The 139,044-nt window shown below is 36.4% G+C and overlaps 3 protein-coding genes across 9 annotated transcripts; 2 read left to right on the top strand and 1 right to left on the bottom strand.

Annotated features, from left to right (window-relative positions):
- Positions 1-16,004: 16,004 nt before the first annotated feature.
- On the top strand, positions 16,005-32,394 carry Ak6 (adenylate kinase isoenzyme 6). The gene is made up of 4 exons (XM_089240337.1): positions 16,005-16,136; positions 18,354-18,505; positions 23,152-23,297; positions 25,406-32,394. Exons 1-4 carry the CDS (start codon positions 16,067-16,069, stop codon positions 25,599-25,601), a joined length of 564 nt encoding a protein of 187 aa, XP_089096463.1. The 5' UTR covers positions 16,005-16,066; the 3' UTR covers positions 25,602-32,394.
- A 13,894-nt stretch (positions 32,395-46,288) lies between these two features.
- polybromo (protein) lies at positions 46,289-101,866 on the top strand. 7 transcript variants are annotated; one of them, XM_089240331.1, is made up of 43 exons: positions 46,289-46,456; positions 47,912-48,034; positions 48,740-48,837; positions 49,363-49,510; positions 51,040-51,159; positions 51,373-51,507; positions 52,748-52,915; positions 55,229-55,320; positions 55,724-56,005; positions 59,834-59,903; positions 60,259-60,357; positions 61,084-61,149; positions 61,255-61,419; positions 62,134-62,265; positions 62,630-62,814; positions 62,967-62,996; positions 65,889-66,018; positions 67,597-67,764; positions 67,889-68,026; positions 68,175-68,251; positions 68,817-68,859; positions 69,316-69,597; positions 69,706-69,800; positions 71,446-71,584; positions 71,801-71,902; positions 72,587-72,661; positions 72,866-73,024; positions 73,921-74,005; positions 74,386-74,461; positions 75,842-76,014; positions 77,100-77,197; positions 80,239-80,310; positions 80,598-80,657; positions 84,663-84,983; positions 90,194-90,313; positions 91,334-91,450; positions 91,852-92,113; positions 92,398-92,452; positions 95,156-95,248; positions 95,366-95,415; positions 96,840-96,962; positions 97,725-97,815; positions 99,029-101,866. In XM_089240331.1, exons 2-43 carry the CDS (start codon positions 47,945-47,947, stop codon positions 99,243-99,245), a joined length of 5,301 nt encoding a protein of 1,766 aa, XP_089096457.1. In that variant the 5' UTR covers positions 46,289-46,456; positions 47,912-47,944; the 3' UTR covers positions 99,246-101,866. The 7 variants fall into 7 exon arrangements, with proteins under 7 accessions (XP_089096457.1, XP_089096456.1, XP_089096459.1 ...); XM_089240330.1 differs by having other exon boundaries at positions 91,331-91,450; XM_089240333.1 differs by lacking the exon at positions 80,598-80,657 and having other exon boundaries at positions 91,331-91,450.
- A 2,713-nt stretch (positions 101,867-104,579) lies between these two features.
- On the bottom strand, positions 104,580-138,590 carry LOC149079835 (uncharacterized). Its single transcript, XM_089239984.1, has 5 exons — positions 138,406-138,590; positions 110,711-110,754; positions 107,215-107,322; positions 107,023-107,088; positions 104,580-104,981 (listed from the first exon to the last, which is right to left on the bottom strand). Exons 1-5 carry the CDS (start codon positions 138,524-138,526, stop codon positions 104,946-104,948), a joined length of 375 nt encoding a protein of 124 aa, XP_089096110.1. The 5' UTR covers positions 138,527-138,590; the 3' UTR covers positions 104,580-104,945.
- Between the last annotated feature and the right edge of the window lie 454 nt (positions 138,591-139,044).

The raw sequence follows: 139,044 nt of genomic DNA, 5'->3' as shown, positions 1-139,044 counted from the left end.
GTATCTATCCTTGTAGGATAGGGGGAATGTACGTGGAGGAAAGGGAAGTTCACACACACAGCTCGGGAGGCGTTGTACAATTATTACTTGGTAGAGAAAACGCAACACCGCGAGAAGGAATCAGGACCCGGCCCTCACCAGACGCGGGGTTCGATGCAAAAAAATAATCATCTTCGCGTTCTCCTGAAGTCATTCTTCCATTTCTCCGAGGCTTAAGCCGGGCTTTCCTAGGAGTAGAGTTTTTGCGCCGTGTGCAGCGTGAAAACGCTGATTGGTTTGAAAACTTTAAATTCGGGGTGTTTTTTTTTTTTTTTTTTGACCAATCGGAGTTTCCACGCTGCATGCACTGTAGAAACCTGCTTCTAGAGCCCCGTTCACATGTACAATAAAACATCCCGGGAAGTTCCTGGTAACTGGGGATTTTCGCTACAAACCGTTCACATGACGTTAAGTTTATGCCGGTAATCCCCCCCCCCTCTTCTTTCCGGAAGTCGTCGCTGGTTACGTAGGTTGAACGAAAGTGATTGATCAAGATGGTTGACGAAGGAGTTCAGTTTTCGCGGCGCAAAGGATTATGGGAGAGAAGGTCGGTGTCGACCTCCAATCCACCCCAAGAAAGATGGGGTTTTTTTTGTGATGAGCTTCTCTCTCCCACCTTTTTCTTCCCTACGAGGGGAAAAAAGTTGTCATGCCGGTAATTATCACCAAAGCAATCCCCCAATCTTGCACATGTGAACGGGGCTTAGGAAAACCTGACTTTAAGCCCGGGCTTACCTAGGAGTGGAATTTTTGCGCCGTGTGCAGCGTGAAAACGCTGATTGGTTAAAAACTTGAAATTCGGGGTCTTTTTTTTTACCAATCAGAGTTTTCACGCTGCACGCGGTGTATAAACCTGCTCCTAGGAGAAGCAGGCTTAAGTTTGTCCTGTTTTGGAGTATGGCTGTGTAAGGTTTTGGAGACCATACATACATACAGTGGGACTGGGATTTGGTTGAAGGGGGGCCGCAAAGAAGAGCTACGCGTGTCCTTGTTGGCACACGGGGCTTGAGTTATGAAGAGGAACTTCATTTTTTTTGAATATGTTTACATTGGAAGAACGCAGGTGTTGGAGGGGTGATACCAGGGGCGTAGCCAGAAATTTCGTTCGGGGGGGGACCACTTTCATTTCCGGGGGGGACCAAAGGGACAGAACAATGGATTTGGCCATCTTTTTCCCTTTTTTCGGTCATTTTCTCACATTTCGGGGGGGGGACCAGACCCCCAAGTCCCCCCCCCCCTCGCTACGCCCTTGGGTGATACGATCGAAGTGTTAAAAATTTTCAAAGGGATGGATAGGATAGATCATCAATTATTAACACGCAGCCAATAGACAGCTTTGACAAGTGGGACACCGGTATCTATTGGTAAGGGACAATTCCAGGTTGTGGTCTTGCAGGGAATTTTTTTCTAATAAGGTTGCTAATAAATGGTTGTTAATAGCTTAACCCCGTGGGTTGTAAATTCTAACGCAATTGGCACGTTTATAAAACAATACGACAAACGCGTTGGGGTAAATCAAGAAGCTACCCATACTTAGAATAAGACAACCATAAATATTTTTATGGGCATTGTATTATATTTTATCATGTATATAGGAACCTACAGAACCTACCTACAACCTATAGAACCTACAGGATTCATAACAAACAGAGGGTATGGCATTTTCCTTGTGAACCGTTGATCCTAGAGACATACTTCCAATTAGAAGAAAGTTTCCAAATTTGCTTGTAGCACTCAGATATGGCATTCTCGTTCATCTCGGATTTGGCGCCCCACCAGAGCGAACAGAAAGCTTTTTTTTTTCGGCCAATGGAACTTTTTTAAACCCATTCACCTCAGATTTGGCACCCCCCCCCCACCTTGAGCGGTGCCTCCATGCAGCCACAATGGGTAGCATGGCCAAGCCCTGTGCTCTATAACAAGGGGAAAGTGTGCATTTTGGTTCTCTCACCCATGGCCTCCCCGCAAGAGTGGGGCTGACATGGCCCGGGACAATTCTCATAATTTTTAGGCTTTTTTTTCACGCTATAAGTAAACTATGGAAGAGCCTGTGAGAAGTCTGATTGTGGGGGGGGGGGGAGACGTAAAAGATGGGTGAGAGCAAGGCCTAGGCCTTGCTGGCCTTGCTCTCACCCAGAATCTGTTCCACAATAGTCAACTGAAAGCAAAGGAAAAAATTTTATTCTCATTTGTCCGGTCCCTCGAATACCACCAGAAACACCTTTGAAAAATTATTAATCAAAAATAACCTCGTTATTTTATTTGTATAACCTCGCGACCCACCCTTTAAGCCATATATGGTAAACCCTTGACCCACGGACCAAATGTGGCCCTGAAAGTTATGTGATGTGGCTTGCCTACCCCCCCCCCCAAACCCAATTTCGTAAAAATGAAATAAGCGGCACATTTACATATCGCTTAAATGACCCGTGGCACAATTCCAGAGCATTTAAATGGCCCGTGGCACATTTTTAGATCACTGAAGTAGGCCCGTGGCGCATTCATAGATCAGTTAAGTAACCCGCGACACAGTTTCAGAACACTTAAACGATCCGTGGCACATTTAGAGTTCCCTTGAGTGACACGTGGCACAGTTTTAGAGCACTTAAGTGACCTCCAGTGCGGTTCTATATCACTCAAGTTACCCGCGGAACATTCCCAGATTACTTAAGTGATCCCCGGCATAATTACGGGTCACTTGAGTGATGCGTTGCACAGTTCCAGAGCACTTAATCATCGGCCCGGAAACGTTTCCAGAGCACTTGAAGGATCCGTGAAACATTTGAAGATCAATAAAGCGGCTCTGTAGGGGACTTATCAATAGGGATAATGTTAGTTCGGGTGCCCAATAACTATCGAAAATTTGTTTTTTTTTCCTTTTTGGTGCACCGAATAAGATGTCATTAAGAATATTTCATATCTTCATAAAGGGTGGTTGATGACGTAAGCATCATCCAAACCCTCCCTCCCTCATTGTCATCAAAAGTGAGAAAATCGGAAACCCCCTCCCCCATCGATGCTGACGGAATACTTGAATGACCCCTAAGACGTTTCTCTCTGATTTTTTTTTTTTTTCTCAATCTAATTATTCACCTAGTACAGTACCAACATTAGAGATATTTTGTTTTATGAACGGAGCCAGATCTTGAATCCTGTGAACTACGCGGCCGCAAATGGCGCCAACTGAAAAGGGCCATTTTTTTATCACCAAAACATCATTCGCTTGAAAAATGTCCAGAACCGACCCCTGTTCATGAATAGGGAGTTCATGCATGAAAACCTTTAAGAGCACAAATTTCCGATTATTTAGGAAGTAGGCTACGTTGCTTACAGCCCCGGTAGTTCATTTTGCCTACTATTAAATATAACTTATATCTCAGGTTGAGGCTGATATTGCAGCTAGTGTTGTTAATATTCGACACATTCCAGAGCGTCTCTTTGAATTTCGAATTTGAATATTCAAATATTGAGATTGCAATCTTGGATTTTGTTTGTGGCAAGAAACTCTTGGTTTTTAAAAAAGTAATAACTAGAGCCCGGATTATATGCACTTTGTATTTTAAGCGCATATTTTTGCATTTTAAAGTGCATATTTTTAGAGCATATTTTGCCACTTTTTTAGTGCATGATTACCGAGCTCTAGTAATAACATTGAAGAGCTCATATACAGCGAATCCCACTTATAGCGTTTTCCAAAAACTCGTGAAAAACGTTGTTGGTGGGAAAACGTTTTAAACGGGAAATTTCAATAAGTGTTAATTAAAGTTTGTAAAAGTTAGGAGATCACGAAAATAAGTCGTACTAAGCGAGAAAACTTTTTAAATGGGACTATATTAAGCGGAATGTGCTGTAGTAATTTTAAATTAAACCTACATTTTCAGAATGTTTTTCTTTATTTTTGTGAATTCCACATCTCTCCCCTTACATCCTGGAGCTGGGCCCCTAGGCTAAGATCGTTAGCGGGCCCAAGTCAAACTTTTCACGGGCCCTTCCGTAATGAATTTATTGCGTAAAAAAAAAATGATGGCTATATTGTCTCGGATCCCAAAGCTGGAGCCCTGTCAGCAGTGCCGTCTTAACGCATGGACCCACCCGGGCACGGCCCGTGGGGCCTCAAGAGAAAAGGGGCCTCACAAAAATGAGATATATTTGAAATTTTCAAGGAGTATACATGTAAATTTGCCTTGTAGGGCCTCAGAAAAATCACTTGGTCCGGGGGCCCATGTTGCTCTTAAGACGGCCCTGGCACCCAAACAAAGTGATATATCTGAGCCCCCATCCCCTTCTGACTGGAAATGCTCACCTAATAATTGGCATGAAAAATGCTGCGAAAAAAAAGTTCACTAAATCCTATTATTCTGAGCCCCCCCCCCCCCTCGGTGGACCCTGCCACGTAAAAGGGCTGGGGCAACCAGAGTACTGCCTCGAACAAATGAGGGGGCTTACAAAAAATATACACTTATTTTGCATGATAATAAATCTTTTCAAGAGAACCCAAGAAGGCACCCTACGTCACTGCGTGGACCGCCATAGGCTCCTTTCCACAAGCAGGGTCGCAACACAGTCGATGCTTGGTCAGCCGGGCAAAATCACATTTTGGCGCCCTTTGTAGTGTTAAAAGAGGTAAACCCTCTTTAAAGGGTTATTACCTAATCCTAAATCCTAAATATGACATAGTGGCCTGTGGGTTCCGACTGAAATTGGCAATCAGTGCATACCCCTGAGTCATTTCTTAGCCATCCTGGACTAGTAGTGCTATTTTCGCCATGGTTGTATATGTTTTATTTTTAAACTACTTAGAGTTTAATATTACCCATATTGGGTTATTATCTAGGGGGAAAAGAAAGCTTAAGTAGGCTGGAGGAGAAATAGAAAGCAGAAAGTGTCACTCAACAGGGCAGTGACAGAATGTCACTTCATCAGCCTGTTAGGACGTCATTAAGTTATAATTAATGCTATTCTTTTAACATTAATCATTCATCATAATGCATATATTACCTACTCTCATTTTTATGTTCAGCGTCAACTATAGATCATATTAATAAATGCGATTATATGTTATTAAATGCAGTTAATTATGATTATTTGATTAAATATATATTATCTACAAATTTGATATTTTGCAGTTGGTCTAATTATTTACACTATATATAGGTGCTTATATACACTTTTCACAATCCCGGTACCTCCGGTCTTTTCATAACCAGAAAGTTTTTGGGTCTGGAAAAAGCTGATATCTGATCTTTTGGGTAAGTGGATATTTCCCTAAGATGTTGGTATTCTGACTCTTCAAGAGTTTGGAAGAGATTATTAGCCAGCTTTTGAGCAAAGGCGTGTATGGTTGGCATTCCTATATCGTTTCTTATACTTCTATTCCTGATGAACCAATTGGCTCCCAGCATAGCTCTTATTGTTTTGTTTTGATATTGTTCTAATTTAACCATGTGTTGATTGCTCGAGTAGAGCCACACTGGTGCAGCATATAAAAGTATGGATCTGATAGCCATTTTGTATACATTTAATTTGTTCTTGATTGTCAATGTTGATCTGCTTGCAAGTATGCGTTTTAAAGTGTGTTTTGCTACGTCTGCTCTTCGTATTACATAATTGCGTTGTTGCACAAATGTCAATCGTTTGTCAATTATTATTCCCAGGTATTTAGTACTTATAACAGGTTCAATGAATTTCCCCCCAACCACTATTCCGGCATCTGGGGGTAGATCTAGTTTTCCTGTGATCCACATAAATACTGTCTTGTCTGCATTAAGTTTAACTCTGCTGTTTTCGCACCATGTTTCGACTTGATCAATTAATTCTTGTAAATTACTTAATGCCTTCTGTGGTTTTCTATCTGTACAAATTATCATTGAATCGTCTGCGTACAGCGCAGTAATACCCTTAATTGCCACTGGAAAATCATTCATGTGATAATTGTGGAGGCAAGGTCCTATAACACTGCCTTGCACTATAGATGATCTAATTCGTCTAGTTGTAGATATTGTGTCATTGATTTTAACATAAAAAGTTCTTGCTGCAAGATAATGACGTACAATTTTAATTATGCTAAAGGGTAGGGCCATTCTAATCATTTTATAGAGCAACCCCTCATGCCACACTTTGTCAAATGACTTACTTAAATCCAACAGTGCAACTGCAGCTGTATCATGATAAATTCTAGCTTCTTGGAGTGTTTCTATAACTCTTAATAATTGTGTGGTTGTAGAATGACCGTCTCTAAATCCATGTTGTTCGGGCCCAATTGTTGGATGAGACTTTTCGTAAGTGTTGATACGTGTTACCACAACTCTCTCGAATAACTTTCCAAAATTACTAAGCAATGAGATGGGTCTCCAATTGCTTGGAAAGTGCAAATCTTGGCCAGCTTTTGGTATAATTTTAACAATTGCTGTTTTCCAGTTAGATGGGAAATATTTGAGCTCCAGCAATCTATTAAAAATTTTGACAATATATTCTAAAATATTATTGGGCAAATTCTTCAGTGCCATATTTGAAATTAGGTCATGCCCAGATGCTTTCCGAATTTTCAAATGTTTTATTATTGTTTTTAATTCATTGATATCTGTTGGAGTGAGAGCTGTTTGTGTTTCAGGTGGAGGATTATCAAAATATTCATTAATAGTTCTAAGCACTCTCTCGACCTGAACATTTGAAGTATTAGTGTTTGGTGAGAATTGCAGTTCAAAGGTATCTGCAAATACTTCTACCTTATCTTCATCTGTATATACCAGTCCATGCGGGCCATGTATAGATGTAAGTCTTTGGCTACGGGGTTTTTGTGCTCTATAAATTTTATAGAACGACCCATCCTCACAATTAGCATCTTCTAGGAACCTTAGAAATCGTTCACTTGTAAATTCCCTGATTTCTCGACGTGTATTGTTTCGTAATGTTGTATATCTGAGCCTATGTGTAGCATCTCTGGTTCTTTGCCACCTTCTTCTAGCTCTATTCTTTTCTCTTATCATTTCCCTCAGATATCTGGGGAGTGCTAATGGGTTGTTTTCGTTTGACCTTTCCCGAGTGGAATTATTAACAGTGTCCTGCAATTTTTGTGTTAATGAGTTTATTTCATTTTCTATATCTATGGTACACTCACTAGCATTATCTGGTGTTTCAATTCCTGTAAGCACTTGCCTATATAGTGGCCAGTTTGTAACTTTTTTGATTTTTTGTTGTATGGGAATTTCGAAATCAACATCAATAATTGTTGGAATGTGATCTGATGTAAGTGCTGATATTACCTCTACTGCTAAAGGAACACTGAGGTTTTTGACCAGTGTAATATCTAGGACGTCTGGTGTTCGGTTGCTGTCATCCGGATAGTGTGTCGCAGCACTTGGCCCGTATGTAATAATATTTTTATTTCTGCAATACTGCTCTAATATACGTCCTGCTGCATTGTAATTATTTGAATTCCAAATTGGTGATTTAGAATTTAAATCACCGCTAAGAATTGTTGCATAATTGCAGTCAAATATATGATTTAACAGAGAGATATCAAATTGATTATTTGGTGGTTTGTATAAAACACAAATTCGGATTTTTCTAGTGCTAGTGAGGTGCAAATCCACTGCCAACGCTTCGCAATCTCGGGAATGTGGGAGGTCAACAATGTCATAATTTAAATGCCTTTTGATATATAAGGCTACTCCCCCTCCTCTTTCGTGCGTTCTATCTTTCCTTATACAATCATAATTTGCTATCTTAGCTGTATAACATGGTTTTAAAAATGTTTCGCAAATTAACATCAGATCAAAATCTTCATCTGCAACAATTTCTCTAAATTCTTGGAGATCACGAATAATACCTCTGGCGTTCCACGCCATGATCTTGAGATATTTTATTTGTTGTGAACTATTATTGAACATTGGTGAAGTTTACCGATAATAGTTTCATAGATATTTCAGTAAAGCTATCAATAAATACTGAGTATTTTTCTTGATATGTCTTAGCTTGTAATATGTTATTAAAACATTTTCTCATTAGACCCATTAACTCCTGTAAGGGGAATGATATCTCATTATTACCGGTATTCACAATCTGGGACACCTCCCCATCTATCCTGTTGGGAGGGATCTTTGCGGTTACCTCATTATTTACACTTTCCCTACGTTCAACTGCAATAGTTGATGTGGGTATAATTTCTGGTACAGAGTATACATTATTGTTTGTTTCAGTCATGTTAACATCTTTTGATGTCATTGTGTTTTTGTTAGTTTCTATTTTGTTATTTTCCACCTCTTCGTGGATATTTGCAGCTTTTGCATATGTCTTATGCCTTCTTGTAGGTCTATTATTTACTTCTGTTGGTTTTTGCTGTTGAGGTAATTTCTCAGCTTCAATGTCTATTTTCTCAATTTCATCGTCACTTGAACTTGTGACGGAAAAAAGCCTGGGCTTTGGTGGTCTAAGTTTTTGTGACCCAGTAATTGCTTTAGGACCAGATTTTTTAAGGTTCCCCGGGTACCTTTTACATCCTCGGAAACTCGCCGGATGATTTAAGGAACAGTTTATACACACTGGTAAGTCCTTACCCTTTACCTTATCACACTGTGATGTGTGATGTTTTTCTGGACATTTGACACAGCGGGCTTCGTTATAACAATTTCGGGCTGTGTGCCCATTCCACGCTTGACAGTTGTAGCACTGCGTGTACCCCTTCCTTCTTTTGTATGTTTCAACCCTTATCTTTAAGTAATTTAATGAAGATATTTGATATATTTCCTTGCTTTTATCTGTTCTTGGCAAATCAATGAGCCATAATGGTATTGGGACCATAATCTTTTCACCATCTTTATGACGGGGGCTCTTTAGCTGTACCACACTAATAATTGTGTAACCCAACTCCTCGAGAGATTCTTTGATCTCATCGCAAGATGTTGTTGTATCCAAATCCCTAATAACCACTCTTATGTTTTTGTCTGACTTTAGTGTGAATGTGCTAAAATTTACTCCCTCTTTTTCAAGCATTTTAGTCACAGCTCTATGATCATTTTCTGTTGTTACGTGTAATTGCAATGTTGTGCCAGTTTTTTTGGCATCAAAATTTGATTCGCAAACACCCCTAATTTTAACTGAGAGTTCTTTCCAGTTCTTGTATTTTGTCAGATTTAATGGGGGTATTCTGACTTTTTTCTTCTTTTTTTCAACCAACTGCCACTCATTTGTGTTAGTGGGATCTGGATCATTTGTATTTTCTTTTTCAACATTTTTACTTATTGACTTTCCATTAGCCCTATTGGGCAAACAATTATCAGGTTGTTTAGATGGGCCAGCCACCTGATCATCTGCTATGATTTTTGTTTTTTCTTGTTGATTGTTTTGGGAAGCCTGGGATTCATCCGCAGTCCGAGTTTCCTTTTCAACAATTACCTTATCGTTGACAATAATGCCATGAGTTACTTTAGTTTTCTTTTTACTTCGCGTCCCTATCGGATATTTTTTGTCATCCCTATCCTTACTTAAATACAATCCACATTTCTGGAAATCACAATTGTATAATTTTTTCATACTACAGAGAATTTCGGTACTAATTATTTTATCAGACGCAGCATCTTTTGAATTTTCGTAGTCTCCAACTAATTTTATAATGGTACGTAAGATACCATTAGTTTCACATTCACTATCAATTTCACATAGCCATTCACTGAACTTATTATGATTTATGAACTCTTGAATAATTGGATCCAGTTCATAAAAAATAAACTCTAAAGTGTCCTGAAGAGGTAGCTTTTCATCATCTACAGTTTCTTTGATCTTATCAATTATGTTACTAACATTTAACTTATCATTATTTAGCAATACACTATGCGCAAAGCATACCATCATCTTATTTTTACCAACCATGGTCCGCGACATTTGCACTACTATTCACAGATGAAACTCGGCCAAAAAGAAAATGACAACAGAAGCAGCACTTACCATTTTGTCGCCGCTATCCATTCATCTAGCCGATATATATCCAATAGGCACTAAATGTCTCGGACGTGGAATCCAAAGTATCAAAATTTGCAGAAATACGTTGGTCTCGTTAAGACCTTCCCGCGCAAACACTTTTCACCGTTACAATCTCTTAGTCACCCCGCCACACACACGGGCGTCACTGCCGTCCCCACGCAAGCTTGACCTCTGCTTCTTGCGATGTATACAACTCAGCACTTAAGTTGACAGCACTGCCCACGCACATCCGCTCTCTTCGAAGTTCACCTGTCTTCTCCGGTCGACTCCGTTTCCGTAAAACATAGTCTGAATCGCGATACTAGGGTTATTACAACAATTTTCAAAAGTTTAAATAGGTGCCGTCTGTGGTCCGGCGTCAGGGGCACTGGACACGCTTGCCCCCCCCCACCTCCCCCCACTAGTTGCGGCCCTTCCCACAAGAACAGGCAGTACTGCATTGACCTCAACTAGATGCTTAGTCATCCGGGGCAAGCACACATTTTGGTGCCCACCCCCTCTGATCCGACACCCGGGTCACAAGACCCACCGGCTCCCGAGGGCCGAAACTACATGGGAGCAGACACAGGACGATAATTATCATTTTTTGTGTATTTTCCCACATTATAAACTTACTCGGGGGGGGAGGGCATGAAAAGTTTGACCTAGAGGCGTACCAGAGATCCCAGCCAGCCATGGTTTTCATAAATTCATTATAGAGTAATGAATATCCGGTAAAAAAATGTGCCACAGCGGCCCTGCTTCTCGAGGGTGGGTGGGCCTGATGCACAAATATGCGTTAAGGACAGGGGTGACTCGAGAATAAATCTGTACTTGTGCGGAACCTATTTTTGGTGCCCCTGCCCACGTTGTTGTTGTTTATTTTCGACAAAGCTTCTCACTTTTGCAACTCGAATTTCGCACTCCTCTTAGAGCAATGCCCAAGGGTGCGAATACAGTCGGGAGCGATCGCCCCTCCCAAGAGCCGAATAATATGGGATAAATTTGTCTGTCCCCGTGAAATACGAATGATCCAATGTACCTACACAGGAAGTCGCTTCTCCGACACATCGCCCTGGTTCCGCCTGCCTTCGCTCTATTCGAAGCTGAAGATGTCTGCCACAGAATTATTCGCAGCTGAAGATATCTGTCTCGGCTTCATTAGCAGCTGAAGATACCCGCCTTCGTTCCATTCCCAGCTGAAGATATTCACCTCTGCTCCATTCGCAGCAGCTGAAGATGTCTGCCTTTGCTCAGGAACGGGTCCAGGAGTGAAGACGATAGGTAAGAACCGAATAATATCGGAAAATTTTCCTGTCCCGTAAAATACTGGACGATCCAACGAACTTACACAATTCGCTTCTACCGGAACATCGACCTGGATCCGCACCTGGCGGTGCCCCATGCAAGTCGCACGGCCAAGGAACCGTCCCTGGTTAAGAGCACCGATTATGGTTTCTTTCCTGAATATGTGGATAGATAATAAAAAGGGCTGCACAAATCCACAAAAATTTACATTCACGAATAAATACTTTTTTATGCAAGAATAGGTCATGTGGTGATTGTGTGAAAAAAATACACGCCTCGTCAAAATTTTTACATTCCCCGGGCGTTTCGGGCAATAATTTCCCCTACCCAAAATGCAAGGAAAATGGCCAATTAAAATTAAAAATTTAATACTCCAGAATACTTTAAGAAATTCATTTTTAAAAATATTGTTGGTGCTGCTAACTACTTTCAAAATCAGAAGTGCCTTATGTGGTGATGACGAGAAGCTCGGGTATAAAAAACTAAATTCTTCATTCAGCTACGCTCCTTATAAACAAAACTTATAAACTGACCTGAAAGATCAAACTTCCAGTTCAGTAATTTTTTCAAGACCCAAGGACACATCCAAAACAAAGTACATACCTCCACACAAGCAGGCGACAGGTAAGATCGTAAAAAGTGAATTTTTCCACAATGCACTTTATAGTAATATGCTGCCATCTAATGTCAAATTTTAAAGTGACTCATGTGGTGATGATGAAATTAAAAGTAAAAAAACTATATTCTTTATTCCGATTAGCTCCTTATAAACGAAGCTCATAAACTGAACTGGAAATTCGAACTGACAGTTCGGTTATTTTATTTGAGCATAAGGAGACGTCCAAAACAAGGACCCTCTTGATGAGCAGACGACAGACGGTTTGTTCGGTTCCCTCCAAGCTAAGCTCTCGAACAGAACTAGCAGTTTGAACTTCCAGTTCAGTAATTTTTTCAGGACATAAGGAGACGTCCAAAACAACGAGAAGCAGACGACAGAGATTCTGAGACTTGATTTATATACTGTTGGTGCTGTCATCTAATCCCGAAATTTCAGGCAACTCATGCGATGATGAAAAAAAGAGAGACAGAGAGTTCTTTGTTAATTTTTAGCATACAAAATTTTTATGAGACGAAAATTTCAGTAATGAAATTCGTAAGTTTGCAATAGTCGATTTTTTTTATGTAGAAAAAATAATTATTTCTTTTCCACAAAAAAATTCGAACAATATAGATGATCGAACAAATAAGTGAAAATACGGGCTATGTAGTCTTCAGATAGGATTATCTATTGTGACCATACGTCCCGTATTTCCCGAGACAGTCGTCGTCCCGACTTTTTGGAGAAAGTGTCCCGTTTTTTTCCGTTTTTTACTCGAAGCCTACTTGAATTATTATTCTTTATTGAAGTCGAAGATTGACATTATTTTTCAACTTATAAATTATATTACGATAATTACAACTATAAATGCGAGCATTAAATACAAATACAAGGCCACAACAGGCCCAACGAGGTGGCTGAGAAAAAGATGCCCATGCAAATATGGATGTCATATATTTCGAAAATACAGCAACCCAATTAAAAATGCAATTACAAACAATAGATATACATGATGAAATATATATATTATACAATGCCCATAAAGAATGGTTGTCTAATCCCACATTTGTCTTGGTGAACTTTTTTTTTCGTGGAATTCATTTTAGTCCACTGTAATTTGCGGTAATGCTTCATTTCCCACCATTGTGATTTTTCCGCAATTTCACCAACATTTGGCAACTTTGTTTAGTTTTAGCCTCATTTTTGGCGATAATTGGCAATGTCCCGTATTTTCCCGTATTTGGAATCCCAATTTCCCGTATTTCTCTCGATGAAATATGGCCGTCTAGGGTAACCAGATTCAAAACTAAAAAAGAAGGACGCCTGGTGCGAATCTCAAGCAGTGCCGTCTTAACGCATGCCTCCCCCTCCCCGGCCGTGCCCGAAGGAAGAGGTACCTCAGAAAAATGAGACGTGGTTGAATTTTTCAGGTAGGGCCTCCAAACAATCCCTTGGCACGGGGGGGCCCATGATGTTCTTAAGACGAATTTACATTAATTAAACAAAACAGCAAATAAAAAATTCGAAAAATGATCAGTTGTTGAATTGCAAAGTATAGGCCTACTCTATTTCATAAAGAGATGACGAAGCGCTTTAAAATTACGACAAAAAATTTACAACTGTTGAATATGATTCGAGCCACGATGGAGTGTCAGGGGGTGGACCACGCCAATTGTTATTAATAATTAATGAATTTTTTTTAATTTATTTAAATGTCATTCCTTCCCAATGGACCGTGTTTGATTACGATCCGGATTATCAACGCGTTTCTGAAATAATGAAAAAAATGAGTGTAATAAAATGCGTTCTTTCTGAAAAAAAAATTGCCCCTTCAAGATTTATGTTCGTAACTCGGAAAGTTTGTAAGTCGGGGAGCAACTACATAAAATTGTTTTAGAGGGGCCGCAAAATTTTTTTTGTATTGGTCCTCGAAATTCTCCTAAGCCCGGACCTGTCTCCGATTTTTGAATTTAAATATCTTGGGGAATAATGCAGTTCAAAACATGTAATTTGTTTGTTGGACTCAGAAGAGAAAGAGCAACAACTGTCTAGTTGGAAGTTGGAGGACGGGGGGGAAGGGGGGAGGAGGGGAATCGTACAAAAAATTAATTTTTTTATTTTGTGTACACTGTATTTTCATCTTCAAAATTCATACAGGGTGATTTCTAGTCACATTTTGAGAATTTTTGAAATTAGAACCATACCACTACGACGAACGGTTGATGAGATAAAGGCTGTAACAACGCTCCAAGAAGAAACCATTGAATCTTAGAATGACCATGATATTACCAATAGGCAGGACCGCAACTAGTGGGGGGAGGGGGAGCAAGCAGGTCCGGTGCCCCGGGCACATCACAAAAGGAGCCGCAAATTTATCCATTTAACCAATCCTTCAGCATTACGGGGAGGGGGTGGCGAAATGAGTAATTGCCCAGGCTAACCAAGCATCTAGTTGCGGACCTGCCACTAGGTGTCTTATTTCTGATCAATCACCGTTATATTGCGTATTTTTTCTTTTAGCTACATTCTCAAGTTTGTAATTTACACCTGGTAGCATTTCTCTTACTTTTATAGATCAAACTACACAGTTGATCCACTAATGACCCACAAAAATCATGTCCTTTTTCTGTAGAACTTGGTTTACTGCGTGGGCCCATCTGGGCACTTCTGGCACCGGAGTGTCAAGTGACAATTAGATCCGGTTCCGATTTTCAAGAGTAAATATGCAAATAGGTAGGTAGGAATTTTTTAGCTATGTAGTAGTGCCTCTCTCAGAAAAATCACTTTGTATGTGGGCGTATGATAATGTTAAGAGACAGCCCTGGGCGTACTTTATGAAAACTGTGAAAAGCTAATCAAAAAACTCAACAAAATAATGTGGTCTAGTTTTATTAGTTTCTCATCTTTTGTGCCATCCCTTGTGATAATGACCTTCAACTATACAATCAAGTGTTCTTAAAATTTTTGGATCTTCTATCGGATGATGGATGTTGAAAAAAAATTGTACATTTAAAAAAAAATACCATATGATATCTTTTTGTGGTGCCCCTTTTTAACTGATGCCCTAAGCACGTGCTTTTTAATAAAACCATTCAAGTGCTCAGGGCCTTCAAACGTTTTAATTCGGCCCTAGGCCGCGCCCTTCGCACCTGTTTCAGTCCGGCTCTGGTCACGTACCATGGCAATAAAAATTTTTTAATTAGCCCCTTTTTGATATTTATTCAAATAATATATTCCATAATTAAAATTCAATATTTTATTCCATTTAAAATTACCAATAATTTATTTTTGAATTAAAAACACCAATTTTATTCATAATTGATGAATTTTAGAAAAAAATTGACATTTGGCCAGATCTTTGTTTGTCCCATTCCTATAGTTATTCATATAGGCCTACATTCGAATCTCGTTATAACGAAATTTAAGAGGCCGGAGAAATCAATTCGTTATAACGAAATTTCGTTATAAAGGATTTCCGGGTTTTTGCATTGCTCCTATGTAAACTTATCTGGGAGATTAGAAAAGTGTTGGTTAAAACGATATTTTCGCTATAAACGCACTCGTTAAAACGATATTTTCGCTATAAAGGTTCTCGTTAAAACGATATTTTCGCTATAAAGGTTCTCGTTAAAACGATATTTTCGCTATAAAGGTACTCGTTGAAACGATATTTTCGCTATAAAGATATTCGTTATAACGGGATTCTCGAATGTACTCACGTTATCATTTATACATTCAAATCCCGTTTCAACGAATACCGTTATAGCGAAACTCTTGTTTTAACGAATACCGTTATAGCGAAATTCTCGTTTTAACGAACATTTTTCTAATCTTCCAGATAAGCTTACCTAGAAACAATGCATAAACATGGAATTCCTTTATAACGAAATGATTTCTCCGGTCTCTTGGAGTTCGTTATAAACAGGATTCGAATGTATATGCAAGGCACGGAAAAAAAAAAAACATCGAACTTCAAACATTTCAAAAATGTTTCAAGTACTCTCTTCCAGATAGCAGCACTTGACTGAAAGTAATTTCTTTCTTTTTCTTTTCCTGTGTCGTCTGCGCGCGCTTGCCTGGGTAAATATTTTATCGTTATAAAATTGGCAACGAGTGGAAAAAGTAAACCATGTTTTTATTATTTTTAATTGGGATATCCATGAAATGTTTGCACGTGGCTCCGAGGCGATGATGAACAGCAGCGGCCGCATTTTACCAAATATTTTGGTCACCGGTCAGTCTATACTTTCTATACCAATTTATTTTATACAATAATTTATAAAACTTATATTAAAAGGAACGTATTTAAATTAATATGGTGAGGGAGAAAGTGTAAATACGCCACGTGGTTGGCTCATATAAGTGCGTGGCATGTTTTATTCTAATTAACGTAGTTGCCATGCCTTATTGGTCATGTAAAATGCCATTTGTCGACATGCTTTGTACATTGATGTTGCAGCCTAGAAGCACTAGGCAGTAAACTATGTCTTGGAAATCCATTCATGTTATTGCATCATCTATTAGGCGGTGACTAATTACATGTTAATTAACCGTAAAGCATGTGGAATTAATTACGGGGCTCCCACCTCATTCAGCTAGGCTAATAGGCATTTTCGGTAGGCCTCCCCCCCCCCCCACACCCTGGTGCAGGCCTCCTCCGTACCAGACTTTTCACGGGCCCTTATGTGGTGAATTTATAGCATGAAAAGGAAAAAGAAAATTATAATTGTCCCGCGACCCCAGGGACTGGAGCTTTGTCAGCATCTCCCTGTGTGTGTGTGTGTGGGGGGGCTGCACAACTAATTAAGCGGTCAAATTGATTAAAAAATTAGAATGGGAAGTCGAATCCCGTTATAGCGAACTCCGAGACACCGGAGAAATCAATGCATTATAACGAAATTTTGTTATAAAGGAATTCCAGGTTTTGCATTCTGTTATGTAAACTTAGAAAAGTGTTCGCTCTTTCTTTCCCTCTCTCTCGACTCTATTAAAGCACTACGTGTTAAAGGCCCAGTTGGTAATTTTGCCAAATAGCTATGTTGAATTATCATTTCATTTTAATTTACCAGCATTTGCTGGTGTGATTTTGGATGAGGATTCGCATGATCTTGTATTTTGAACGATATTTACAAATGTTACAAGGAAGTAGTTAACGATCGACCTTGGTTTGTGTGTGAGTCATCATGGGCCTGTTCCCAGTTGGAAGCTGAGTAAACAATTCCTTTTCACTTGTATGTTATGAAACGGTTTATTGGCTCTGTTCTATATTGGGTTGGCATGTGTGCAAAACAGATTAGTGTTGTTTTTCTAAAAAGTGTAAAATCCCTGTTGTTTTTTTTTTTCCGGTTCATTTAATGCCTGGATTACGCTATGAAAGTTGGATACGCTGAAAGATTTTTTGCAGAGCTTGGAAAAAACGACTAATTAGCTTATTGGTTACTTTCAGTCAAATATAATTCAAAATTTTTGAAATTTATATGGCTGTATCTATCAATGTAGCGGAGACTGTAACTATGCCCTTGAAAAATCAAAGGAAACACTATTTTTGACTTTGTTTTGTTTTTTAATGTTTGGTGCCTAAAAATTGTCCTAGCACCTAGATCTTTTTATTGCAATTTGTCAAGCCCTGTCTTACATGCACAAGCCTGCTGGATGGTTAAATGGTTAAAAAAAATGCTTTGTGCCTAACAGAGCCACACTGAGCTATAAGTAAAGTGGAGTGAGGACTGTGCAAGGCGTCGTCCTACGCGACCGCATCACCCTTTTGGAGCGAACCGGGCAAAACATTTCCTGACCATGTTAATGCAATGGGGCAATTCCAAATACGAGACATGTACGTTCCACTTTTTTTCACTTCTCGGCCAATAATTATGTATTCTTTATCTTCAAAAAAATTTATAAAAATGAATACTTACTTTCGTACACGAAATACCCTTCCTTTTCCAAAACTTAAGAGGAACTATTTTTTTTATAAAATTTCGTGCTGAAATGGCAATGTTTTGCCCGTCTCGCTTCATCACGCCCACTTTTGTGTTCCTCCGCATCGGCTCGCGAACGTCTGTGTTATTGAATAGGGAGTCTTCACTCCAGTTTATTTATAGCTCAGTGCAGAGCCATAACCAGGATTTTTGCTGTCCCACGACTTTAAAATTAAATAATTTTGTAATGGTTCTTTATTCCCAATTAAAACTGCCGCCCTTTTAATTCTGCTGCCCAGGGCAGTTGTCTCCCCCCCCCCCCCCCCCCCCAGTTACAGCCCTGGTGCCTAAATCCTACATCTTTTGATTTGTCAATCCCTGTTATGAAGGCTTATCAACTGTGAGTGGCGTGGAGTTATTTATACTTTAGTAAATGTTTTTTTGAACTGTTCCTTTTATTTGTGTGAATTCTAGAAGTTTTGTAAAACTTCAGTTTACTTGCAAAATTTCATTGCATTAATATATTGTTTCAGGTACCCCAGGTACTGGGAAATCAACTCTTTGCGCAGAGTTGTGCGAGAGAGCCAATTTAGAATGGCTGAACATAGGCGATATCGCAAAGGCGAATGAACTGTATGAAGAATATGATCCCAATTTCGAATGCCATGTGTTGGATGAAGACAGGGTAAAGTATTTTTAAAATTTCCTTTTATAGTTCTTTCAGAGAGGATTTCTGGGTTCCTCATTTAAAATTTCTGATGAAGATATTTGTGAGAGTGGTCTCTCTCTCTCTCTCGACAGACACTGATATATCAAGTTGTCACGGCTATATTTTTAATTGTGAAGGCGTTCACACTTGATCTAAAATTAGATCATGGGATATGTATACAGAACTAATGTTTATTTGGTATATGGTATTTGGTATTATGTACAACAGATTTGATTGTCACGTCACCGGCTTGCTGTATCTTTTGAAAATAATAAGAGAAATAATTATTACAATGCAATTTCCTTTTATTTTGTTGTGAGGGCATGTCCAGAGCTACAGGGGGCATGCTTCATTTGCTGATTCATCACCCCACGCAGCAAGCACATTGTTACTCTTCAACAGCAAACATAAGTAATTAAAAGTGAACCAATTGTCATGAAGGATCGTACAGAGGCAACCCTCTGAGGATGACCGGAAACTTAATAGCAGCTTTGAATTGTCGCTGTGGTGGTCGTCGAGTGGTCATAGTGATGGATTCGCACCGCTGGGACCTGAGTTCGAGCCCCACAGTCGTGGTTGGCTGAAGTTGGATTTCTGTGGTTCCTAACTTTGACACAGAAATACGAGCCAATCTCCCTGTTAAAGTCTCACTACAGAGAGCAACAGGCCTACAAACAGTACAAGTATTCAATCATTACGCTTCACTCACTTTACTTCAGAAATATAGATGACGGCACTAAAAAATCAGACAACACTAGATACGCACTTAGACTGTTATGTACACACACACTTCCAGCATAACTCACTGGGTAGTAAATTGCCAATGGCGACAGACCTGATTTGACCTCAGTTTGAAAGAAAGAAGCAGCTTTGAATGCAATGTGAAAAACAAAGAAAAATAACTCTGTAATAATCCATAAATCCTTGTCCCGCTGTACAAGTAAACTTCTGGCTCCTTGTATGTATGAATAGCGTGAAATTAAAAACTAAAGTTGGTTAGGTAGTTTGCCCCAATATACGGATTACCCTTTCTCATCAAGTTGCCAAATTGTTCATGATGTCGCCAAAAAATTTGTCAACTGTTGGTGACTTACTGTTATTCCCAGCTATAACATTCTTTTGCTTTGCCATCTCTTTTGTTTCTGCTATAGCATTATTTTGCCTCTCGTCCATTTTTGTGGGGGTTTTTTCCTTTTATTACTATGACAGAGTTGATTTGTTTTTTTGTTTTTTTCATTGGTTGCACCTGACTGAGCCGAAATCCATTGTGGTTTTTCACATTCAGTAGGGTCTAATAGCATCAAGTATCAAGTTATGATTGCCCAACCTGCAATGCTCCAAAAGGAAGTTATCTTGTTCCTCCCTTTTTCTGGGGCAGTTCTGGTCATTTTTCAAGTGTAAGCAAATGATATTTTGGTCATTTAAAAAAATACCCCTCATCAGTAGGCACCCTAAAAAATTGCCTCGTTTCAGTTGGCGCCCAAAAGAATCTGCCACTTTCAGTTGGCACCTTCTGTGGACGTGCAGTTTACATTATTTAAAATCTGGCCCTGCCCATAATATTAACAAAGGCTTTTCTTGGTGCTGCTAGGTTCAGTGAGAGCTGGTTACCCATGATAGAAATCTTGAAACTTGTATCTGTGGGTGAAGAAAACCAACATATTACTGGATTATTTATGAACAGAGTCTCTCTAGAAACATTGACGGACTGGATGATCTTCTGTCTGGAAGTTTGTGTAAAAGAAATTGTAGCCAGCAGTATGAAAATCTGAGTCTGCACATGGTCATCCAGATAGACTTCTAAACAAAACTATAAACGTTTTAAGGGTGATTGAGTGTTTGACAACCGAGACACCAAAAGATGTTTTGTAGAAGTGGTTCCAAACTTAGACAAGGTCATCCTGCTGCAGGTGGTGAAGAAATATGTTCTTGCAGAAACCGTTATTATTTCTGATTGCTGGAAATCGTACGATTGCCTTGAGAAAGTTTTCAGCACTTCCGTGTGAATCATTTGGTGACTTCCAAGGACCCAGAGAGCAGTGCTCATACAAATACCGTCGAGAGAATGTGACACTGTATTGAGAGAAATTTGCATGCAGTGGCACAGACCTGAACAAAACATTGGGAGGGCTGAAAGTTGTTGGTCATCCTGTATATATAGTACTTGTGCGCATACGCAGATAAGGGAGGGTGCTTTGCATTGTTTTTCAGAAATTATTGGAGGGGCTCAGACCTTACAAAACTCATTGGGGGCTCAAATTGCCTTGGCCCCTAGGTTCTGGCAGCAATGTTTGTCTGGTCTGACATGTGGTAGCCAATTGATTCTTGTTTGGCCGAGTTTATGTGATGCCATCCGCATAAGGATGATACCCGTTTGCTGTTCATCAATGCTTTTTGAAAACTATTATCAGAGTGTCTACACATCAGTACTTAAAGACTCCTCATCTGTTCTGAGAAGAAAAAAATTTGTCTTTTATTTTATTAATACAGTAAAACCTGTCTTTAATGGAGAAAAATCTTTGGTTCTGTGATTTCTCAATGCCAAAATATACATCGTAAAAACTAGATTAAATAGAACCTGTCTAATGCGGAAACTGAGAAGAAAGCTGTACCCTCTTAACAGGAAACTTCACTCACACTTCAACTGTTTCGCAACCAAGGGATCATATAAAATGTTAAAGTACTCAATCAAAATTTTTAAGCAATCTCCACTTTTCAATGTGAGTTCTACTTCACTTACCCTTAAATTACCAAAACCTGTTTCCGTACTTGATGCTCTGCCTTCAAAAGCCATATGTAGTTAGTGGAGCAGTTGCTTTCTAAAACTGTGACAAAATTTTTCAGAAACGCAAGCTTTTCTACAGGAGAAATCAGTAAGGGTTGGATTTCCAAATGATATCCAAGGCTTAGCAAATTGCATGTAAGCTGCTTTCTGTGATCGCAGTGTTAAGCAGGGCCGAAATTAGACAGGTGGGAGGCAGTTGCTCGTTCAGCAAAATGTGTAGGGTGCTGGCAAATTTTAGGTGGGCAAATCATCAAATTTTACAGACAGTGGTTTGGGGCAGCGAAGTCATGTTGTCCCCCACAAAATCCTAATTGCTTCCCTGGTGCATAACCCGCCACGAGAGATATTGACACCCTCATTGAAAATTTCACAATGTCTAAGAGAACATAAATGTCGATTCAGATGAAAAGTGTGGGGTTAAGCTTAATGCAGATGTTGTGAAAACCTAAATATTTAGTAATTGTAGTGTAAATAATGTACATTATTTTATGTATATTTAACCAGTCAACTGTCCAATTAATTTCTCCGAGCGTTACCCGCAGTGCCCATTTTTTTTTTTTGAAGATGCGCATGCTTTCCCCTTTTTTCCCCTTTTTTTGGAAGTTTGAAACATTAAAATATTTTTTTATAGCTCGAATGTGTCGAGACATAATATGACACCCCAAAAGTGGGGAGGGGCAGTCATAATGTCCTGTGACTAAAAGAAATACTGTTGATGGATTTATGTGGAACCATAGTAGTTGAACCTTTGCTAAAAGATATATGAGTAATAAAACAGATACATCTTCGCAAGGCAGTCGGAAATTGAAACAAAAACGATGGGGATGCAGCTTTGCAAAGCATGACAAAGATAATAGTAATAATAATCTCAGACCTTGAAATATAATTGTTAACTCCATCTAGTGATGAGATAATAAAGTAGAAGGATGGCTGTACAGAGATGGCAGCACATGTATGACAAATTATTTCGTCATATCTATGTGAAAAAGACAGAAAAGTCTGCACGTCTGCAAATGCCGTCATAGGCACCGTGACTGGTTAAATTATTTTCAATTACATACGATAGTTACATAATTTTACACATGTCAATTGAACCTCTGTTCACCAGAAATAAATCTGTCCTTTGCGATTCCCTTGAAGACAGGTTTTACTGTAATTTTTCTCATAAATTTTAGGCTTTATTTTTCATTTTTTGGTAGTTTTGTTTTTTCTTATCCTTTTTACTGTTATTGTCTCATGAGGTCTTCGACATAGGTTTTAAACTGGATAAAAATTCCTTTCGCAAAACAACTAAAATGGGGAACGCTTTAGCAAAATGCTACAGTGCTAATCTAATGATTGATGGTTGGATGTCTACTCATTTCATACTTCCTGTACACATTTTTACGAAAGTGGCTACTATTTACGCAAAATGCGACCCTAGCTTAAACCCTGCTCCCGCGATGTAAGATCACTGCTTTTTTTAGGTACAACAAGAGGTTGCTTGAGAAAAAGAAAAGGTAAGTAGTTATCTTTGTCAGTCCCCAAGGCCCAGGGAGTTAGGCAATTTAAAAAAAGTTTCCAAAACACACATTCGTATTGTTGGAATTTGCCTTTCCCCCCCCCCCCTTCATTATAGGCTTCAATTATCAAATGTTGTAGCAGTTTCTTTTTTTTTCTTACCAAGGCTGCTGTAGTAAGAAAGTGCCTTTAAATTTAACTGAAGGAGATAGGCTTACAGATGAATGTAATTATATTTAAAAGTGAAGAAATAGTTGTGATCAAACCATTCATTCTCCCCCCCCCCCCCCCCCCCCCGGTTATTGTGACATGTTAATTTTTTGTGTTCATGTTATAGGTTGTTTCCGAAATCGAGGACAAAATAATAGAAGGTGGAAAAGTTGTTGACTACCATGGATGTGATTTTTTCCCTGAAAATTGGTTCGACATTGTTTTCGTCCTGTCTACAGATAACACATTGTTGTATGACCGTCTCGTGAGAAGGTAAGCAGTGAACGCTAATACTTTAAATATGTTTTTATGGAGAAAATTTAAAAACTCTTATATATCTGTGATAATTTTGCTGGTAATGTTTTGTCTACAGTAGTGCATACTAGGTAGATTCGGTCCTGTTCATCCTGAATTATCCAAAAATAATAGAGAAAACTACTTTCACAAAGTGAGAGCTCTTTATTTTGATTTTATGATAAGTATAATATTGAGGAATATGGAGTCGGCATTCCCCCCCCCCCCCCCCTCAACCTTCCACTTACTGTAGTAGCCGTTATTTATATAGCGACATTAGCACTCCAATTCAATTATTTTAATTTTTTTCCTTTGAACTTAATATCTGTACTTACTCTTACTTGTTTTTGTTCTTAATTCATTGCAGATTAGTATTAAAGATGTCATTCTTTTTATTATGAACTGCCAAGAAGCTGTGTGCAAAAGCCGGGGGGGGGAGGCAACGATCCCCCTGCTCTCCTAAACGACGGGCCTGTGTGTAATGCTTGTTAAGTGCTGTCACCTGCATCTATTTTTCCAACTGTGAGTGAGGAGTGTAATGATGAAAGAGTTTACTGTTGTAAGCATGTCGCTCTCTGTGGTGATACTTTTTTAATTGGGAGATTGGCTCACATTCGCACCTTAAAGTCTAAAACCGCAGAAAACATTTCAGCCGACCACTACTGTGGCGGCGGTTGGGTTTGAACCCAGACCCCCACAATGTGAGTCGGTCATTATACCCACTTGACCACCACAGAGGCAGGTCCCTGTACTAGAGATCAATACCCCCTTTAGTTGAAATTACAGTAATTCCCTATATCGACTCGCGCTGCCTTGCATTTACATGTTGTCATCCTAAAATTATTTTTCCTCTCGGATACATTTCTAAATACACTAACGCTTTTCATGTGCCGTTTCATTGTACAGAAATGTTTCCCCGAGATAGCTGCATCAAAGGAATATGAAAAGACAGGAAAAAATAAAGAAAATTGGTATATTAACAATCCTTCTGAGTAGAGAGTTATTTCCAATGGAAAATTTTGCCTCAGCTTGGGTCTTTTTCATCTTACGTGGTCAGTCTTGGAAGGAATTGCTTATGTACGTTGAAGTGCCACTGTACTTACATTTGTGGGGAAAATTAATCAAAACTTATTCTTGGGCAAAAAACAGACATTTAAAATTAGAATTTTTTTTTCTCCTTTCTTAATAAACTCAATATATATATAAATACAGTATTCTACTCAAGGGATCGCTTGATCCGTCCAGAGTATACAAACATCAATTTTTCTGTGGTGGCAAACACTTTCATATATTAGCAAGTACTAAACAAAACACAAGTATACAGATAGACAAATATTTCAAAGGCCTAGGTGACACAACACTGTATACTGGGGGCCAAGAAGTACCTTCCTATTGTAGTAAAATATTAATATAATTGATAATTATTTTTTTGAAAGCTCTTAATTCATTTTCATATTTTATTTCATTTGGCAGGTTATTAAAATATAATGGAGCCAGATATATGAATTGCTTTTGGGTTAATGTCATTTTAAAGAATTTCAAAAAATTCAATCGCGTATGTTCATCCAAAACGAACTTTTGAGACTTCACTGTAATTTACTAGTATCAGAAATGTCTCAAAATATAGCAGCCCAATGTTTTGTGCAGTGTTCGTGTCTTTGTTAGAGAAAGTTGCCTCTTACCCGCTTCAGAACAAGCTTGGATCCAGGACAGTGTGTTGGGAGAGGGTGACTTGTGTATGTTCATTGGATCGTCTCATATTTGGGACGGAAATTTTTTCTTATTTAATTCTTGGGAGGGACAATCATCCCTATTGCTCTTCATTGGACCATACTTGCTTAAGGGGTTGATTGGATAATCTTAAGGGGCCCCTATCACCTCCTACATGGTCTGGTCCTTGGTACAAAAAGTAATTTGTAGTGTATCCTCCTCCATCCTAAGAAAAGCATGTCAACGATTCACAAAATATAGACATTCTTGAGATTTTTTTGTCTAGAAAGAGCACCATTTGATCAAATCATTAGCATTTCATTTGATATGTGTTTTGTTATACTCTATGATTTAAGGCGTAATTTTTCTCTTCACAGAGGTTACAAAGGTAAGAAGCTTGAAAATAATATGCAGTGTGAAATATTCCAAACCATACTCGACGAGGCCAAGGAAGCTTACGACTCGAACATAGTACACAAGTTGCCAAGTAACACTCCAGACGATATGGAATCAAATCTTGAGCAGATATGCCAGTGGATCGAATCTTTCAAAGTCCGGAACGCGGGCAGATAATCCTTTGCCCATAATATTTGTGTGTAAATAGTTTTTTTTTAATTAAGACTCTTGTATATACATATATTTATTGTAAAACTGTTGACTATATGATATTTTTTTCCTTCTACTTTCAAGAAAAGATTGAAAAGCGAAGAAAGGTTTTTGTTGCGTGATTATGTTTATTCTTTTATTATCCTCGGTTAAATGTTTGTTTTGTGTTCAGTGGTAGCATTTGGTAATGTGAAATTCTGCTCTTGTAAGGAAACAATGTGTCAATGAGAGTGAATTTGAATTTCTTAAAATAGCATACATCGAATAGTGTATATTGCAATTACGATAGCTCATTTCCTTGGTTAAAACTTGGCAGATACGTAATATTATGCCAGATTATTGAATATTCTCCAGCATGGCCCAACCAACATTGGTAAAGGACTAATATACCGTGCCTTGTCTGGTCTGACAGATTGAATAGAAATGAGTACATATATGGGTCTATTTTGCATGTCTGATTTTTGGTGTTGGTGGTTATTGTAATCTGTACTGAACACTGATCATGTTGAGAATTTTAAATCATGAAAGCTTGATTTAATACTTCCATTCTGGGTACTTACCAGCTATGGGATCTGAGAATTTTGGTGATCACTTGCAGTGCTGTGCTTTTGGCAGATTTTTTTTTTCACGTGAAATTCTGTGTTTGTTCTTTTTACATTCAATAATGTTGATATTTTTAATATATGAATAGTTAAATCGCTATGCTATAGCATGTCTTTAGCTGCGGATCTCCCAAATTTCTAACATATCTCCAAGACTCAAAAAACTTGTCAAATATTTACTGAATCAAAAAATATCTATTTTGTGGGGGGGGGGGTGTTTCTAGAGATTTTACCTCATGAAATTCTCTTCAAACTGTTTTTCCCCCTCTGAAAACAAGTTACGTGTCTTTATTGCTGTCAAATCTTGATGAAATATTCAGTTTTGTTGAGAAAAACATGAAATTTGCCTAGAAGCAAGTGCCGATTCTATCTCTTGATAGTGTAATTGGCAGGATGGTTTGTGTAATGGATGATCACGCATATAATTTTGAATAAGCCTATTGGATGTTTTTTAATACAGTTGTGTGTGGGCTTTTTTTTTTAAACAAAGTCTAGAAAAAACAGCAAAAATATTTGTTAAAAGTGAAATAGGTTATATCCATACCCCCTGCCAAATAAGCATAGATGTACAATGAAACTTCACGGGAAAATGAAAAACTTGGCTACATGTGAGAATTTGTAGTATCTGTGTTTGTTATCGTGGGCCTGACTGTATCTCAAAAGTTTTTTTTGGCCATTCAATAGGGATTTTGGAAGGTTTAGCTTATTTTTTCCTCTTGTTCAACACTAATTTTTTACATCAGAATTTGGCATAGACGAAGATAGACTTGAAAGTTTGGGGTGGGGAGGAAACAATGTCAATTCATTCATATATATATATATATATATATTACGGAAATACATTTAGATCATTCTTCATTACCCTTTACCACTGCCCTCCCCTGTATCTCAGCCCAAGGAATTTGGTTATTATTCCTCTTAATATAGTGGTGAAAAATCCCTGTTATACATGACTTTGTGAAGATCACTGTTATTAAATTTTACATACTCCCAAGAGGTCCGTAAGATCTGACCAGGAAATTTGTTAGTGTTAGTAGACATCCATGCCTGAACCAAGATTCAAACCCAGAACTGCACACTGATCACTCCATTGCCAGGTGGCAAGGAGGGAGGACTTCGTAGAATTAATGAATTTGTATTCTGCTTAAAAATATCCTTTGCGAATCGTCACTAAATCATCTCTTTTAGGCTGTTATGTCAGTCAGTCACATACTAAACTCTCACCTTGTGACCATTGTCACAGGTTGAACAATCTAGTGACGGCATCTACCCATGAACATATAAATTTGGCCACATGGGAGAACTTGCCAACTGAATTTTTTTTTTTTACTTTCGCAAAAAAAAGTCACCAAAATTCTCTGGGTTTCATAACCGATAAGTACTAGATGCTGGTTTTTTTTTTTAATTTACTCCATGGGGTTTTTTTTTACTTATTTGATAGTTTAGTTATATAAAATGTGAGTGGAGCTAGTTTCCTTGATTTCAGACTTGGGTAAATAGAGCTGTTTATTTTCAATTTTCAGGGTTATTCATATGTTTTTTAATGAGTTCATTTCTATTATAGAAGTTCTTAGGGAAGGAAAAAACCTAAAATTCTTGGTGATTGTTTTAATGCCCAGAGTGGCATTGTGGCAAGATGCTAGTCTACCACAGTGAAGGTTCGATCCTGGGCAGAATATAGATATTTCCCCTAATGAGCTTGAGGTGACCACCGATGAATGGTGCCTTCATTTCAACCCAACTCTTTAACGGCAGTAAATTGCAGTATAGCGATATGGTTGGAGTTGGTGTGTGATGAAGTTATCTCCCAAAGTAAAGATTATCAAAATAATTCTCTCCCAGGACAGTTCTAACAATCAGAGGATGAAACTTCTAAACAATGTTGCTCACTGATATGGTATGGTCCATTGCTCTCTAGATAAATATTTTGGTCATTCTCGCATGCACAAACTATAGGTTTCCTCTTGAGGTTGGGACCTGTCTGAAACCTTCACTGTGGTAGACGAGCATCTTCCCATGATGCCACTCGGACGTTACTTTATGAGATAGCATCTAATATGTGTCGTTTTCTTGTTTCATTGCTAAATTGAAACAGTATGGACAAAAAATTAAAAGTTGTTGGGATTGCTCACCTTAAAAATACAGCGAAACCTGTCGGGGATGGAAATCTGTCTTAGGCCGGGATCACGCTATAAAAATTTGATAAAGAATCATTTACAAACTTGAAAAAACACCCTATTGATTACATTTACTCAGATGTACCAATGTGTTTATTGGTTGCAGTTTTCATGTTTTATAGAAGTAATCTCAAAGTTACCTAAGAATTTTATAGTGTAATCTCAGCCTTAAACAGCGTCAAAATATAGTCTGTTCAATGATTTCAGTTTCACAAAATAGAAGCAGTAATCTGTCTAAAACAATATTTCAGTCTTGGCATTCCGTTTCATACAGGTTTAACTTATATTTACTTGTATATGATCTTCCCCCCCCCCCTTCATAAGTTTCAGCAATTTCCATTGCTGCATCTTCAAGAGCAGTGCAAGGTCTGAGGGTGCCTGTTATTACCTCATAAGAATTAATACAAGTTTCTACAGAAGCTTGAAGATGCCGCCATTTCAGAGGGAAAAACTATTGTATTGGCATAGCTGCCAACTCTCTTGGATTCCCAAAAAGTTAATTCGTTTCCAGAATTTTTTTTCCATGATCCTAAAAAAAAACTTTCAGGGAAAAATTCTCTAATTTCTGTGATAAAGTCTGTCCCCCACCCCCTAAAAAAATGAAGTCACGTGAAAAACGTTGGTTGTGTAATTTTCGTTCTAGCATCATGACAACCAGTGTTTCAATTGCCTATTATCTTGCACCAAATCATGAAATGTTTCACCTGGCAAAAGGTATTCGAATAGCTGTGGGCATGATCCCTTGGCTGAGATTTTGGGGGGGGGGGGGGGGTTCAAGCCAAACTTCTCACAAGTATAGTGAATTTATAACACTGGAAAAAATTATGGTCATTGTCCCAGGCCACTACTTTACCGCACATTTACTCTGGTCATAGTCATATGGCAATTTACTAGTATTGGAGTTGGGTGAGAAATTGAGGTGCCAATCTGTGGTCACCCCAGGATCGGTAGGTAAAGAACTTGTTTTCTATGTTCTCCGATTCAAACCCATGGGCTCCAATGATAACCTTCATGATGGGACAACAAGCAGCTGACAATCAAATTGGCTAAATGTCTTAAGCATACTGGGGCCTATGGCTTTTTGAAATTGCCAGACCAACGTATCGAATATCTTGGTCTCTAGTGGTGCCACTGATTACTTTTGTTGCTGTGTATGTTCCCTTTCAGTGTTACTCTATTTCACCATTACTTCTCAATATTCTTGCTGGAAACACCATGCTTTTCGGCTCCAAAATGTTCCTATTCTGATTCAAAAAAAAGCTATTCTGGACGTAAAGATTTCGTGCTGACAGGAGACCATTACAAAAGGAGGAGGGCCAACATTGCACATGACCGTTCTGCTTTACAGCTGCCGTACTATGATCTTGTGTAATTGCCTTCACATAACAACCCACATAACTTTTGCAATACTATGGTGGACGGATGGTTGTGAAAACTTTGTAACTCACTAATGCAGCATATATCAGATTAGGCTTATTACTGGAAGTTAATTGAAGAAAACGTTCCTGAAAATGCTGGATTATCAAGAGTATACTGAGTATTGTATTTCAGGATGTTCACGATAGAAATATTAAATCTATAAAAAAAAAAATTCTTGCATTCAAGTTTCGTAACCCCTTAACTGACAACAAAATCTTATCCACTCCCCAGTGCCTTTTTTTTATCACAAAGAGTAAGGACATATAAATATGCCATATGCCTGTGGCAGTTAATGTGTAAACTCCCTAGGGCATATATATATGTACACCTATGGTAACTAAGGGGTTAATTAGTAGTATAAAATAGTTTTTTTTTACATGAATTTCTAGTTATTAAGCACTGTGTATTACATCAAGGTTGTCTAGTCCAATTCGTGAGATTTGTAACATTCATGGAAATGATCGAAAATTTTCCAATATATTAGGTTTTGCTTTTTTGTTTTATTTGGTGTGGGGGAAGAAATCGCCTATGTAGAAAATCTGGTATGTATTTGATTTTCATGGTTCGTAACTTTGTTTTTTTTTTTTTCTTTTTCTTTTTTTTTTGTTTTACATGTGAACGTCTGTCAGTTATTTTCATATTGTTTGTTACACGGTTGTTCAGATGTCATTCAATGAGCAGCGTTCTCTTTTTTTTATATCTGCATGGTAAAATGATACATGATTTGTTATAAGCATTAATGTCTTATAGCAGTGGTTCCCAACTGTTTGTTTCGGGTGATCTCTGGAAAAGCATAAAAGGCTTGTATATTTTTAGGCATGCCACATTGTTGATGCTCGTACCATAGCTGCTAAGTCCCCTGAATTTATATTCCATCTCCCAGGGTGTAGTAATGACGGGTAGTAATTCAATCTGCTGTTGGGAGGATGATTTCCCACTTTACGCTTTTTTTTATAGCTAGCGCAATGTCACATTTTTCCAAAGTGGGAAAAATTAACTTCATTTGTATTTATGAAAAATTTCCATTTGATTTTTCATAAATCCATTTTATATTTGTCTTATCTCATCGTATATTAGTTTTTTGTAAAGCCGTTTTTGCAAACGTGGCACAAGAACCGGTTTTTGAGCAGCTTGGCGCAGCAGGTTCAAATCCAGTTTAAGGAAAATTTTGAATTTAAAATCTTCTCCAAGCTCGGCAGCTATTTCATACTCCTAGAGATGGGTGGGTAGCTTACATACCTCTAAAAATGAGTGGCAGGTGGTGTTACACTCCTGGAAACGCTCAGAAAGCTTTTGTACTTCCTTGTGTATGGTGCCATAAATGAACTTATTTTTCCCATCAGTGCTGCTTATTCTCTTTCCCCCCCCCCCCCATCCCTGAGTGTAGTGCCGCAACTAGATGCTTGGTCAGCCAGGGCAAACACAGAATTTTTTGCATCCCCTTGTAACATTGGATTGTAAAATATGTGTCCCCTATGGTCTGGCACCTGAACACCAGATCCCCCCAGTTGCGGCCCTACCAGAGCGGCCCGTCGCATGTCCCAGGTTGGGAGCTACTGCTTTGTAGTGTAATTTTGTGTCTGTGTGCGCGCATGAAGCTTCGAAGGAATATTGTGATTACAGGATTTGTGTGCATGTCAAAGCTTCATAATTAGAGCTCAAATTTTTTTTGACCTAAAAATAAAACATGGCTGATCAGTTAAAAAACCTGAATTTCAAGTTTTTTTTACCTATCAGCAATGACTTTTCATCTTTAGGTCATAAAAATCCGAGTCATATGCATAATTGACAAAAGTTTCTATAGACTTATAAATTTGATACTTATCAGTTTCTTATATTGAAATAGAATATTGTAATCAACCAGTGGTTAGAGAAATTTAGAACTATGACTAAATTCAGGGATGTCTTACCAACGGTGGCAGTGTTGGGTCATTAAAATTATTTTTCTAATTCGTAGTAGTGGCCTGAAATGTTTAATTCTGCTGTTATTAAATGTTTTTGCCTGTACTGAAAGAAGAAAAAAAAGGAATGTTGTTCTTTTCAAGCTGGGTGGATAAGACACTCTCACTGAATATTCCAAAGGTTGTTGAGTCAGAGATGTGACAAATCAAATACCTGATTTGGTCTTGTCTGGATTTCCTGGCATTGAGATACAAAAACCAGAGGCAAGATGGGCTGCAAACCAGCCTACTTTTTTTTTAACAATGGCTAGCAAATGTGCCAGGAGGTAATCATAAGTCCTGTTTACATGGGTAATAGAAAAGGCGGGTTTAAAACCTATTTCAAGAATTTTCACCAATGACTTTCCTTACGAAGGAAAAAAGTCAAGTGGGTGCTAGAACTCCCAATGCTACCGCAATATTTAGCAAATGTAAACGGGGCTATAGTTGTTTCTCTCATGTTATTGAATTATCATGATAGTTTAATATCTCATAGTTATGCTAGGTTTTCTGAGCTAATTTGTATCTTCCATATGACTCAAACGTGTTTATTCTCTTTGACAGTGAACTTGTAATATACTATGACATTGAAATAAACCTAAGTATATATTTATGAATTCTATATCAGTTTTTTCTCAGAAGTGTTTCTCAACCTATGTGTTTTGTAATTACCACTCAACATTAAGAAATCAAAATCTTCACAAAGCTCGAGGTGAGCGACCACAAGTCTTTAAATATTTCTGCCACCCCTGTGTGTGTGAACTATTTAGGTGTAATAAGGGCAGGCCCGTCATTTAGGAGGGGGCACTTTTGAAAATACACTACAAATGGTATGTATGTATTTATATATATATATGTGTATGCGTACCTTTAGTACATGCTCTTTGCCCCCCTCCCCCTGGAAAAAGTTGAAATGACGGCCCTGAATCAGGGTATGGAAAAAAAATCAATTTTATTTAAATCTGATTTTTTTAATTAACATTAACTAAATGCTTATTAATTAAAACAAATATTGTTAATCATTAAGAATGCATATTTTCACCTGCTTTTTTCTCTTAATTGCTCAAATTTTATTCCGCATTAATGAATAAACTAGAAGCAAAAAATCTGTTTATGTAACATGAAAGGTCGTTGAGTCCCAATTAACTTCATGGAGTAACATTTTCCTTGTAGAACATGATTTTATTCATGAAGGCTCCCCTCCCATTGAAGGGAATGCGTGGTGGCAACTCAGTATTTCAATTCACTCTATGTACACACAAAGAACCATTCAGTATCAACTGAATAAAACAAATTCTATTGATAAGATTGTTTCTTGCACAATTTGTGATGTGTTTCAGACTTGCATGATGTTGCTTAATTGTTTACACATTTAATTTCACAGATTCAAAGAGTTTTGGTAAAAGATTAAGCAAACTAAATATTTTAATGTGAAAAGCCCAATGATATTTGTGTTGGTGCAACATTTATTATTTTGAATCGACAATTAGGGGCCTAGTGAATTCTATGCCCTAATAGGCTTTATACAAAAAATTATTCCTGTTTTTCAATCGGGGAAGCCCTAGTGTCACATTGTAATGCATTGAAAAACTTAGTGCAGTTTAGTTAAGTGCTAAATTCAACACCCTCTATTTTTCTGCAATTTTTTTTGTGCACAAAATCTAGAGAGAGCAGCTATCTTTCAGTATTGTATCTAGGGATTAAATTATTACTCCAAAGATCATCTGCACTTCTTTCAATCATGAACTTTACCACACATGAGCAACATGCACACCATACCAAGTTACTTCAATATCACATTGAAGTTATATGTAAAGAAAAAAGTGATTTAAATCGGTGCACCCTGGATGTAATTGAGTTTTTTTTTTCTTAATGGATAGCGCAATCAGTGAAGTTTGATTTGTGTTGTCAAAGATAAATAGTATCATTTGGCTGACCATATTTCCCCAAAATCAAAGCAAGAATTACATTTTCAGAAAGATGATCCCAATATCCATCCGACAGACCAAACACCACCCATGCTCTGTCCCTCCCGGGATATAAATGTGGGTAAATGACGTGACCACAAAGCAAGCAGACGGGGGGTGGGGTCAAAAATTGCTGAAAATCTGCTTACGTAATACTTGAATAGCCCCTTATTTATATTTTCCGATGGGCTTGAAATCCTGATAATGAATCGTTATGTTCACAGGAACAGTTTTGTCACTGCGTTACGCAATTACAAAACCCGTATATACTGGGTGACTCGAAATGTTACGCCACCAAAGCAGCTTTTTTTTTTTTTTTTTTTTTGCCTTGTAGCATTTGCCGCGAATTCACAACGGCACTAACAATTTTAAAAGGGAATTAAAATTTAATACTCTAGAATAATTTAAGAAATTCATTTTTAAAAATATTGTTGGTGCTGCTACCTACTTTCAAAATCAGAAGTGCCTTATGTGGTGATGACGAGAAGCTCAGGTATAAAAAAACTTAATTTCTTCATTCAGCTTTGCTCTTTATAAACAAAGCTTATAAACCGACCTGAAAGATCAAAATTCCGTTTCAGTAATTTTTTCAAGACCCAAAGAGACATCCAAAATAAAGGTCCTCCGTCCTCCACACAAGCAAACGACAGGTAAGATCGTAAAAAGTGAACTTTTTCACAAATCACTTTATAGTAATATGCTGCCATCTAATGTTAAATTTAAAAGTGACTCATGTGGTGATGATGAAGTATAAAGTAAAAAAACTATATTCTTTATTCCGCTCAGTTCCTTATAAACAAAGCTCGTGAACTGAACTGGAAATTCAAACTATAAGTTCGGCTATTTTACTTGAGCAAAAGGAGGCATCCAAAACAAAGAGCCTCTTAATGAGCAGACGACAGACTGTTTGTTCGGTTCCCTACAAGCTGAGCTCACAAACAGAACTGGAAGTTCGAACTGCCAGTTCAGTAATTTTTTCAGGACACAAGGAGACGCCCAAAACAAGTAACCTGGTTGGTGACAGCAGACGACATTACTTGTGGGACTTACAGTTACAGTTACAGTTGAATTAAGCAGGGCTATCAACTTGTGGGACTACTGGAGGGAGCATCCAGCCACCGCGACTGCAGCGACATCAAACATTAGCGGCTAAAAATCCGACATTCCCTAGTGAACTCGACCAATCACAGAGGAGCGGGAATCAGTTACTCTCGAACCGTGAATTTAGCGGCGTAAACACTGTTTAGAGAGGTGTAAACAACAGATTGAAACCTTCGGAGCTGGAGAAAAGTTAAAATTGTTCCAAAAAGGAAGTGGTTGGGCCGTAACTATAGACCGTTCAAGTATTACTTAAGCAAAATTATATTCGATTTTTTTTACCCAACACCCCACTTGTCAGCAAAATCAAGTAAACTGGACCAAAACCTTCTAGATTAGTACCGTTATTAACCAGAGGGGGGCTTCGGCTGCCCTCCCCATTCTCGAGAGATACGCGGGTGGGGGATATAATAATATATTGTATAATGTACACCCTCCCCCCCCAGTGACCTCTAAGAGATAAAAATTGAATTTAAAAATTTAAATTCAAATAATTTTTTTAAAATGAAATATCGTAGAAAAATATCTGTGTACTAAATAGAAACGTCCTCTCCACTTGTCAATACAAGATTCATCGAAAGACTGGTTATTTGTGGAGATGAAGATTACAAGGAAGAAAATTCATCACTGCCCCCACGGGGACTCGAACCCCGGTCTCTCGCTTGCCGGACGAGTGCTCCGTTCTGTTGACGCCGTCCATGTACGGTGCCTTTCAACATATATATACGCTCCAAGGTTGAAATATTCTATCTGCTTCCATAGCTTAGATGGTAGAGCACTCGTCCAGCAAGCGAGAGACCGGGATTCGGATCCCCGTGGGGGCAGTGATGAATTTTCTTCCTTGTAATCTTCATCTCCACAAACAACCAGTCTTTCGATGAATCTTGTATTGACAAGTGGAGAGGACGTTTCTATATTCATATGGTCATCTGGTTGGCCTTTGTCATTCACGAGCTATTAGTTGATTGTTGACGCCATCCATGTACGGTGCCTTTCAACATATATATGCGCTCCAAGGTTGAAATATTCTATCTGCGTCCATAGCTTAGATGGTAGAGCACTCGTCCGTCAAGCAAGAGACCGGGGTTCGAGTCCCCGTGGGGGCAGTGATGAATTTTCTTCCTTGTAATCTTCATCTCCATAAATAACCAGTCTTTCGATGAATCTTGTATCTGTGTACTGTTTTGATTAATTTCTGTAAATTTAAAATCTTTTTTGAAAGCTTGTCAGGAGAGGAAATATTTTACCCTGTCCCCATTTAAAGGCAGTGTAGGTCCTGTGTAAGTCCCCGCCTCCTCTTTACTTCTCTTGTTGATCTGAAGCAACCTAGGAGAATAGATCGGGATTCCAGGACATTGCATTGCTGAGGTGAGCACCTCTACGAATCAACGAAACAACCATCAATTGACATTGTGCTTTATAATATTTTACTAACATCTTGCCAGCAAAACTAAAAATATCTCTTTTTGATTCCTTAATAGTACATGTACATTTTGAATGCCCAGAAGAGCATCGATCAAGTTGGTTTCAAAACCCCTTTCATCTAAACAACAATTTTCAACGCATGGTTTGCTGAGCTGTTTACTAATATGTATAGCATATCTTAGTGCCCTGTGAGTTTCATTAAAATGTCAAATGTGGCTATCACCTTGATCTGGTCCAAGTACTGATGCATAATTTTCCAAATAACATATCAATGCTTTGATTAAAAGGGTGGAGAATGATTCTATTAAAAATCTACATCAGTGCGATGAATGCTCAATTAACAGGAAATTTTTGATAATTATGTTTTTAGTTGTATGAGATACTGTATTCGATTTGGTTGGAAATGAGGACAGGACTGCAGGTGGGTCTGGTGCCCCGGTCGTTGAACCACAAGGGGCACCAAATTCAGCCTTAACTGCTTCCTCTTTATGCATGGGGTGCCAAAATTCCGGCTTGCCCTGGGTGACAAAGTATCTAGTTGCGGCTCTGATTGAGGATACAGTACTGTATGTTCATAATTCGTTCGTATATTCGTTTCAGAATCACTTTTGTTTGTTGAAACACAATTTCCCATAAATTTCTATGGAATATTGTTTAATTTATTCCAGGTATGGCTCAAAATTTAAAGATAAGTGTTTTAAAATACCAAGGAATGTTATAAAGACGATAAAAACTGACCAAACGCTAAAATGAATAGCTTTGAAATTGGAATGAATGAGAATTTATAGGAGTATGAGATACATAAGATCTTTTTATTTTAAACTATGCACACAATAAACACCAGCTTTATTCTGCTTAAGCCAGTGTTAACACAATCGAGTGTGTAGGTGTCCCCCATCCATTTGTGTTTTGGTCCATCTGGAGAAAAGATTACAAAAAGGGGATGTGTGTAAATCAATGCTCGAGTGACATTCTGACAATGATTAACTTAAATTCAGCTCATGATGCAGCTGATTCATGTCATTGCTTGTATTTGTATCAAAGAAAATGTTCATTAACCGCATCCGTTAGCCAAGGCAGAAAAACGATGAGAAAAAAAATTGTTCGCAAAAAAATTCACTAGCGGAGGCATTTGTTAGCCAAGGTACTGTAGTTATATGTCCTCCCTCAATAAACTGATGATATAATCGATTTTTTTCTTCAAACCCGATTTGAATAAAGCCATGCCAATATGTTCTCATCCAAATGCTTAGATAATCATTCCAATCCCTCCCTTCCTTGGTATTAAAAGCAAATACAAAACCCTATTTTTCCCTATTGGTGCTTACGTAATATTTGAACCGTTGCGAGAATAGAAATGTACAAATAATTATACACAGTGAAAGGGAAAAAATTTTTGAACACAAAATTTTTTACTAAGTCATATTATTGAATGACGTTTAACATAAATAAAGTTGCACACACTATGTCATAGTCCCAAAGGCAATTTGAAATAAACATGATTGTATATATTTTGAAATTGAAATTTTTTTTTAATTGCTACTTGTATTTCCATAGGTTGAAAATGCTATTTTTCATAGTATTCTGTAATACTGTGCAGATGTACATGGTGTTTTGACTTTTTATACTTTATAGAATAAGCAATTTCTTGATATAGCAGAGAGGATCATCGAAATCATAATGAGATCACAGACGTTCTATAACATTGAAGATAAACATATATATGCAGTAGATAAGCAGATATAAACTAGAATAAACAATTATTCTAAAAGCCGAGAGGATAAGGCCATCAATAAAACATTAGGGCACGATTCTACAATATTAAAAATAAACATGATCATGCATTAAATTTTTAATATTATACATTCAGACCATGTTGCTCTGTCCAAAGAGACCTTTTTTTTACCCTTTCAGCGGCAATCCTGAGATATCTTGTCAAACCTGATCTGCTTTATTTCTGTCACCCCGAAATATTTTGTCTTCATGCAGTGAAACTGTTTTTACAATAAAACATGTTTTCCACTCCCCTCCAACCAATGAACTGTCAGTGTGTGGGGGGGGGGGGGGGGTTAGCTATTGTTCTAGGTTAAGATAAGAAGAAGCAAGAAAAAAAATAAATATATGCTCAGTATAAATAATACAAAAAGGTTTCTCTTCATGGAAAGCCAAACACGTAATGGCCAGGTTTGGCAATTTCAAATGTGGTAATTATAATGCTGATCAGGAAAAACCACTTAAAGGGTTAAATGGGAGTTTGGCTTATATTTGCACCTTAAAATTGAAAAACCAACTTGAGCTGACCATCCCAAACAGTGGGGCTAAAATAACTTTTAATAGCTTACCATTAATCATGAGCTAATCCCAAAATATCGGTCTGAGGATGTGTTGTATCCATAGCATCAAGTCAAGAAAAACCTTAAGGGTTGTGGAAATGATTAGTTTTCTAAATTCAAAAGTGATAAGCTTGTCACAAAAGTTCAGTGATACAAGCAGGAATTGTAGTAAAGCACTTTAAAAGTGCAAATGTTAATGAATTTAGACAGCTTTATTTTTTTTGGTTCCTTCCCACATTGAATAAATCATGGAAACGGCATGAGCGAAGAGACTTAGACATTGTAAATTCTATTTTATTTCATCCCAAAGATTTCTTTAATTCTATTGATTCATATTTAAAAGGGGTTGACAAATTAAACAAATAGTTGATTACGGGAAAGCATAGGCGTACGTAGAAGTTTCTCGAGGTGGGGGTTTCAGATTTTTTATCCTTTGCAGGAAAGTATACTTACTGTAGAAAATATAATTACAAGAAAATGTACTTAATATGCAGGAAAAATAAAAACAGAAAAGTATATGTAATGTAAGAAAAGTAATTACAGGGTAATACACGATGTAGGAAAAATTACAGGAAAATGTATTTAATGCAGGAAAAATAAAAACAGAATAATACACAATGTAGGAAAAATAATTATAAAAGAAAATCAATTAACCTCAAATACATAAACACCTCAATACATAAAACCAACAGGATATTGATGAAGAAAAGAGAACTACATAGAAAATATTGATTAAAAAAAATAAAGATGAGCCAGAAAAAAAATGATGAGAAAAGAGCGCAGAATATTATAACATTACAAGAACGCGCATTGTACGTTCCGAACAGTTTCCGAAGTCTTCCACACGAAGTAACGACCGGTTCGAGAGTAACTCACTCCCGCTCCTCTGTGATTGATCAAGTTCACCAGGGAATGTCGGATTTTTAGCCCCTAGTTATCAACCAACGAAATATCAGATTTTCACCGTATCGAAATTGAAGTCAACGAACGACTCAGAGGGGGTTTCGGATTTGCTGACTTTTGATGACAAGGGGGGGGGGGGTGTTTGAAGGTTGCTTACGTCATCAACCATCCCTTTTTGAAGATATGTAATATTCTAAGCTGCTGACGAAATTTTGCTGACAGAGGAGGGAGGGGGGGTCAAAAATTACTGAAAATCTGCTTACGTAATACTTGAATAGCCCCTTATTTATATTTTCCGATGGGCTTGAAATCCTGATAATGAATCATTATTATGTTCACATGAACAGTTTTGTCACTGCGTTACGCAATGACAAATCCCGTATATACTGGGTGACTCGAAATGTTACGCCGTCCGCCAATAGCAGTTTTTTTTTGTTTTTTTTTTTTTTGCCTTGTAGCATTTGCAGCGAATTCACAACGGCACTAACAATTTTAAAAGGGAATTAAAACTAAAATTTAGTACTCTAGAAGACTTTAAGAAATTCATTTTTAAAAATATTGTTAGTGCTGCTATTTACTTTCAAAATCAGAAGTGCCTTATGTGGTGATGACGAGAAGCTCAGGTATAAGAAACTAAATTCTTCATTCAGCTACGCTCCTTATAAACAAAGCTTAAAAACTGACCTGAAAGATCAAAATTCCAGTTTAGTAATTTTTTCAAGACCCAAGGGCACATCCAAAACAAAGTACATACCTCCACACAAGCGGGCGACAGGTAAGATCCTAAAAAGTAAATTTTTCGACACTCCACTTTATAGTAATGTGCTGCCATCTAATGTCAAATTTAAAAGCGATTATGTGGTGATGATGAAGTATAAGTAAAAAAACTATATTCTTTATTCCGCTCAGTTCCTTATAAACAAAGCTTGTGAACTGAACTGGAAATTCGAACTATAAGTTCGGCTATTTTATTCGAGCATAAGGAGGCGTCCAAAACGAAAAACCTCTTAATGAGCAGACGACAGATGGTTTGTTCGGTTCCCTACAAGCTAAGCTCACAAACACAACTGGAAGTTTGAACTGCCAGTTCAGTTAATTTTTCAGGGCACAAGGAGACGTCCAAAACAAGTAACCTGGAGAGAAGCAGACGACAGAGATTATATATTACAGGAGGGAGCATCCAGCCACCGCGACTGCAGCGACATGAAATGCAAGGAAATTACGTCACTTGGTCAAAACAAAGTTCCCGCCTGGCAATTTTTCCATAGAAATGTTTAGTTCGGTCTCTGAATATTGGGTCTCAAAGATTTAAAAAAGGATAGAGAACTCATCTAAAGGTGAAAAAAGATTAAATTATTTATTTCATTAATACTGGAATCATTTCTTTCATTAATTCTTGAATTTTCCTTCATTAATTCTGAAATTTTCCTTCATTAATTCTGGAATTATTTCCTTTATTAATTATTATTTCTTTCATTACTTCTGAAATAATTGCTTTCATCAATTCTGGATTTGTTTCTTTCATTAATGCTGAAATTATTTCTTTTATTAATGCTGAAATTATTTCTTTTATTAATGCTGAAATTATTTCTTTTATTAATGCTGAAATTATTTCTTTTATTAATGCTGAAATTATTTCTTTTATTAATGCTGAAATTATTTCTTTTATTAATGCTGAAATTATTTCTTTTATTAATGCTGAAATTATTTCTTTTATTAATGCTGAAATTATTTCTTTTATTAATGCTGGAATTATTTCTGTCGTTGATTCTGGAATTATTTCTGTCGTTGATTCTGGAATTATTTCTGTCGTTGATTCTGGAATTATCTTTCATTAATTTTATTATTATCTCTTTAAATAATTCTTTCACTAATTTTGGAATTATCACTTTTATCAATGCTGTAATTATCTCTTACATTATTTCTAGAATATTTTCTTCCATTAATGCTGAAATTATCTTTCTTTAATGCTGAAATTATAACTTTCATTAATTTTGGAATTATCTCGTCCAAGCTGAAATTATTTTTTCATTTATTGTTTTAAACTCCTATTTATGACATAAGAAAATAACAGTGGGGGGGGGGGGGAGGGGTCGTGTTTGTTTTCACCGAGTCACGTGATGTTCCGACGAAAGATATTGGGGGACAGTTCTCAGCACTGCCAAGGCGGAGACCGCTGACGTCCTACTCTCTCCAGAGGCTTGATTTATATTCTGTTGGTGCTGCCATTTAATCTCGAAATTTCAGGCAACTCATGCGATGATGAAAGAGAGATTCTTTGTCAGTTTTTGGCTTGGGATTTTTTTATGAGACGAAAATTTCGTAAACAAAATTCGTACATTTGCAACAATCGATTTTATGTAGAAAAAATAATTATTTCTTTCCACAAAAACATACGGACAATATGGATGATCGAACAAATAAGTGAAAACACAGATTATGTGGTCTTCAGATAGGGTTACCAGTTTGAAAAAGGAGGACGCATGGTGCGAGCCTTAGGCAGTGCCGTCTTAACGCATGCTTCCACCCCGGCCGTGCCCGAAGGTCATCAAGAGAAGAGGTGAATCAGAAAAACGAGACGTAGTTGAATTTTTCGAGAATTTTCCAGGTAGGGCCTCCAAAAAATCCATTGGCTCGGGGGGGGGGGGGGGGCTATGGTGCTATTACGACGATCCTGCCTGTCAGCCCTACTCTTGTAGAAGTCATGGAATTCGAGTACTTGATTCCTTTACTTCTATTAATTTACATTAATTACACAAAAATAGCAATAAAAAATTCGAAAAATGATCAGTTATCGAATTGCAACGTATATTTGATAAAGAGATGATGAAGCGCTTTAAAAGTATGACAAAATTTTATGACTGTTCGAAGTGGCAGCTTCAGCCGACTGTGGTCGGCTGAAGTTGGTTTTCTGTGGTTCCCAACTTCAAGGCGCAAATGCGAGCCGATCTCCCCGTTAAAAAGTCTCGCCACAGAGAGCAACAGTCCTACAACGATAAATCATTCAATCATAACACTTCACTCATAGTTAGAAAAACTGGTGGCAGATGGCAGCACTACACATAACAAACATTACACAGAAACAAGCTTTACGTCAGGTTGCACTACACGTACACGCACATTCCCGCATGTACTGATTCGTTGGAGGGTTCGTTGGGGGGTTCCGCGGGGGGGGGTGCATTTGTGGTGTAGCAGTAGTAGGTAGGGCCTCCAAAAAATGGCTCCGTGATCCATGATGTTCTTAAGTCAACCACCTCGTTGGGCAATTTGCCTGTTGTGGCGTTGTATTTGTATTTGTATTTGTATAATTCGAGCCACGATGTCAGCAGCTGGACCACGCGCTAATTATTATTAATAATCTATGAATTTTGTAAAATTAATTTAAATGTCATTCTCTTTCAATGGATTCTGTTTGATTACGATCCAGACCATCAACGCGTTCCTGAAATAATGAAAAAAATTAGTGTAATAAAATGCGTTCTCTCTGAAAAAAAATTCCCCTCCAAGATTTATGTTCGCAACTCGAAAAGTTTTTAATTCGGGAACAACTACATAAAATGTTTTTATAGGGAGCCGCAAAAATTTTTTTTTGCATTGGGCCGCGAAATTCTTCCACGCCCGGACCAATTTCCGATTGTGAATTTAAATATCTCATGGAATAATGCAGTTAAAGACATGTGATCTGTTTGTTGGGCTCAGAAGAGAAAGAGCAACAACTGTCTCATTGGAAGTTAGAGGGGGGGGGGGGATCGTACAAAAATTTACATTTTCTATTTTGTGTACACTGTATTTTGATCCTCAAGACTCGTACAGGGTGATTTTTGGTCATATTTTGAGAATTTTTTAAATTATAACCATACCACTACGAAGAACGGTCGATGGATAAAGGCTATACCAACACTCCAAGGAGGAACCATTGAATCTTATAATGGCCATAATATTACCAATATGCAGGGCCGCAACTAGTGGGGGGGGGGAGCAGGTGAGTCTGGTGCCCCAGGCGCATTACAAAAGGGGGCGCAAATTCAACCTATCCTTCAGCATTACGGGGTGGGGGGTTCCTAAATCAGTAGTTGCCCCGGCTAACCAAGTATCCAGTTGCGGTCCTGCCAATAGGTATCTTATTTCTGACGATTCACCGTTATATGTATTGGGTATTTTTTCTTTTTAGATACATTGTCAAGTTTGTAATTTACACCCCTGGTAGCATTTCTTTTACTTCTACGGATCAAACTACACAGTTGATCCACTAATGACCCACAAAAATCATGTCCTTATTCTGTATAACTAAGTTTGCTGCATGGGGCCCATCTGGTCATTTCTGGCAACCAAGTGGCAATTAGATCTGGTTCCGATTTTCAAGAGTAAATATGCAAATAGGTAGGTAGGAATTTTTAGCAAGGTAGTAGTGCCTCTTTCAGAAAAGTCGCTTTGTATGTGGGCGTATGATAATGTTAAGACAGCCCTTGGCGTACTTTATGAAAATTGTGAAAAGCTAATCGAAAAATGGCAATAATGTGAAGTCTAGTTTGCAACATTATTAGATTCTCATCTTTCGTGCCATCCTTGTGATAATGATCTTCAACTATACAGTCAAGTGTTCTTACAATTTTAGGATCTTCTATCGGATGATGGATGTTGAAAAAAAATCGTGCATTAAAAAAAAATACCATATGATATCTTTTTGGTGATGCCCCTTTAGTACTGATGCCCTAAGCACGTGCTTAGTTTGTTAATGATTAATCCGGCCCTGTGACTGTGCACATGATTTCTCTGGAATGAATGTTTCAAACAAATATTTAAAAATTTTTCACACGTATTTTAGTTCATAGTATGGCTACAACATGAACCTATATTTTTGATACAATATTGAAAACGATGTGAAAGGTTGAACTTTTCAATTGTGATTCATTTCTGTGTGGCTACTCCCTCATTATATACTACTTTTATCCGCATGAACAGAATAAAATTAATAAAACTGCTTGCTACCACATCTAGCGATTTTTATCACTACAAGAATGCGTATTTTGGAAGCTACAACTGAAATTTTCTCAACGAGACCATAATAATTTACACAAAAATAAACTAATTTGAAATAATACAAATTTCATCCATTACATTAACTGGATGACATTGTGCCGCCTTCAAGCGCAGAATTTGCATTGATTGAAAATAATTTATTCCATTTTTTTACTGTATTCTATTACGTTTATTTTGCTCTTTTGTTATTTTCATGAATTAAAAATTAATCAAATTAAATTCAAACATATTTATATACTTCAGACAAATTTTGAATAACTATCTTCTAATGGAAAAACGGGCGGGGGGTAGAAAATTATTCATGTTCGCAAGAGGGAGCCATAGGAATGAGAAATGGTTGAAAGGGGTCCATGGACAAAAAAAGGTTGAGAATCACTGATGTAGATGATCGGTGGAGTAAAAAGATTTAAATCTCGTGAAAAGTTTCGATGTCCTATGCGTGTGGGGGAAAATCTAAATGAACGGCCATACTGTACCGGAGTCAACTTTTCTAGAGACATTTTGATAGGTTGATTCTGATAAAAGTGACGGGATAATATGTCTATGAAGTCGGAAGAGACTTTGTATTTGTATTTTGGGTCACATTCAATTCTGTCAGCTACTTTTTCAATATTATATCTGGCGGAATACTTCGTCACGTCCTACAGGACCTTCTGCCATCACAGAGGTGGCCACATCGGGTTCGTGCGCTTCCTCTCCTTTTTGCCTATCCAACATTAGTTCAAGTAGGCTTTTTATTTCGCCTACGTTTGTTTCAATTGCAGTAATGTGCTTGTTATTGTTACGCACATTATCACGAACGCCAGACTCATCATGGTTAAGGCTATAAACAACAAGATCGCGCCATCTTGACTTTGGTAGTACCGAGCATCTCTTTTCGCCGCTCCTAGCATGCGGCCCTGATTTCTGAGGACATTTGTATTTTGGGTCATTCAATTCCTGGAGAAACTCAAAACAGTCGACCTTGACCATCGAGTCACGCGGTCTGAAAACAATATATTATTCTATTTTTTAAATCTGATTTCAATTATACCGGTCATCATACTTGTTCATTGGCGTATGCATGGGCAGCGTACGCCCATGTGGCCGGTCCGCGGACCGGTACATTTATTTATACACAAACACATAGGAAACCCATCCATGGAGGCAAGGGCGTACGGGGGGGGGGATTGGGGGTCTGGTCCCCCCCGAAATGTGAGAAAATGACCGAAAAAAGGGAAAAAGATGGCCAAATCCATTGTTCTGTCACTTTAGTCCCCCCCCAAAATGAAAGTGGTCCCCCCGAACGAAATTTCTGGCTACGCCCCTGCATGGAGGAAAGAATAACTTAAAGTTATAACGTTAAAGTTGTAACGTAAAGTTAAAGTTATTCTTTCCTCCATGAAACCCATCAGTAATCAGTCATTCCCAGAGTTGCCAGATCCCCTAAAACATTTCCAGCCAAAATCATCCTGAAGCCCAAAATATTTGCACCTCATGTGGTGAGCTCTCGTAGTGATTTAAAGAAAGTAATCACAGCCATAGATTTTAATTCAAACATTTTGATGACTCAAATGATTTTAATGATTCCAATTCACTCACTTTTTTTTGAAACATTTAAAGAAAAAAAAGGTCAATAACGCCGTCGTTAAATCCGTAAAAAATCAAGGGTTTTTTTTTTTCGCCATTGATTGTCCCCTGAACGCCATCAAGAATGAACCAATCACTGCACTCGAAATCACTCACGCTACGAAACCCGTAGTTTTGACTGCAGCCGTGAGCGTTATTGATTTTTTTTTATTATTATTTCTGCTCTCCCCCCCATATCTAAGCCATAAATACAAACAGAATCAATCAATAGCTTCATCAACCAATTGAACATCAAACAGTTCGTCCTTGCAACAATGGCGGCGTGAAGCTACACTTGCATCACAAAGAGGTTCGTTCGATGTTATTGATTGTTACAATTGTTGTAATCAAAGATTGAATCTATTGTTTATTGTAACAATAGAAGAGATATGTGCATTTGCAAAATGGTCCTGGGCTATGGCTTCATTACCTCTTCAATGCTAACTTATATCTGATTGTAATTGCAACTACCATTGTCGAAAGATTTATAATTATAATTTAGTAATATCTTGATGATCATTATATGAAATATCCAATGTATATACTCAATGCATTTGAAAAAGTATGCAAAGTATGAAAATATTGAAATGCATATTTGTTATAAATTATATATTAACAAATTTTACTGTTCATGGGTCTGAGATGTTACTGATTATGCATAATGAAATACAAGTTCTCTTAATACAAATACAACTCTTAATCGAAGTTGGTGAGGAATGGCTACGCTCAACCCGTGGCCTTAGGAGTCATCTGATGTGGCCCACGATTTCAAACCTAATTTGGAACAGTTATAGTATAATCCCCTTTGTGATTTTTTTTCTTTGGCGAGAAAAAAACTAGGAAGCATGACGAGAGGTTGCCAAGAGTGAAAGAGAATTATGGTTTTGGACGTCTTTCTTGCCAAAGGAAAAAATCGCCTATGCATCACCTAAAAGAGAGGATAATACAATTTCTGTTAAAAACGAAAGAATGATGAAAAACAATGAAGAAACATTCAGGAAATAAATAAGGGATCAATATCAAATGTATAATATCCTAGACCATATATGGAATGAAAATAATAAAAACCTGGGCTCTATTTTAAATAATACAATGATCCCTCTATTCCCCCCCCATAAATAATAATAGTGGGCAGAAAAGAAATGGCTACGAAATTTAAGTGATTTGGAAAATGAGAAATGATGACGGATTTTATTCAAATGTTAAATTCAAAGATTTTGAATTATATTTCTTTCTTCCTGAGTTTTTGTCCGGGAAATTATTAAGCAGATTTTGTTGGGAGACCCTGTAATTTCACATGTGCCGCTTGTTGAATTTGTTGAGCTGACCTTGGCTTGTAGTGAATAACATGCTGCAACCTAGTTTTTATTGATGATCATGGAGTGAAACCATTAATAGGAAACCCTGTAGGCGAGTTGTTGCCTGAACCACAAAAAAATTAATGGAAAGATTTCGGACTGTTTATTCATTGTGAATGAGCGGTAAAACTCGATCGAAAATTTTGCTCATCACGTAAATAACAAGCATCTTTATGTGGCAGTAATCAAATAATACAATATTTGAGAGTGAAATGTGTGCTTATATGTAATCGTCTGGCTGGGTTTGTGCCACTTCATTGTGAAAGAATTATTTCCGACATGTCCTAGTTAATTTTTGTCTTTCTGTGTTTTGAATGATAGCTGTTCGTCAAAAATTATAAAAGATAAGAAAATATAATATGAATTAAGGGGTATTATTCTAATGTTCTTGTTCTTTTCCTACATAGTGAAAGTTTGAGATTAGCACTGAACAAAAAATCATGCCGAAACGCCGCCGTTCAACTATACTATCAGAAGACAGCAAAGACAGCAGTGATAGTTCTAAAAAACGAAGGACATATGTCGATATAGTGAGTATTTTTTTTTGTTTATATGAAAATTGGCTGACTGTATGCAGAATTGTATTTACTGGAGGTGGGGGGGAGCTAATGGTTGGCAAGTTTAGAGGGGGCAGCAAATTTGAAGAATGATTGGTTAAGAAAATTAGAGTGGGACCATAATGGTGGAATCTCTCGCCACAATCGATAAAACCATGAATCCATGTGACCTAGAGAATAAACAAGAGAGTGACTTAGAGAGCAAAGAGCAAAAGGACCAAGTTAATGATGATGGGAATAATCAAATAAGTGGCTTAGAGAGCAATGGGCTGTGTCAGTGAGCAATCGAAAGGGTGACTTCGAGAAAGTGTCAGCAAGGGAGTAATGTAGAGAGCGAGGGACCGGGTCAGTAAGTGACCAAAAAAGGGACCAAGTAGGTTACAGCCCAGGGTGGAAAATTGTGGCTGCAAAAATTAGGCTAGAAGGAAAGAAAGGCAGAAGCATTTGTTTGGCCCACAGGTGGCATAAGCTTAAACCCACCTCTTGTATCAAGACTTTGTAAATCACTTGCACAGGTGACTATCACAACGAAAAATCAGTATAGGCAACTTGAATGCTTATTCTACTTTTTTCCGGCATTGATTTGTGAAGTCTTTCTACACAGAAATTCTTATAATTTATACATGTCCATACTATATTTTAAGATTGAGTGATCATCTTTTGTTTTTCTTTTCCCAGAGTGCATTGTGTCTAGAACTTTACGATACCATCAGGAACCATAAAACAGAAGATGGCCGTTCCATATGTGAATCATTCATTAGGGCTCCAAACAGAAGGTATTCATAATTTAAATTTAGATCAAAGACCCCTGCATATTATCTGTCAATTTTTTTTTTCAAAGAGAAGTTTGAATCAATACATACTGTTTTAAATAGGCCTAATCCATATGAAATAAATGTTACCCAAAGTAAATAATGTCTTGTATTTATTAGTGACGATACACATTGTAATAATTGATATTTCAATGCAACTCCAAGATCTAACGAAGATCTAGCCACTCTTTGATACTGAAATCAATAATTGCATTATAAAAATGTAGGAGGAAATTCATTACTCCACAGCTTGAAATTGAAAAATTCAGATAAATTAATGTGAAGTCAAATTTAAACTTCCTTGCACTTATATCACAGAGGTGATTACAAAAATTGTGTGGTTCGCTATAATTTGTAGTAACACAATTTTTATTTATTTTACCAATGAATTTTGAATTATTTTATTGCTTAAATCTTTTGCGATATCAAACATATCATTAATGTACAAAATCGTATTTAGTCATTCTTTTCCCACCTTTTTATCTGTAGAAGTCTCGCAGATTATTATGACATTGTTTCATCCCCGGTGGATCTTACAAAAATTCAGCAGAAAATCAAAACTGAAGAGTATAATGATTTGGACAGTTTTTCTGCTGACATCGAGCTTTTGGTAAACAATGCAAAGTCTTATTACAAGGTATGATTTCAAGATTATTTTGTTTGTTGACAGAATCAATTTCATGTGAAATTTCACCTTTGTTTAATACGCTTGCTATGAATCTTTTTGACAAAGCATATTTTCTAACATATAGGACCTATAACTATCATTGAATTTATATCTACACAGAATTTTCTTATTTGTTTTGAATTTAAGTTATGCTACATTACTGACATAACAGGCAATTTTATAAGAAATTTAAGCTGTGTGTGGTGGACCACGTTGAAGTAAGAACGTCAAACAGTGTAAATATAGGTCACAATGAAGTGGTCACAAGGAAAATAGAAAGTGAAAAAAAATGAAAAATGGAAGTTCACAATGAAAATGGGTCACAATTATATTCCCACGAATGAATTTTTTTTTTCTTTTTACTAGTGGGCCAAAAACCTGTCCAGTTAACATGTTTAAAAAAGAAAAGCTTGGCAGTTTTTTTCATCCATTTTTCACAAACCTCTGTACCATACTTGATAGGTTCAAAAGAATGCTAAACAGAATAATAGGTCTGTCTGAAATTTGGTGCCTAAAAACCTGCAACATTAGCCCAAAATTAAGAATGTGTAATAGCAGTATTATCTGTTAAGTGTTTTTCAACTGCCAGTCCGCGAAAAATTCCACCCAATTGTAGCCGCAACATAATTTCATATTTAATAAATAAAATACCATCTCTTTACGGGTTTTTATTTCTATCATAGCTGTCAATAGGTCTGCAATTATTCCTCCCCTTTTCACCAGTCCATGAAAAATTTCATATTGTTGCACTTGTGAAAACATTGAATGACACTTGTCTATATTATACTTCAGACAATTCACAGAAGAGTAGTCCTACTCCTACTGTATTTTGAGGTTTTATACTACTACTAAACCACATATGCACCTCGTCCATATTCCTCTGCAAAACTTCTAACGAATTGGTGCATATTGGAATGTGTGTGTCCTTGTTGTGAACCTAACGTAAACTGTGTTTCTGTGTAATGCTTATCATGTGCAGTGCTGCCACCTGCCATCAGCTTTTCCTAACTATGAGTGAAGTGTAATGTTTGAATATTTTACTGTTTTATGCTGGTTGCTCTCTGTGGTGAGATGAGGTTTTATACTGCTATAGCAAACTCTTTTGCTTTTAATTCAACTTGCATACATTGATATTGTTTGATAGGTGTGATTGTTAACTTTATTTTGTGAGATGATCTGTATTTTCTTTCTCAATAAGAATATAGTGATGATATAATAAGTGATAATATAATAAGTGATTATATATATATAATTATCACTATAAGAATATATAGTGATAATTATATATATAATCAAATATACTCAATAATATATACAATTATTGAAAAAGGAAATACACTGAATCAAGTATTTCGTTCCCTAGGCTTGTCAGTGTATTTTGCGGAGAGAATTTTTTTTCCAATACCTGCCACCTTTTTTGTGTCTGATAGTTTTGACTGTGTAAACTAACAAACTTGTATTTCTGAAGATGTAATTATTCCTGTCTTTTTCATTTTTAGAAACACAATCAGGAATATAAGGATGCCTGTGAACTGTGGGAAGTATTTGTTGAAGCGAAAACCGAGATATTCTCTGGTGATGTTAAAAAGGAAGATGACAAAACTAGTGAATTTGGAGAGGTAACTACAACTGAAGTGAATTTTATTTACCTTGGTTTTTTTCTATTTTTGCGCACCAAAATTCAGATGGAGAAAATCAAAATATACATTGCAAGGTTCGAATGCAATTTGATTGTTTTGATTTCTCAACAGGTGTGATATTATTTTATGACAAAAAAAATATTACAAACTATAATTTTTCGATATAAATGTTATTCCTTCCCAAAACTGTAGGAACGTTCTCGTTCTGGGAGTGACTTTGGAGATGAAGAAAACCCATATGAAGAACTATTCACTGCTATTATGACAGCTGCAGATATGGATGGTCGATCTCTTAGTACAATGTTCCAGCTTTTGCCTTCCAAGAGTGTAAGTAGCCATTAAGTAGAGACCTTTTTAATATAGATTTGTGTTCAACTTATTGTTCGATAATAAAATGAAGTTATTTATGTTATATCAAAATTTTTTCAGATGCATAATTTTTTAATGCTTAATGAAGATATTCAAAATCTGCTATATAGCAAATTATTGAGATATAATGAACTGATTTCTGTCTGTTTCAAATTTCCTATGCATAATATAATGTTATTTTATACAGCTATGGTGATTTTCATACCTCAAAAGGGATGGAAATAAGATATGAACTTTACCAATTCATCTTTGACAAAGTTTTATATTTCCATCAACATTTCTCCTTTCTTGACTATAAATCATTGGTATTTGGACATAAAAATACTTGAAAAGTATGTTTGTTACACTTGAATTGTATTAATATCTTGGCATTACTGAAATATATTTTATCAACTCTGTCCCTCTTTTTCTTTGTCTTCCAAACAAAGACATGGATGACTTTCATGACACAAATTTTTCATGGATGGTACTTCCTATGGAGTTTTTTATATTGGGATTGCACTAACAAGTGAAATCTAATGAGCTGGTAATGGTAAATTTAATTATGAATTTTTTCACTTACAGCATAGCATCGTCTGACTTTTCATAAGGAAGAGGGACCCCTTAAATATACAACTTTGTTGGAGTGTAGGAATGCATTATATTATTCGTTGCAACTGAGAAAGAACCAAATGTTTGCATGATTGTAGTTACAATTAACTCGTAACACTGTTATATTTGTGAATCACAGTTATATTAATGTCTTTTGTGATAGCTAATGTTTCGTGCATTTTCTTATCTTTTTATGGTGGATATAGTGAACCAAAAGTTTTGTCTGTTAAAGCTCATCATAGAATGTTCAACTGTAATTCTAAGATTTTTGAAAAATTCAGTAGGCAATGTCTACGATTAATGTATTTCCTTTCATTTGAAATCATTGGAGAAAGAAATTTTAGGAAAAATTTAACACAAATTTCTGGATCCAAGCATCAGAAACTCTCATTTAATTGCATATGAATGTTGTGATAGCATTGATTGATAAGACTGCTTAATGTGCTGAAAACCAACATAAGATTTTGTGAGCTGGAAATCAGCCCAGTCCTAATCAGAATTTTTTAAACCTATTTAGCATCCATTTTCAGAAAATATTTTCTTATTACTACTAGTTTTTCTTTTTTTTTTTGTGAATTTTTCTAATCGATTTTTTTTGGCTCATTAGCTTTATCCAGAATATTATAAAGTCATTCAAGACCCCATTGACTTAAAAATGGTAGCACAGAGAATTCAAAACAATGATTACAACATCCTTCAAGAAATGGAAAAAGATTTATTCCAAATGATAAAAAATGCAAAGTTGTTCAATGAACCAGGATCTCAGATATACAAGGTAAGATTATTTCACCATTACTTTTGTAACAGCAAACATGTAAATTGTAAGCATTTGATTTGAATAGAAATAAACACTATTGCTTCCACATAATCTTAAAAAATTACAGAAAAGACTCCTGGTTATCCATAGTAAATGCTTCTAGGGCTGTGAATAGCAAAATCCCTGGGTACACTACTAATTAGTTCAAAAACACAGTAAGAAAATAAAAGTGGCTTCAATGGCCAGTATTTATTTATTCTTCAACTTTTGTTTTTGAATACAGTGCACACGTTGAATATGTTAAGTGGTAGTCACATTTATATAAGTGTCTTCAATTCCAGCATGTTTAGAGCTGCCTACAGCTTTAAATGTCATTATAATCCTATGAAGCTAAGAACTCCATAAAGGATGAAAAATAAATTGAGAGCAAAAAAAAAATAAATCAGTTCAGACATTTACCATTAGAGGTTTTCTTTTCCAGTTGTAGTGCATATGTAGCATTTTTGCAGACATGTTGACAAACTGTTTCAGCATCATGTCAGGGTATCTAAATGCATGGCCAGAACTAGAGGGGTGGGGAGGGGGGTAGTGAATGCTCCATGCAACAAAATTTAGGGGCGGCAGTTTTAGGTGGGAACAAAGGACACTGTTATAAAATTATCAAATTTCAAAGTTGTTTGGGTAGCAAAAATCCTTGTTATGGCCCTGCCTACAATTTCCATTCTCATGTTATACTGTGAAACTGGTCTAAGAGGGACACTGTATGAGACGAAAACCTGTCTTAACCAGTCAACTGTCCAATTAATTTCTCTGAGCGTTACCCGCAGTGCCCACTTGTTTTTTAAGATGCGCGTGCTTTTTCCCTTTTTTTTCCTTTTCTTGGAAGTTTGAAATATTAAAATATTTTTTATAGCATGTTTTTTTTATAGCTCGAATGTGTCTAGACATAATGACACCCCAAAAGTGGAGGGGGGAGGGTGTCATAATGTCCTGTGACTAAAAGAAATGCTGTTGATGGATTTATGTGGAACCATAGTAGTTGAACCTTTGCTAAAAGATATATGAGTAATAAAACAGATGCATCTTCGTAAGGGAATTGGAAAAAAAATAGCGATGGGGATGCAGCTTTGCAAAACATGACAAAGATAATAGTAATAATAATCTCAGAACTTGAAATATAATTGTCAACTCCATCTAGTGATGAGATAATAAAGTAGAAGGATGGCTGTACAGAGATGGCAGCACATGTATGACAAATTATTTCGTCATATCTATGAAAAAGACAGAAAAGTCTTTGTGTTGGCAAATGCCGTCATAAGCAACACCATTACGTATATCAGCGACGGTAAATGCTGTCTTGACTGGTGAAAAAGACCGATAAAAGTCTGAGCGTTGGCAAATGCCATTGTAGGCACCTACATTACGTATGACAGTGACGACAAACGCCGTTGTAACTAATTGACTGGTTAAATGAAATCAAAATATAGTCTGTTCAATGATATGTACTTTTATTTTTTTGCACCTTTATTAAACAGAATATTATTTCAGTCTATTGACAGAGGTTTTCTATGCAGGTTTAACTGTACTATGCATACAGGGTGTCTCTGCATCAGGTTTACAAAGTTCTAGGAAAGGTAGGGGATGCTCCCAGATGACTCTGAATATATGTAATGCAGGGTTGGAAATGCTTTCCTGGTGCATTAGATGGCTCTGTAAGGGAGCGGTGGTTCTGATCGTTTGGTGTATTTCTCTTCTCGATTGCCAGATTAAGCCATGCCTGATTACTTTTTCTGCAGTCCTCAGACTGAAGGCATATCAAGACATTGGTGTATGACACCCTGCTGAACTTGTTGCCTGCATTGCAGGGTAGTCCTACATGCGCCTGGAATCTTCCAGAATCATCAAAATTCAATGCGTCTGAGATGCGAGACCTACATTACAGCTCATGGATGACACTTTCAACACCTTTGACCTCTGCTAATTTTTTTTCGATGCACATTTATTGATATGTGTGTTCACTTACGTGGTGCCTTTCACTTCTGGTGGTTTCTGTGTACCTTACAATTACCGTATCATTGAAGCATTTCCAAATATGCTTTTCAATGTGATTCTGAGTCATCTAGGCATACTCTATCCCCTCCTAGAAGTTTGTAAACCTGGTGCTAAGACACCTTGAAATTAAAAAAAAAATCAGTGGAACTCTCAGAGGTCAGAAGTCCACTGTATCAAGGTTATTTGTATCATTATTCACTTTGACAATAAAACATAATAAATGTGTGTGATGTAAAAAGATATTTTTATGGTGAAGTCATCATATTGCTTGTCTTACAGGATGCTGCAACTTTGAAAAGAATCATCAATATAAAAAAGTCAGAAATTGATCAACGTAAGAGTTTTCCATCTAAAACCAGTGACCGTATAAGGCAAGTACATAATTTAAAAATATATACTGTATTCTTGAAACTTTCGTTTTATAAGGGAAATTTTATAATTTACAATATGGTATATTCATACCCACAGGTATAAATATACCATAAAATTTTATTCATACAGGTATGAATAAAACAATGATTTACAAGTGCAATAATGATAATTTTGACATCAAAAGTTCAAACCACAGTACAAACATGCATTGATCTCATCATAAGATGAGTCTAGCATTCTATTGTTTTGTTTGAAAAAAAAAGGAAAGGCAAAATATTTGCTTTTACTCTAATGCCTGGCATTTCACAAGAGATATCCATTGTGAGTTTGAGAGTATATTATATGCAGGGGACACTTATGCTTATTTTATTTTATATCAATTTCTTTTTTTTATAATTATAGATCAAAACGAATTGTACCTGGTCAGAAATGGTCTTCTGTGATTGCTGTTCTTGAGTATGATTCGGATGGAGAAATACCAACCGTGCGACCATCAGCTGTAATGTCCCCACCACCTAACGAGGCAAGTGTAGATGATTCTGCAGAAGTTGAGGATGGAAATGAATCTGATGTTGAAGATACTGAAAATAATCCACTTTGGCAGCTGTATGAGACAGTGAAAAATTATAGCAACACACAGGGCTATCTGTTATCTGAACCATTTTGGAGGTTACCTTCTCGCAGGTAACATTATTTACTTTGGCAAAATAACAGTATTTCTAATAACAGAGGATCTGTGCTATGCATGTGTGCATTATAATTCTGCTTGGGCTGCTAAAATTGCATGTTAAGCTGTTGGTTTTCCAAATCTGTATTTTTTGCTGCAATAGAAGGTTCTATTTAACCCATTTACATCTTCTATTAATTTGACACATGTGCATTGTTCTCTCACCTGTCCCTGCTCATTTATAAGTAAACAGGTTTTAAAAGTACATGAAGATTATCTCATTCTCTGTGATTAGAGGCACTTGCCATATTCATTCTGATTATAGATGCAAATGGGTTAATGATGGAAATTATATTTGAAAAAAATCAAATAGAACATTTGATGTTTTACCGTAGAACTTTTATTAGAATTTTTTTAAAATTATTTAATCAGTTCTTTTACATTTATTTTTGTTTGCAAAAATCATTATTTCCAATTTTTTTAAACTAAAATAATTTAGTTCTGAAATTTCAACTGCTCAGCTGAAAAGAATGCTGTTAATACAATAAAACCTTCTATAATGGACACTTCTAGTTAGCTGATCTTTTTCAGAAAATCTGGAATTACCATTTTTTTGCCATTTTTATTTATACAAGATGGTTCGTGTGAAAAAGGTTCTTTTTACCTGTTTGTGTGTGTGATAATCTAGTTTGCCTATTTTGTGGATTAATTGCTTTGTCCCATGGGCAGAGATACGGGGGGAGGGGCAGCGCCAAAAGTGGAGTTGGCAGATTTAACGTATATGAATTTACATCATCATGCCCCCCCAGAACTAATGACCTTGCCCCCCAGACTATCTCTGCCTATGCTTTGTCCCTTACAGAGGTGACAACTTATCCTTAGCTGTTTATGCATAAAAAAACTAGTAGAAATTTTCTTCTTTCCCATTCGTGTTGGCACCTTTTTCCTACTTTACAACTGAAAATAATGAAAAAAAAAATGAGTTTGTGCTCATAACACAAAAGAGAGATGAAAGAAAGGTAGTGATGGCTTTAAAAAAGGTGTCTGTTGGTACAAAAAGAAAAAAAAAATCATGTGCCTAATCCCAAAAATGTGTTCACTTTGTTTTGGTTTTTATGAGTTAAAAAAAAAAACCTATCATTCAGTAAGGGGCCATTAAAGTATTACATTAGCAGATTTTCAGCCATTTTTGACCCCCCCTGTCAGCAAAATTTTGTCAGCAGCTTAGAATATTTCATATCTTCAAAAAGGGGGGGGGATTGATGACGTTAGCAACCTTCAAATCCCCCTCCCCCCTTGTCAGCAAAAGTCTGCAAATCTGAAACCCCCTCCCCCCCCCCTTGATGCTGATGTCATACTTGAATGACCCCTAATTACTAAAAATGTACCTAGAAAGTAATCACATGAAGAATGATCATTGGATCTTAAGTTATCATCAGCTGTTACATCATTAAGAAAAATAAAACATTGAATTTTTACTTAGAAAAGGCTTTTAATGAATAGTACCGGGTCCTGATAAATATTAGTCATAATGATTGACATTTTATGTTTCAAGAATTAAGATTCATTCATTAATTTCAATTTTTCTTTTTAATTTTTGAATGCCTTATTGCATGTGAATTAATTTTTTTTATTTGAAAGTTAAAATTTTTTGATTAATTTCTAAGAGCAAGTCTATGAGGGTTTTTCAAAGTAAATTTTATCAAGCTGTTAGAAAATTGAGAGGATAGTAAGCTATAGCATAGGCCCATCAGGAAGTTTTTTTCCTTTTCAGAAACCCCAGCTGCATAATAAAAATGGAAAAAGCAGAAGAAAACGTCCATTGGGTGTTGAGGTTAGTTCCAAAAGGACTTCAATGTTTCCCTCTCGACTTTGAGAGTACACAAAAAATGAAAGTATAGCATGTCCTATCTCATTTGCATGCAAAAGAATTTGAAACTTGCTTCTCGGCAAGGTTTCCAAAGAGTGTATGGAATCGAGTACTATTTTTTTCTTCATGACCATATTTTCAACTTCTGTGATTCCATTTTTTGCTATTCTACAAATTAGTTCTCTTCATGTCTTTCGACAGTGTTTCATGAACTCTACTTCAAGTTACATACAAAAATATTAACAAATGCACTTGGAATTATGTCAATATTCATCTTACTTTTGAGCACCACACTATAATTGTCTTATTTAATTTTTTGCTTTCGGTGAACAAATTTTCCATTTTATATATTTGGTAAATATTTCACTTGATCCAATGTAAACCTTGATTACTGAGTATGATGAAATACAGTAAAACCTCGTTAAGTCATCACTCCGGTTAAGTTGTCGTTTTTTTGCAGGCACGTCTAACTTTGATAGACGACAATGTTATTAAACCCTCGTTTATTTGTCTCAAATTTTGGTTAAACCATCACTATGAGAAAGTTTAAGAGAGCGGAACAGATTAATTTCATGATTTCCTTTTAAAAAAAAAAGCTTGTTAACAGCATTGCCATATGCTTAAAAGTCACCATAAAAGCCTTATATACCAAAACGAAATATTTCAAAGAATGCGAAAGTTAGCTGGGGAAGTCCATTTGCCAACTCAAGTTTTTGATACATTAGGGGACTATTCAAGCTAGACCTGATTTCTGCATGGGCCCTACTAATTTAGGGCTTCAAATTTAAACAAAATATCTTTGGTTGAAAAACCAGGCATTTTTTCCAAAGTTGAGGCCTAATGTATGCTTTTCCCTACCCTAGGACCCCCTTAAGTGAAAAGTGGGATTAGTCTAAATTAAAAAATTACTAGTATAAATCAAAGTGCCAGTTTATTTTACCATAATCAGTTAAGTAATATGAGCTCAAAAAAAGGGTAAAAATGACATTTTTTTTTCTTTTGCAACCCATAAATGTTATTAATATTGTAAATTTAATTCATATTTTAAAAAAAGATGTTATATTACTTTAAATTTATATGATTTTCACAGTATTGCACATTCAACTGATGGTGCTTTGATTAAGTCGTCACTCCGTTTAAGCCGTCATAGTTTTTCGACAGCATGAGGTGACAACTTATCGAGGTTTTACCATAATGTTAAATTATGGTGGTGATAAGGACTAAGGCTTCGGCTCTAGTCAGACAGCGTCCCCTGTTGTACCATTATAGTCATTGTGAATCCAGTTGAAATATGAGAATATAGTTAAATGAGCTTACTTTATATGATTTTTCTCGCCTCTTTTCATTCAATGAGGAAAGTTATTAATCAATTAGTTGCATGAATTATCAGTGGATATCAACCTTTAATGAGACATTCACCCTAATATTTGATCATGTTATTACCATTTTCTTTGGAAAAAAAATATCTAAAGTAAAAATCAATAAATATCAAGCATTCAGGGGATTTGTGGTTCTTAGGACAATCAAGGTGCATAATTATTTATTTGCAAATATGTCAAATAAGCTTTTAATAATCTTGGCCTCTTGCAAAATAAATGCTTTCTAGATAGCAGTAAAGGTTTTTTCTAATGATATAAGGTTCGAAAAATCCTCATGGCTGCTTTTTTTTTTTTATCAGATGACTGGATATAACCATATTTTTTTGCTGCATTTTTTGTTCTTCTGGGAAATGGACTTCAAAATAAAGTTATTGTGAAATGCATTCCAAAATCCAAATGGAGTTCTCTGGCATCTGTGCTTTTGCTAATCATTCATTTTGTTTCCACTTTCGTTTGTGCACTTGCATGTCTGATTGTTGTATTGCATGTACTTTGCTAAGCATGTTGTTAACCATTACTATATATTGTTTTAAGAATTTTGTTGTTTCTTTTTTAAATTTCTTATACTTTATTTCTTGCTTTTGCCTGTTCATTAGGTCTTATCCCGATTATTATAAAGAAATAAAACAGCCAATGTCTTTGTTCAAAATACGAGTGAAAATAAAAGTAAGTCTATCATATTTTTGCAATAGTTGTATTAAAATTTATAGAGGAATTTTTCTCTTTGAATTACAACCTTGATATTGCTGCTAATATTTCAGAATAAACTTAATCACTCATTGCAATTTTTTTATAGTATTTATCGAGTTTCTACTCTTGTTTTTGAATTTTTCTATTGATGAGTGTTTTGTTGAACATGTTATAGAAAAATGCAATTTACTTTTTTTTTTACCTTTGCAACTATTATCACCATAAAATTGTAGTTTAATTTATATGGAAAATATTTTCTCAATTATTATGAATAATTAAAGTATGTCATGTTATTTATGATTTGTGGATATTTGTTTCTAAAAAATTTCAGTCTCGTCAGTATAACAGTCTTGTCGATGTGGTTGATGACATGAATTTGATGTTTGAAAATGCCAAAAAATATAACAGACCAGATTCAAAACTATTCAAGGTAATATATTTAATTCTGATGCAACTTCCCCCCCCCCCATATATCTGAATATTTGGTACTGCCCTCCCACCATACATGGAACAAGCGAATTTTTTTAGTTTTTTTATATGTGCACATTCAAAAATATATGTATGCTGAGATTTACTCTAGCTGAGAGCTTGACTAGGTGCCAGGTTGCCATGGTGACTACGAGATGTGCAATTATTAAACCAGAGTTTGAGGATAACATAATTTTTTTTTCTAATTATTTCAGCATGTGTAGCAATGTAGAAAAGGTTCAAAAGTCCTGAAAAAAAAAGCAGAAAACATTCTTTCTCACCATTTTGATTAAAAAATATATTCTTGGCTGCTAAGAAATTGTATTGGCACCTAAAATATTTTCCAATTTTTAAAACTCTGCTGTAACTCTATGATGATCAAAACAGAGTGCAAATAATATTTGTGAGCTAATTTCATTAGATTTGTACAAAATTGTATGAATGAAATTAGTAGATTTTTATGTTGTTTAAAGCTCTTTATATTAGCTCCTAAGTATTTTATTTTAGCCTTTTTACATTTTTATGGAGATGTTTACTGATATTAAAAATGGGTTCACACACAGCTCCCTTTATTTCAAATAAGCAAGGTTTCAACTGTAAAATCTTATTCTTGAACTAATAACTTATATCAATGAATGATTCTGTAGCATTTTGGAATTATTTCTTTTTTCTATTATTTTGAAAACAGGATGCTGTTAAACTGCAGAAAATTATGCAAGCAAAAGCAAGAGAATTAATTAATTTACATATGAAGGTATGAAATCAGTTTCTTAATTCATTAAGTGCATTCAAGTGAAATACCAGTGATTTGGAAATTAGATATGTATTAAATTTACGTCAATAAAACTAATTCATTTAGGACTCGGAAAGTGATGAAGATGATGAAAGGGCATTCAAACGAAAAGCTAAAAAGTTGACTATGAGCACCTCTACTCCTGATCCAAAGAAGCCAAAAAAAGCAGATGGCGAGATAAGTCTGAAGAAAAAATGCAAGCTATTGTACAAGGCTGTGCACGATTATTGTGTAAGTAAAAATGGTCAGTATTTTGATTAAATCTCCATACTTTCCAGAAAGCAGACTGCTAGTACTTATAAACCAAATAGTTTAAAGCATCTATCACTTTTCTTCCACTAAGCAACGCAGATAGCAGCACTTTGAACACTAAATACGCAGGGTTGAAAAAATTTTTCATTTTTATTTTTGAACCAAATCCTTCCCATGGTCAGAAGGCTGTTGGCTATTTCAGATACATCAATCAAAACAAATGATTGTGTACATGAACTATCATCTGGTAGTTGTATTTTTTGTAGTTTATGAGAAAAAAACAGAGCAATTTATTTATATTCATATTCTTTCGTAGGACTTGGTTTCTTTGTCTTCCTATCAAAACAAATTATAATCTAAAGCTATTGGCTTTGAATTATCCACATTAAATGTTGCCAATTTGGTACTCGCTGCTTTTTCCCCTTGGTGTCCAAGAACAACTAAGTTTTCAGGATATAATTCAAAGGATATTTATAAAGTGACCATTTTTGTCAATAAAATTGAACATCTGTGCCTTTTGGCATCAGTAAAGATTACAAATGTGTCTTTAGGTATTACAGATATCCTGTCAGTATGGAGATTGTACAGATTCTTCTGTGATCTTTAATTAGATGATAACGAATTCCTTTTTCTTGGTTTTTTCCCTTATGTGCCTTGTTATTTGTTGTTTGATACACTGTTTTAAAATTATAGGACAATGCAGGAAGACCTCTTATTTCAATGTTCATGGAGAAGCCATCTAAAAAAGACTACCCAGATTATTATGAAATTATTGCTAATCCTATTGATATGAAGACCATAGATAGCAATATCAAAAATGAAAAAGTAAGTAAATTATCATGTGGATGAGAACTCTAGTGAAATATGAAAATGAGCTTTATTATTCAGATAATTATTTTGACAGCTCTCAAAATTCTCACTAAGTAATTGGGAAATTACTTAATGCCATTTCCCCTCCCCATTCTCTCAAAACTATAGAAAAATATATCACTGATCAAATAAAATTATTATTTGGCTCCAATATTTTTTGCTTGACGTAGGCAGCATTTTGAAATGCCTCAACTATCACTTATCATTTCCATCATGATTAATCTTTTATGTATTATGTTTTTTTTATTTACTTATAAATTTATTCTTTTTATTTATTTTACGTGTTAAATTGTTTGCTTCTTTTTTCCTTCCCCTTCAGTATTTATCCGAGGAACATTTGATTTCTGACTTTCGTCTGATGTTTGCAAATTGTAGACAGTATAATGAAGAAGGATCACAGATTTACCAGGATGCAGAGACTCTTGAACAAGCTCTAAATAATAAAATTGAAGAACTTGGTACAGCAATATGTGATGCTGTGAGACTCAAAATTCCCTTGAAGAAGTAAACACTTTATTTTATTTTTTTTTTCAAAGTGAGCAATATATTACTTTCTGTTCCACCCATCATTATCTCTTATGTTATGGTTTTTACATATTATTTGTTCAATTCAATTTTTAGTTTGGGTTGTATTTATTTTTTATTTTTCTTTTCAGAATTTTAAAGGACAGTCCAAGGGATGAGTTGTATGTACTGTCTGTGTTATATGCACATATATTTTCACCATAAGCGTTTTTAATTTAAAATTGATTTCTGCTAAACTTTCTACATAGCAGTTGGACTTATCAGAAAAAAGGCTCTAATTTTTTAAAATTTTAATTTGATTCACGGTAAGTTAGCTTTCATCTCAGCTGATTTTGAATGTATCCGAGTTAAAATCCTGGTTTGGGAATGCATTGAGGTGGGTGGGGGACATTGAATAGATATTCAAGATTGAAACTACCTGAAACTCAATATCCTATTTTATTAGATAAGCCCATATTTTTTGCTTAGAAGACTATTTCAAAGAAATGAAAAATTTTGCTAATTTTTTAATTAGAAATAGTGAATGATTTGCTACAATTAAATTTAATAAAAACATTGACTGACATTAAGGCATTAATTTTTTCCTTATGCATACCTGCCAACTGTTATGATTTAGCAAGTTAAAACAATTATGCTTTTGCTTCTAAAAATTTCATTTCTTACAAAATCGCTAATATTGAAATTTTCTTGCCTATGTCGCAAACTGGTCTGCGTTAGACATTATTGATGGTCCGTTGGTCGATATCACTGCGGTACCTGTTCGATAATTCCTGCGGTAAGAAAGAGTGGAACACCCCTGAGAGTTTTCGGGGCAGTTTTACTGGTACTGCTTATGTGCGGAAACAATGTCTCAAGCCACTTCTATATTAGCCTGTACACTGAGGGATGCCCAATCCTTTAGCATCCATTTGATGGACCGATATGTTTCAGAAATTTGCATGCGATCCTAATACTTTATGGATTCATGAATTATGTGGTATTTTATTTTTTAAATGGAGGCCAAATTTCCTGAATGAGCTTGTGCCAAAAATTGAGTTCATAATTCATACATTTTTGATAGATTTACAATAATTGTGCAATTATTTTCTCAATATTTGAGTATCATCGACATTTTACTATGTCTGAAACATAAAATTATTTTTTCTTGTTGAGTTATTCAAGGGCAAGAGTTTTCGGAAATTTTCAGCAAAAAATGGTGCACTTGATTCCAGTGCAATATTATTCTATTATATAAAGTTCTATTATTATTAATCATTCAGGTGGCTAGAATATTAAATTTTGAGTTATGAATGTCAGATAATTTTCAACACTTTAGCATCCATCTAATGAATTATTATCATTATTTTTTATGTTTTCACGTGATCAGGGGGACTGTCCCAGTGAGTGAAATCATATATCCTTTTAGATAAAACAGTAGCATAAAAATGTCAAAAGGTAGAAAAAAGGAAACAAATCTTTTACTTATCTGTTGTCTTCCGGAAAATGTTTTTTTAAAGTAAACCATATCATCTTTTCTCATGCAGCAATTCCTTTTCTTGATTATAATTATACATATCAAAACTCAACATAAAACTTTTAGGTGAGGTACAAACACAAACATCAAACAGAATTTCATAGAATTGCATGACTGGAAACCCCAAACTGATCACCTGGAGGATAAACGAAGATGCAGAAATGACAAGCCAATAATGGAGGGAAAAACTTCATTTAGTGATACTTTACATGTACTGTCCTTGAGTAAAGTATCATTAAATGAAGAGTTTTTCCACCCATTATTGGCTTGTTATTTCTGCATCTTTGTTTATTTTCTATCTGATCAGGTTGGGGGTTTCCGGTCATATATTCCCATGTGATTTTGTTTTGTTTTTGTGTTTTCTACCTCTCCTAAAATTTTCTACATTGAGTTTTGAATCACCTAATTAATTTTAAGTATGGGTACCCCTCTTTGCCGTAAATTGGAAAACAGGCCGGTTTAAGCTTTTTTTATGGATAGAGTAGGATGTCTTTTCTTCTCTGAGGTTGGCAGGTCTGCATATGCATGATGAAGATTATGTGATTTATGTAATTCACGAAAACTAACATTCACAAAACTATACAAGCAAATGTTTGAAATAACTCTATATTTAAAATTTTCAGTTTTAATTTTTTTACCAAAGTTGCAGATTAAATACATCCTCACTATTTATAAATAAAGTGTGAAATGGTTTTGCATATTGCCAAGATTGGCCCCGAAAAACTAGCTTTGGATGACTATTAAATATCCTTGTAGGAAAAGGTAATTTTTTCAGCATTTTTTCAAAACGTGCTTTTATATTAGCAGTAACTGTGCCTGAGGAAATTATTTACATTCAATTGTGAAATTTGATAATTATTTGGGGGAAATAATAAATTATATTTAAAAGGCTAACATGGAGAATTAATAGTAGCTCATGGCAAAAAAACATTCTTAATATAGAGCCTTTCTTCTATTGCCTCTGCTATAGTTCTTCCATCAAATCACTTACCCATGCACTGTCCCAATATCACTGTATATTTTCTTTTATTAGTTGCCAGTAATGCTTTTCTTTTATTACAAATGTTGCTTTACTGATTTAAAACAATCTTGAATTATGACTAATTTCCAGATATCTATTCTACCTTTGCATGTAGACTTTGCTAATAACAGGAATTTCACACACTTGCACTAATGATGAAGCTTTCATAAGTGAAATCAAATTTATTTTTTTGTACATAGAGAACCAGACATTAATAGCATGATAAATATTGTTGTCAATTTTCAAATTTTTAGTTTTTCTATTGGCATTTTTATATCTAAACATTACATTTATCCTGTATAGTCCAGGTTCAGCATCAGACTTGGTTTTATTTAGATCAGATTACAAGCTATATTAATGATTCATCTTCATTTTTTATTTACATCTTTATGTATCTGGCAGATAATGAACTGTATTAGAGCAGTAGATTTTAATCTGTTTCAAATAATGTGTGAAGAAATATGGTAGTTTGATATTTTTGGTAATTAATTGAGGTATAAATACTTTTTAATTTTTCAGGCAAAAATCCAACAGCTCTTACTACAGTATAAAGCAAAAGTTACGCAGCTTTTATGAATCCGTCAAAGACTATACAGACAATAAAGGAAGAAAGCTTTCGCTCATATTCAACAAACTACCATCCAAAACAGTATGTTTTTCCTTAAATTTGAGCATTTCTGCTTATGGAAAAAAGTGAAACAGCATGCCACATATTAGTGTACTTTTATTTTCAAAAATCAATAAAATGAGAGCTTTTTAACAAATTTTCACTTGATCAATTCAATAAAACTTGTGAATCCCTAACCCTTGTTTAATCAGTGTATTACTACAGTTAGACCTTTGTATAATGTCAGTTTTAACATCATGCTCAAGAGTACCAAGATCTGATTGTAATTATTATGGCATAACACATGACAGGTGTCAAGCAATGAAACAATTTACATAAGGTCTATTTTTTATTTTTATGTACTTAATTATGGTCTGGTGATAAGTTAGCATTATTGTACCATAGCTGAGGGCCAGGAGATTAATTAAATATATTGGCAAGATAAATTAAATTTTATTTCATTATGCTAAGCTCTTATATAAATTTGGCTGGCACCTAAATTTATTTAGGACTTATCCAGCTAGAATTATTGATGAAATAAATGAAGATAATTTTATTGAGTATTGTTCAGGGTTCATCCAGTCCTTGAAAAAAAGGTTCTTTTTTAAATCTTTAAAAATCCTTAAAAAATCATCGCAGCCTTTGAAAAAGTAATAATTTTCAAGTGCTTATAAGTGCTTGAAAAAACTGTGTGAATTTCTTCCATCAATTTTCGTCCCCACCACCTATCTTTTGAATAATGTCTCTTTGATTAAAAAGATATTTCCTAAAATCTGATAGCAAAACACTGTGCTGCTAAGATATTGCTTCAAAATATGTTAAACTACTGAATTAACAAACATGTAGTCTGACCATATTTCCTCGATGAAAATGTGAGAAAATTGCTAGTTGTCACCAATAATGCCGAAAAGTAAGAGTTGCAGTCATAATTATCATAATAAAATTTATAGGATTGGGGAAATAATTTTTATAATTTTAGTAAAGAGTAAAAATTCAGATGGGCTTTGTGTGCTAAAAATACAGAAAATTACAGGACATTTTTATGAAAAAGGGGGATGTCCAAAATTACATGAAAATACAGAAATACCCCAGGAAATATGGGTCACATGGTCACCCTACATATCTGACTAAATGCTTTATGACTGTTTTTATTAAAGGCGAATTTCAATAATGTTTCAAACATAAAATTATTTCTGCTTAAATGTGATTTGTTTACTAAACTATACAGGTTATTTTTTTTTGAAGCAAGACCTTTAGAACTTGACATAAATATAACTGTACAAGTTGAATTGAGAACTACATAATTGTTATAAAATTATATATCTTTAGCAAATTGGCATTTCAAACTCAAAATTAAAAGTGAGCAAATGTTGACTATAAATAGAGAAAAACCAATTACATTTTTTTCAAGAAATCATAATTTTTATCGACCATGATATGTCCTTGGATCTTGAAAAAGTGCTTGAATAGTCCTTAAATTTTTATATTTTCAAAGAGTAGGAACCCTGTTGTTTAACAATAAGTTTCATTTGAAATTCAGACCAAAAACTTTACTAACCTTATGATGAAGCTGTGTGAATTCTTTATGCAACCAATGAATTATGTATTTCATGTCTATAGGATTATCCGGATTATTATGAAGTCATCAAGAGACCCATAGATCTGGACAAAATTGGCAACAAGCTGAAATCCACACAGTATGAGAGTTTGGAAGACATGCTGACAGACTTTGTGTTGATGTTTGATAATGCTTGCAAATACAATGAGCCTGATTCACAGATATATAAAGTGATTTGCCATTCATGTCCATTTTCCACACATACGTGACATTTTGAAAATTTTTTATGAGATGATGAACAAGTTTGATAAAGTTCAATAATGAAATTATAAATTTTTTTATATTTCTCTCTAGGATGCTTTAACTCTTCAAAGATATACCTTACAAACAAAGGTGGAATTAAGTGAAGATTCTAATGATGGCATACCTGATGTGCGTTTATTGATTCAAGAACTCCTTACCAATTTGTTCATTTCTACTTACAATCACCAGGTATAATCAATTCCCCATTCATTGATATCACTTATTTTAATTGTCAAATAATAAAATAGTCTTAGGTGAGATGTTAATCTGTGTGGCATATTATATATATCTATACTGGTAAAAACTACTAAATTATTATTTGTTTGTGTCCATGCAGGATGAGGAAGGTAGATGTTTTAGTGATTCATTGATAGAGTTTTATGAAGCAGATACACCACCAACAGATCCCGAAAAGTATGTGGTATAATTTTTTTCCCATTAAAATTTTAATTTTTCTATGTCTTATCGTGCTTCAAATTCATATGCATTGTTTCAACTTTTTTATATTCTGATTAGTTACATACTTTGTTCATTATAACTGTGGTTTTATTTGAATTTGTTATTTTCATTTGCTAGTATTCTATGATTGATGTGAGGTATCCTTGTTGGCCGCAAGTTATATTTTGTGGGGATTAAGGGTTTTATAAAAAAAGCTCATATTGTGGCAATTTTTATAAAATAATTTTTTACTTGTCCACAGTGAATTGGTATAATGGTGAGAGATGCCACCAACAATGGCAGTGGTGTACTGCTGTCATATTATATTCTTGTATTAGTAAGAAAATATGCAATATTAAAATGTTCTTGTCTGCAAAGTTTAAAGCCATTGTAATTTTTTGATGTGATGTTTCTTTATTTACCATTTTCTTGTGCTGGAAGTATAAGGGCTCACAAGCCAGCTTAGCCCCAAAATGTTTTGGATCTGTATTTGGATTAAATGAATAAAATTTACCTTATCTTTCTATTCATTCATTTATAGGAAGCCTATAAACCTGGATCTGATAAAAAGGAATCTTGATAGGGTTAGTATAATTATATTTCTCATCAACATATTTATATTGATGTTGTTGTGAAAGTGAACTATGATTGGAAACTGAAATTTGAACTAAACTGAAATTTGCTTTTGTATGAGAGATTCATCTAATACTTTGTTTCATATAGCAAGATGTACTTGATGCCAGGAGAAAAAAAACAAAAACAAAAAACAAGTATTTAATGTAATGGGTCCATGTACATGCACTTATAGAGGTTGAAATTTATTTACATCTGTTTTTTTTCTTTTAATTCCAGAGTCAATTTAAAAATGATGTTCACATTTAAAACTTGAAGAATTGAATATTCATTCATAGTAATCCGATTTAATGATTTTGCAGTTTTAAAATATTTATTTCTAGAGTATGAAAAATAATCAGATTTTGGTTATTTTTGATGTAAACAGTGTTTTAAATATATAACATAATTTTATGCACCTGTTTTAGGGAAGATACAAGCGTTTGGATCGTTTCCAAGATGATATGTTTGAGGTATTTGAGCATGTTCGCAACATGAGTCGCACAGATTCCCAAGTTTTTGAAGATTCTGTTGAGCTGCAGTCATTCTTCATTAAAGTGCGTGATGAGTTATGCAAAAATGGAGAGATATTACAATCTCCAGCCTTGCAATATACCGAAGCAGATCTACAAGCCAGTGTTGAAACTCTCAAGGCTCAAAAGCTTCCAAAAGAGCAACAGGAAGCTGAGTTAGAACCGAAAGTGGAAAAGGTTAGTTTTTATATCCTGCCAAAAACTAATTTTATATGGTAATTTTTTTTTAATATTCACACATTTCTTTTGTGTAATGCATAATAATTTGGCAATTTCGTATGCTAGGAGGAGAAGAGTAAAGATGAAATGTCGAGCTCAGAAAGTGCAACTTTTCAAGCGCAGACATATTATGTTGGTGATTTTGTATACATTGAGCCAAGGTGTGTTATATATGTATATATGATATGTTTACCTTTTTTTTGTATTTAGGCATACTAAATTTTGCTTTATAATATAACTTTATTCATAATATAACAAAATTCATATCAGATTTTTATAAAAGCACACTAATACATTTCACACTTCAGCTATAGTTTGTGAGTAAAAGACATCTTTTTTTTCATCAAAAGTAAAAATGATTAAATATCTGTAGAATTTTATTAAAAAAATTGTCTAGCATTTATTTATGGGGAATGATTTTAAATTAGGATAATCAAAAGAAATGCTTTTGAAAGAACAGTTTTTCACAGATAAATATGCATTTAGTCAGTATTACTGTAAACAAATTGTAAGCAGTACGATAGTTTAATGCAAATTTGTTCTTGATGAACATGAGCTAGTTTCTGGTGTCCTGATAGGCCAGAATAAAATTACATAAAATATACATGAAAAATTGCTACCATGTTTCAAAGTGAAATAATTGAAAAAATTGAACTATTACAGAGTAATTACTTAATTCGCTTTACTAAATTTTACTGGTGAACTGTTGGCGAGAGTTGAACCTAGACGCATGCTTCCAAAAAAATCTGTAGAACTTAGATGTCAAACATCATTCACGTCTCAAGAGTTTGTATAGCTAGTGAAATAAAAAAAATTAACTTTCTATGCGTACAACTCTGTCTTCAAAAACTCAATTAGAAAGTTGTTGCCCTGTCTCTCCTGAGATCAATAAAAAAACTTCCACTTTTCCAAGTGCAGTATTCACAAAGATATTTGAATTTTCAAAAATTGAAAGGAAGTTGGGTGAAAAATAGCATTAATCATCAGGGAAAGAAGCTTTATCCATTAGTTTATGCTGTTTTTCCCCAACTTTTCTCAGATTTTTTGAATTCAAATATCTCTGCGAACCCCAAAGCAGAATGTGCCAAAATCTGCGACGTATGTCGCAGAAAAATTAGCGCTACTGCAGAACAATTCGGAAGAATTTTAAGAAAAAGTGCAAAAAAGCACTATTACATGTATGGGGATTTTTATTGCAGAACATTTCCAGTCAGCCGAGGGCTCGTCGCAGAACAGTGCTAAACATTCTGCTGTGAAGTCTGCGAATATTGTACTTAGACACATGGAAGGTTTTTGTTGTCCTCAAGAGAGACAGGGCAACAACTTTCTAATTGTGTTTTTGAGGACAGGGGTGCCCATACAGAAGTTTATACGGGTGATTAAGTTTTTTATTTTAATAAAACTATATAACCCTTTGCAACATGAATGGCAGATCTGTGTACTACTGAATATCTGAGTACTGCACATTACTTGGATAATTTTTCTATTTAGAAGTTCCTCTAGGATCAATAATTCGCCAGTAAAATGTAGCAAGGGGGAATTAAGTAATCGCCCTACATATATTTTTTCATTTTGAGTGACAAAGATGTTGGTACTCTCATCTATTAATTGCTCAAAAGGTATTTTTATAAATTTAAAACTTGTTTTTTGATTAAAATTAGAGACAATTTCATTAATTTTATAAGCCTTATTTTTTAAGGGAAAATTTTGTTCGAGGATGTGTAACCTCCTCGCTTAATTATTATTTTTGTGAGCTTCACGAGTTGTGAATGTTTCATAATTAAATCAATACTATAAAATTCACAGGGAGAAAGGTATGGATCCTCACATAATTCATATAGAGAAACTATGGAGAGATAATCAGGGTGAACATTGGCTTTATGGATGCTGGTTCTATCGCCCGAATGAAACATTTCATCTAGCTACAAGAAAATTTTTGGAGAAGGTAAGGATAAACCTTATTATACACTAGCAAGTATATTTTACATTCAATAGCATTTACATTGCTTTGCTTTATTCATAAACCTTGCTTTGATTCATTATATTTTTAAATGAATTTCCGAATTTTATTTTAAATTTTCAATTAAAAGTGTAGCAAAAGTATAGCAATTCATTTTGTGAATTTTCAGTTATCTTGATTATTATGGAATTATCTTTGCAGGAGGTTTTTAAAAGTGACAATTATAACAGCACACCTTTGAATCAAGTCATTGGGAAGTGCTACATTATGTTTGTAAAGGACTACTTTAAATTCCGGCCTGAGGTATTTCTTTACGCTTCTGTGCCTTTTCTTCCTTTTCTTGAAACTTCTATGCTGATACATATTTTATATTTAATATAAATTAGTATTTCAATTCTCATGAAATTCACAACTAATTCCGATTAAGTTCAATTATACAACTAATAGTGATTGCAGTCAAGATTTGATTAAGTTTTATTGAGTTTCACCTACCCTTATACCATAATTTTTAGTACTTGAAAATTCTAACTTCTAAAAGGGAGCTTGCTTTTTTGCAAATAAATATATCATTTAAAATTTCTTTGATTTAATTATTAAAATTTGATGATCCAGATATTATTTTTATGATACTTTTTCCCCGATTAATTTATTTTTTGGAAGTCTCCCTTTTTGAACAATGTGTTAGAACATAGCTTTCCAGTGCCAACTTCATTTTTTTTTAAAATTAAGTGAAACACAACAAAAAAGAATGCTAGCAATAATAAAAAGGGGATGTATTGTCCTGCAGCTACCATTGTGCTCATAATTTCTGATCTTTGACATCCTTTTTCTGAATATTTATTTTAAATTAAAAAAAGTAATTTCCTGTAGCTGAAAAAATACAGATTATGCCCTCTGTTGATTTTAATTATTCACAAAATATTGTTTTTTTATTTTATTCATTTCTGTTTGAATTTGAAGCAACGTTTTTCTTTTATAATCATCAAGGAGTTTGAATTCAAAGATGTCTATGTGTGTGAATCTCGTTACTCTGCGAAAGCAAAAGCTTTCAAGAAAATTAAGGTAAGATTCTGATCAGTTTGTGTGCTGGATAATTTAGTTAATTTTATTTGAAATGAATCTTTAGTTTGCATAACATTTTGACAAATTAAGGTTTTAAATTTATTCTTTTTCTCCAGTGAATTGCTTTATTATTATTTTTTAAACTGCAGTGTTTTTTGGGATTGTTGGTTGATTGCTGATTTTGTTTCTCTTTTCTTCCATTAGATTTGGAATTGCACTCCCAATGACCATGTTCATATTGTGTTGCGGGAAGAAGCGGTAGATCCTGTTCGTGTACCATCAGTCTTCAAGAATGGGTTTGAGAAACCAAAGGAAGAGGATTCTGATGAAGTTGATCTAGGAGTTCTTGACAAGCCCAGGCCTGTAAGATATAATATTTCTACTTTTGTTCTGTATAAAAAAAGAAAATTTCCAATAATTTCTTTGATATTTTTTTTTACTAGTGGTTATCTATAGAACTAAAACTGGTTTTTGTAATATACTTCTGGTGGCAAAGTGCCTCATAGTTCATAAAACCACCCACCCTTAAGTTTGTTATCTCATTCTTTCTCTAGGTTTAAGCATCAAGGGATTTATTTATTTTTGTTCGTTCAAAATTTCATCCATTTGTTTTCTTCTCAAAATTAATTATTGAGATGTATACACCTATCTTTGATGGTTTACGTAGTTGCTCGAATTTCATCTTTCATTAGAATTCTTTGTACTTAGGTAACTAAACCCAAATGCAGACTCAAAATAAATAGATTTTTTTTAATTGTTCTTCTATAGGCCAAGGCTGGACAAATCCCAGGTGCCAGGTCGTCATGGCGACTAGGAAATGGATACTGACCCCTAAAATTTTCTAAATGTGGTTGCTGAATTGGAGTCTAAAGGCTTTTATATAGACATTTTATGAAGCATTTTTTTTGCTATCAAGAAACAAAATTGCATTAAGGAAAATATAAGATAAAATTAGAAAAAAAAATATAAATTTTTTAAAAGTTCGCCCAAAAGAGATCTGTGATTGGTTCATAAAAATTGTGAGTTAGTCTCACACATCCATCCATTCTGAAAGTGGGGAAAAAAGGGGGGAAAGTGATTAAAAAATGTTTTTTATTCATGCAAACAAAATGTAGAGTGAGCTATTTTTCGTTCACTATGGCCAGACAGCTCAAACTTTTCCACCCTAGCAAAAGACTAATGTGTTTTATTAATAGGATTTATTTTTTAAAAATGTACAATATTGTGGAAGTGATGAAACAAATTTGTTTTTCTCACAGAATGTAGTCTGTGAAGACCCGAGTCCAGATGAAGGAGCAACATATTATGAGCAGTATACTATTCCATCTGGAGCATACAGGCTTGGTATGTATAAATGAATTTTGGTCTTTCTTGATTCTCTTAAAAAAGAAGAGTAAATGAAAGAAAAAAGAAAATTAAACTACTAAAAAAGCAAAATAATAATGCTGTGTGTGAGAACAAGATGAATAAAAAGTTCAAAAGATTCTTTCTTAAACATTTTGATTCAGTGACAAAATAATACATGCTCATTACGTGAAAATCAAATTTTATTGTGAAAATGTAAAAATGTACACTTACCCAGTGCTTGTGTTAATCTCACAAAATAACATTGATAACACATGCAATGCTTTGTTTGAGAAACTTAATAGTAATTATTTTTCGTTACATGGTTAACTTTAAAATGATTTGAACATTTTTCTTTCCCTCAAAACAATTTATTTTAGGTGATTGCTGTTATGTCAGAACTGAAAACAATAAGAAACTCATTGGACGTATTGACAGGATGTGGATAGATCAGAAGTAAGACCAGTTACTAAAGTAATTAAATTGAAATATTTAGTTTTGCCAAGAGCTTCAAATACAGTAGAGCCTATACATAACAATATTTTACCAGGTTTTTTGTGCTGACTAAGCGCGTATATCAAAAATGTAATTTCTCCATTACAAATTTTTGCATCGACTAAGGGATTTCATTATATGGGGATTTTTCAGAACTGCCTTTTTTCTCTTGCTTCTCTATTTCTTTTCTGTCCTTTCATTAAGAAGTTTTCAAAGTTTTGTAGCTTTCTGATAGGTAGCTCAGAATTAGAATCGGCTAGGCTGTAGATAGCTCAGAATATGGCAGCTATAATTATAGCAGGGATGCAAGAGCTGCGGCAAAGTGTTTCTCTTGCTACATGGTGCGCCAAGGTACCAAATCCCTGCTCACTAGCGGCAGTTCTGGTTTGAGGTATGCAGATATGTCATTAATGCGCTGTAGCACGTCAAATATCGTGAATTTAGGAAAAGGACACAAAAATTTTGTGAGTCCATGAGTTACCCCAGCATTAGCAGAGATACACATTCACATTTTTTTCTTTGGAACCCTCATTGTATTCTATATTTTTTGCTATAGGAGAGTGAATAAGATTTTTGTGTTCAAGCAGCAAAAAATTCTTGCTTTCAGTATGCATGTGTATAAAAGTCAAATAATTGATTATCATTTCAGTAATGTATGCTTTAGCAGCAACAGAGATACTTCAGAAAAAAATTTAAATTGACTTTTAACAGGAAATTTATTAAAAATTATCTGTTTTAAATATTTTTGGCAACATTTTCAGCATTTTAGGGAAAAATTACCCCTTTTATTATTAACTCTTGAAATTACCCCTCAGATGCAGTCCATTTTTAGACTTGTTCCATTTTTTTTTAAATTTCTGCTCCAAAAATGAAAGTTTGCTGCTAGAAAATAAATGAGTGGCACTTTCATCCTTCTTATAGACACCATGCATATGTGATACAAACTGAAAAAATTTAATCTTTCCTTGATGTAAACCAGATTTTAAAGCAATATGAAAGATTGTTAATGCAGTATTGAAAAACAGTCAATAAGTGGAAAACAAAAATGCACATCTATATCTATTCATTTCCTATCGGATTCGTGGTGAAAAAATGACCAATGGTTGCAAGAAGCACTCTATATATCCCAGCTTGCAAAATAATTCGTGAGAAGAGAGGCCATAATCAAGATATAATGTTTAATGATTTAAATGTACATTATTTTACATGGCTACATCAAATTACCAGCATCATCATTATCTCGGTAAATAATGGTCATTTGTAATTTTTAAAAAATTTTTCAACATGTATTTTTAACTGTTTTTCTTAACAAAAATATTGTTTTTTACATTTCTATTTTAGTGGAAGAGCATTTTTCCATGGACCATGGTTTGTAACGCCCCAGGAAGTTCAGCACGCCCCAACTCGCCTGTTTTTCAGGCAAGAAGTTTTTCTCAGTTCTATCGAGGACACCAATCCATTACTGAGCATCATTGGGCACTGCACAGTATTAGACTACAAGGATTATGTTACAAGTAAGTTTTAACATACTAGAAGGTATTGGATTTATCCCCACTTAATAATTTCACTTTATTTCTGAGAAATGTGGTTACAAAACTTAATGAATGAAATTGCTTTGAAGTTTTTCTCCCTACAATAAAAAATATGAATGTGCATAGATAATTCTTTAAAAATTCTGTGCTTCTTAACCCTAACAGCATACATCAGATCAGTTTCCTAAGTTACAGCTGGTTAAAATAAACAATACTTTTACAATGGAAAAAGTGTTTTGCTCTTTAGATTTTAATGTTATAGGGCTAATTTACTGTTAAAATTTTGTGATTCCATTTCAGATTTAAGAGTTGGCATCATATTGTTTCAACCAATATCAATTGAATTCCTTGTTAGCTGTTAAAGAAATTGGATTTAAATTTCCAGCAGAAAGCATCAATTACTTTAAAAAGCATGAAATATATCAGTGTAAATTGATTTCTGAAATTTTGCATACTCATCAGTGAAAGTGTATCCTCACTAGAATTGAGATGTTCATGTATGTTTGTTTGTAATGGACCAAACCAATCTTATAAATAAAGAACAGCATCACATCTTCTCCCACTGCCCACTTTCAATTCTTTTACCCTTCCAGAAATAGGAAGCACATTTCTTTGCAACTTTTTTTTCCCGAGAAAAATCATTACATTCACTATCACTGCTTGAGACACTTTCCGTGAGATTTCTCAATTGTTCTTCACCATCATAATAATATCTGTCCTCACCCATGATAGTTACTGGAGCCATTGTAAAATTTCCACATTGTGTTTTGCAAATTAAGATGCAATGAGTGAACACGGGCTACAAGACGTACATAAAAACACATATCAGCCCTTTCTTTCAGGTGAAATTAGACCAACACGCATATAAATATAGAGATGAGCTAGAGATTACAACTACAATCATAAGTCTAGAGGGCATAAGTATTGCAATGCAAGCTCATCTTTTGATTTATACGACAGAAATTATTGCACAGCTTCATTTTGTCTAATAATGTAAATAGGTTAGCAGAGATGGTTTTCATAGTTTTAATCATTTTACAAAAATATGCATTTATTTTTTTTCATAGAACGGCCCACTGAAATACCTGAACAGGATGTTTATATTTGTGAGTCCCGATACATGGAAGCAGAAAGACAAATCAGAAGGTTACCTAAAGGATTGAAGGTAAATTATAGATATAAATATGTTATTGTTAAAAATATATATATAATAGACTTTTTAAAAATAACTTTTTTTAAAATTAAATTTCTTGGTGTGAATTGTATGGACTTCTAGATATTGTTTGCAATGTTTTCTGATAGTTTTGGGATAAAAACAAATATCTCTGAACTTAATCCACAAAAAAATAATTTAAAAAACAAACAAAACAAAAACAGGTGACACTCTTATGTATTGGGGCATGTCAAAGAATAGAATATTTTTCTAAAAAAAAAAGAATCAAAACCCCCTTCTGTTTCTTAGGATTTCAACAGTGGGTCCCAAAGTAGAATATTTTGCTAACGAACCATCAGCTGACTGAAAATGTTCTGTGATAGAAATTCCCATATAAGTGTTTTTTTTCACCAAAAATTTCCTTTATTCTGGTAGCGATGCAGATCACTACCAGAATGCTAACCTCAAGATTTGATGATGTCTTGTTTTGCATAAATTTATTTGAATAGGTCAATAGTGTATCTATTTTATATAGGCTAATAAACTATTTCATTTAAGTCACAACATTTCATTTGTGGATTAAATATCAATATGAGGAATTTAATCCATCAAATCAGCAAAATTCCCAAGTGGATTATACAGTCTTGAGGAATATAGGAGGGCATTTTTCTCCAGATATAGTGCAAGGATATATGGTACTGCAGATTATATGCAGGAAAATACAGCAGCTTTAATTCCTTTTTTAAAATATTAAAATTGGGGTAATATAGTCAAAATTAGAGTATGAACTGTTTTGTATCAGGCATGTACCTCAAATATCAGATATGAATCATTTTTTAATATGAATGGGCATTAGTTCTCCAAGATGGTTTGGTATTGAGAGGAAGACATCAATTTGTTCTTACAACTTTAGATAATTGTCTTAATAGCTTAATCCCAATAATGTTATTACAAATGCCACAACAGACGAAATTCCCAACGAGGTGGCTGAAAAAGAAGATACCCATAGAAAATATATATCTAAACTATATCAAAAACACAGCAACCCAGTAAGAGGAATGAAAAACTAATATGATAAAATATAAATATACTGCCCATAAAAAATTATGGTTGTCTCATGTAAGTATGGATAGTTTCTTGATTTATTCCAATATGTGCATCATATTTCTTTTTAAATGTGTCAATTGTGTTAGAATTCACAATCTAGGAGGTAAGCTATTTCCTCTGTTAAATCAGGGATTACATTTTTTCCCCATATAGAGAACTTTTGTTTACATCAATTCTTGAGAGGTTGAAAAAAAATTATAGATCCATATTGGAGTTTGCACATGATAATTTTGCTTCTTTAACATGGATTTAAATTTGTAAATGAAAAAAAAAAGATTTCAGGCTCAGTTATTAATTACTAGAGCTTGGAAGTTTAGGCATTAAAAATGGGTGAAATAGGCACTATACATTAAATAGGCATTTATAATTTATGGAAGAATGGAAAAATGACGAAAAGCTAAGGTATTAAGTAAAGTATTTAAAATTTTTCATTTTACAATTGGAAACACTTTATTGAAAACCTTGTTTCATTGTTGTAAAAAAACTTTTTTTTATATATTATCACTTATGCAGGACTCCTTTAAGTGCATGGTCCTGACCATGCCCTTGGGGAGGGGGGACTGTGTTCAAATTTATCGAATATTAAACATGCATGTAAAATAGCTTGCCATGGTTATTTGCAGTGCATTTAGGGCATAAAAAAGCAAAATGTGCTTCGAATCCCGGGCTCAGTTTGCTCTTATTTAGCCTCGTGAGAGCCATGGTAATAACTGCTAATTTCTTGGGACAGTCATCAGTCAGTTATACATATAGAATACAGTCCAGTGTGTGGGGAAACAAATGTTGATTGGATCTCCATGCATGTTCACCCTTCAGGAATGCTCTGATATCTGTAGACATCACCCTTCAAAACACTATATCCATCAGATGGGGAGCAGTGTGTGTCTGGTTCTAAATTAAAGTCCAATGCATGAGCAAGACATGCTATGTGAAGCATGTGCAGAAAGAAACTTCTAAATTTTCTCAAACTGGCTGCGTTCATCTGAAACAAAAACATTCGCATCTAACAGCATTAGACATATTTATAGTTTTGCTGCCTGGGGGGCTACATGAATTTTGTCGCCTTTCTCCCATTCTAGTCTAATTTTCTTGACAATTCTTTCCTTGGATTTGCCACCCTGTGCTAGCCTCCCACCTCCACTCCTGCAAGTGCACCTGTGTTTCTAAGTCTGTTTTAGTCATTCACATACTTGTATACTGGTTTGGTCACTCATGTGCATGCATACAGTTTCTGTCATCACTCATATCTGTTTTTGATTACTCACATACTTGCACATGCTCTTGGCCCACTCTTTCGATCATTTACATGTTTACTCATGCTCTTGGTCATTCACATACTTGCACACGCTCTTGGTCATTCACATACTTGCACACGCTCTAGATCACTGACTGACCTGATTCCTCGCTCTGGGAAGAAGCAGACTTATTGAGGGTTATGTAAATTTTTCTGCCCTTCCTCTATTTCACTAATTTTCTTGGCCACTCATTCCCGGAATTTGCCGCCCTGGGCTATAGCCTGCTAACCCCCCACCCCCACCCGCCACACCAACTGGTCGAAGTAAAGTTAATTTATGGCAACAAAAACAATTTTCCTATCTCTTAGGCTCCTTTCTAATGATAATTAATAGACTAAGAGTTGGACACTTTTAAAAAAGAGCAATTCTTTTGTTCTCAATGTTTGAAATATCCAAGTTTTATGAAATTTGGCATCTGAAAATTACGCATAAACTTGAAACAATGTGGAAATAGGCATTTATTGCAGGAAAAATTCAAAAAAAGTCATTTTTACAAAAATGTTCAAAAATAGGCAAAAAAAAACCATTTATGACATTTTGCCTTAACTTCTGGGCTCTATTAATTACTATTTACTAGTTTTGAATTATTTTTTGACCATTAACATTTTTTCCCTCATTATATGCATTTATTTTTAAATTTATGTGATTTAGAAATTCAGTTTATCACCTGTTGTGACAGAAGATGAATTTTACTTCTTCCGGAAGGTCATAACACCTCAGAAGGTATGCCATTCAAAATCTTTATTGAATTTGTATTTTTATCTTTGCTACTGAGGATAGTTATTATTGTTATTTGCTTATTTCTCCTCTGATCTTTCCATCTGTCACACACCAATATTATAAGAAAGCATGGCATGACACATCAGTATTTCCCCATTTGCCACATTTTTTTAAAAGAATTTTAGATGCATGATGATCTTATCCTATGATATTCCATTATGATTTTAGGCATGCTTTTTTTCCTTCCCTTTCTCTCTCTCTTGCATGAAAATTCATTTGATTTGTTTCAGATTGAAGTAAATGCAGCCTCATATCCTGATTATAAAATTCATCCTCTTCAGTACATGCCTGTAAGTAAATTGTTTCATGTTTTCCAACAGTCTTGATTTTTAGCATTTTGTTCAGTGCACATTTTTGTGTTCTATTTTTTATTATTGTTTTTTAAATACTGATATAAGTAAAGCATATAAATGTTTATGAGCTATGTTGTTAAATGCACCTGTGTTTGCATGTTTTTTTCTCTCTGCCTTCTTTCCACTTTTCCTTTTAGTGCTTTTGTCTCTGAAAGCTTTTTTTTTTCAAAATCGAGGGCAAAACGCTTATGTGCATAAAAATAATATTTAAAAAAATAAGCACACTATATTAATTTAATGTTTAGCTTAAAATTTCGAATTCTCGCATGGTAATAATCCTGCTAAGGGGTTCTAAAGTTTGCAGGTTTTGATGAATGTGATAAGTTAAATGTTATTTGCCTAAAAATTCTGTAACATTTATTTACCATTTCGCTGACATAACTCTTCAATTAAGATAGCGGGCAATTGAGGAAAAGCGATTATTTTCAGTGAAATAGTAATTATTTTCAGTGAAATAGTGATTATTTTCAGTGAATTGAAAAATAGGACAATTCAAATTAATGCATATATATATATTTTTATTTTTGCTCTAATTTCTGAAAAAGTTCTTTTATTTGCTGTGAAACTGAACTTCTGAAGGAAATCTGAGTGCTGTGTATAGCCCTGGTTGAAGAGGCATTATCCTTTTTGGTGATGCAAGTTGCTTATTTTGCATCTTTCATTAATTTCTTGAATCATTACATATTGAATAGGCCTTGCCACATAATGAGTACACTAGAACAGCGGTTTTCAACCTTTTTTGACTTGCGGAGCCCTATCCAGTATATAATTTTTATGGCAGAGCCCTATTTGATTTCAGGAGCCCTTTTTTGTACATAATTGCTATGACAGAGAACCTGTAGGCCTCTTTTGTTTATTTATCTATCAAATTTACTGATTTATATTATTTTCCTCGAGTCGCCGCGGAGCCCCTGGGAGGTGCACATGGAGCACCGGTTGAGAACCCCTGCACTAGAATATGTATGTAATAGTCTGAAGAAAATGGCTGTTATAATAGAATACTTTTTTAACCTTAAACACTAAAGCAAGCTCATGGTTACTTGGTTCACATAGCATAGCTACATGGGTAGCTGAGGTTTTTCTGTGGCATGGGGGGCTCCCACAACCTAATGGGAGCTTATTCTTAATTGGACCAGTTCGGTGGTAGTCCTGACACTTCATGTCCTGTTTATTAGCCTCTCATCTTTCAAGTATCACATTTCTTTCTGAATAATTTTTCCCTTCAATCTAACTGTTAGTAAGGGAGTTGAAGATCAGTTACTTCAATTTCAAGTTTTAATTGAAATAACTTCATAATAATCCCCATAATTTCATAATAAATCACAATGAAAGAGATCTCTGGAATGTTGCAGTCAGGCTTCGGTATAAATGTCACTTCCTTGCAGACAGAAAAAAATTACATTATCAGCATCACTAAATATACCTCAGGAACTTTTGAAAACTGATGGTATAAACAGGGGATATTGAAAATGACAGACTTTAGATTGAGATGTTACTGTGTAAGTCTGATTAGTGTTCTACTTCCTATGATAAAGGATATTCAGAAGTTTCAGGAGTTCTGCACTAGCTCAGTCTTCCTTGTCAGAATCTTCCCTGACATAGAGACACATTTATACGTGTAGAAGAACGAAATGGTATCAAGATAAAAATATAGCTTATTATTTGTGTGTATGTGCTACCACAGGAAGTTCATACATAAAGTGGCTAGCTCATCAATTTTTTTGCAAGAGTAAGAGCTGTTAAGAATCCTTAAAATCCAGTTCTCTGCATAATTACTTTTCATGTGCATAAAATGACAGCAGTGCAGATAAAATAAATGATCAGAAAAAAATGTGTGAAGGTGACCTTGAATCTGTGTGTCTAAATGTTTATATTGTTATTGTGTGTATATGTTTCTCAACTACAATTAAATCTCTATATTAAAATTTTTAGAATGATGAGGTTTTTTATATATATAAATGAGTAATTTTTCATGAAACTTATTATTGTCCTGAAACTATACTAATATCTCAATTTTTCTGGAATTCTGTCTCTTCTGGATTGAAACTCTAAAGAAAAACAGCAAGGAAAAAGATGTTTCCATGATTATATTTCTTAAAGGATGTTAGATCCTGACAATTATCATTTTAAAGTGCAGTTTTTTTTTTTCAAAATCTACATTGAATACTAGAAACTTACATTCTGTGAGAAATAACAAAGCATGCGATTAATCAATATCTCTTGTCTTTTTTTTCCTGCTTTATTTGATTAATAGCTTTAATTGAATTTATTTGAACATTTTCTTTAATAATGTAGTCCACTCTCTATATAATGGAGTTACATAGTTCCAGTAAAAAAATTTTGTGTATGAAATTTGTTTTGTCTTCATTTTTATTTACTTGTTATTAACTGTTAATTGACTAATGCAATGAAAATCATGATAGCTATCCAGTGAAACAAAGACCTTGTTTAAATATGGGGCTATGGGTTTTTTTTTTAAACTAAGACTACAGTTAGTCAAAATAACAAATGCTGAGATTAATGAAATAGCTTATCTAATAAATTGGTTTGTCAAAAATCCTTTCACTTAATGTCATCAAGAATAAATTGTGCGAAATCAATGTTTTCATTTAGATGAGCTATTTCCCTGAGTGCACCAGCCAAAAAAAGTGCATAGTCTTACCAAGACATTGCTAAAATGTATCTGTACACAAAAATGACGAGATAGATATCGCCAGAGATCCCCAGCCCTATATGAAAATAGACATGCATGTTAGTGCAATCATATTTGTATTGTAGGCCTATAGATTGAAAAAACATTCAAAATAGATCACACAATAGAATCATGTATTTAAACATTATATATATATATATATGTATGTACATATTGCTCTGCTGCTTTAATGTACCATATTTTTCTAGATAAGTTTATAATAAAACTGAGCAACACTGAGTAATGTTCAAATATATTCAGCTGATGCTTCTATTCCATCATCCTATTCTGTCTTGGTTCCGGCTTCATAAGTGGCAAAAAATACATTTGTGATAAGCAGGCAGAGCTTCATTTTTGAAAGCTTAAGTTCATGATCTATTTCTTTTAATTGAACTTATATTTTAACAAAGGTTAAAGAAGGAAAATATTTTGTTGCAAAAATTCATTTATTTGAAGTGTTTTTTCCTGAGATGGTTTCGTGTTGTTGAGATATTTTGCCTCTGTGGAAAAAAACAAAACAAAACTTTTGTTATGCTGCCTTTGTATTTATTGGCAAGTGTCACAAGAAGAAGCTGCATTGACAATGAAGAAATAGTGAAGGCTTGAGCATGTGAGTAGGTATCATTTCTATCCCATATAGAGGATTTTAGGTTTTTGAAACTGCATAATTTAATGTATACTATCTTATGGAGTAAATGGTAGAGCTCTTTCTCGGCAACTCTTTCTGGTTTCAGGTGTAGTATAACCATTTGTATACCAACATTTTTTTTTTCAATTTTTGCTAAAATAATTTTTGCTGGTATTTCACTTATCTGCATTTTCTTCTTTTTAATTTAAAATGAATTCCTGTTGATTTCACTTCAGTTTTGTTTCAGCACAAGTTAATTACTTTCTTATTAGCTAAATATTGCATGATCCTTTTGCATGTATCTTATGGATTAGGTTTCTTTTATTCATTTTTTTAATTTTAAGATGTCTATTGCATATTTGATGTTACATCATTCATATCAGACTGCTTTGTTTTGCGTTGTGTATGTGTAGTTATAGACGATTAACATTGTATTTAATTACTTTTTATCATGAATTTTATCACTGGAATACCCCGAAACAGATTTTCACATTAAGTAGTGTGCCACCAGTAGAGGGTGGTGATTTTTTTGGGTAGAGCTTTTTTTGTGTACGTTATGTTCGTGATACCCCTAGCGAACATCTAAGACAGAGCTCGTCTATTTTTTTCTCTTACTCTACAGATGGATATTGACAGTGATCTGGATGGATCCTTAACACCTAATGCTTCCTGGCTACCTAAAGATAGAACACCTGGTGGAAAACAAAAATTCGTGGAAGCATGGTTGAAGATGGATCTGTTTAAGGACTGGCTGGCGAAAGTTCCTGGCGAGGACTTTTATGCCAGATGTCTGGCTTGTGCTCAGACACTAAAGTGCGGAAAATCTGATTTGACGAAACATGGCGAGGGCAAAAAGCATAATGAAAACATGCAAAAGTTCCTCCGTTTGACCAAGAACAAAGGTTTTGGACACACCTCCATTGACTCCCCTGTTAGAAGAGAAGTAGGTATCCTCCTTAAACTAAAACACAGCAGTCTTGTCAAATGGAGCTTTTATTTTGTTTATTTTATTTTTCATTCAGAGAATTAATAATGGAATTGCATATATAAAATCAGGGGTGGTTTTATCACAGATAAACTAAAACCGGTCTTGTTTCTTTTTCCACATTTTATGTACTTTTCTTTTTCCCTTAATTTACATTTTAAAGAAGGGAATAGTTGTCAAACATAATTAGCGAGAAAAGACAATGCACTCGAGCAGTGTTTGAATACCTGCAAATATTTCTGAGCAAAAGATTTCAGATGCTTCAAATCCTGTTAAAAAGAATGAGAACACATTTTATTTTTAAATAATTATTTTTTGTTTATAATTTTATGATTTCTATCTATATGTACCATTTTCAGTCTATTTTTTTTCTCAAACAGTCTATGCTGAATTGTTCTTCCCATTTTCGTTCACAATCAATTTTTATCATAATGCTTCTTTAAAGATATTTTGAATCTTTTCCTGAGACATTTTTTAAAATTTTCATTTGAGAATTATAATGAGAAGATTTTTTAATACTCTTCTGGTTTTTATTTCAAAGTTCTATATCTGTTTGCGGTGGAAAAGAAACCCATTGTTTTTCTTATATGATGTAATTTTCAGTTACGTTGAGATTTTCATGTGTGTTGGATATAGACAAAAATTATTCATATTTTTTTCACAACAAAAACTTAAATAATTGCTGGGAGAAAAATGAGTGAAAATATTGGAAGTAGGAAGTTATTTTGAATAAGAACTATTCAGTGTAAATTATTTACTTTTTGCTTATTTTTAATTTTGCTTTGTTCCTTAGTTCATCTAGTTGCATGTAGAGTAAAACTTTAAAAAGTTATACGGTTGACCTAATCTAGCAAAATAAGAGAAACAAACAAAAAATACATACAAAGATGTTTTCCAGTGCTATGGTTTCTGTATTTTATAAGTAAATATAAATATTCTTTGATCTTTAGGAATTCCTCCCTCCCATCCATTTTTAGACAATGCATGTTTATATATCTAAATTTAATGTGCATGTGAGCATGTCTGTGTTGCACTCGTTCTTTTCACTTCTTGTGTTTTTTTAATCAGCTTTCTTTGTGTTTTCTTTTTATGTTTGTTTTTCATTTGTTAATATTGGTTTATGTCAGCAAAAATTTATTTTATGCAAGATAATTAGGAAAATTTGATATTACGTACAAAAATTAGTCCTCAAACCAGTAGTGGTATGTGATGTATTTTGTAACTGGGAAGAAAATTGGATCTGCTGTTATCATCTGGAGATTCTTTAGCACTATCTATGTGCTTGCATACTTTTTATATCATCATTTCTGCAAATTGTCATTCTCCAGATGCGTTTTAGTGGTTGAAAATTGAGTTCATGCAATCAATGTTTTGACTTAGATATGAGTGGCAATGTCAAGCAAAGTTTGGTTTGGATTTTTTCTCTGTGAACAATATTTTTATGTGAGTTATTTCAATATAATTCTGAACTCTTAAAATTTATATTACACTTCCAAATTCTTTATTTGATAAAAATATACAAATTCTTCATTCCAGATTGTTTGGTTGATTTTTGCAGCAGTTCCTGGTGGAATGAGTCTGTGGTTCTGAATTCTCTTTATACACTTCCTAATATCCCAGAGTTTTTTTTATGAAATGTTGAAAAAAATTTCTTTTATGGATTCATTGTCTGCAGCTTCCCAAATCAAAGCATAAATCATCAGTGAATAGTTCTTTTATTCCGTATTCTGCTAGGGATCCATTGTGTATCTTAGGTTTTTTTTCACACTTCTGAATGCATTTGTAGTTAAATCCACTGTATGAAGGAAAGAGAAGCCTTTGAAGCTTATTGGATAGATCCCTTGATTTTCTTATTTTGGTGTAGGTTCATTTTGTTGTGTGATTGCTTTCCATTGGCTTCTGATAATAAATTTGGATAAGAAGAAATCCTGACATAATTTCAGAAGTGTTGATTTTTTTTTGTTATCTGTGATAGAAAATTATACAGGAGCTAAGAAGAAGAAACACCTTCGTAGATCATTGCCAGTGTATGTAAATAAACTTGCCTTAGATTTTTTTTAAATGATTCATTTTTTTTCCGTGTGCATCAAAACTTTATGTACATATATATTTCTGATCCATTTTGATTAAGATATACTAGGATTAAGATAAAATACTGCGTATTAGAGATGGAAAAAAAAGATAAGTTGTGTTATCTCCTATTCTTATAAATTCCAAATAGCTAACATTTCAAAGTAGGATTTTTTAACTGTACAATTACACTTCAAATCATATTTCCATGTGCTTCCGAACATTTTTAATACAGCAGAGGAAATTTACATTTGTTCATGTACTGACTAGATATTTTACACAGTGTGATCATTCCATAAAAAAAAAGAACTGTAGTGAACAAACATTAAATTGGGATGCAGTGGGGCTCAGGTTGATAAGACATCTGTTTACTGTATGAAAGTATGTTCAGAGTTTAAAATTATACCTTAGAAATAAATTGCTATAGGTGAATGTATCTACTGAAAGTACATGATATGTGTGACAGCATAGAAAAATGTGGGATCATCACATGCATACAGGCACATTTAAGTATCAAAACATTACTGTGAAAGGAAATGGCTCATCTGCAGAAAACTTTATTGCTTTCTGTGTTGTGTATCATTTATTTGTGCCATTATTTTTTAAAGGTCTTTTATTAAATTAAAGAGGGGGGGGGGCAGAACTTTTCAGAGCAAAAACCAAAGGTTTGATTAGTGTTTGATAGAAAATACTGATGGTCAAGGATTTACTGCTTCTAAAAAATATAAACTTCTATGATTTATGTAAAATTTTGGTTTATATATGCATGTTATAATAATTCAGCGGAAAGACCATATACAAGAGCTTGTTTGTATGATTTATAAGCCAATTGTTTCATGGTCTTCAAATTTAAAATTTTCTTATGTAGAAGATTCAAATGATATGATGGCAAATATTCACTAGTTTTTAATCTAATTTTTGATTGCAACTGAGCATGTGGACAACATTTCTCTCTCTCTTTTTTTTCTTTTTTTGCTTTCAATTTGTTAAAGTTAATAGTCTAAGGCACAGGTGTGGCCAACCATTTCCTAAGCCGTGCTGCGATGAAGATTATTTTCGATGCAAGTGTCACTTTAAGAATTTTAACATTCCTACAAAATATTGTTCAGCTGTCTGCTTATTTTCATAAAAATGCTCAGTTTGTCATTCTTTTGAGTTCTAAATTGTTGTTATTTTTGAGTCATAAATTTGATTATTGCAATCAAGTGAATAGTCTGTGTGGGACACATGAGTCATGCATTTTTTTTTATAACAATTGCCACAGTATGAAGGATGCGTGAGATGGAGCATTGCCATATGATGCAAAAACCTGTCTCTCACAAATGTGTGCCTCTTTTTGAGGGGGTGAAAAGGGTTATTATGCAGAATGAGTGTAAATTTTTTGTGGGGGGCCAAGGGCAGTGCTTTGATTGCCTCTGCTTAGTTATGGGTGTGAGTTTTACCCATAGCAGCATCCCCATAAGCTGTTTCTAACATCCCAACAGTTTCTGCTGCTTTTTTTCCCGAGCAGGAAGCAGAACTTCACAGCCCAGTACTGTTCACAGAAGTGTCTGCCATGATCAAAAAACAAGGAACAGACTAAACAACTTCCATGAAAAATTTCATGGATGCCAAACACAATCTTCCTATGCAACACCACAATCTTCCCATGCAACACCACTTGGTGCATTGTCTCGGAAAGAGTGATTTACACTTACCTAGTGAGAAAATCGCATACTACAGATGCTGTGCTTACTGTAAGGTTATTCCAGTTACTTTTGGGTACCTCTCTTATATGCCCAATGATGGAAAACATTACAGAATGCATTAAATAGAAAGTCATCTTTAGTTATTATTTTAAAAGTACTTACCATAATAAATATGCTTTGGCAGCCTACAAAAACATTGTTCATGAAAAAATGATTGTTTAAAAATTGGATAGAATTTCTTTGAAAAAAGGAGTAGAATTTCTACAATTTTTGAAAAGCATTCATATGCCTTTCCTGATACTATGACATGCCATGGGTTGGCCATCCCTGGTCTAAGCCCTCAATGCAGAATATTCTGAAAAGTGTGACATACATTGCAGAACAATCCTGGGAAGAATTTTGAAAAAAGTGTAGAAAACAGTATTATGGGAATATTTTTAGTCAGATAAGGACTTGTTGCAGATCAGTGCAAAACATTCTGCTTTGGGGGTTTTAAGCTATTCTTTTGTATTATAATTTGGAAACTGTAGGCTACTTGCATGTTTGAAATGGTTTCTCTTATTTAAAAACTATTTTTGCAATTATTTTGTAGGATTGGATTTTCTAAAGATGAAAAAAAATAATTTTTAGTGTTTTCTGAAATAAATGAAATCCTTTATTTTAAAGCCATAATAATTGTAATAATATTAGATGGGTATGCACAGCCAATGGCTTAACAAAAGCTTGCAGCCATTAGAAGTCCATCAAGGTTTGAGAATTTGAAACCAGTTCACAGTGATAAAAATTGTTTTTTCGGGTTCGAACCCGAAAAAACAATTTTTATCAAATGATGGCCGCGAAAACCTTATAAACCAGTTCACAGTGTTGGAAGAAAGTAAAGCACCTTGTTTATCCAGACCATATATACAAATGCACAGTTACAGTATAGTAATTTGTTCAACTATTACAGTATATTTTCCAATTAGTTCATCTTATCGCTAGTTAAATATCATTAGAATTAAAAACATGAACATTTTTGTGATCTATTTATAACACATGTTAAGGTAATTTTAATTAAAAATTAGCATGGTGTAGAAACATTTCTTTCCCAAAAATACTTTGAATCATTTACGTGTGCCATTGTTCAATTACTGAACGGAGCTCGACATATTATTTACCTTATAGGGATAGCAGAATAATGCAAAAAAAATCAGATTACCTTTCTTATATTAATTTTTTACTCATATTAATTACATTTTCTGTCCAGAAAAGACATCATTGAAAAATCATTCATCATAGTCAATCATATGATATGTGTGCTAATTTTATGCTAATGCTTTTTCACCTCAAGGTGTTTCTCTTCAGGAATTTTTTTAGAAAATGTTTCTCATTCTTCAAGTATTCATTATCATTTTTCTTCTTTTCACTTAGGAGCTTTCTCCTCTGATGCCTCGACCTACAGAAACTGATACTGAAGAATCAAATGATATGAATACTTCACTCTCCATAAAAGATGAATCTAATTCTTCCCTTCCACCTAGCACAAAAAAGGTCAGTTTTCAGTTCCTTCATTTTTTTTTTTTTTAATGTCATAATTTATGTTATAATATGTAGTCATTTACTAAAATGTTTATTCCATGCATATACATGTGCAATGTGAGTGTGAAAAGCTAAAATTCTGTGAGTGACCATACTATCGTACATAATATATCAGACTGACGTTTGTTATGTCATGCTCTAGAGCAGTGATTCTCAACCCTTTTTCAATGTTGATTATAGATCTCGGGCATCCTATTTATTTTATAAAGAACCTCTGTGTTCCTCCATGTATTAGAAACAGATCTTGTGGATTGCTCTATCCGAAAGCATGATCCGCCACTACAGATTTTTCACACTGCTATCATCACACACACAAGAGGCAAATTTTATATTGTCACAAATGTTTTTAGTGTTGTAACACTTATTAGTCTGTTATTAACACTTGTGTCTCTGGTGTATTGGTTAGTGCACTTGCCCAGTATGCCAGGGGACCCAGGTTTGATTCCTGGAGGAGACAAATCACTTTTCTTTCCAAATATCAGTTTTGGCATAACGTCCAGAAAATTCAGTTTCTCCTTTTTTGATTGTTCTACGGTTAGACCTTTTCTTCCTGGATTTTCCTAATAAGTGTCACCTCTGATCTTAGGTTATCTTTTTTGTTTAATTTTGATTTTATTCAGAAATATGCTTCACATTTGCCTTGCTCTTGTGTTCTAATAGCTTACAGTGTTAATGTTGTATGCATTGTAAGATGTAGTAATTTTGCATTGAAATATACAAAACTCTTTCATGTAATCCCATTTTGAAAGAGGCATGCATACTTGGGTGTCACACGATTTTCAAGTTACCAGTGTAATAAATGATAGCACATATATATGAATGCTTTGAGGAACAATCTTCCAGATGTATACTCACTGGATATTTTTTTCACTTTAAAAGGAAAATTGAAAATTCACTTCATCACTGTTTATCTTGGGATTATTATTTTGCTTTTGCTTTATTTGTCTTACACATTTGCATTTCTTCCAGAAGAACTGTAAACGAATTGTAACAGGTTATATTTTATTTGCGAGTGAAGTCCGACGATCAGTTATAGCTGCGAATCCAGATCGTTCTTTTGGAGACATCAGTCGAATGATTGGTACTGAGGTAAAGAAAAAATTGATTCTGTCTCTTTTATTATTTTTTTCCCATAAAAAATTAAATTTTAATTTTGTTTCTGATTCTGCGAAACAAATTTTAGTGCATGCAAACATTTTTTTTATATTCAAAATGTGAAGTCCGATACTCTAGTATTTTCAATTTTTTATCGTATTTTTTAATAATCCATAAAACTGTATGAAATCAAAATAATTTCTTAAAAATTCTTTCTGTTCTAACTCTTAAATAATTGTACACAGTTTTTTTAGGGCTCAAGTTCTTTTGTAATTCAAGGTAATTTTTATGTGATATCCTCTATTTTTAATCTTTCAAGATATCTTATAAATATCTTTAAAAACTTATTAAATCATAAATTTTAAATATAATTCTTCGTATGACTGCTTTTCCAGTGGCGTAACCTGCCGACTAGTACAAAGACTGAGTATGAAGAACGTGCACAGAAACAAAATGAAGAAACTGCAGCGCGGGAATCTCTGAATGAGAGTATGCCTCAATCACCTGCTTCAGAACATGGATCACAGAGAACAGAAAATACTGTGTATGAATGCATGTGGGAAGGTTGCGATTTCCAGTTTGAAGACATACAGGATCTTATTGAACACCTTGTCACAGAACCAAATGGTCATGTTCAGTTGTCTTATCATAATAAAGGTGAGATATTTTTCTCCTCGAAATCAATATTTTTTTCCCGAGATAATACAAAAGTGTGCAGTCATATGAGAGTTTCATTAGCAATGTTTTAAATTCACAAAAAATTAATCATTATGCAGTTATTTCTTCAAACTGATTCTGTAGGCAGTTCTTATTACTTGTTGCAAAAGTATTTAAATGTGTTAGGGAGTTTACAATTAGAAAATTATTAAATTTTGAAATTTTTTCTCTACTCAGAAAATGAGATTTTAATTTTGTATCAAATGATTCTTGATTTCAATTAGATGCTGATTTCCAATGCTTATGGCAGAATTGTTCAAGGATAAAGAAAAATGTTCCGTAAGTTGGAGATTTTCTATTTAGAAATATTTTTGTTGTGTTTGACCTTGTGGCTTAAACCTTTTTATTCCTATTCTACAAATAAATATAGCGTGCATCATACAGTGGCATCGCTGACTCACTCACAGCATGTGAAATGCCGGAAACTTTGGGAAAGTATGCATAGAAATTATATTCCACAAGTCCAATTATATATTTTTACTCAGTTAGAGCCCAAGCGAATCAAAATAAAGTGATTTCACTGTCATATTTACATGTTGAGTTTGTTATATAAAAGCCAACAGAATATGGAAATGCATCACTATACATACAGTTGGACCCTGATTTGATGAATTAGATGAGGTGATTTTATTTGAGGGTTCTACTGTATAGAAAGTATAGCTGCTGTGGAGTCATGTGGGCTCTTATCGCAGTGATCCAGATTTGAACTCAGATGGTAACACAGTAGTTGTCAGCCGAAGTTGGTTTTCTAAGTTCAAGACACGAATATGAATCGGTCTTCCATTAGGAAAAGTCTCTCCAGAGAAAGCAGGCAGACATTTAAGATGACATGAAAACACAAGAATTTGCCATGTTCACTTCCAAATGTGAAAGGTAGATGGCAGCACCAACAGAACATAAAAAGGAACAATTCTGACAGCATAAATGTTGGAGGCCACACACACAACTTAGAATGTATGTCCTGGCATGTGCCGATTTGTTATAAATTCCTCAGAGGAATGTGTACAAGATGCATGTATGGTTATGTTTGAACTAAAATTTTTTTGTGTTTAAAACTGTTGGGCAACAATGGTTTTCGAGCCTCAACAATGATTTTTGGAATATTTACTTTGGTTATCGTGGTTCCCCTAACAATTCCCTTCAGACATGTAGATGCCTTGACAATGGTTTGCCATTTTTTCAATAGTCCCAGCAATTGAAGAAAACCCTGAGCAGCACGGTGTATTACAGCTTGTATATTATATAATAACTAACTATAATACCTAGCACTGCCCGGGTTTCCTTCGGTGACTTGGAGGATTAAAAAGTCACAAACCATTATAAAAGAATAAACTATTTTACATAGGCCTATACTGGCAGCATTAAAAAAATGACAAAGCATTGTAAAGGCATATACATGTCTGAAATATATTGGTTGGGAACCACGGTAACCAAAGTAAACATTCCAAAATTCATTGTTGGAGCCCATAAAATCATTTTTGCCCGACAGTTTTTTGTCCTGCTCTGATGAACTTTTAAAGTAGCCTATCGTTCAAGTTGAGTTCTGCTCCTTATATATGCAAAATTTGGGGATGATCGGCCTAAAATTGTAGATTTATATGAAGAACATACAAACAGAAAATTAATTTTATATATATACTAGTTATAATACCCTGCGCTGCCCGGGTTTTCTTCAATGAGGCTGTTTGGATCATGTGATATCTCCTTCTTTCTTTGAGGGACATGTGAACCGTTTCTAAGTTAACCAATATTGTGACTTCCTGCGCGACTTCATGAAATAAACAAATCTAGATTTGAAGAAACATAGAAAAAATATATATTTTTTCTTTTTTAAGGGGCACTAAGTATTTTGATCCCCTCCCAGACTTCAATCTATATCTGCCTGTTTCTGCTTCCAAAAATGCTTAATTAAAGCTGTGGAATTTCTTCGATGTGCTTTACGGACCCATAATTGATTTTAAAACAACCTAAACCATATCAATTTATGCAGTTGAATATCAGAAGACAATACGGAGAATTGCTTGAGAAGATATAAATAAAAAGTTGAAATCAATGTTATTGTGCACGAATATCCAACTCAAAAGTAGGTCCGGATAATTGCTTCATATTTAATCTCCTGGGCTTCGTATATCTCTAAGCGAACTCAATAGTTCAAAAAACGAGAATTCAATACAATTTTTAAAATTATTGATGTGCCAGAAAACCCCACCAAATTTCCGCATTTCTACATTAAAATCGGCAATTTTAACACTGATTTCTATGGGGATAATCCTTTGCCTGACCCTCAAAGTGATGCTGATAATGATTATGCAAAAAGTGCTATTCAAAAAGTCTCATTACTGGGATGATTGAAAAAGTGGCAAACCACTACAAAGGCATAAATATTATACATATACTGACAGCGTTGAAGAAGTGACAAACCGTTGTAACGGCATATACATATCTTAAACGCATTGCTAGGGAACCACCGTAACCAGAGTAAACGTTCGAAAAGTGATTGTTGAGGCCCAAAAACCATTGTTGCCCCATGGTTTTTTGCCCATTTGGGGCATTTGCCCTGCTCTGACGAAATTTTAAAGTAGCCTATCGTTCAAGTTCGGTCCCATTTGGTATATATGCAAAATTTGGCGACGATCGATCTAAAATTGTAGATTTGTATAGAGAACACACACACACAGACAGACAGAAAATCAATTATATATATATATATATATATATAGATATTTTCAAGTATATCATGTTAAGCTCAACCAGCTAACTTGAACAAATATTAAACTTTATTGGTTGACAAATTATATAAGCGCTTTATCCACTATATCTACTAAATTGGGAAATAATTTTGCTGAGCAAGCTATCATGTAAAATATTTTTCTGGATGCATTTATAAATTGTTTATTTGTATAATTTTTTTTTGTAGGTAATTATAATTAATCTAAATCATGTAGTTTTAAAATTGCTTGTGCTTTTGCTTTTTATTTTTAGCCCTTTCCCTAATCTCCAGCGTCTTATCAGACATTGCAAAGAAGTTCATTTAAAGAGCTCTATCAGGAATGTCTTGCCTGAAAACAGAGGAAGGTAAGGACTATTGACGAAAATGAAATGCCCAAAAATAAATGTATTTCTGTTTAAATTTGGATTTCAAAATGTGAATTTTTTTTATATTTATTTGGATATATATATTTTGTTTTTCAGAAACTTTTTCCCCTCAAAGAGGTCTGGTGGACTCATGTCAAATATGCCTAGTGAGAACTTTTGTTTATTTTGTTTGCGCATATACCCAACTTTATTCATACCACACCTAAAAATCCTTTTGCAATTTTTTTATATCAAAACCTTTTTATTTTATAGCTCACTATATTTTAGTATCCCTTGGATTCAAATTAATTTTCAACTCTTATGTTTTTATTTCCTGTAATGCAGGTTTGTAAAATTTGTTATATTGCAAAATTTTCTTATCTCTCCATAACATGAAATACATAACTAATTACAAACTTCAGCTACAGTCAAATTTCTGTTGTCTTCAAGTAATTTAAATCTTCGGTGTTATATTTTTCTATAAATTAAAGGTTAATAATTTAATTTTTATGCATTTCCTAGAAGCATTTCAAGATATCAAAGTTTGTTTGTATATTGCTGTGTAATTTGAAAAGCAGAATCTGCATGCTGTTGAGATATTTTTAATCTGAGGCTAATAACGTGATCCGGTTGTTAGTCTTAATTTTTCCATATATTTCATTGACCATGTATTGTTTGTTCAAAGTCAACCGTAATTGTTTGAATGATTATACTGATGATTAACATAAAGGAATAATTATTTAAATTAAAATAAAGAATTAGATAAATTCCTCTTCCTCTCTCTCTCTCTCTCTGCTTTCTAATCTGTAACAAAATAATCAGAAAGGGACTCCCTAATTAGTTTACAGGAGTTATCCATTGGTAACAAAAAAAAAACACACTTGGTAATATATTGGAATGTGAAATTCCAGAGTTTGTTAATAATTGTATCTATTTTTTTAAAATATTTGCTTGTATTTTCTAATATTCTAAAATGTTTGTGCATCTACTTTAATATGCTTTGTGTATTATTGCGCATGTATGCATGCTTAAAGAGAATATGAAAATTAATCAGCGTAATACCAGACATATTTTCTTGAAATATATTTAACATTCATTAGCTTCATTTTTTTTAATGTCATATTTTGTCCCAGCATGAAATAATTTTCCCCCATGTGTTTGCTCATTGTCAAAAGCTTTGTTATGCATGAATTGCTGCTGAAAATTTTATTTTCACTCATGTAATTCTGGTTTGTCTTTTTTCGGTGTTTCCCTCCTTATGCAGTTCATTATTACATCATTATTATCTTTACTATATATATATGTTATTAATTGTGCATCAAATCATTTTAGTGATGCAAGATGACCATTAAAATCCTATTTGCATGAGTTAAGCATTACAGAAAATTTTTAATTTTTTTAAATAACATTCTGCATTAATTGTATCTAATCAAACCAGCACTAAAAGTAGTTAATTTAAAGGAGAAAAATAAAATAAAACTAATGAAAGTTTGGGAAACACTGTGATATTAATGACAACCACGAGTATGATTCTACGCGCATGAAAAATGATTGTGAATTTACTACCTCTGTATTGTGCATGATTTTGCAGACACCCCTACTGCTTTTTCGTGCGCTTCTCCCAACCCTCAAGGACAATACCAGTCCCAGTTTTTCCCCAATGCTGCTCAAACATACAGCCGCCTGCCTTCAACTTCTCCATATCCCTTCTTAGGTAAGGATTATCTCTTCTCTTTTTCCCCCCTTGCCTTTAAATATTCTCCTTGCTATAATATGTATGCTCCCTTTCATATTTCCATGTTTCAGCTTTGTGATTGTTGTAGATTTCAACTTTTTATTTCAGAAGTTTGAATGATATTATTATTTGCATGGTTTGTTTCATTATTTTTGATGATTGATTCGTCATTGATATGATTTTTAATAATGTCTGTGCATCCATGCCATAGCATGGTGATCTATCAATTCCAGGTGTTTAGGAGGGAGGGAAATGAATTATTTCAATTTTCAACTGTTCTATAATTAAATGGATGATATTATTTCATTTCGTTTGTGAACACTTTACATAAACTATGCACAGTGTGGAAGACAGATGACAGCATCACTAGATACACATAATTCTGACATCATAAATGCATTAGGACCACACTTTCCAGCATACACCAATTCATTATAAATTCTGCAGTAGAATTGTGATAAGGGACATGTACGGTAGTAGTAGTCTGCGTGTGTGTTTGCTCTTCCCAGAGCCATTTCATTTTGGCCAATTGTTTTGCTATTTTGGTTAACAGCCTGGCTTGGATTTCTCCTCTGAATTACAGAGTTGCAATGTTCATGTATTGCCTTGACTGCTCACTATTCTCACACGAATGTGTTCAGTAATTGGCTGCATAAGAAAATTTTAGGTGAAAATCACTGACATGCTAACCATTTCTTTAACAAATAATTTTTGTTTTTAAACTTTGATCCATAATTTCAGGTCACCATCTGCATGCAAAAGCAAATGAACCGATGTTTGTTTCTCCACCTCCAAGAACAGAGAGACTCCTTCATTCTAGTGTATACATAAAGTATGTTGTGTTTGATTATGTTTTCAAATATTCTTTGCGTATATATTTTCTAAATTTTATAGAAAAAACTTAACAATTGTAATGGAGAACCGAGGCAAAAGAGATTTTACTAATGTGTTTATATACTAAGAAGGAATTCAATATTAGATAGAAAAAGCTGAGTATATTAAATTTATTAATACAACTGCAATATACCTTCACGTGCCAGCCTTAGCAGTTAGTACAGCAGCTACCGCTTATAAGAATCAAATCAGCGAAACAAAAACACTGTTTTAACATACAAAAATCATTGGGCATAAGAATCAGATTTCCACTTACAAGAATCAAAAACATTTTTTTCCCTCAAAAACTGTGATTGTTCATCTCAGTGGTGGAAACTTGTAGAATACTTTTGGTTATTCATTAAGGTTATTTCAAGGAAGTACTTATTGTCACTTTATCTTTGTAGTAAAACCATCCCATATTGACTTGTCTTCCCCTTTCCCCACAAACAGTAAAACGAGGGGGGGGGGGGACAATATGTACAATCAAATTTTTTGTTGAGATGAACTTGATAAATAAAAATCAGATATTTTTCAAGGTTTACACAATCAAATCAGTGTTTTGTTGGTTAATACAAAATACAGACAAAACCTGCTACAGTGCCCCTCAATCTAGTGCTAGGATTTTCCAGGAAACAAATCTTCCATTTATAAAGATCGCATGGGTTCACCTGTGATTTCATATAATACCAAACTTGTTATAGCACCAGAACAATGTGAAATAAAGGTTTTACATTGATTCAAAATTTTGATTGTATTTTCAGTGTTTCTTCGACTTCGTCTTAACAAGGTTGAGACAAAGTAATTTATTTTGCTCTGGTTTTCATCTCTCTTTCATTTAAACAGATTTTCTCTAGACCAGCTAATTTTTGGTTCTAGTTGAAGAAGGTGCTACTGTGTATTTCCAAGGTCTCATTGAAATCAGTTTAGGGAATCTTCCCTGCAAATTGCTATCTTGTCCATTTAACCACTTACTATGCTATAGTTTTACATACCATGCCATTGAATTATTTCGTGCTGTCTGTAATGAAAATACTTAAAAATTTTTAGCTTTATTTCGCTTTTAAATGTGAATATTTGAAATTAAATTTGCTTTATGCTGGCTAGTAAAATATTCATAATTTTGAATTTAAAAAAAAATTGTGTCATCAATGAATACTTTTTCCATGCAGGTACATTGAAGGTTTACAAGCCGAGAGTCGGTCCATTAGCAACTGGGATACGCAACTGAAAGCGACTCCCGAAAACACGAGTGCACCAGATCCTCAATTACTTCCCACACATTGGCTTGGAAATGGCTCTGGCAATCATGGCACTGTTGTTAATGCTTTGTGGGCATTAAGGAACTATATGTTGAGAGACAGTTTGAACATATCCGGCACACTTTGAACTTACAATGTAGAACAGTAAATTTGTTGGGAAAAAAAGTCTCTATATTCCAGATTTCTGAGCGCATAGAAGCAGAACAGCTACAAAGAATATATCATAATATAATTTTTTGTGCTATTTAAAATACTATTGATTTCCCATTTTCTGGTTAATGTTATTCTAACTTGCGAAATTTATAATCTGAAGAATTTATAACCTTTTCTACCATTTATGTCATAGTGGGTAACATAAGTTGTTTTCAATTTTATACCACTGAAACTGATACATTAGGCTTTAAATTCAATGTTTGATAATTTTGTAAAATGACAAATTTAATATCCGATATCCATGTTTCATGTGTTTTAATATCATCTGGGATCCAGGTTTCTCTTAATTAATAGAAAAGTTTGGAATCATCACAATTGATTCTCTGTCTCGTCTACTTTTACAAAGAGGGTTTTCTCCTTTGAAATATTATCGAAAACTAAAAATAATAACTGATAAACATTAATCATGACCTTTTTGCTGTTTCTCTCAAAAACTTAACTGCCTCTTTGCTGGCATGACTTCTCTTCCAGCAGTTGCCTGCATACATGTAAGATTTAGATGAAAATCTAATGAAATGATGCGCTCAAAATGTACAATATATCAGTATTATCTTACTTTGTGGCATAGTGCTAGGAGGTTTTTTTATTTTTTGTGTCATTTCGCTGATCTTATTTGACAGTGTCTTGGATGGACTAGATTTTTGCATTCATGTCATCATTCCCCGTGTAATCACCATCATTTTTCATATTTGTTTTGCTACTGTGTTTCTTTTTCTTGTTATTTCTGCTGTACAGTAAACCAGATGACCAATATTGTCGTCCATTTAAAATAATTTTTAAAAACAAAAGTCAGTTTACAAAATGATTTAATGACATTTTTAACAAATATCATTGTGTGTGACACGGCAAAGGAATTTGCCCGTGACGTACCATGATTTGTGGTTTTAGCAATCAAAGACTTTGATTTTACTATCAATGGCCATAATTAAAGCATAATAAGTTTTTTATACAGCTAAAGAGATCAACTATATTTATCTGATTATCAGAATAAAAAAATCACTTTAGAAATTTCTTTAAATTCAGAATTTTTGTGTGACTGAAATCAACATCATAATTTTTTCCCTTCAGTTTTGAACATCATGGAACAGTAAATAATAATTACTGTTAAAATTATTTTGTGCTTTTATGTGCATTTTTTTAAGTATTAGTGAAAACAGATTTTTCTGATATACAGGGTGGTGTATACTCCTCTTGTATATCCATGTATATAACTCGTAAGCAAAAGAAAGTTTGATTTAAATTAACAAATCTCAATTTTTCTAGAATTCCATAATGTTAATATTACCAAACAAAAAAATATGTATCTATTATTCCTCTCCCCCCCCCCCCCCCTGCAAAAGAAAATTGAGTTTTTAACAGTGTATTCTACTCTTCTGGCACTTAAGGACCCCTTTCAATGCTAGCACACTGATGTAATTTCTGAAAACTTTTGCTGCATTTAGACAGTTATCATTACATAAAAATATCAGGTACCAATCAATTTTTTGGTTTCTGTGGTGACCTGGCTTCTGGGTGTTTTACCTAACACCCGAGTGGCGTGGTGTTAAGATGTTCGTCTACCACCGTGAAGGTTGCTGTCACAGTCCCGTGTTCAAACCCAAGGGAGGATATAGATAAAAGATATTTTCCCTAATGAACTTGAGGCGATCACCGATAGACATCACTTTCATTTCCAACCTATCTCATTAATGGCAGTAAATTGCAATACAGCGATATGGCCAGAGTTGGTGTTTGGTGAAGAAGTCAATTTTTCAGTCTCCGTGGTGACCTGGCTCCTTAGGTTTGCTTAGCAAGCCCTGTTTATGAGTGTTTCAAAATGTGTGATCATAGTTATAAATAAAAAAAAAAATTTCAACCTGTGAACAAATACTCAATTTACAAGCTTAAAAATTATTAATTTAATAAAAAGTTTAATTTAAATAAAGCTTGAAACAATTCATTTGACATCCAAAGATTTGGATACTTGAAATATGTTTTGATTCCATACCAATGAATTCTGCTGGTGACTGTTGTTAATGAATTATATTTCAATCAATTAATTATTAAATTACTTAGTTTTGTTAAAGAACTTACACTTTCGATAATATAAAAGTGAAATAATTATATTTTTCACTCGTACCTGTGTATTGAAGTGCAATTATCAGTTTTTCATGCATAACTCGAGTATGATTTTTTTAATATTACATGAATTGAAAGATTAACACATTTACACATAAACAAAATGGTGAAATCCGAAAATTAACACATGCACAAGCATGACTGTTTTGCACCCAATGCGAAACTAGGAATGTGGGAATCTGTGCAAAATTTTGTAGAAATGAACCATCCAAATAAAGCTGCAGTGGCAGCATGAGCAATGACAATGCAATTTCCCATTAACGAGAAATCCTAAAATTTATATTGGGGACATTCACCTCTGATCTGATTTTTTTTTTTGCATTTATATGATTGCAAATTGTATTTACGTGAATGAATTAACTGCCACAGTGTTTTATTTATTGAAGGGTTTTATAATAAAATATTTTGAAGTTGCTTTTCTGGGTATATCCACTGTGTCATTCCTTTTTTCTTATTGATTTTACCATGAATGAATGAACGCCAGGGTCTCTGCCACCAGACTTATCCTGTTGCCGAGATCTCTTCCAGCCCAGTTTCGTGGCAGAGTCTGGAACAAAGTGAGTGTGTACACCTAACAGTCTGAGTGTGTAGCTAGTGTTGTGTATGATATTTCAGTGCTGTCATCTATACTTCAAATTTTGAGTGAAGTGTAATGATTGAATATTTGTAACGTTGTAGGCCTGCTGCTCTCTGTGGTGAGACTTTTTAACGGGGAGATTGGCTCGCATTCGCTCCTTGAAGTTGGGAACCACAGAAAACCAACTTCAGCCAACTACCACTGTGGGGTTCGAACCCGGATCCTCGCATCACGAGTCCGTCACTGTAACCACTCGACCACCACAGCGGCTTATTGATTTTACCAGTGTTTCTCAAACTTACCCACAGCTCTTGATCTGTGGTTATATAATCTGTGTCACCCTGCAGAAATTAACAATATATTTACAGTGGAACTTTGGTTTTAATGAGCAATTCGTATGACAAATTTTTTTTTAAATTTTGACTCAGTTAACGAGCGATGATTCAAATTATGAGCAAAAATTTTGCGCTTTGTTCATTTAGTATCACGCCATCACAATTGAGCTGATGATTTTTCGCTTTCGTCCATACACATACTGATGGTAGTGTTTTCCCCTACAGTCTCAGGCTACTGCAAGGCTATGGAAAATGAGCATGAGCATGACTGTTTTGCACCCAATGCAAAACTAGGAATGTGGGAGTCTGTGCAAAATTTTGTAGAAAAGAACCACACTGCAGCAGCGGCACAAGCAATGACAATGCAATTTCCCATTTCTTAGAAATCTTAAAAATGGAGGCAGAAGCAAGTGTCATTTGATTGGTTCTTTTCCAAAGATACACAAAAAGAATAAGTTTGCAGACAACAGTGTGTCAGTAAATCGTCCTGAATGATAGTCCTCCTCATTCTTGTCCTTTAGAGTAATTTGGGTTAATTTGAATCATTGTGTATAATATATATGGTGTTATTCTGCAGTGTGAAAAATTATATTATTGATTGAATGCCTTTTTAATTAGATTTTTATGTGAATGAATAATCGTGGAACACATCTGAGTTTTTATTATTTCCTATCGGGAAGTTTGATTCTATATAATGAGCGATTCGGATAACGAGCACATTCACATAACGAATTAAGCTTGTTAATCAAAGTTTCACTGTAATTAGATTAATTCTATTTTTTTTCTAACAACATGGTAAGCACATCTTATAGCTCAGTGTTTCTAAGAATTTCAGTGCTTATGACTCAAATGTCATACCAGTCTAATTGTCTATCCCCCATTTCTGTGATCGCTCTCTTTTGTCAAACTTGGTAATACCTCATTGTTGAATTTTGAATAACAAAACTACTTATGCCAGGACTTGACAAATTAAAAAAATAATTTAGACACAATTTGAATCAATGAATTTTCCTCACACACACATAAGTGATCTAACACACTCGCTTGGATTTCCAAAAGGGGACAGTGGTTTATTTCTCTGCAGAGTGCTGTAGAGCTTTCCTTCCAGAAATTGATCTCTGCATTGTATACCAGGTATGTCCAGTGCTTCTATCTGGGTCAACAGAAAAATCCAACATGCGTGCCTTCCTGTATTTCAAGTGACCATGCCGATGTTGCATTCACACAGGCCACGTCTCAGTCAATTCTGGTTTAAAGTCCCGTCAAGTAGAAGGGGGGGGGGTACAAGTTAATTTTGATGAGACAACCCATTCACGTCACTTCCAGGTGGTGAATTGTGCATGTTTTTATGTTTGCGTTTTTCCCTTTTGTTTTGTTCTTAAGATATTTTTCTTTAATATATTTTTTATTACAATATACCTTCCAATAGCCAGTGTTTTGCTCAACAATTTCTTCCCCAACTAAGTTGTTGAAAGTTTCACAAAACTTATATTTTATTCGAAAAAAATTGTAAAATTTAAATGGATCATTCGTCAAGTTTGGAAACATTAATAAATACACCATTTCTTTTGAAACTGATCGAATGAACTCACAATCTCACCTCCTGCTTTATTTTTTCTCGGCGGATTTAATCCTGCCCAAAACTATAAATTTAAAGAGCTCAGCCTGCATCTCGACTTCAGATGACTTGTATCCAGTCTCCTTCCTTTTTTCAGGCAACTTCACTAGTCTAGACGGGTTGGGTGTGAAATGACAGGACTTGAAGGACCTAGACGTCACTGAATTGACTTGTAGATACTGGCTCAGTGTGAAACCAGGCTTATACCTGGCATCACTGTGTGTGCCTGGTCCAGTGTTTTTCAAATAGCCTTTACCTCAGAAGTCCTTGGTTGAACATTGAGGGGGACCAAGGACTGAAAACCACTGGTTCAGTCTCGGATACAGATGCAAATAATGACATACAGTGAATTCTGCTTACGTTTTTTCAAGAAATCGTCGTGAAAAACTGTTTTGAACGGGAAATCTTGAGTATTAGTAATAGCTGAGAGAGAGAGAGACCACAGAAATAAGTTGTACAGATCGGGAAAGTGTTCTAAGCGGGATCCACTGTAAACATAAAATTAATGGAGTGTTGGTCTTTCAAAATGTTTGATATCCTTTGAGATTGAACTGAGACAATTCTCGATATGTTGAATATTGAATAACTGATAAGAGTACATTGTCACACTCATAAAGTTTAATACAAAAATTTCATTACAATGTAAACATTTCAGGCTGTTCAGCTATTTTGAATTAGTGAGTAAAATTGACATTCCGTCCACATGAGTGTCACTAACTTCTCATGACAGTCAAACAGCCTGAAATCTTTCCTTCATACTATAACAGTGACTGTGGAAAAACGAAATTTCTTTGTATTTTTTTAGTTACAATATCGATTCCAGGTACAACAATTGTCCGTCCATAAATATGATCAACAGCTGATACTACATTCTGTAAACCTTCACTCGTGTCATAAATTGTTCAATGTTTTCACATTTATAGCACCACTGGATGGTTTTTTTTTTGCAGATTAGGAGAAATTCCTTCACTGGAACTCTGGAATCAGCATTGCTACACAAGCCTGAAAAACAAATGGTATGAATTACATCTCTGCATTGAAAACCCAAGATCAAGCTAAATCTACGATTGACTTGATTTGATTATTCAGGGCTTTCAGCTTCCACGGCTATTCCCTGTTTTGTATTATATGACCCACAAGTGACATGCTGCTTTTTTTTTAGATGCACCAGTCGCAACAATAATGGTATTCTGATTCAACGAGTCGTTATATCATTGAAAGAGATGGATCAGACTTGTTATGTTATGAAACTGTTTGGGAAGGTAATGAATCTGTAATTATTGCTTTGGAAGCCAAGGACTGTTCAGATAAATAGGCTGTAATGTTGGAATAGCGCACACGGGCTCTGGATTCGTTGGCTTTGTAGTCTAGTGGTCTAGGGCAATTGTTCTCAACCTTTGAAAGCCCGCGGCCCGGTTGATTTCATTTTCGTGAGTGAAAGACCCGGCCATGTATACGATTAATGAGAAATAAATGCGTAAAAATGGAACAATGAACCACTCACGGCCCAGTTTGACTGAAGTCTGGGCCCAGCGGTTGAGAAAAACTGGTCTAGGGCGCTCACGGAGCAAGTGAGAGGACGCAGGCTTGAATCCTCTCGAAGCCAATTGAATTTTCTTTGCTGGATTTATCTTCGCATCAGCCAACTGTTAAAACCTTCTGTCAGAACTGCCAGAAATCTCCACCAAGGAGTGAGGGGTGAGGGGCTTTGAACAGGAGTTTTGTCTTGTTGAGAGGAGGCGAATCACACCACACCAGCGAACTCCCAAGAAAAGAAGAAAGGCGGAATGCTCGGTCCGCATCTTCGCAATTTTTACGTGCACAATATATGTTTTAACCAGCTATAATACCCCGCGCTGCCCAGGTTTTCTTCAATTACTGAGAGGATTGAAAAAGTGACAAACCATTATAAAGGCATATAAACTATTATACATAATACTGGTAGCATTAAAGAAATGGCAAACCATTGTAAAGGCATATACATGTCTGAAACGCATTGCTAGGGAACCCGGTAACCAAAGGAAACGTTTTGAAAGTGATTGTTGAGGCCCAGGAACCATTGTTTCCCGACAGTTTTTCACCCATTTCTGGCATTTGCCCATCTCTGACAAACTTTTAAAGTAGCTTATCGTTCTCAAGTCGGGTCCCATTTGGCACACATGCAAAATTTGGCGATGACAGATCTAAAATTTCAGATTTGCATAGAGAAAACACACACACACACACACACACACACAAAATCAATTTTATATATAAAGTGTGATATGTATATAGTGTGTGTATAAGAAAAAGTTTTGTTTTAATCGGGAATAAATTTCGAATGAAAATGAATTAGTTTTGTCTCTTTCATACTCTGCAACGAGGAGAAAGTTGTTACCCTGTCTCTCTCTCTCTCTCCTAAGGCCAAAAACAAGGAAAAAAAAGAGGTTTCATGTTTCTAAGTGCAATATTCACTGAGATATTCTTTTAAAAACTGAGAAAAGTTGGGGGAAAAAACACCCTTTCCTCTTATTTATGCTGTTCTTTCTCAATTTCCCTCCATTTTTTCGAATCCAAATATCTCAGGGAATATTGCACTTGGAAACGCAGAATTTTTCGGGAGAGACAGGGCAACAACTTCACATTGGGTTTTTTGAGCACAGGTTGTCCGTATAAAAATTTGATTTTTATATTTCAATAGCTATATACAACCCCTTACAACATGCATGACGTGTCTGAGTTCAAAACGCGTTATTTGGATAATTTTTTCTAATCGTAAGTATGTATGCTTCTGGAATCAATGGTTCGCCAATTAACTTGCGGTGCCAGGTGTTAGCTATGCGCCCTGCGTAATACAGTCGAATCCCGTTATAACGAACGCCAAGAGACCGAAGGAATCACTTCGTTATAAAGGAATTCCAGGTTACCTAGCATTGTTCCTGTGTAAACTTATTTGGGGGAATTGGAAAAATGTTCGTTAAAACGAGATTTTCGCTACATCGGTATTCGTTAAAACGGGATTCGACTGTATAAGGAACGAAACACTGATTAGTTCCATACTTACAACGTTAGCAGTATCGTACATCCTCTCTGGATAATGGACTCGGACACATTCGTTGATTTTTTCCATCTACAGAAAGAAAAAAAAAAAATTAATTGTACGTTCCGCAATTTTTAATTTTACATTAAATTTGTTCGTAAAATACACAGTACATTGCATACGCAGAGAAAGCTGTAACTATATATATGGTCTTACTTCAGGGGATTCCATATTATCGCAAGACCATTTCAGAAATTTCTCCATGTCATCAGGAACGTCTTTCTGGATCGATTTCGCACATGTCAGCCATTTCTCGGAGACAGTCTGGCGTGAAATATAAATAATAATATAGGAAATTATTCAGTTTCGGGAAATTTTAATGATTAGACGCCACTTTCACCAAAAACGTGGTTTTACCGCTACGGGGTGGAGGATGATGAGTCCACCCGGTTATGTGAGCGCTTTAGGCTAGTTCTTCACCGTGTCAGCGACCACAATTCACTTGCCAGGAAGATTCGCACAATGGAAAATTCACCGCTGGGAACAATTTACCGGCCTCAGTTCGACATGAGGGAATGAACGAGTGAGTGAATGAATAAGCGAGTGAGCAAGTGAACGAGGGTGTGTGTGTGTGAGTCAATGAATGAGTATCCCAAGTGAGTGAGCGAAACCAACCTGTCACTAAAGCTAGTTGCTCACTCACCAGGTCACTCAGTCAATCACTAAGTAGCTCAGTCTATCCCTCGCTCACTGACTTGCTCTCTCTGTCACTCACTAGGCCATTCACTTACTCACAATGTCACTCGATCGCACTCTCAGTAGGCCGGTCACACACTCAGTAGGTTGCTCTCTTTGTCATTTACTCACCAGGTCACTCATTCTATCATCAACTTACTGGGTTGCTCACTCTGCCACGCATTGAATCAATTGGTCGCTCATTCAATGGTGTCATTCGTTCACTCGCTAGTTTTCTCACTCACCAACACTTAACACTCTGTCACTCGCTCACTAACTACTGTATCAATTACTGACTCACTCACTCGGTCATTCCTCGCTCACTGACCTCGTATCAAACTGTTATCGGTGGATTTTCCTGGCGATACATTGCACGGCGATGAATTTTCCGTAAACCGTCGTTCACAGCCATAGTCTACCCCAGCGGTTCTCAACCTTTTTGATTCGCGGAGTATATATATTCAGTATATAATTTCTGTGGCGGAGCCCTGTTTGACTAGAGGAGCCCTTTTTTGTACATAATTTTTATGGCAGAACCACATGTAGGCCTCTCTTATTTCTTTATCTATCAGATTTACTGATTCATTTTATTTTCCTCGAGTCGCCGCGGAGCCCCTGGGAGGGCACCGGTTATGAACCGCTGGTCTACCCTATAAAGGCGCGCCTATACACTAGCACCCGATCTTGCAACGCACGACTCCCCCCTGAAGCGCTTCTAATCCGCTCGTGGGTACACAAACTTCCTTTTTGTGTTCGTTGAAAAAATCTATTCCAGGTGGGTCCAGTTAAAACAGCTAAAGAATCATTCACAACACCGTACAAATTACTGAACAACCAACTGCGAATGCTTTCATTGCATGATCTGCGCGCTAATGTATACGCGCCTTAAGGCGCTTATATAACCGGGCGGACTCATCGTCGTCCACCTTGCAACGGCAAAAACAGATTTTTGGTAAAGGTGAGGTCTTATCGTTGGAGATACGTAAATTTCGCATTTATTCGCAAAGTGGGGAAAAAAAACCCATTTTCAAATAAGAAATTTTGAATTTTTTCAAAAAGAAAAAAAAACCATCCCTACCGTATTACTGGTAAGTGTCAAAGTCAGTGCCGTCGTAACGCACGGGCCCACCCAGACACCTCAAGAGAAAAGTGAATAACACTAATGAGATGTGGTTGAATTTTCGAAAATTCGTCTGGTAGGGCCTCAGAAAAATCCCTTGGTCCGGGGCCTATGATGTTCTTAAGACGGCTCTGTCGTTAATCCTACGAAACAAAGTTCTTTTTGCCTCCGTTTATTTCTATACTTCTATTAGTGATTTTTTTCCACATATGATGTAATCCATCTGCTATATGCTTATAAGAGCGAAAAAGAACAGGTAGGGTGAGGGTGAAAAGAGAAATCTATTTCGTACCTACCCTCTTATCTATTATATAGCCTACTGTTTTTCCTTCCTTTTCTTATTTTTTTATTCTCCTTCATTTCCTTTTTCTAACGTTTGGTTAGGTGAGGACAAGGTTATCATATTTATCGCCGATTCGTCACATAGAATTTCTTGTCATAATCAGAATCTCTTACCAACAGCTTGTAAGCGAAGGGGTTAAATACGCAATTTACGTTTTTTTTTTCTTGAGTGCAGAAACGTTGCCTCCGTCTTGGCAACAACAGAATTAAATTCTTTGAACTCCTTAATGAATGCGTCACCCACGAGATTTACTTTCTGCGCCCAGCATCAGTACCGTCTTAACGCAAGGGCCCACCCTGGCACGGCCCGGGGAGCCTCAGGAGAAGAGGGGCTTCACAAAAACAAGATCCGGTTGAAATTTTCTAGAATTTACAATGTAGGGCCTCAGAAAAACTACTTGGCCCGGTGGCCCATGAAGCTCTTAAGACGGCCCTGCGCAGCATTGGTAGTACAAAATTGCTGTCACCAAGAAGCGTTCTCAATAAGCTTAAGCACGCGATTGGATTCCGCGATAATATCAACGTCACACTTCACACAAAGTTTGCGGATAATGGGGTGTCAAATCCCATTTTCGGTTTTTGATGGCGATTTTTTTTTTTTGCTGGCGGGATTTTGGTTCGGGAATTCGATGAACTGTGTTTGGTGGTAATTAATGACCGTGTAAGTTGATTGGCGACGATTAGCACGATGTCCCGTTTTTGTTGCGATAACCCAAGAATCTGATTTTTTTTCCCGGCAAAATGCTTGCGGTTTCGGTTAATCTAGCTAATTCCCTTTCCTGATTATATGATTCATCCCTCAGATTTGGGTTGGGGGAGAATTCTTTTGTCTATAAATGCCAATGCTTCCGATTTACCCGGAAGCCTTATTAAAATTTTCCGGTCGGAAATCCAATTCTTCCGATTTTTCTTATCCTCTTAGAAAAATCCCTGAAAGCCCTCAAATTGAACTTTGTTTGAATGGAAAATCCCTAAAGAAAATACTCTTCCAGGTCCTTGCGATTTCAGGCTGACTCCGTTTTCTCAGGAAAAACATGTGGAATCAGGATTTCAAAAGTAAGAAAAATCGGTAATTGTCACCAAATATGATGATGTTTAAAGCAAGCAAAGTGGGTAATTATTGCTAAAAAAAATCAGGACAGGGAAAAATGCGTCCCGGAAAAACGGGATTTATAACGGTCACGCGTTGCAATTTCAAAAAAAAAGTTCCCGGTTTTTCCCCCCTTTATTTGTTTGACATGTTTTCTTTGATACGGAATGTGCCATTACGGGACAAACCAGCACCTCTCTATGTATGTGTTGGATAAACTACAGATTTTACAAGTCTGAATTGGCACCCATGCTTGTCTGGTAAGGGCTGTCCTGGTACGGAAATCGCACACAAATCGGTTTCTCCTGATTGAAATAAGGACCGTCAATGAGTGTATTTCCAAACTCACATTTTTAGTAATTAGTTACATTAGTTCTTATTCTCATTCATTTTTATCATCATAAGCAGTATACTTAGGTACATACCGTAGAGTTCAGCTTCGTGCTCAAACAGTCTAATAGCTTGTGACCTACATTTATTCAAAAAATAAAATAAATGAATTATTACAGGGATTTTTATTCACACAGTAGATCAAAGATTAGTGAAAATCCCTTCACATTTCCAATGAATACATTACTTATGGAAACACTGCATCAAAATTTTAATTGTTATAAGGAATCACGTTATTTACACAGTCGAGTCATATTGATGTGATCACTGGTTTTATGTACAGGGTGATTATAATTAAAGGTCCCGTATATACTCTGGTTTTTCCTCAAAAACTACTCATCCGGATGCCGTCAAATTAATGACACCATGGGGAGAGAGATTTATGCAATTAAAAAAAAGTTATATTTTTGACCACCAGGTGAATAAATGGTGTTTTTTTAATTGAATTTTCGATGGAATACCTCCATCACAACGGGCGCTGCATAGGTCTGAGCAGTGTCAAGAGTACAGAGCTATGTAGCGCCCGTTCTGGTGGACGTATTCTATTGAAACTTGGTATATACGCTATATTTACCATGGAAAACAAAGGAAGATTCAATAAAAAAAAAAATACCACTCATTCATCTGGTGGTCAAAAACGGAACTATTTTTTTTTTTGCATAAATCTCCCTCATATTCGAATAACGAGCGTTTCATATAACGAACACGTTCCCAGGACGAATTGAGCTCGTAAGTCGAAGTTCCACTGTATGTTGTATATTACCATCGATTGTTGACGAAAAAGAAATTGAGTTCTTACTGCGATTGTTGTCAGTAAAAACTTTAAAAATGAATGAAAACCGGAAAAATAACCGAAATAAAAAAACGGTTTGCAGGGTTAGCATCGCTAGGTCACGGGTATTTAAACATAACTCAAAAAACAGCCGATAGGTGGCACTGGTACGAGTGACTTCGGTGAAAATATGCAAACGAGACGGTTATAAGAACTTGCGTTCCTAATCCACACCCTGTTCACCGTTGTAAACCGTGTATGTGAACCTGCTGCACTCTGCCGTTGCTGGATTTGTGATTCGCATGCAATGTGTTATCGCCTGTGGTGGTGGTCATGTGGAACACATACTGCTGTAATAAACAATTTGGAGGTATTCTGTTCGTTATTTGGGTATCCTTTCTTTGACTTGTGGACGTCAGTGCCACCTACCGACTGCATTTTGAAGTATTTTTCCTTCCTTAAAAGAAATTCCCGTGACCTAGCGATGCTAACCCTGCAAACCGTTTTTTTTATTTCGGTTGTTTTTCCGGTTTTTATTCATTTTTAAAGTATCTACGGTCTTTTTTCCCCACCCTGTTATAATATAGGAGGCGGTCACAATAACGTGACTCGACCGTCTACTTCGAGGAAGGGAATGATATATAATGACAGCGTTAAATTATCTTATCACAACACAAGGAAACAAACAGACACTTAATAACTACACTGTAATAACCATTGGGGAAGTCCATTTGGGATTTTATATCAAAACGAAAGCAATAATTATCCGCACAAATAACTGACAACCCGCGTTATCGCGTCTGTCACGCAAATTTTTCCTCATTCATCAAAACAAACACAAACAAACAAAAAATACGAGAAATCGAGAAAAATTCAAATTATGGGGGAAGGGAAATTTTCCCGGTAATTTTCGAGAGCAAAAATTTATTCGTCTGCGAAATCAATTCCCCTCAAAAAATTTACGATCATCTAATGGAATTGTTATCTGTGAGAAACACAAAAATGAATGCCCATTATTTCAGTCGAATACCATTAAAACCACGGACTTGAAATTTCCCGTATTTCCCGCTGCGGTAAATATTTGTTATTCGTGATTATGAGAATATAATAGTACAAAAACATATTATTTCGATGGGATTATATATTTTTTTTCCTGTATTTTTCCTTCAAGCCCGAGAAAAAGGAGGAAAAAAAAGAGTCCCTAAAAAAGGACGTCAGCGTCTTAGTACAGATGAAATTATACAGATGAAACAAAGAAGGTTGTTTTTGCGTTTGGTGTCAAGGTTTCATTCGGAAGAGCTCGGCTGAGTTTGCTTTAGAATAATCAAGTCTTTCTACTACGTAGCCAACAAATGATCTGCGCGCTAAATGTGGCCCTTGGAGTCATCTGATGCGGCCCGCGACCTCAAACCTTATTTTGTAAAATTGAACTAAAACGGCAAATTACCGGATCATCGCTTAATTGTTTTGGGACATTCTGTGGCGAGTGACATTCTCACTTAATTAAGTGGTCCGCGGCACAGATCACTTGAGTGGCTTGGGGCGCTGTTCCGGATCACTTAATTGGCCCGCGACATTCTCCCTGTGGCGAGTGACAGTCTCACTTTAAGTGGTCCGCGACACGTTTTCAAACCAATGAAGTGGCCCACACTCTTCAAAAGGTTGGGCACCCCGTGCTCTAGAATAATGTTTCCTAACCTGTGAACAATGGGAGGAGGGCGGAGTCCGTGAGTGCATTGTAAGAGGTCCGCGGGATCATTTCCATTTACTACAATTGCATGAATGACACATTTTGTGCTACTACTACTACTACTAAGCCACACATGAAACCTCGGCCCATATTGATCGGTGGAACTTCTAACGAATCGGTACATGTTGGAATGCGCTTGTAGTGAGTCCGATGTGAAGTTTGTTTTTGTGCAACGCCGATCAGGGGCGGCTTAAGCGGGGGTGCAAGGGGTGCGGTGCACCCGGGTGGCAGGTTGTAAGGGTGGCAGTATAGACTTTAGTTCCAAAATTTTTAAAAATTTCACAGTGAAAATACGCCATACGCCATCACGCTTTTGAGTCATACCTCGACAACAGAGATGACAAAACTTGAGGGAATATATCAATATATAGACAAAAGGGCCTAAGATCGTAATACCAAAAACAAGAATGTAAGGCATCAGGGGCGGCTAGAGACAAAATGTATTTGGGATCTCGAATTTTTGTGCCTCCTCCATAGCCCCCAGATCCTGCGTCGGGGGCCCTAGACTGGAATCTTTCGTGGGCCCCAACCCAGATTTTAAATGGGGGACCCTTCTACAGTTAATTTATAGCGTGAAAAAAAGATAAGGATAGAGTCCAGGACCCCCGGGCTGGAGCACTGTCAGCCTTACCCTTGTGGGTCATGCCCATCCCTAATAAATTATCCCAACAATTCCTAACAAAAAAAAAATTTTTTTTTGCCCTTTCATCTCGGATTTAGCGCCTCTCCAGAACGGACAGAAATAATTTTCTTTGGCCAATGAAAATTTCTTCACCCATTCACCATGAACCTTCTTGAGTGGCGAGACGTGCGGCCGTAATGGGTCACATCGCCAAGAGCCGCCCTGTAGGCCTACTCTATAAAAAGGGGCAAGTATGCGTTTTGGTTCCGTCACCTAGTATTTTTTCCAGAATGGTCCGGTAGCAAAGGAAAAATTCGGCTTCTCACCTGTCTGGTCTCTGGAGCACCAGAAACACATTTGAAATAAATTTCGTAATAAAAAATAACCTCGTTTATACACATATCATCTTTACAAGATAAGTGATGATGGCTGTCCAAATTAAGCGTGGTTTTAAGGATTAAATTACCTGTTATCTGGCATTATTAAGACCGGTAAAATAATTCTAGATCAGAAAGCAAAAAAAAAATCTGATTCAAAAGCGGGACGTATGGTCACGCCTATTTTCTCGGTAAACAATCAGCTTTCATCCTGAAAAATCACGTTTATCTAGAGGTCCTCTTGACTAAAGTACTGCCAGCGTCCCACCAGGGTCACCTTTAGGGGCGGCATATGAGGCTTCGGACCCGGGCGGCAGGGTAAGCTCGAGCCGCCCCTGACGCAGATGTAATGGGAGAGCACATAGAAAATATTATGGGAAATTTTTGGGAGCTAAGACGGTGAAAATGAAGTGTATGTGGGGGAATGAAGATGGAAAAAGTCCCCCCATTTTTTGAATTTAAAACTCCTATTTTAAATCTAATTTTAGTTTCTGTGAAACGTCCAGATACGAGACTTATATTCTAAAACTTATTTACAGTTTTTGAAATTCCGCCCCGTTAATCGGATATCAACGATTTCAACATACAATATCCGATTATGCAGGGCAAGGACGTACATAGGATCAACCTTCGGAGGGGCCCCCACAAATTCTGAAAACCATGAAAAATGCTTCAAAATTATTTTAAAAAAATCATGAAGAAATACCTTAAAATCTGGAAATCATGGAAAAAAAAATGCTCTATCACGTAAAAATAGCGGAATATGCAAAATCATAAAAATATATGCGGCCATATAGAAATCCTAGCCCCACTAATAACAACATCGATTGCGGAAGAATCTCGAGTTACTCTCGTGATTCTTGTCTTCAGTTCACCCACGTAGGTTACGTGTAAGGTAATATTTTCGGATTGCATTCCAATACGCTTAGCAACTGGTTGAAAATACAAGCACAGGCATATGCCAAAATGAAAAATTGCTCATTTCGGGATTTCGAAAAATTTGCAAATGTCACATTTGTAGCGCCATCTAGAACTCTCATGTCTTATTCTATGTGTTATATTGAATTTTGTTTTCTCGAGAAAAGCGTCGTTTGTGAGTAAGACTTCAAACTTTTCGTTATTTATCAGAAAAAAAAAAGGCTCCATGTGTATTTTTTTAGTGTCAATTAAAACTTATTTAAAGTCTTTTGGTTGATGATTTATTACTTTTTAAAAAACGGTAAGTCTGCCACAGTTCCATGGTATCATTATTGACGTCTGTGAATTACATAGATGAGTGTGAGTTTTTTTTTTAATGTCCTTGTAGAGTCGGCAACAAAGCTGCATTAAAAGTACCTTCCAAGCGGCTTTGGTCCGCAACAACGATTCCAGAGCACAATATTCGATTAAGCGTATCGATTAATATTCGATTAAACAGACAACAAAAATAAAATAATTGAATGTGCACATGGAAAGACAACTCGAGTACTTGGAGGCCTATATTCTCAAATGTATTTATCTCTTAGTAGCGTATTTGTCCCCCATTAATTCCAAAAATGTACCATTCAATAAAAACACTGTGTGTATAGGGGGTCGATGTGTATTAACTGTTGACGGGGGAAGCCTAATATTCGATTAATTCAATTAAGCGGTGCAAAGTGATTGAAATTATCATATTAAGCAGGGAACTTTAACATTGTCTCTATGGGAATAATTTAGGTGCCGAAGGATTTTATCCGTTTAAGCATGGCCGAGCTGCATTATTAGCACAAAAAGCTCTCTATTATTATTTTATTTTTTTTGTCATTTTCAATATTCTAGTCAGCCAACGGTAAATGACCAATTCACAAAAATATCGATTTCCTCATCACAAAAAAAACAAAGTCGCCATAGTGGTGGTCGACTGAAGTTGGTTTTCTGTGGTTCCCAACTTCAAGGTGCGAATGCGAGCCGATCTCCCGTTAAAAAGTCTCGCCACAGAGAGCAACAGACCTACAAATTCAATCATACACATCACTCACTTCACTTCTGAAGTATAGATGGAAGCACTGAAAAAAAAAAAATCAAACACAACACTACATATGCACTCAAACTGTTAGGTGCAGACACAGTTACACCTCCGGCACAACTCACTAGGTAGTAAATCACCCATAAATGGTGATAGAACTGAGTTGTGTTTTTTGAAAGAAAGAAAGTCTTTTTCAATCGCAAGTCATTTGGAAATGTCGTCTGCTAACCAAGGACAAAAATCACGTTACGAAGTGTAATCCATCCTCTAAATCGATAAATATTAATTTATTTGCTGATAATTTTAGATAATTTTGATAATTTATCCGATTATACTCAACAATTTCACAAAGTTCATGAGTATTTCATGCATAAAGGGGGGGGGGGGAAAGAAAATCTTATCTCGACACTTAATAATAGCTATTGCAATTTATATTGTCAAGATAACAATGTATATTGTTTTTCAAATACGAAGTCACACAACAGGCAAACTGCCCAAGGAGGGCGGCTGAAGAAAGATGTCCATATTAGATATGGATATCGAATACATCTAAAACACAGCAACTCAAAATAACCCGCAATTATCACGAAAAAAAAGAAACTAATAGCTATGATAAAATATAATTTAACTCCCACGACAAACTATGGTTGTCTTACATCTAAGTATGGTATTAAATAATTTATTTTTTGTTTCCTACGAAGAAAGGAAAGGAATCAAAGCGAAAAATTGTTTTCGATGTAAAAATACAATTATATGTTAATATAATGTTATTATTATATATATTTATAATGTTGTATTCGTATAGATAGATAATCTATATTTTTTTTAATTTAGAGGAAATCTTCACTCATAAATATGTAATTAATGTGCTTAAAATTCAACTGAACAGGAAAAATAATGGTATCAATATGCAATGATTAATGATAGAAATGCGTGTTTTATTTTCCTTGGGAAAATGGGAAAAAAATCATTGTTGGGGGACTTTGTGATTAATGTCACTTCCCGTGAAGGGCACAATATGGTCATCTCTACTTGAATCGATTCGGCTCAAACATGGTAAACTCTTGAAGTAGTGCTGGAGGTAATTGACACCATCAATCCTGCAGGGCTGTCCATAAATCCGTAGGAGTAAGAGGGGGTGGAGATCTCTTCTGAACAGCACGTTGCAAGGCATCCCAGATATGTTCAATAATGTTCATGTCTGTGGATTTAGGTGGCCAGCGGAAGTGTCTAAAGTCAGAAGAGTGTTCCTGGAGCCACTTTGTAGCAATTCTGGACGTGTGGGGTGTCGCATTGCCAACTGAAATTGTCCAAGTCCGTCGGAATGCGCAATGAACATGAATGGGTGCAGGTGATCAGACAGGATGCTTACGTACCTGTCACCTGTCAGAGTCATATCTAGACGTATCACGGGTCCCATATCACGCGAACTGCACACGCCCCATACCATCACAGAACCTCCACCAGCTTGAACAGTCCCCTGTTGACATGTAGGGTCCATGGATTCATGAGGTTGTCTCCATACCCGTACACGTCCATCAGCTCGAAGCAATTGGAACCGAGACTCGTCAGACCAGGCAACGTGTTTCCAGTCCTCAACAGTCCAATGTCGGTGTTGTCGGGCCCAGGCGAGGCGTAAAGCTTTGTGTCGTGCAGTCATAAAGGGTACACGAGTGGGCCTTCGGCTCCGAAAGCCCATATCGATGATGTTTCGTTGAATGGTTCGCACGCTGACACTTGTTGATATCCCAGCATTGAAATCTGCAGCAATTTGCGGAAGGGTTGCACGTCTGTCACGTTTAATGATTCTCGTCAGTCCCGTTCTTGCATGATCTTTTTCCGGCCGCAGCGATGTCGTAGATTTAATTTTTTACCGGATTCCCGATATTCACGGTACACTCGTGAAATGGTCGTACGTGAAAATCCAAATTTCATCGCTACCTCGGAGATGTTATGTCCCATCTCTCGTGCGCCGACTATAACACCACGTTCAAACTCACTTAAATCTCGATAACCTGCCATTGTAGCAGCAGTAACCGATCTAACAACTATGCCAGACACTTGTTGTGTTATATAGGCGTTGCCGACCGCAGCGCCGTACTCTGATTGGTTCCATATCTCTTTATTTGCATACGCATGTTTGTACCAATTTTTTTGGCTCTTCAGTTTAGTAAGGTGGATCGAAAAATCGAAATGTGGATTGAAAAAGAATCGGCTTGGGCTGCAAAAGTTGTTTTTCAAGCATACTAGCATAAATGCGAAATTTTTTCGCATTAATTAATTAATTTAATTAATTAATAATTAATTTCTTCCGGTTCCCCAAAACACTCAAATATTTGCCAAAAATCAATTTTTATGCAAATTTTGAATTAAATAAAAATGAGTTAAATAATCGATTTCACAGGGAAAATTGTACAGGCAGAGAATGAAAAATCATTTATTATTAAATGTATAAAATTATTTAGTATAGTAAAAGTTGGAAGGAATGGTCAAAATATATTCATGCCATACCTAAGCATTTGGAAATGCATTTGCCTACGTCTGAGGCGTCGGAAAGTGTGTGTGGAGAAGAGACACGGCTTCATGTTGAGTGAGATAAAATCAGGAAGCCATTATATCAAACATTTTAATAAATATGTAAATCTCGCTTCAAATTAATACAATTAAAAAAGCCATTATATAAGTTTTATGATTTATTGCTTTGATTTTTAAATTTATACTTCATGTATTATATTATAAAATTATCATTATTTATAAGTTTATACTTTAATATCTGAATACTCTGCAAAATTTATAAACATTTTTCATTAATTTACAATTTTTAATATATTTTCATAAAAGTGTGAATTTTTAACTGTTTTTTGTGGCGCTTGGACAACCAGAAGAAGATATGAATGGACTTCAATTAAAAAAAAAAGTATGCAAACTAATTTGCCCAAGACAGAACTTTCCCTTAATTTCAAAAAAATTTTTTTCATAAATTTTCATGAAAATGCCAATTTTTCACCAGTTTTGGGGCACTTGGCCACCAGAAGTTACGAGTGGATATCAATAAAAAAATTGTGTAACATATATATATCCAAGACACAACTTTCCCACCCCGCGCCATAAGTAAATGTCAATTTTTAACTGTTTTTGGGGCGTTTGGGGAACCGGAAGATATGAATGGATATCAATAAAAAAAAAATTATGAAAAAATATTAAAAAAAGAGAAATCTGCGAGAGAAAGTATTTATAAAACAAGACAGTTTTTCTGTCAAATTTTGAAAAAAAAAAAAAAAATCGCGTCGTGACTGTATGTGTGTGTGTGCGATATGATGGGCTGCCATAGCTAACGTGGACATGAAGTGATTATCACGAAAAATACGCTAACTTGGCGAGAAAACTGAAGATTGGCCCTGAATCGTGCCTCTTCTTTCCGGAGTTTGCCGAGGGAACTTTGGCTAGCCAAACATTGGCCGTTTCAATCTACAACGAAATGGCCAATTCGTGAATTGACCGATTTTGTGCTTTGGCAGTAGCATATACACGTGGGCACGGGCAACACCACCTATAGAACAAGGCCTCCGCACGAAGCTTGTGACGTCACTGAGGAAGGCCATTTCTTCTATTGTCATTGGATATACTGCAAAAAAAAGTAAAGATATCTCATGCGTCGACCTGCTATATCCAATGGCAATAGGTGAAATGGCCTTCTTCAGTGACGTCACGAGCTTCGTGCGGAATGCCTTGTTCTATAGGTGGTGTTGGCACGGGTCGCACAACCGAAGCTAAAAAAAACAGTAACCCGACCATCAAATAGGCTCACAAATTGCGTTTTTTCAGTATGATGTGGTGTTGTGGTGGCTGTACGACTGTGAGAGAGGGCCATACTCCATGTTAAAGTGATTTCATGTCCGATCTTACAACGTGAATTTCGAACATTCCAACTGTGTTGAGCCTTAGGGGACGTTCAGGTATTACGTCAGCAAATTTTTAGCCATTTTTGACCCCCTCCCGTTGTCAGCAAAACTCTGACGCCCCTCCTTTGCAAAATTTCTTCATCATTGCCACCACCATCTCCTACCGCATATTGGAGGGATCAGAAACGTACGCTGGAGTGGGGGACATAGGGGGCTCGTGCGCCTCCCCCCACAGACGAAAATTTTTTTTTTTAAGTAAAAAAACATAAATAAAATTAAAATTTCGAAAGAAAATGCCTTTATATGTTATTATAATCAATTTCTGTTAATTTCAATGCTATTTGAAGGATAAGAACTCAAAATTTCTCTTCAAGAAATTCATTGCGACCCACCCTTTAAGCCATACATGGTAAACACTTGAACCTCGGACCAAATGTGGCCCTGAAGGTTATCTGATGTGGCTTGTCCCCTCAAATCCAATTTTTTAACAATGAACTAAGCGGCAGATTTACAGATCGTTTAAATCACCCGTGGCACAATTCCGGAGCATTTAAATGGCCTGTGGCACATTTTCAGATCTCTGAAATAGGCCCGTGACACATTCGAAGATCACTTAATTAACCCGCGACACAGTTCCAGAACATTTAAACGATCCGTGGCACATTTAGAGATCACTTGAGTGACATGTGGCACAACTTTAGAGCACTTAAGCGGACCCCCGACAGACCAGTCACTACCCAAGCTCTGTCCCTCCCGGTATATAAGCCTTTTACCCTTGTAAGCGGACCCCCAGTGCGGTTCTACATCACTCAAGTTGCCCACGGAACATTCCCAGATTACTTAAGTGATCCGTGGCATAATTACGGATCACTTGAGTGGTGCGTTGCACAATTGCAAAGCACTTAAGCGGCCCGGACATCTTTCCAGAACCCTTAAACGGCCCGGAAACATTTGCATAGCACTCAAGCAGCCCGGACACATTTCCTGAGCACTTGAAGGGTCCGTGAAACATTTAGAGATGAATAAAGTGGCTCTGTCGGGGACTTATCAATAGGGGGAATGTTCATTTAGGTGCCCACAAACTAGCGAAGGAGTTTTCCCGTTTTTGGCGCACCGAGTAAGATGTCATTAAGAATATTTAATATTTTCATAAAGGGTGGTTGATGACGTAAGCACCATCCAAACCTCCCTCCCCCCTTGTCATCAAAAGTCAGCAAATCGGAAACCCCCTCCCCCCATCGATGCTGACGTAATACTTAAATGACCCCTTACTGCCGCCACATTCATGCTATAGCTTTTGTATGATCCAATTTCTGTGGGCAGTGTGGCGCGTCACGGCACTAAATTGTGACCAATGAAGGTCTTACACAAAAACTTTCCAGGGAAAGTAAGGCCATCACACTGGTGAGCAGCATTGAAGCGCTCCACATGAAAGAACTTACTATTACAGATACCTTTTGACCATTTGTTGCGCATATGTTGAAGAAGGGGATTTCCTCATGCAAATGTATGATGAGTGACATGCCTTACTTAGTAACCGCGGATCTAGGATTTTTTTAGAACTTCTTGATTTACACGGTGTTTTGTAATTTCAAATTTAGCGTAATTTCTTGTGAATAATTCACCTCCGTTCAGATTTTTACGTTTTTCAACATGACCACAATGCTTTCTCTAGAATAAAAACCATATCCCCTCAGCCATGTTTTGAAGAGATTTCATGATCGTTACAACGCGATTTGCTAATAATGGGAAAATCAACGCCATAAACATCGGCCAAACGTCTTCTCTGTTGCAAATTTTTGACAATTTCTTTTTTCCTTCCAACGCGTAAGACTTTTGTTTTAACATAGTTATTCAAAAACTAACTAGATGCACATCTGTCTAATTTCAAAATGCTCTTATCGCTGGTCTAACAATCTTGGTTGTTGCAAATACATATGTAGATACGGATGCGAAATTGCATCATGTATAATTTAGCTGTTTGTGATAACATTTATTTTCCATCATCCCAGTTTTCCTTCTTCGTATCGTTACTCACTTGTTCACAGGGGTTGTAGAAATTATTATTTACTGTATTTTGGTAAAATTTATTGATTTGAGACAATATAATGTGCCAGTAACAAAGAATTTCTTGAGGCAACAATGTTATTTTTTATGCATATCTCGAGACAATAATGCTATTAATAAAACGGCTTTTAAGGCAACGATGTTTAATAAGCATAACAGCTGTTGAGATAAAAACGCTATCGCGGAAACAAGACTACGCTTTTGTAAATTGAGATGTTGTTGTTTGAAAGAGGTGCCGAGGAACTACAATATTTTTTGGAATAGTAATTGAAATATTGTCAGAAAAAGAAATTCTTGGGATAACAATGTTTATTTGGAACAACTCTTGAGACGAAAAGTCATGATTCTTTCTATATCGGTGTTTCAGAGCACTGTAGACGAAAAAAACCTTCAAACTGTCATTTTTTTGAAGTTTTGAAGCTCTTGAGACACCAATGTCAATAACGAAGATGCCAACAATGCCAATAACAAAGAAGCACTTGAGATAGAACATAACAAAACATACCGAGCAAGACCAGGCTCTTGAGGGAAAAAAAATCTCTCTAGTCAAAAAAGCTCTTGAGGCAACAATGTCAATAACGAAGAAACTCTTGAGACAACGTCAATAACGAAGAAGACAACAAGTTATTGATTCTACGTTTATGTTTGGGAGCGCTGTAGAAGAATAACAATTTAAAACTCATTCGAAGTTGAGAAGCTATCGAAACATCTATGTCAATAACGTAGGAGGCAACAATGCCAATAACAAAGAAGCTCTTGCGTCAATAATGGCAGCTACGGAAGAGACAAAATTGACTATAACAAAGGAACTCTTGAGACAACAATAACAATGACAAAGAAGCCCTTGAAGCAACAATGTGAATAACAAAGGAGCCCTTGAAGCAACAATGCGAATAGCAAAGGAGCTGATGAGACAACAACGTCATTTGCAACAAATCTCGAGATTACGTTGTTATTGGTGGTCGGCTGAAGTTGGTTTTCTGTGGTTCCCAACTTCAAGGCGCAAATGCGAGACGATCTCCCCGTTAAAAAGTCTCGCCACAGAGAGCAACAGTCCTACAACGATAAATCATTCAATAATAACACTTCACTCATAGTTAGAAAAACTGGTGGCAGATGGCAGCACTACACATAACAAGCATTACAGAGAAACAAAAAACTTCACGTCAGGTTTCACTACACGTACACTCCCGCATGTACCGATTCGTTAGGGGTTCCGCGGTGGGGGGGGGTGTGGGCGGGGTGCATGTGTGGTGTAGCATTCATTCATTTCATTCAAACCGAGCACAACTCCGGTCTATCACCATAGGCAATTTACTACCGATTGAGTTGTGCCGGAAGTATGAGTGTGTCCCCCCCCCAAATACCCCGGGCCACGAAAGCGACTGTATGCATTCAACTGCCTGACACCCTTATTTAATTAAATACTAATTCGCGACTTCCTCCTTCTTCGCCTCGTCCTCATTGGAAGTCGGAGTCGGAGCCTGGATCGTCTGCCTCTTGATCTTCGTTTTCCTCCTCAGTCCATTCTTCTTCTCCCTGTCGTCCCGTCTCCTGTTCTGTCTCCTGACGCCTTCTGATTCTCTCACTCCTTCTCCTGGGTGCAGGTGGGCTCGTCGCTCGATCTGCTGCTCCCGTCCGCTTATTATGGAGCCACTCCATACTCTCTTCCAGAAAGCCGACCAGTTTCTTGATTTTCCCGAGTGCCTCATCATCCTTGGCCATTCTTTTAAACCACTCGTTCTCCAATTGCGGCCGTGGCTTAACTAAGTGGAAACGACTGGTGTGGACACATTCCGTAGCAAAGTGAATTGGACTTCCCACTCCTCCGCATATACATTGCTCGTTGTCGGAAATTTTGAAACGCTTGAAGTTGGTGGGAAAGGGTCCATGGCCCGAGAAGAAGATTGTCTTTTCCCTACTCCAGTAACGTTCTTTCCACTGGACTTTTGGGATGACTCTATGAATAAGCCGTCCGTTTGTTTTTGGATCATTCCATTGCTTCTGCCATTCCACTATTGTCTGCCCCTTAATTATTCTTTTGACCGTTGCCGCAGCGATCTTCTTCTCCTGGGACGTTGTCTCCAGTTTCGTCGCTTCCCGCGCCAACTGATCTGCCTCCTCGTTTCCACGTTCGCCCACATGTCCTCTCACCGACATGAGTGCTACATTCCTCCTCTCTTTCAGTATTCTTCTTATGGCTCTAGCATCTTCGTGTCTTGTTAAAGGGTCCCTGATAGCTTCCAAGCTTGATTTACTGTCTGAATATATGGTCATCTTCTCCAAATTATCCTCCCGTTGTTCCATTGCTTTTCGGATCGCCCACAGCTCTGCTTGAAATACCGTGCATCCCTCTCTCAGTTTCTCTCTCCAGGACTTGACTCTTTCACCCCCTTGATACTCCACGTACGCTGCTCCTGTTCCACTATCCGTCTTGGACCCATCCGTAAATATTGTCCTTCCCTCGTATGAGATGGCTTCTTCTCGCTCCGTCGTTACGACCTGTTGCTCCTGGATTTCGTTAGCTGGGTGGTCGCCCCATCCTATAGCTCTATACGAAGTCGGTATACAAACTCAGGGGGGTACTCCTGCTATGCTCTGCATTGCCGCCGTCGATATTTTGTGATACGCCCTTGTCATAAAGAACAGGAACCCTCTTTGGATGGTATCGAGCTGTCTTTTCATTTTCTCTGTCGGGCTAGCGTACCACGCGGCTGCTCCATACGTTACTGTCTTGGTTGCCACCTGGTCATAGAGCACTCTCCTCATCCTCTGGTTAATTCCCCATCTTGGACCTGCTATGGCCATCATCTTCTGTAGGTTTGCGTTGGCCTTCTTTCCTTGCTGTCGAAGATGTGGAATCCAATCCAGGTCGCTGTCGATAAGCACCCCAAGGTATTTCATTTCTTTTCTCCATGTGAGTCTTTGGTTTCTCATCCTGATTTTAGGTCGCTTGTCTCGTGTGCTAAACCACATGTAACCACTTTTGTCGAGTGCTGGCTCTAGGTCGTTCCGATCCATCCATGTTGCAATTGTCTCCAGCGCTTCTCCAACTGTTTCCTCTACATCATCCCATCTGGGCTCCGAGATTAACAGCAGTAGGTCGTCTGCGAACGCTTGTACTCTGACCCCCTCCCCCCACCTTTCTTTTAGCAGCGCATCCATCGTTATATTATACATGAGGGGGCCAGAGCATGATCCCTGTGGGCATCCTCTTGTCTGTGCATGCTCCACTGTCTCTCCTTCTACCTCCATCAGAACTTTTTGGCCCTTCAAGAGAGCTTTCAGTGTCAGCTTCAGCTCTGTTGGTATCGGGAGTTGCTGGATTATTTTCCGGAGATTTCTGTAACGAAGAGCATCGAATGCCCCCTTGATGTCAGCTGATATTAATACCGTATGTTCTTGTCTCACTCTTCTTTCTCGTAGACTGGTCTATTATAGTAGACTCTATACTCGTAGACTGGTCTAGTCTATTATATCACACAACGCCTCGTCCGCCGACCTCCCCATCCGGAATCCGTTCTGGTTTGGATGCAAGAATTTTTTCCTGTCCAGATGATAGACAGTCCTAGTCACCAGTATTCTTTCCAGAATTTTTCCCGTATGGGATAGTAGTGTCACCGGGCGGTACGATTCCAACTTTTCTTGTTCCTTCCCTGGCTTGGGTATCAATACTATCTTTCCAATCTTGAAGATCGTCGGTATGCTACCCGGATCCAGGCACTTGTTATATAACTAAGTGAGCAATTCCGGGTATTCCTCGTGAATCTTTTTGAGCATTGGTATTGTTATCCCATCTGGGCCTGGCGCTTTTTTGTTTCCAGTTTTATTCAGCGATCTCTGGATCTCTTTCTCCGTTATCCTTGGCTCCGTCCTTCCCTGATGTTGACCGTGTTCTGCTGTCTCCTGTCCTCTCTCTCTGTTCTGCCATTCCTGCTCTTCTTCATCTATCGGGTAGAGTCTTTGGAGCTGTTGTTCCAATGCCTCTTCCATGTTCTCTGCCTCCTCTCCCATTAGAATCTGGGCCGCAGACCTCCTTGTTTTGACTGTCGCATGATATACGTTCCCGAATGGGTCTACCGCTTTCGCGCATAACTTCCTCCATTCTTCCGTCTTAGTTCGTCTTACCAGCTTATTGTATATCGCTGTCTGTTTTCGGAATTCTACCCTACATTCTATCTTTTTCTCTTCCGAGGCTCTCTTCCATCTCCGGAGTTTGGCTCTCAGCAGCTTCCTCTGTACCTCTAGCTCTTGGGTCCACCACGGTGCCTTCCTTTTTCTCGGTGCCTCCCTGGTTGCTAGGGTCCTATCCGCCGTCTGCTTTATCACCTCCGTTATTTGTTCAGTTATTCTGTCCAGTTGATCTACATTTCCGATTTTCTTGATATTGTCTATCATCTGTTGTGTCCTGCATTTGAGCTTTTTCGCGAAGTTATTGATCCTTCTGATAGACGTACTATACGTTCTTCTGTGTGGGCTTGGTTTCTCTTTCCCCCACCAGAAGTGCAGATACTTATGTGAACTTCCAGTGATTTCGTCTCCTACGCTCCATCCGCTCAATTCCCCTGCTTTACTGCTCATCGTCAAGTCCGGCCATCCCTCTCGTCCGTCAAGGTCGTATGTCGGTGTTGTATTCCCTCTGTTGACTACTTCAAGACCCGTCTCCATAGTCATGTCGTGGATTGCTCTTCCCCTGTTGTCACTTTTTTTGTACCCCCACTCCTCGTGATGACCATTGGGGTCGGCTCCTATGATCACTGGTACTCCTTTACTCCTCCTTACCGTCTCCTTCATTTCGTCGAGTGCTTCTTCCAGTTCCTCGTATGGCGATGAGTAGCAGCTGGATAATGTTATCTCCTTTCCTCTCACTCGCACCCTAACTGTGGCCGAGTGTTCTCCAATTTTTACGGTTGCTCCCTCAATCTTCTTGTTGGCTATGATGACCGCCGCTTTCAGGTTCTTTGAGGACCATACTTTCCACTCCTGTGGGATTCCTTTGACCGCTCCTTTATACTTCCAAGGTTCTTGCACCAATATAACGTCGACTCCCATGGCTGCAGCATTGTGAGCCATTTGTAGCATTGCTCCTCTCGCTCTGTCAGCATTGAACTGTAGGAACCTGATCCCTTGTTTTTCTGGTTCCTCTGGTGGCACCATCTCTGTGCCGTGTTGTGTCATCGTTCTGTGAAAAAGATTATAAAAAACGAACAAATTTCAACAGCGCCTGTTGTCTCTCTTCTCAACTCATCGTTGTTACCTCCTGCCTCTCCATGTCACTGTTCTGACCGGGCTTTCCCTTTCTCTTAACTCCTGGCGTCTGGTTTCTGTTACGACCGTCACTTTGTCAGCTCTGAAACTCTCCTGCGTTACTCCCGCTCTGTTTTCTCTTCCTGGGATCTGCACCGTTAGTGCGGGTACCTCTCCTCCGTGGGCGCCTTTTTTTCTTGTCCATGAAACTCTTCTTTCCACTTCTCTGTCCGGTCTCGAAGCTGCGGCTCTTCTTCCCTCACTTACTCCTGTTCCTCTGGATTCCTCGTTTTCGATTCTAATGTCCCTTTCCGGTCTCCATTTCCATTTCATTGGTGCCCTCATATTCGAGAAGTTGCCCCCTCCTCTCGTCAATCGGGGTCTTCCTCCTTTATTATCCTCTGTCCGACTCTTGCTCTCCACCTCTTTCCTTTGGATTCTTTCCGACATTCTTGGCCCTCTCTGCGGCCTCCCGGTTGCTCTTCGGTACACCGGGCACGATATCGCTGATGCGCTGTGCCTCACATCATTCCTGGTGCCCTTTTGTTGGTTACTCCATAAACAGTTGATACATCGCATCCTTTCATTATGGCAGGCTATCGTCTCATGCTTTTCTGCACATCTGGCACATCTTGGATCAACACTGGTGCACCTCCTTTGATGATGCGTCATTGCCTGACACCGGAAGCATCTGGGAGACGGTGTGAACAACTTCACCCTCACTCTTTTTTTCCCAATCCACATCTCGCCCCTCCGCAGTGTCTCAGCCAAGGCTCTATTCGCTCTCACCTCCACCACAATATGTCTCCTCTCTTCCACCTTTGCTCTCAACTGGAATTTGTAAAATACTTCCTCTGCCTCCTGTCCTAGTACTCTTGCAATGCCATCCGTCAGCTCCTGAATATCCTCCTCACTTCTCCTGTCTTTAACCATGATATGTTCCCTCCTTGGTTTTGGGGGCCTAAGCGCCATCATCTCATTTAAATCACTCATCTCTGCCACCTTCCTGGGGAGTTCCTTGGCATCCTCCTCACTACTCAAATCTACCGCACAGCCCCTCTGTATACTCCTGATTCTCACTATCCTTCCTTTCAGGTTTAACCTCTCTGCACTTGCCCTAAACCGCTTTGGCAACTCTCCTTTGTCCTCCTCGTGTCTTGGGAAAATCAACACGGTGTAGATCTTTTCCCCTTCTTTCATCGCTCTGGCATATGAGGGGCCTTCTGACTCACTCTGTGTGTCTGGGGTCTGCATTGCCATGTTTAGTAACCTCCTCTGGATATCCGTCATCCCTTCCGACTGCGGCTCCCTCCTTTCTCTTCTAGTATCCTCTCTGTGGAAGTCCGCCCATCTCACTCTTTTAACCTTAGTTCTTGCTGACGGCTCCTCTCGGTTTTCTTCCAATATTTCTCCTTCCTCTATCTCTTCCTCACATCCTCTCTCCCCGGGTTTTGATTTGGGCCTCGCTCCCATTCTCATCCACTGCTCATTGTCTAGTGTCGTCTCTTTCGTCTGCCGATCCCTAACTCCTTCCCTAACCTGTGGGTCTTCTCTCTCCTCCGGTTGGGCATCACAGTTGTCTACATCATTAGTATTCGTTCTGTCCACCTGCTCTCCGCCTGCTTTTCTCTCTTCCTTGGTCTGCACCTCTGGCTTCTCCGGCTCTTTAATATCCATCAGTCTCACCTGCCTATCTCTTTCCCAAATTTCACGAGGGACCTTTCTCCCCTCCATTGGGTGCTTAATTCGACAGTTTGGGTTGCAACATCCATTCCATTCAGCCCTTCCTCTAATATGTTTCTCTCTTCCGTCTGTGTTTCCTTGTCAACCTGGGTTGGAACCTCCTCCGCACCCTCCTGAACAGCTACTTCCCCTTTCTTCACCAACTCCTCTACACCTTGATCCTTTTGGGCGTCTATTCGTGGAGTTTCCCTCGATATTTCAGACACATCAATCTCTACACGGGGGGCACTCTCTTTTCCTCCTGTCGGGGTGCTTGTCATCTTTCCTGACACACCATGTGCCTTAGCCATCATGATTGTCTCTTCAATCAGGGCCTTTACATACCCATGGCACCTCTGTGGCATCCTGTATTTTGCGCTGGGTCCATATCCAGTCTTCTCTGTGATTATGTGCCACAGCTCGTTAGCCGGATCAATTTGAAACAGGTCCTTTCGGAATTTATAACTTTCCTCCTCTTTTTCGTCTTCCTCTTCTGACTCCTTCAGCCGACTCTCCTCAGACTCCGTCGTCCAGCTCACCTTGAGGTTTAGCGAGTCCCTTGACCCCTGCGTGACCTGTTCTTTTTCCAACGATTCCACCTCCACCGTTTTTGGTCTCACCTTTCTATCCTCTTTTTCCTCTCTGTCTCCTCTTGCCTGTTTCGGAATAAAGTCTGAAGGAAAAAATGACTTCGTTGATGTCGAGAGGCTAAACGTAGGGTGTGATGAGCTCTCATTCCTCGTGTCCCCACTGCTCTCTGGATTCCATCTAGGGATTTTTGATTTTCCCGATCTGGTCCTTCTTTCCTTCTTGTCTTTGACTCTTGTTTTGGTTGTCTCCCTGTATCTCTGGATTTTCATCCTTCCCGTTGCTTGTTTCTTTTTATGAATCAGCCCTCCTTTGTGCGCCTCCCCTTTTGGTAGCTTTGGCGTCTCCATCATATACTTTTCTCTAATTTAAATTCAATAATATGCAATGCGAAAAAAAAAAAAAAAAAAAAAAAAGTTCCTAATCCATGTGTCTTTTCAAGCGCCATCTGTCGAGAGCGTTGTGTACTAATCACTCATGAAAGCGTACTAACGAAAATTTCTGCTCTCCAATTATAAGAGTTATGGCAACGATAAACAGGTTGAATTATAGCAAATGTTCTGATTAATGATCTCTGCTATCAAGTTTCAAAAATCACTCACCCCTATCATGTCCAGGCGGTCCTTAAATATATATTTTAGCTTGAAAACCATTGAAGTTTATATCCGGAGTTTGTGTAATCACACCATCCACTTCGAACTAATTGGAATGTTTGAATGATCTTCATACCGTTTTAAAGCTGACATTCCCGCCGACAAATCAAATGAAAAATTTACACTGATCATCACTGAAAAATTTGAGTCATTTATATCGGAAAATGTGTGGTGTAGCAGTAGTAGGTAGGGCCTCCAAAAAATGGCTCGGGGATCCATGATGTTCTTAAGTCAGCCACCTCGTTGGGCAATTTGCCTGTTGTGGCGTTGTATTTGTATTTAGAAAAGCTTTCGAACGTTAACAATGCCATTGAAAACAGTTTATCCAATAACGAGTTCATTCGAAGCAACTTTTCATACTATGAGTTTTTTGAAGGTTACTATGCTTTTTCGAATGAAGCATTTAATATTCTACCTCAACAAAGCAAGAAATTTTCTCATTATGTCTTTTAAATGCCAAATAAATACATTAATTTAGACCCCTTGATGGTTATAAGGCTGTCCAACGGAACCCTCGTTGATAATGAGGCTATTTTACAGAACTTAAACAAATTTTTGAATATTTATCCAAAAAAAAATGTTTGTCCTTACTGCCGTCTCAACAGCATCATAGGCCCAGGGCAAAATGAAAGAGAGCTTAGGCACCACCTCTTTTTTAATCAGGGGCGTACGCTTTGGCTTGGGGAGGGTACAAAAATCGTCTTCCTGAGTGTTTACAGTTCGGTAATACGCCACGAGATGGCGTTGTGTTCAAATTTTTTTATATATTTTTTTTCTTTAATTTTCGTATGTGGATGTTTGGTCCTCGGCGCCAAGTGTGTCCGAATAAGTGTTGTTGTTACCGCCGTTCGAGAAGCATGACTGCTAAATTTTGCATCTGATCAATTCGGAATTAAATAAAGTTTGTTTTTTCGTTTAAACCGGGAATTCCATTCTTTCGCAGACGCGAACAGAACATTTTTTGGGGGCTCGTCCGGGATCCGAATCTGAATCAGATCATCTTGCCTGAAAATGCCGACTCAGACGGAAATCGTCAAGCTACGAGGACGAGAAAAGGCCGCTCTGACTCGCATTGCCAGTTTCGCAGCGTCGCTGGAGGACTCTACATCAACGGAAGCAGTCCTGGTGAGACTAGAACGGATTGAAGATGCCTTCAAAAGGTTCATTGAGTATGACCAAGCCCTTCCAGATGAGGTATCAGAGATGGGAGAAGTCGAAGATCAGTATTTCGACGTCAAATCGAAGCTGAACCGATTCATCAATGCCAAGAAGATGGTGGAGGCGCCGGACTCGAACTACGCATCCCAAGTGCAAAACTCGGTCACTGGGTCAAGTGGGTTCAAACTCCCGAAGCTGAACATTCCCGCGTTCAGCGGAGAATACATGGAATGGCTCAGCTTCAAGGACATGTATCTAGGAGTTGTGCACAATAACGAAACTCTCAGCCCAATACAGAAGTTTCATTATTTGAAAGGACTCCTCGAGAAAGCTCCAGCCGATGTCATCCGCCACATTCCGATCTCGGAGGCTAGCTATCAAGAAGCTTGGGGAAGGCTGGTGGAGCGTTACGACAAGAAAAAGCAAATAGCCAGCTCGCTGGTTTCTACTTTCTTGAATCAGCCCAGGGTCACCAGTGTGAAATCTAACTTACGATGTATAGCCGACACTTCCGAACAAGTCGTCCGGGGCTTGAAAACTCTTGGTGATGGGGCCGTCAGCCCAGACGTATGGTTGATACATCTGCTGCTCGAAAAGGTTGACGCCGATACTCGCCGAATGTGGTTCGAGAGGACCGTCGACAAAGACTTTCCAACGTTCCAGAGCTTCATCGATTTCCTCAACGAGAGATCATCGGCTATCGAGGATACGGCAGTCGATTCCGCATCTGAAGTGAAACCCAAAGGTACGTCTAGCACTGCATCTAGATTGTCTGATGTGAAGTGTCCAAAATGTAACGGTAACCATCCCGTCGCGAATTGTATTAGTTACAAAAATCTGAGTGTCGCGGCACGCAAGGATTTTGTGCGGAATAAAAATCTTTGTTTTAATTGCTTGTCAAAAAAGCACTTGAGCAAGAAGTGCTGCTCTCAGTTTTCATGTCGAATATGCAACGCGAGACATCATTCCAGTCTCCACGAGCAAATGCATTCAAACTATGCTAGTGCTTCGGTGTCGCGTGATGAGCCAGCTGTCAAGTGCACTGGAAATTCTTCGGAAAGACCACCTGAACTATCTCTCAACGCTGCACAGGGAAACATTGCCTTGTTGCCCACTGCAGTTGCATCGGTCCGTGATGCCTGGGGTAGTTATCAAAGTGTCAGAATCCTACTTGATTCTGGTTCTCAGGCTACATTCATTTCTCAATCAACTGCCCAGAGGCTTGGCCTTAAGATATCATCTTGTGTTCGTGTCCCAGTAGCTGGATTGGCATCTTTTCAGCCGACTACTACTCAAGGAACTGTCAGTTTGTGCATAACATCAAAATACGACCAACGCGAAATATTCAACATGGATGCTTTTGTGCTAAAGAGATTGACTGCTCCTCAACCATCTTCGGTGATCAAGTTCAAAGATCGCGACATGCTTGATGGTCTAAACCTGGCGGATCCAACATTTTCTACTCCAAGTGACATTGATTTAATCATAGGAGCTGATCACTTCTTCTCGATAATTCTTCCTGGTCAGGTGATGAATGCAAACAAGGAGCCCATTGCCCAAAATTCGAGATTGGGATGGATCGTTACTGGCAAAATCAACAATGCCTCTTCGGTTGTTGGATTGACAGTGACAAATCTCAGCATGAATGACGAACTGAAACGGTTTTGGGAGATCGAATCAATTCCTTGTGAAAAGGTTCCTGAACTAACTCCTGAGGAGGAATTCTGTGAAAAGCATTTCAAGGAAAATGTCTCGATCAACGAGAATGGACGTTTTGTTGTGAAGCTTCCAATCTGCAAACCTGATGTAAAATTGGGAAATTCTTATGACTCTGCATTCTCGCGTCTGCAGTCGATGCAAAGAAAATTCAAGCACGACCCAGAATTGTCAATGGAATACAGATCGTTTATGCAAGAATACGCGGATTTGGGTCACATGCGCTTGGCTGATGATGACTGCTCGATGATCCCAGATGATCAGAAATTTTTTCTCCCTCACCATGCTGTACATAAGCATTCTAGTTCAACCACAAAGTTGAGAGTCGTTTTCGACGGATCATGTACTAGTAAGAATTCCGTCTCATTGAATTCCATTCTTGGTGTTGGTCCTAAACTACAACGTGATATATTTGAAATATTGCTGACCTTTCGCGTGCATAAAATTGCATTTTCGGCAGACATTGCAAAAATGTACAGACAGATACTTGTGTCTCCTTCTGATCAATCATACCAACGTATTTTATGGCGTGACAATTCCTCTGATCCTGTCGCTGTGTACAAATTACAAACTGTCACCTACGGTTTGTCTTCCTCGTCGTTCCTGGCTACTAGATGCTTGAAGCAAATAAGCATTGACAGTCAAGGCGATTATCCAGATGCAGCAAGAATAATTTCTAATGACTTCTACGTAGATGATTTGCTATCCGGTGCAGATACTGCGGAAGATGCCAAGCGGTTGTGCTCACAAGTGTCTTCGTTACTTCGAATCAGAGGTTTTGAGCTTCGTAAGTGGAGATCGAATTCGCAATCACTTCTAAAGGAGCTGGATGCAGCTTGTGATGACCACAATATTGCAATTGACAGCAATGAACAGTCCAAGGTATTGGGATTGAACTGGAACTCTGTGGATGATGCCTTTTTCTTCACACCATGTTTGAACATTGATGTTCCCTTGACGAAACGCAAAGTCCTCTCTAGATCTGCTCAGATATTCGATCCAATGGGATTAATTTCCCCATGTATAGTATGGATCAAAATATTCTACCAAAAGTTGTGGGTGGTGAAATGTGATTGGGATGATCCATTACCCGATGTTCTAACGAAGGAATGGCTTGAGTTTCAAGCTCATTTTAATGCAATAAATGTGCTAAAGGTGCCTCGTTGTGTATCGACGTCAGAGGGTCCGATATCATTACATGGATTTTGTGATTCCTCTGCTCAAGCTTATGCGGCTGTAATTTATTACTGTCAAGAAAATTCTGGGAATACTAAGGTCACTCTGTTTGTGTCAAAGACTAAGGTAGCGCCTGTGAAACAGCTGTCAATTCCAAAACTTGAACTCTGTGGTGCATTCCTGCTGGCTCAGCTGTTCAAATCTGTGCTGAAATTTATCAAGATACCAGACATTCAAGTTTTTGCATGGACTGATTCTAGAGTGGTCTTGTCCTGGTTGTCGTCACATCCACGAAGATGGAAAACCTTTGTCGCCAACCGGACTTCAGAGATTCTCGATACGCTACCAGTAAGTGTATGGAATCACGTCACATCAAAGGACAACCCAGCTGATCTTGCGTCTCGAGGAATCAGTCCTGAGCTGCTGCAAGAATTTGAACTCTGGTGGCATGGACCACCATTTCTCCGTGATCCATCTGCAACCTGGCCTAAGACAAATGATGAATTGCTGAAATCCTCACCTATGCCTGAAGAAAGACTGGATCCAATATACTCATACGCAACATCGATCAACGACACTCTCAGTGATTTATTTGAAAAATATTCATCTCTGTCCAAAATCATTCGTATCGTTGCTTACTGCTTCAGATTTTTGTCAAAATGCTTCGGGACAAAACTTACTGGCAGCAACACCGCGAAACCCACTGTGAAGCCATTGCAGTTGTCTGAGATAGAACGTGTAAAGAAGGTGATCATTCGATGGGTTCAAGACTGTTCCTTCAACGATGAGATAAATTGCATTCGTAACGGAAAACCATTGAACTGTAAAAGCATTCTTGGATCACTGAATCCATTTATCGATAAAGATGGTGTTTTACGGGCAGGAGGCAGGATTCAACGAGCAAAATTGGCATATGGAGCCAAACACCCGATCATTCTGCCGAAAGATCATCCAATTAGTCTGCTTATTATTCGTGAATCTCACATTGCGAATCTGCATGCTGGTCCGACGCTTCTATCCAATATCCTGAAGCAATCGTATTGGATTATTGGAGCTAAGAGGATAATTCATAGAGTTATTCACAAGTGCATTGTGTGTTTCCGGTTCCGTTGCAAGTCAACTTCTCAGCTGATGGCTGATTTACCAGGTCCTCGAGTCACCATGAGCAGACCATTCACGAACTGTGGTGTAGATTTTGCTGGCCCTATCGAGATAAAGCTTCATAAGGGTCGTGGATCCAAATTCGCGAAGGGATACATTGCTCTTTTCATATGCTTGGCAACTAAGGCTGTACACCTCGAAATTGTGAGTGATCTCTCATCGGATTCTTTCATTGCGGCCTTGAAGAGATTAAATGCGCGACGTGGCGCGCCATTGAATATGTACTGTGATAATGCAACGAATTTCGTTGGTGCAAGGCGTAAGCTCGACGAGCTAACGTTGTTCGCGAAGGAGATAAATGACAATCCAAAAATATCATATTTCCTCAACCAACGCTCAATTCAGTGGCACATGATACCACCCTCCTCTCCTCATTTTGGAGGGCTTTGGGAGGCCGGAATTAAATCAGTCAAGTTTCATTTGAAAAGAGTCGTTGGGGATTCACGCCTGACATTTGAAGAGCTATCTACTCTAGTGTGTCAAATCGAAGGAATACTCAATTCCAGACCATTGGTGGCTCACAACGAAGAAAACATAGATTCGATGCAAGTGTTGACACCCTCTCATTTTTTGACTGGCGATATTCTGTGCTCAGTTCCAGAAGAAGTGGACGATGTCAAGCATCCGTCAACGAGATGGCAACTTGTTCGGAATCTGAGGAATAGTTTCTGGAAACGATGGCACACTGAATATCTCCATTCTCTGCAACAAAGGCATAAATGGAAGAGCACCTGCCCCAACCTGTCCGTAGGTGATGTTGTGGTACTTAAGGAGAGCAACCTTCCACCATCAAGCTGGCCGATTGCTAAAATTGTGGAAACGCATCCCGGAACTGATGGACTCGTTCGTGTAGTCACGGTGAAGACTAGCAAGGGCCTCTACAAGCGGACTATCACCAAGATCATCAAGCTTCCCTTTGACTCTAATGAATAATAATTAATAGTAATTAATTAGGGCAGGAGTATGTTTACAGTTCGGTAATACGCCACGAGATGGCGTTGTGTTCAAATTTTTTTATATATTTTTTTTCTTTAATTTTCGTATGTGGATGTTTGGTCCTCGGCGCCAAGTGTGTCCGAATAAGTGTTGTTGTTACCGCCGTTCGAGAAGCATGACTGCTAAATTTTGCATCTGATCAATTCGGAATTAAATAAAGTTTGTTTTTTCGTTTAAACCGGGAATTCCATTCTTTCGCAGACGCGAACAGAACACTGAGAAATTTTAAGTCATCACCCTCAGTCAATTAACAGAAATTGGTTGAAAAAGCAAATAAAATGTATTTTCTTCCGATATTTTATATTTTTTAACCGAAACACTAAGTTTTATTTTTTAAATTTTGGTCGGCAAAGGAGGGGGCACGGTCCCCCTATACGTAGCGGTCTCTGCTTTTAATATACATATTTATTGTCATAAATCATTGTGCCAGATCTTATCGTGGAGCTATGCCCAACTGAGGTCCCCTTTGCCCCTACAAGAGGGTAGGGCTGGCAGAGCTCCAGTCCGGGCCCCAGAGTTATCCTCATAATTTTGTTCTTTCACACTATAAGTTCATATTAGAGAGGGTCCGTTAAGAGTCTTACCTGGAAGCCCACCAAAGATCTCAGCTTAATAATCTCAGCCTACTATTGCGGGATGGGGAGGGGGCATGGGTCTCCGTGCCGTGCCCAATTGATCTCATGGTTGGGACTCAAGAGTTTAGAGTCCTGTCACCCTATTGGACGCATATTCAGGAATAAAGAGGTGTAATATGTAATCATCATCAGAGATCCCGTGAGGGAACTCTGGCATGCGATTCTCTAGCAATTTTTTGGCATAATCTTAAATAATCATGAAAATGCTTTAAATAATCATGAAAATGCTTTAAATAATCATGAAAATGCTTTAAATAATCATGAAAATGCTTTAAATAATCATGATGCTAATCATTGAATCATATGGTGTTTTTCTGGCTTGTCGGTTTTTTACACTATAAACTCAATATTGAGGAGTACCCACTAAAGATCTGAGTCTGCGAGGGGGTAGCCTGGCCTATGATGTTGGAGGGGGGTGGCATGAGTCAGAGATGTTAACGTTCCCGGGGGAATGAAAAATTTTATTCCTACTTAAAATGTGCCCTCTAACTTCGTTTTCTTCCCGATGAGTGGGGAGAGGTTTATTGTCTCTTACTCCCAAGCCAACCAAAAATTAGAAAATAAATTTAATATTTCAGTAAAAGAATTGAAATATCGATTTAATACCTTTATCCGAAATATCTTTTTATATGTTATTTTAACTAATTTCTGTTAATTTGAATGTTTTTTAAATTGTGGTTACTCAAAATTTCTCGGGAGGAAAACTTTTGTGGCCTCTCTAAAGGTCGATCCACCCCGTCTTGCTTCTGAGAAATGTTTTGGCAATAATTGGTATTGTCCCGTATAGATCCAGATTTCTCGTATTTTTATCAAGGAAATATGGTCAGCCTAAGTTACATGGTGTTGAGTGTTTTGACTCGCGGAGCCCTTTTAAGCAAAAAAGTTCTGTGGCGGAGCCCCCGTAGGCCAATTTTTTAATTATTCATCAAAGTTACCGATTTATTTTTACTATTTAAAAATATTTATAATTATTTTTTTAAATTCTACTGTTTTTTTTTCTATTTTCTTCAAGCGGCCGTGGAGTCCCTGGAGAGTGCACAAGGAGCTTCAAGGGTTCCGCGGAGCACCGGTGGAGAACCGCTGCTTTACACTATCGGGAAACCTTTCGCGGGAAGGATGGAACCCCTTGGCGTGTTGCATTCGGCACCTGTTCTATGCAATGGGAAAAATATATATATGTTTTTGAATTTATACGACTTACCGCATACAGTGTCGTAATACAGTTCTTCATCATCATCCAGGCCGATACAATGGACAAAAGACACGAACGCCGCTAACGCGAGCGTCGGAAGCGCAATCTTCGCGAGTTTCACCATGTTCATAGAAATGCCGAATCACTTGCAAGAGAGTGCTTTCATGTACCGGTAATCCCTCTAAAGAATGGTTCGATATCGAGTAGTGCAGAGTCTTAAATACTGAAATCCTGTTGCAGTAATTAGGGTTCTCTGATTGTCCATTTCTTTTTTTGTCCTTTCTCTTCCTGGACGTTTTGAGAACTTAAAATACGAACGCACACACACGCACGCACGCGCGTATGATCATTTAAAAAGATAATGTCTTGAGAGAAACAGAAGAGAAGACAATAAATGTGATACCTTTGTCGCAGATGTGAAGGAAACAATGATAACTGAAATAACAAGTTCAAGGAAATTATTGCGTGCTTCAATCATACTGACTAATTTTCATCCATGATTTAAGAAAAACAAATCTCATAAAACACATTGAGGAGAAGAAACCGTGCCTTGAATAAAACCCACGAGATTTTATTTCATCGTGTATGAGAGAGAAATTTTTCATTGTATTTTTTCCCGTGATTTTCACGCAAAATTCATGCGATTCT

The sequence above is a fragment of the Pholcus phalangioides genome, unplaced genomic scaffold (genome assembly GCF_987345545.1).
Source record: "Pholcus phalangioides strain wild (caught in Gottingen) unplaced genomic scaffold, Ppha-v1.0 ptg000012l_1, whole genome shotgun sequence".
NCBI classification, from domain to species: domain Eukaryota; kingdom Metazoa; phylum Arthropoda; class Arachnida; order Araneae; family Pholcidae; genus Pholcus; species Pholcus phalangioides.
This window is presented reverse-complemented; position numbering and strand designations above follow the sequence as displayed.

What these genes read in the sequence shown, in the direction of transcription:
- Ak6 (XM_089240337.1), top strand. Translation starts at nt 16,067, where the DNA reads ATGTTTGCACGTGGCTCCGAGGCGATGATGAACAGCAGCGGCCGCATT. An exon ending in ATGTGTTGGATGAAGACAGG is followed by an intron (nt 18,506 to 23,151) that starts GTAAAGTATTTT and finishes TTCATGTTATAG; the next exon opens with GTTGTTTCCGAAATCGAGGA. An exon ending in TATGACCGTCTCGTGAGAAG is followed by an intron (nt 23,298 to 25,405) that starts GTAAGCAGTGAA and finishes TTCTCTTCACAG; the next exon opens with AGGTTACAAAGGTAAGAAGC.
- polybromo (XM_089240330.1), top strand. Translation starts at nt 47,945, where the DNA reads ATGCCGAAACGCCGCCGTTCAACTATACTATCAGAAGACAGCAAAGAC. An exon ending in AAAACCAGTGACCGTATAAG is followed by an intron (nt 55,321 to 55,723) that starts GCAAGTACATAA and finishes TTATAATTATAG; the next exon opens with ATCAAAACGAATTGTACCTG. An exon ending in ATCTGGAGCATACAGGCTTG is followed by an intron (nt 74,006 to 74,385) that starts GTATGTATAAAT and finishes AATTTATTTTAG; the next exon opens with GTGATTGCTGTTATGTCAGA.
- LOC149079835 (XM_089239984.1), bottom strand. Translation starts at nt 138,526, where the DNA reads ATGAACATGGTGAAACTCGCGAAGATTGCGCTTCCGACGCTCGCGTTA. An exon ending in GTATTACGACACTGTATGCG is followed by an intron (nt 110,755 to 138,405) that starts GTAAGTCGTATA and finishes GAATAAATGTAG; the next exon opens with GTCACAAGCTATTAGACTGT. An exon ending in TGTACGATACTGCTAACGTT is followed by an intron (nt 104,982 to 107,022) that starts GTAAGTATGGAA and finishes TTTGTTTTTCAG; the next exon opens with GCTTGTGTAGCAATGCTGAT.